The sequence below is a fragment of the Bubalus kerabau genome, chromosome 15 (genome assembly GCF_029407905.1).
Source record: "Bubalus kerabau isolate K-KA32 ecotype Philippines breed swamp buffalo chromosome 15, PCC_UOA_SB_1v2, whole genome shotgun sequence".
NCBI classification, from domain to species: domain Eukaryota; kingdom Metazoa; phylum Chordata; class Mammalia; order Artiodactyla; family Bovidae; genus Bubalus; species Bubalus kerabau.
The window spans coordinates 54478931-54623109 of NC_073638.1; the positions used below are offsets into that span (position 1 = coordinate 54478931).

The 144179-nt window shown below is 42.4% G+C and overlaps 1 protein-coding gene and 2 long non-coding RNA genes across 6 annotated transcripts; 2 read left to right on the plus strand and 1 right to left on the minus strand.

Moving 5' to 3' along the window:
• Positions 1-15919: 15919 nt before the first annotated feature.
• LOC129629205 (uncharacterized) lies at positions 15920-21039 on the minus strand. Its single transcript, XR_008703090.1, has 3 exons — positions 20905-21039; positions 18977-19074; positions 15920-16648 (listed from the first exon to the last, which is right to left on the minus strand). It is a non-coding gene; the product is annotated as an uncharacterized LOC129629205 (long non-coding RNA).
• Positions 18611-24430, plus strand: LOC129629204 (uncharacterized). The gene is made up of 3 exons (XR_008703089.1): positions 18611-18928; positions 21120-21223; positions 24155-24430. It is a non-coding gene; the product is annotated as an uncharacterized LOC129629204 (long non-coding RNA).
• A 28778-nt stretch (positions 24431-53208) lies between these two features.
• On the plus strand, positions 53209-98308 carry POLD3 (DNA polymerase delta 3, accessory subunit). 4 transcript variants are annotated; one of them, XM_055549085.1, is made up of 12 exons: positions 53209-53280; positions 55152-55207; positions 65316-65418; positions 70315-70354; positions 71547-71679; positions 76486-76750; positions 77364-77436; positions 79490-79652; positions 84884-84990; positions 90779-90894; positions 91994-92072; positions 96304-98308. In XM_055549085.1, exons 3-12 carry the CDS (start codon positions 65317-65319, stop codon positions 96504-96506), a joined length of 1281 nt encoding a protein of 426 aa, XP_055405060.1. In that variant the 5' UTR covers positions 53209-53280; positions 55152-55207; position 65316; the 3' UTR covers positions 96507-98308. The 4 variants fall into 4 exon arrangements, with proteins under 4 accessions (XP_055405060.1, XP_055405059.1, XP_055405057.1 ...); XM_055549084.1 differs by lacking the exon at positions 53209-53280 and adding an exon at positions 53287-53659; XM_055549082.1 differs by lacking the exon at positions 53209-53280 and adding an exon at positions 53712-53842.
• The last annotated feature ends 45871 nt before the right edge of the window (positions 98309-144179 follow it).

Genomic DNA, 144179 nt, shown 5'->3' on the forward strand with positions numbered 1-144179 from the left:
TGGCAAGAATACACAGAAGAATTATACAAAAAAGATCTTCACAACCCAAATAACCACGATGGCATGATCACTCACCTGGAGCCAGACATCCTGTCATACAAGGTCAAGTGGGCCTTAGGAAGCATCACTACGAACAAAGCTAGTGGAGGTGGTGGAATTCCAGTTGAGCTATTTCAAATCCTAAAAGATGATGCTGTGAAAGTGCTGCACTCAATATGCCAGCAAATTTGGAAAACTCAGCAGTGGCCACAGGACTGGAAAAGGTCAGTTTTCATTCCATTCCCAAAGAAAGGCAGTGCCAAATAATGCTCATACCACTGGACAATTGCACGCATCTGACACACTAATAAATAATGCTCAAAATTCTCCAAGCCAGACTTCAACAGTATGTGAATCGTGAACTTCCAGATGTTCAAGCTGTATTTAGAAAAGGCAGAGGAACCAGAGATCAAATTGCCAACATCTGATGGATCATCGTCATCGAAAGAGTTCCAGAAAAACATCTGTTCCTGTTTTATTGACTATGCCAAGTCCTTGACTATGTGGATTACAATACACTGTGGAAAATTATGAAAGAGATGGGAATACCAGACCACCTGACCTGCCTTCCTAGAAATCTGTAAGCAGGTCAGGAAGCAACAGTTAGAAAGGAACATGGAACAACAGACTGGTTCCAAATTGGGAAAGGAGTACATCAAGGCTGTAAATTGTCACCCTGCTTATTTAACTTATATGCAGAGTACATCATGTGAAATGCTGGGCTAGATGAAGCACAAGCTGCAATCAAGATTGTTGGGAGAAATATCAATAGTCTCAAATATGCAGATGACACAACCCTTATGGCAGAAAGTGAATAAGAACTAAAGAGCTTCTTGATCAAAGTGAAAGAGTAGAGTGAAAAGGTTGGCTTAAAGCTCAACATTCAGAAAACTAAGATCATGGCATCCAGTCCCATCACTTCATGGCAAATAGATGGGGAAACAATGGAAACAGTGACAGACTTTATTTTCTTGGGCTCCAAAACCACTGCAGATGGTGACTGTAGCCATGAAATTAAGAGATGCTTACTCCTTGAAAGAAAAGTTATGGCCAAGCTAGACAGCATATTAAAAAGCAGAGACATTGCTTTGCCGACAAAGATCCATCTAGTCAAAGCTATGGTTTTTCAAGTAGTCATGTACGGATGTGAGAGTTGGACTGTAAAGAAGGCTGAGTGCCGAAGAATTGATGGTTTTGAACTGTGGTATTGGAGAATACTCTTGAGAGTCCCTTGGACTGCAAGGAGACCCAACCAGTCCATCCTAAAGGAAATCAGTCTTGAATATTCATTGGAAGGACTGATGCTGAATCTGAAACTCCAATACTCTGGCCACCTGATGCGAACAGCTGTCTCATTTGCAAAGACCCTGATGCTAGGAAAGATTGAAGGTGGGAGGAGAAGGGGACGACAGAGGATGAGATGGTTGGATGGCATCACAGACTCAATGGATACGAGTTTGAGTAAAGTCCAGGAGTTGGTGATGGACAGCGAGGCCTGACATGCTGCAGTCCAAGGGGTCACAAAGAGTCAGACACGATGGAGTGACTGAAATGAACTGAACTGATGTAACTTATTATGGATTCCCATAATATTTGACCATAGTATATAAAACTCACAATGTGTATTTTTTAATCTAAAATATTGTTCCAAGAATGTTGTCAACAATTTCAGTTGCTATGGAAAAGTTTCTCTAAATGGATATTAATAAGGTGAAAAAAAAATGTTTAAACATGTGACTCAACAAAGTTTATCTAATTTTAGGCCTTATTTTCAATTAAACAAAATTATTTGAAAATGTTGATGACAATGCATAATTACTGATTCTTTGAAGTGAATGGAAGAAAAATTTTTATGAATTATGTTATCATCCATGAGCTGTATATTTCTTTTTATTGAATATTACTGTCTACCAAAAGGACACCATTAAATTCAGTCATCTTTGACTTTTTTATCAACATTCAATCATTGCTCAAAAATCCATAAGTTTTGAGCAAAAGAATCCTGACATTTCTATTGATGTTCTGGAATAAGCTTACAATGATGATAGAAATTAGATGGGTGATTGCCTGGAGTGGAATGGAGAGAAAATTGACTGTAAATGGGCATATGGCAACTTTCTGGGGTAATGGGTATATTCTCTATTCATGAGTGATTGGGGTGGTTGCATAATATATTTGTCAAAGCTCCTCAAACCATACCTTTAAAATGTGTGCATTTTATTTTATGTAAAAAAAAAAAATGCCTTGATATAGTTAAGAAGACTCTGTATCTGAATAAGTAACTGATTTAGTGTGATGTATAACTTTGAAATATTTAGACTTACAGTATGTGAGTCCCACTGTGTTTTTGGCCTGGACTCCAGGGATATTGCCTTGGTTTCCAGTGAGAGTACCTGGGCAGATGGTGGTGCTGTTACTGAGATGAGGAAAGCACAGGAGGGTTAGGTTTGGTGGGGGTAGGGTTGCGTACAACTGGTACTGGCCACGCCCATCACGAAAAGCACTGCTGCTCTGAGCCCCTTTGCTGTCCTAGCTGGCTGGACTTTCCTCTGGGACCCTCAGACCCTTCCACTCTCCAGCATCTAAAGAGTTAATACCTGGCACAGGATGGCCTTCAAGATACTGATCCCAAACCTTGGGGACCTGTGGGGGCTTGTGCCATAAATATTTCAGTATCACTGCTCTTGGGATTGGGCAAGGAAGCATGTACATCAGAGTTCATTTTGGGACTATAAAGTTAGAGATGACTATAAGATATCCAGTGTAAAGGAGTTCACTGGTGGCCTAGTGGTTAATGATATGCCTTCCAACGTAGAGGACTTGGATTTGATTCCTGGTCGAAGAACTGGGATCCCACATGCCGCAGGGAACTAAGCCCTTGTGCCACAACGAGAGAGACCGTGGGCCACAACTAGGGGGAAGCCTGAGTGCTACAGCTAAGATCTGACACAGCCAAATATAAATTAAAAAAAAATGTCCAAGTGGAAATATCAGCACAATATTATGTAAATGGATAGAAGTTGAGAACAGAGTTCTGGGCTGGAGATGGAAATTGTTGGCAACAGACTTGAGTCCAAACTCCCTTGTGTTTATCATCCAGCTCTCACCTATCTTTCCAGGTCCACCTCCCAGCCAGGACCCCTGTCACCGTACTGCTTCCTGATCCCTCTGTGTTCTAGGACATTCTATTCCTGGACCCCTGCCTGGAATACTCTAGCTCGTCTTCTCCACTGGCCACCCTCCTCCTCATCCCTCAGGGCTCAGCTGACATGTCTCCTCCTCCGGAAGCCTTCTGCTCCTTGTCTACCCTCCATGGCCCTCCATGTAGAGAAGAGCACACTGCCTTTTATACTTCTGTTTAGATCCCTGCCTTCTGTACTAGGAAGTCAGCTCCTCCAGGTCAGGATGGGGTCTGGTGGCTCTCTGGGCCCAGAAGATGTGATGAAATCTTCCAGTAAATATTGAAGGAATGGATGGTAACACAGAGTCCCAGTTGTCGGCACCACAGCCGTACTCGCACTGTGAAACCTCTGCACATGTTGAACCACACATTTAGACAAACAGAACTTGCTCTTTTTTAAAGAACAGGATCTTTAAAGGCAAAGACCACTGTTTCCACATCACACCTCACTCTCTCACAGACTGAGAGTGAAGTCGCTCAGTCGTGTCTGACTCTTCGCAACCCCATGGACTGCAGCCTACCAGGCTCTTCCGCCCATGGGATTTTCCAGGCAAGAGTACTGGAGTTGCCATTTCCTTCTCCAGGGGATCTTCTCAACCCAGGGATCGAACCCAGGTCTCCCGCATAGTAGGCAGATGCTTTACCGTCTGAGCCACCAGGGAAGTCCCACAGACTGAGAAGGAGCCCACAAATGAAAAGAATGGAAGAGCCTCGTCAGATGAAATTGACGCTCAGCCTGGACTCTGATGAACTGAGTGACCTTGGGGTGAGTTACCTAACCTCTCTGAGCCTCAGGTTTCTCAGTTGTTAAGAATGGAGATATCAATACCTACCTCATAAAGTGGATGTGAGGACTGAATGAAATAGTTTATATAAAAGCATTTGGTGGTTACCAGAGGCTGGGAGCAGGGGGCCTGGTAATTATTATTAGTGGGTACAGAGGTTTAGTTTGGGATGATGGAAATGTTTTGGAAATGGATCGAGGTGATGGTTGTGCCACTGTGTAAATACAATAATGCCACTGAACTGTATACTTTTAAAAATGGTTAAAATGGTACATATTATATTATATATATATAATAAAAATAAACAAATAAATGATATCCTGAGTAAAAGAGGTCAGACACACACACAAAGCAGGTCCCTCGTACCTAGTAGATGACCTGTGTGTCTGAGTTTCTTTCTTCCCTGCTTCTGGATCTCTCTGCACCTGGGTTCCGGGCCTTGGCCAAGAGGCAGGATGAAGGAGTGCAAAACCGGTGTCGAGGGAGGAAGTGATTAAATGTTGAACGAGGATCTGGTGGTTGTGGGGTCAAAGCCAGGATGGCTCACCGGGAAGGCCAGGCATGAGGAGGTGGGCTGCCTCCCTGCCTGGAAGGAAGAGGATGTCCGGAGGTCAGGGATGACACTAGTGTTTGTGGCCATGGGAGAGAAGTGAGATGGCTAAATTAAGGAGGACAGCTGGGTGGGAACCTCAGGATGTCCATACTGGCCTCTGTGGCAAGAATAAATGCTTTTCTAAGTAAATACATACATGAACAAAAGAGTACAGTTTTTTTTTTTTTTTTTTTTTTTAAGTCTCCAAATCCACCTTCTTGCTCCACTCTACCAAGGACAAGGGCAGCATAATACGCTGAGAAAGGAACAAAGAGATTTCTAGATTCTGGCTGCTATGGGGAAATTACAAATGAGGTCTGACGCTATCTTTGTTTCTTTTTCATTATGAAAAATACCTTGCCTGACATGGGCACCTTGCCACCATTGGGAGAACCGTGAGAATCCAGTTTGTTCCCAAAACACTGTCACAGGGAGGTGAGGTCACAAAGGATCACAGTTTTTCCCCAGGGCAGCCCAAACCAAAAATAAGTAAATAAAAAAATGGTAAATAAATAATGTCCCCAGAAACACTGAAATAGGAATCAGAGCACATGGTTTCTGGCCCGATGCTTTCACATCCTAGCTGGCTACCTGGGCGAGTCATTTCTCCTTTCTGTACTTCAGCTGTAGTGCACTTCTACCTTTAATATTCTATGAGTCTAGGATATACTTAAAAATTTTTTTAATTTATTTGATTGTGCTGGGTTTTTTAGTTGTAGCATGTAGGATCTAGTTTCCTGTGCAGGGAAGTATGGACCAGAAATGGATCAGACTGCTCTGAGCTTGCAGTCTAAGGGATAGAAAGGATGATGTGGCGGCAAGGCAAAAGGGTAAATAAACGATCATACCAGCGGGGCTATGAGCCTGGGGACTGAGTGTAGGCAGTGTGGTAGAGATGCAGAGTGGGCAAGTCTCACATAGCTTGCAGAGGCCAGGTAGCACTTCCAGATGAAGAATCCACTTAAGGGACAAGCAGAAGGTCACCAGGCAGATAAAGGGGGAAACAGCAGAATAGCAAATGCACAAGTGTATGACCCATCATTCCAATCCCAGGAGATGAGTGTTCTGCCTTATAGTTCTTCATGAAAAGACATCCCAGAGTTTTGGAAATGATTAGATCAGAGAGTCTCAAATCTGAGTCTGTGGACCCGCTTGAGCCCAGTAGATGTATTTTTAGTAGCCTGAGATGTTCTCTGAGATCTTCTAAATGTTATATTTCATTTTGGCAATGATCCAGACAAATTAAAACCAATGTGTTCTGAATTGGCTGAAAGACCCCCACCTGCCTTGCCATTTTGGCATTCACTTTATGTTTGTGATCGCTCGAGTACCCAATCATGCTACTTGAATTGTAGCCTGACCAGGAAAATAGGGAGGTGGACTTACTGTAAATGATGTTTCTGTGCAAAGTGAAAGTCACATGGGCTCTTGGTGTGCTGTCAAGATGAAGAGTTTCCAGGAGTTTGACCAGGGAAGCATGGTGGTAGATGACATAGTAACACAGTGCAATGGGTGCCAGGCTCCAAAGAACTCTGCCACAGTCAGGTTTCAAATAGCAGTTTAATTTCAGCCAAACAACATCTTCAGTCACATTAAATTGAAGTGTATATTTGAATTTTGTAGGTTTTATAGTTTTATTTTCTACATGTCTTTGTTTAGAGTTGTAGAAGAGCCATAAGCATAGGCATATATACTGTGTTGTGCTTATAAATATGTATTTATAATGGTATTAAAATTAAAATAATTTAAGTCAACTTTGGGGTGTGTCTGTGAGAATTTTAAACAGAGGCCCACCTATTCATTACTTGAATTTGAGAAACATTCTGGTAGCTCCTTAGTGTACATTCTCATCCACCTAAGTCAGAATGATGTCCAAGAAGATGAACCAACAACCTATTATCGTGTAGTTCCAAGAAAAGGTGTGGAGGGCCTCTAGGAGACAACTGCGTCTTCCAGGGTTAGGCACATTTGACATTTCCTTTACCATTTTCTGCTGCCCTTGATACGTATACCTTCTGCTGCAGCCATGCTTCTGAGGTTGATACCTTGGTGGTGACTACTGAGTAATTTGGGTAAAGTCTTTAACTTCTCCAAGCTTCAGATCAGTTCAGTTCAGTTCAGTCGCTCAGTCGTGTCCGACTCTTTGCGACCCCATGAATCGCAGCATGCCAGGCCTCCCTGTCCACCACCAACTCCCGGAGTTCACTGAGACTCACGTCCATCGAGTCAGTGATGCCATCCAGCCATCTCATCCTCTGTCGTCCCCTTCTCCTCCTGCCCCCAATCCCTCCCAGCCATCAGTCTTTTCCAATGAGTCAACTCTTTGCATGAGGTGGCCAAAGTACTGGAGTTTCAGGTTTAGCATCATTCCTTCCGAAGAAATCCCAGGGCTGATCTCCTTCAGAATGGACCGGTGGATCTCCTTGCAGTCCAAGGGACTCTCAGGAGTCTTCTCCAACACCACAGTGGTCATGTATGGATGTGAGAGTTGTACTGTGAAGAAAGCTGAGCTCCAAGCTTCAGGTCAGGCTAATAAAACTTTATCCCTCAGGGCTGTTGTGAGGATTAACTGGGCAGGTGCTTGGAATACAGTAACAGTTATTCTAATAGCTACCATTAATGCTAAACACATTTCCTACTTTATCTCATCTAATCTTGCCAACCAGTCTACATGGAGTTGTTTTTTTTTTTAATATATATTTATTTGGCTGCCCTGGGTCTTAGTTGTGGCTTCTGAGATCTTCAATTTTCATTGCAACATGTGGGAAATTTAGTTGCAACATGTAGGATCTAGTTCCCTGACCAGAGATTGAACCCAGGCACTCTGCATTGGGAACATGGAGTCTTAGCCACTGGACCACCAGGGAAGTCCTTGCATAGACATAGTTTATCTCAATCTTACAGGTCAAGAAACAGGCTCACGGAGGTGAAGGGAATTTGCTCAAACAGCAGAACTGGGGTTCAAAGTTAACTCTCAGACATGCAGATTGCCTTAGTTTATGACCATTGCCCCAAATATGCAAACCCTGCCAACTCCACCTATGTTAATCCTGCCTGCTGGTTGAAAAATTCTTACTGGAGTTAAATTCTCCTCCTGTATGCTCATACCTTTAGCTTGGCCTCATGAATTGTAGGAATTTAATCTAGTTTTGTATTATACAAGGTCAGTTTACCCAGGACACACCCGTTGAGGGTGGGAGATGGGGACAGATTATCCAGAGTCTGGGAACAATCAAACATTCTCTGGCTCTGAGCCCTGACCTAGTGAAGTCACCTAGACCCAGAGCCCCTTCTCAGGAAACCCTCACCACTCCTTTCCCTTGGCTAGGTTCCCAGGGGCTCACTTGGTGTTTGTTATACTGAATGGAATTGAATGGAGCCAGGAGACTTGGGCTCCAGTCCCTGACCTGTGAATCTGGGCAAATCATTTAAACTCTCACATTTTGTGTAATGATGGTAGGGGTATGGGTGTGGGAAATGAGTGCTTGGGGAAGTCCTACCTAGCTTCAACATTCTATGATTTCTGAAGTTGTTTAGTTGCAGTATCAGCATAAGACCTGTGGCCAGGTTAAGTTTTTTGGTGTAAGGCATTTGCTACGATAACATTTATTGTAGTATATCTTCGTGGATCATTGAAAGAAGGAGAAAAAATGGATACTGAAAACAAAACTTAGCATAGTCTTATTTGCCTTCTAGGGAATGCCATATTCATCGGTAGAGAAAAGATTGTATATGTCTAGAAAAATACCATAACAGCCTTTGGGGATATAAAAGGTGAGGCTTTCTCCCTGGTCAGGGAGTTAAGATCACACTTGCCTCCCTGCTAAAACACCAAAGAAGAATAGAGAGAGGGGAAATATATGAAGTTTAAAGAGAGAAAAAGAACCTACAGAGAGATGTAGCCAGTAGAAAAGAATCTTCTGATACAGATGGCTAATAAACCTTTGTTCTCAGTCGCTCAGTCATGTCCAACTCTTTGCCACCCCATGGACTGTAACCCACCAGGGTCCTCTGTCCATGAAATTTTCCAGGCAAGAATACTTCAGTAGGTTGCCATTTCCTACTCCAAGTAAACGTTTGGGGAAGTGATATTTGACATTCAATTTCTTTCTTGTCTGTGATGTAATTGCTCCCCATCACCTGTAATTCTTTAGTAATAGCCATGTGTTAATACCACTTTGGGAGAAAAAAGGACAGGAAGGGGAGTGTTGGTGTCCAGCATGGGGCAAAGGGCATCAGGTATAGAACAGCAAGGACCAAAGGCAATGGTCAGAAGCAGGACACAGTAGAGCTGCTAAAACAGTCCAGAGCAACCTGGACTGATGGAGAAGAAGGTAAGACACCTTCCCAAACCCATGAAGATGTGGAAAAGGGATCTTCCACAGTATATGGCATGAAGAATTTCTGTAGTATATGGCATGAAGAATTGATTCATTTCACTTTTTATTCTTTAACATTTTATCGAGATATAATTGACATACAATAAACTACATGTGGGCTTCCCAGGTGGTATTAGTGGTAAAGAACTTGCCTGCCAATGCAGGAAATGTAAGAGAGGCAGATTCCATCTCTGGGTAGGGAAGATCCTCTGGAGGAGGGCACAGCAACCCACTCCAGTCTTCTTGCCTGGAGAATCCCATGGACAGAGGAGCCTTGTGGGCTATGGTCCATAGGGTCGCATAGAGTCGAACACAACTGAAGAAACTTAGCATGCATTTAGACAGACTACACATACTTTAAGTTTATAATTTGATAAGTTTGACATATGACATATGTGTTTTGAGATCATCATCACAATAATGAACATTTCCATCGCCTTCCTGAATTTCCTCATGCCGCTTGGCAATCCCTTCCTCTGACTCCTTTATCCTTTCCCGGGCAACTCTTAGTCTGCTCCCTGAAACTATAGATTAGTTTGCATTTTCAATGTCTATTTATTCTTGACTGAACCTTGGCAGTTTGTGCCTTCAAGGAAATTGTCCATTTCATTCAAGTTGTCAAATATATTGCTGCTGCTGCTGCTAAGTCGCATCAGTCATGTCCAACTCTGTGCGACCCCACAGATGGCAGCCCACCAGGCTCCGCCATCCCTGGGATTCTCCAGGCAAGAACACTGGAGTGGGTTGCCATTTCCTTCTCCAATGCATGAAGTGAAAAGTGAAATGGAAGTCGCTCAGTCGTGTCCGACTCTTAGTGACCCCATGGACTGCAGCCTACCAGGCTCCTCCGTCCATGGGATTTTCTAGGCAAGAGTACTGGAGTGGGGTGCCATTGCCTTCTCCGTCAAATATATTGATACAAAGTTATTCATAGTATTCTTTTATTGTCCTTTCAAAAACTGTAGAATCTGTAAGGATGTCACAGGTCTCATTCTTGATACTGATAATTTTGTCATTTTTCTTTTTTCCTCATAAGTGTGTCTAGAGGTTTATTGATTTTATTGATCTCAAAGAACTTTCTTTTGATTTTGTTCACCTCTATTTTTCTCTTTTTGACATCATTGATTTCTGCTCTTAATTTTTTTTACTTTCTTTGGGTTTAATTTGCCTTTCCTTTTCTTGGTTTTAGGTGGAAAAGGACATAATTCTTTTGAGACCTCTCTTCTTTTTCTGTATATGTGTGTATATATATACACACATACATAATATCTATATTACATACATTATATATATTAAATATATGTATTCAATGCTGTACAGTTCTCCCTAAGTACTGCTTTAGTGCTTTACTGCTACCCCACAAATATTTTGTATTTTCATTTTCTTTCAGTTCAAAATAATTTCTAATTTCTCTTTTGACGTCTCTTTTGATCCATGTGTTATTTAGAAGCATGTTATTTGGTTTTCAAATACTTAGGAGATTTTCCAGAGATCTTTCTATTATTGACTTTCAGTTTAATTGTATTGCATTCAGACAGCATGCTTTGTATGATCTCAGTATAGTTTTAAGTTTATTGAGACTTGTTTTACAGTCCAAAATGCAATCAGTCTTAGGAAATGTTCCATATGAACTTGAACTGAATGGATATTCTGCTATTTGGGATGGAGTATACTATACGTATCAATTAAGTATTTAATATAATTGTTTAAATCTATATTCTTGATCATCTTCTGCCTATTGGTGATCACTCACCTAGAGCCAGATATCCTGGAATGTGAAGTCAAGTGGGCCTTAGAAAGCATCACTACGAACAAAGCTAGTGGAGGTGATGGAATTCCAGTTGAGCTATTCCAAATCCTGAAAGATGATGCTGTGAAAGTGCTGCACTCAATATGCCAGCAAAGTTGGAAAACTCAGCAGTGGCCACAGGACTGGAAAAGATCAGTTTTCATTCCAATCCCAAAGAAAGGCAATGCCAAAGAATGCTCAAACTACCACACAATTGCACTCATCTCACACGCTAGTAAAGTAATCATATGCTAGTAAAGTAATGCTCAAAATTCTCCAAGCCAGGCTTCAGCAATACGTGAACTGTGAACTTCCAGATGTTCAAGCTGGTTTTAGAAAAGACAGAGGAACCAGAGATCAAATTGCCTACATCCAGTGTATCATGGAAAAAGCAAGAGAGTTCCAGAAAAACATCTGTTTATGCTTTATTGACTATGCCAAAGCCTTTGACTATGTGGACCACAATAAACTGTGGAAAATTCTGAAAGAGATGGGAATACCAGACCACCTGATCTGCCTCTTGAGAAACCTATATGCAGGTCAGGAAGCAACAGTTAGAACTGGACATGGAACAACAGACTGGTTCCAAATAGGAAAAGGAGTTCGTCAAGGCTGTATATTGTCACCCTGCTTATTTAACTTCTATGCAGAGTACATCATGAGAAACGCTGGGCTGGAAGAAGCACAAGCTGGAATCAAGATTGCCGGGAGAAATATCAATAACCTCAGATATGCAGATGACACCACCCTTATGGCAGAAAGTGAAGAGGAACTCAAAAGCCTCTTGATGAAAGTGAAAGAGGAGAGTGAAAAAGTTGGCTTAAAGCTCAATATTCAGAAAACTAAGATCATGGCATCCGGTCCCATCACTTCATGGGAAATAGATGGGGGAACAGTGGAAACAATGTCAGACTTTATTTTTTTGGACTCCAAAATCACTGCAGATGGTGACTGCAGCCATGAAATTAAAAGATGCTTACTCCTTGGAAGGAAAGTTATGACCAACCTAGATAGCATATTCAAAAGCAGAGACATTACTTTGCCAACAAAAGTCTATCTAGTCAAGGCTATGGTTTTTCCAGTAGTCATGTATGGATGTGAGAGGTGGACTGTGAAGAAAGCTGAGTGCTGAAGAATTGATGCTTTTGAACTGTAGTCTTGGAGAAGACTCTTGAGAGTCCCATGGACTGCAAGGAGATCCAACCTGTCCATTCTAAAGGAGATCAGTCCTGGGTGTTCTTTGGAAGGAATGATGCTAAAGCTGAAACTCCAGTACTTTGGCCACCTCATGCAAAGAGTGGACTCATTGGAAAAGACTCTGATGCTGGGAGGGATTGGGGGCGGGAGGAAAAGGGGACAACAGAGGATGAGATGGCTGGATGGCATCACTGACTCGATGGACATGGGTTTGGGTGAACTCCGGGAGTTGGTGGTGGACAGGGAGGCCTGGCATGCTGCGATTCATGGGGTCGCAAAGAGTCGGACATGACTGAGCGACTGAATTGAACTTTTGCTTCATATTTTAAAACTTTTTTATTAGGTTGCCTTAATGAAGTTTAGGATTGTTATGTCCTCTAGATCAGGGGTCCCCAATGTATGTAATGCCTGATGATCTGTGATGGAGTTGATGTAATAATAATAGAAATAAAGTGTACAATAAGTGTAATGTGCTTGAATCATCCTGAAACCATCCCCTCCCCTCCCCCTCCTCTGACCATGGAAAAGTTGTCTTCCACAAAACCAGTCCCTGCTACCAAAAAGGTTGGGGACTACTGCTCTAGATGAACTAATGCCTTTATCATTGTGAAATGATCCTCTTTGGTACTTTTGCTTTAAGTATTCTACTTACTTATCTATAAGTAGAGTATCTGGGCTTCCCTGGTAGCTCAGCTAGTAAAGAATCCACCTGCAATTCAGGAGAAGTGAAGTTGCTCAGTTGTGTCCAACTCTTTGCAACCCCATGGACTGTAGCCTATCAGGCTCCTCCATCCACGGGATTTTCCAGGCAAGAGTGCTGGAATGGATTGCCATTTCCTTCTCCAGGGGATCTTCCTGACCCAGGAATCGAACCCGGGTCTCCCGCATTGCAGGCAGACGCTTTACCGTCTGAGCCACCAGGGAAGCAATTCAGGAGACCCTGGTTAAATTTCTGGGTCAGGAAGATCCCCTGAAGAAGGGATAGGCTACCCATTCCGGTATTCTTGGGTTTCCCTGGCGGCTCAGACAACAAAGAATTGGCCTGCAATGCGGGAAACCTGGGTTTGACCCTTGGGTTGGAAAGATCGCCTGGAGGAGTTCATGGCAACCCACTCCAGTATTCTTGCCTGGAGAATCCCATGGATGGAGGAGCCTGGCAGGCTACAGTCCATACGGTTGCATAGAGTCGGACACGACTGAGCGACTAAGCACAGCACAGCACAGCAAGTAGAGTATCTATCTGTATTTTTTTCCTTTTGCACTTCTTCTGCCTTCTGTTGGTCTAATTACATTAAAAAAAAATAATTCCATTTTATCTCCTTTGTTAGATAATAGGCTTTAACTGTTTCATATCTTAATGATTGCTTTAGGGTTTAGACTATAAATCTTTAGATTTTTTACAGTCAATATTTTACCATTTCACATATAGTCTGTGAGATAATAGAAGCTATATGTTGGTCTCTGCCCCTAGTTCCTGGCACAGAACTCCTAAAATCTTTGTAACTTCCTAAGTGATAACACTAGGGTCATTTCTTGTTCTAATTTTGGTCTTTGACCACCTTTCCTGACACAGAGTTCGTGAAACTCCTGTAATTTCCTGGGTGATGGGAGTGTCTTTTGTTCCATTGAGTGACTCTGGTTAGACTCCTGGATGAGGGCTGGTCACCAGAAAGGCCAAGCCATAATTGGAAGCTTGGAATTTTTAGCCCCATCCTCTTGAAAAGAGGGAAGGGCTGAAAATGGAGTTGATGATCAGTCATGCCTTTGTGATGAAGCCTCCACAAAATCTCAAAAGTATGGGGTCCAGAGAACTTCCAGGTATGTTCTGGGAGAATGGTTCACCCAGAGGGCATAGACCTCCACCCCCTTCCCATATGCCTCATCCTGTGCATTGTCTCCATCTTGGTGTTCACCCGTTTCCTTTACCATATACTTCAACAAAATGTTCAATGTAAGTCAGTGTTTCCCTGAGTTCTGTGAGCAGCTCTAGCAAATTAACTGAACCTTCTCAAGGAACCCTCTGATTTATAGCCAGCTGGTCAGAAGCCCAGGTGATGATCTGAACTTTCGATTGGCATCTGAAGTGTGTGTGAGGGGCGAGGAGCAGTCTTGTGGGACTCTCTTGGTGTTCGAGAATTGCTTGTTGGTGTGGTGGAAAGCCTCCGCACATTTAGTGACCAGAAGTGTCAGAGGTGAAGTGGTCTGTGTGAATAGTCAAGAAAACACACAGAAGAGAAACACTGTAAGGAAGAACTAGGTTTTCTCCTGCACAGAAGACACACCAAGGATTTTCTAGTGCAATATAGGAATTGTAAAATAGTGTATTTTCATTTCCCTTCTCCTGCCCTTTGCGCAATTGCTCTCATGCATTTTACTTTTATGTATGTTATAAACTCTACATTGCTTTGTTCTTTTTGTTAAATGGTTAAGTTTCTTTAATATTTGTTTTTATTCTATTTATTTATTTGGTTGCACCGGGTCTTAGCTATGGCACGGAGGATCTTTGGTTGAGGCATGTGGGTCTAGTTCCCTGACCAGGGATGGAACCTGGACCCCCTGCATTGTGGAGTGCAGTCTTAACCACTAGACCACCATGGAGGTCCCTGTTTTCTTTTAAAGAGATACAAATAATGATAACTCATATATATTTCCATGAAGATACCCCTTCTTGTGCTTTTCATTCCTTTGTGTAAGATTCATGCTTTCATCTGGTATTTCCTTCCTGCTAAAAAAATTCCTTTAGCATTTCTTTCAGTGTTTGTCACCTGGTGATAAATTCTTCCAGTTTTTCTATGTCTGAAAACTTCTTTATTTTGATTTTTTTAAATGGTGTTTTCACTGGAATGCTACATTCACATTTTTTTTCAGTACTTTAAAGATCTTGCTACACTATAGTCTCACTTGAATTGTTTCCAATAAGAAAACTGTTGTAATCCTTATCTTTGCTCTTTTGTATGTAACTTGCCTTTTCCTCTAGCTGCTTTCAGTATTTTCTGTTTATCACTGATTTTGAACAATTAAGCTGCGATGTGCCTCGTTTTCTTCGTCTCTTCAGCTTGACATTCACTGAGCATTGTGTTTCAAATCTGAAGAAAATGCAGCAGTTATTTTTTCAAATATTTTTTTCTATCTTCCTCTTTGTTCTGTTCTTTGGGGACTCCAATTACATGTGTATTAGACCAAAGTTGTCCCACAGCTAACTCATGTTCTTTTTACTATTCTTAACTCACTTTTATCTCTATTTCATTTGTATAGTTTATATTTCTATGCCTTTAAATTCACTATTGTTTTCTTCTGCTATATTTAATCTATTGTTAATTCCATCCAGTGTATTTATCATCAGTGACATCTGAGGTTTTTACCTCTAAAGGTTATATTTGGGTCTTTTTATGTCTTCCATGCCTTTACTTTCTGAACATATGGAATACAGTTATAACAACCGTTTTAATGTTCTGCTCTGTTAATTCAAACATCTGTGTCAGTTCTGGGTCCATTTCAATGGGTTGATATTCTTCTCATAGAAAGTCACATTTTCCTGCCTCTTTATGGCACTACTGAGCCAAGACCTTCCTGATTGCTCCACCCAATGTTGCATTAAATATAAGTTTTCCTAGTCTGGCTGGTGGGAAGAGACACTATTCTTGGACTGTCCTGGCCATTGTCACCTCTAGTCTGTTAAGGTGGTTCCTTCCCTGGTCTTGGTCGTTTCCCTGGTAGTAACGATTCAGTGTGTTGGTCATTACTCAGCTGAAAGACGCAAGTAAGAAAATCAACAGATATCTGGAGTTCTTGCCTCTCGGTATAGTGCCTTTTGAACTCTAGCCATTCTTCTCTCTTGAAAATTTGAAAAACCACTATGTTATAATCAATGAGTATATTAATAAGAATATTAACATTTATTGAACAGTTACAGTTTCTGAATGAAGAAACCGATCCTAGGAAAGTTAAGTGATTTATTGAAGATCATTAAAATAGAGGTAATCTGTCTCTAGCACTCACATTTTAAACCGTCAAACTATACTGCCTTACCATATATTTTATGTTATTATTTCCTTATTTTTATGATGAGTTGCTATTAAATCTATAATGTGGTTTATAACCAGTGGCAATTCAGAATGGAGAAAATTTAATAATTAAAAAAACTGAGGACAGAGAATAAGAGAATGTGAGGTCATATGAATCGCCTGATAACAGTAAGTATTGCTAACATTTATCAAGCACTTTTTGCAGGCTAGACATTTGGCTGAATGCTCTCCATACATTACCTATTTTATTCCCACATTCTATTCAGCAAATAATCTCCATTTTACAGATGAGGAAACTGAGTATGAGAAAGATTTAAGTTAAGTAGCTGTATACAATCCCACAGTAAGACGGCAGATCTAGACTATATATATCTAGGCCTGTCTGACTGCTAAACCCATGCTTTTTACCACTCTGTTAAATTGCCTGTTTTGGGAGAACATGGAATGACAAAATATATATATAGATAATGCAGGATCCCTGACCACTCAGAGTTTAGATTTTATTTTTTAAAATTTATTTATTTATTAATTTATTCTTGCCTGGGCTGGGTCTTCGTTGCTGTTCTTGGGCTTTCTCTAGTTGCCGCAAGCGGAGGCTCCTCTTCACTGAGGTGCGTGGGCTTCTCCCTGCGGTGGCTCCTCTTGTTGCAGAGCAGGGGCTCTAGGAAACAGGGCTTCACTAGTTGCAGCACATAGGCTCGGTAGTTGCAGCATGAGGACTTAGCGCCCCACAGCGTGTGTAATTTTCCCGAACCACAGCTCGAACTTGTGTCTCCTGTATTGTCAGGCAGCTTCTTAACCACTCGACCACCAGGGAAGGCCCCTCTCAGAGTTTAAAGCTTAACAGAGAAGGTAGGCTTGAAAAAAGTTGCATTCTACTACATTATACATTCTTTTAGTCAGCACCTTCTTGATTGCAAGAGACAGAATTACAATTTGACCTAGCATAGCAAAAAGGGGAAAATTTTTTCTAGGTAATCATGATCAGCAGAGCGAGAAATCAGGCACACCCTTCAGACAGCTGAACCCAGAGCGTGGAATCTCCCCAGAATTCTCTCACTCTGTGACCCTTGTCTATTTCTTACCCCCTCCTTCAATAATTTGTTATTAAAAATTCAATATACAGAAAAGTTGAAAAATTTGTACATATATATACTATCACTTAAATTTTACAGTAGTTAACATTTGCTATAATTAATTTATCACATATCTGTCCATCCATTTCCATTTATTTTGCATTTGGACTTCTTTTCTCAGATTAGCCTCTGCCATGATGGCTTAAATCCCCATCTCATAATTTACAGTCTTAATTCTGCAGTTCCAGTTCAAAAACTCCTATGGCCAGACTCAGATTCATCTAACTTCGGTTGTACACCTGCCCCCTGGACTCACTAAAGGGAAGGTATAATGTAATAGGCAGCTCCCATAAGGACTACATGGTGGGTATGGAGGAGGGTCAGGAAACAGAGGCAAGCAGACAAAGCAATAGAGATGGGATGAGTGCAGTGACTCGGGGAAGAGCAGGGGACTGTAGGGATGCAAAGAGAGGCACCTAATCCAGCCGAGGTCGTCAAGGTCATCAAAATGCATCTTTTTTCTCTTTTTCTTTTTAACATTTGTTTATTTGGCTGAGCTGGGTCTTAGGTGCAGCACCTGGAAACTTTTAGTGGCAGCATGTGGGATCTAGTTACTTCCCTGACCAGAGATCGAACCCAGGATCCTTGCATTAGGAGCATGGAGTTTTAGCCAGTGGACCATAAGGGAAGTCTGAAAACATGTCTTCTTTCAAAGGAGGTGATTCCTGAAATGAGCCTTAAAAGACATGGAAAGTTGAGCACTGGGAAAAGGCTAGATGCTAAAGAGATCATGGAATGCAAAGGGCAAAGTCGTGAGAGAGTTTGGGGAAGTATAAGAAAAGAAAAATAAAATGACTGCACGGGTGTGTTCCAGTGTTGAAATACTTTATGATGCTGGAAAAGTGAACTTGCTCTCAAAGCTATGGTGTGCATGTTAGTAGATTGAAATTGGCCATTGTAGGAGGACTTATACCATTGAAATCAGCAATGGCTTTCTTTTTTTCTTAGACTGGTTACACATTTACCAGCACCGCTGATCCCAGGCTATAAAAACCTGAAGATGATGATTATTAAATCTTCTGATGTCCTCTGGTGTAGGCTGAAGTATTTCTATTATAAAAGTTTCTCCTGAAGATTCTGCTTCTGGCCTTGAATTCTCTCCCTTTGATGTTTTATTCACTCATTCACATCATGAGCCTGCCTACAAGGTCCTGTGCTTGTGCTGCAGATAAGTGGGTAGTTGCTGACACCACCCAAAAATCATGGCCCCGGCTGTTAAATACCCCCAGAGGCCTAGGGCCAGTGCCATTGTTCTTGTCTGGACTTCACAGAGAATTTTATCAGGAACTAAAGCAGACAGATTGCTCTCAGGATAGAAAGATTTCTTAGCTCGTGGGATTTAAAAAAATAATAATCCAATAACATTGATGGAATCCGAGCTGGCTCCAGGGTATCTACCTCCTGTCTAGATTCCACAGGTGATTACAATAGAGGTTGGCTAACTTTCCCGAGTCCACATGTAACCACTCTCCTATTCAAAATGTTCTTTCCCTGCTGTGGTAGATTCAGACTACCTTCATTTATTGCAGTACTCACTGAACTATGCTAAATGACACTTCCTGCCCTTACAGAGTCAGGACCCATTTAAAGATATATGAAGAAAAATAAAAACAAATGTAATTAAGAATAGTACTTGGAGACTCACAAGAGTGAAAGGAAGCATTGTGGGCCTCTACTCTGTGTGTTGTGTTTTCTTTTTCTTAATGTTGTTGTTTTAGCTTTTAATGTCATTTTCAAAAAGGGTACATATTGCTTTATACAGTTGCTTTTAAAATCAATTAATAGAATGAAAGAGAAGAAATAAGGTATTTGTTCATCTTTTACAATTATAAAAATAACATAATTACCCTTACCAGCCTCTTTGTTTTTTCATGTGGATTTGAATTACCATCTTGGGTGAGTTGCTTTCAGGCTGAAGAATCCCTTTAGCATTTCCTGCAAAGTGGGTCTGCTGGCAAAAAATTAACAAAAAAAAAATTCCCTCAGCTTTTATTGATCTGGGAGTGTTTTTTTCACCATTTTTGAAAGCTTTGCTGGATGCAATTTTTCACTTTCAGCACTTTTAATATATCCTCCCACTGCCTTCTGGCTTCCACTATTTCTTACAAGGAATCAATTGTTAATTTTACTGGGGCTTTCTTGTACAAGTTGCTTGTGTTTTCTGCTTTCAAATTTTTCTTTGTCTTTCAGCATTTTTTTCTATAATACATCTGAGTGTGCATCTCTTTGTTTTTATCCTACTTGAACTTCATTAAACTATTGGATGTGTTGTTGTTTTTGTTTAGTTGCTAAGTTGTGTCCAACTCTTTTGCGATCCCCTTGGACTGTAGCCCACCAGGCTTCACTGTCCATGGGATTTCCCAGACAAGACACTGAAGTGGGTTGCCACTTCCTTTTCCAGGGGATCTTCCCAACCCAGGGACTGAACTCACATCTCCTGCTTGGTAGGTGTGGATGTGTGTATCAGTGGTTTTCATCAAATTTGGGATGTTTTCAGCCAGGTATCTTCAAGTATTTTTTCTGCTTCTTTCTCTCTTTCCTCTTATCTGGTACTTCTTTTACACACATGTTGGTGTACTTAATAGCATCTCACAAGCTCTGTTCATTTTTCCTTATTCTTCTTTCTCTCTGTTCTTTAATTTGCATAATCTCTATCATTTTATCTTTAAGTTTACTATTTCTTCTGCCAATTTAAATCTACTGTTGAGCCACTCTATTGAATTTTTAATTTTACTTATTTGTAATTCTCAACTCCAGAATTTCCATTTGGTTACTTTTTAATAATTTCTATCTCTTTGTTAGGACTTCTCTGGTGGCTCAGATGGTAAAGCATCTGTCTACAATGCGGGAGACCCGGGTTCGATCCCTGGGTGGGGAAGATCTGCTGGAGAAGGAAATGGCAATCCACTCCAGTACTATTGCCTGGAAAATCCCATGGACAGAGGAGCCTGGTAGGCTACAGTCCATGGGGTTGCAAAGAGTCGGACAGGACTGAGCAACTTCACTTACACTTATTCACTTATCTCTTTGTTAACATTTTCAATTTGATGAGACATTGTCAGTTTATCTGCCTTTGCTTTAAACATGTTTCTTTAAGTTCTTTGAACTTTGAATGCTGACCATTGAATGTATGAAACATAATGGCTGCTTTGAAATCTTTGTTCAGTCTGACATCAATATCTCCTCATAGGCAGTCTCTGTTGCCTCCTTTTAAAACAAAACAGCGTATGGGCCACACCTGCTTGTTTCCTTTGTATGTCTCATAATTTTTGTCGAAAACTGGACATTTTAGGTAATATATTGCAGCCACTTTGGATCCTAATTCCCTTCTCTCCTCTCTGAGGCTTTTGTTGATGTTTGCTTATTCATTCATTTAAGGGTTTGGCTGCACTAATTTAGTGAAGTCTGTTTCCTCCATAGTGTGAAGCCTCTGATGTCACTTCTCAGATGACACAGCCTTCAATATGTGCTATGTCACTCTGGGTTAACAGTGGTTTTATCATGGCTCTCTTTGTATTTTTTCCTTGATTTCTCTGTTAGGCTGTCTTCCTCATTGACATCACACCAAGATGATTGGCTCCATTAATTGCTGGCTGATTGATCTACTCCCTTCATTAATGCCCTGGGGAATAAATTGCCCTGTAACCTAATTTAATGTTATAGATATGCTGCCCCAGATCTCACTTCAAGGACGATTTGTTGCCCCAAATGCTCAGAGTGCTGCTCTAAGACAACTTCTGTCCGTTTACTCAGGTTTTGCCTCAGCTTTCTAGAGACTTACCTTACCCAAGGTCTTGTCTTGCAGGGGCACCTGATTCTCAGTGAAGGAGTGAAACAGGGATATAAAATTTTGGCCACTTTGGCCCACCTCGGGACAGTTCTTATGGGTTAGAAATGTTCCAGAGATCCCATGGTTGGCTGAAGCTTTGTCAGACCTGCATGGCATCTAAGCTTTTCGCTCTGCCCAGTTTTTCTTCCTGTCCCTCCTTTTCACAGATACGGATCCTGAATAAAATTTCTGCAAGCCTTCCTTCTACAGATATCAGCATCAGCACCTGGAGGACTAACCAGTGGAAACTGGTAGTCCAAAAAAGCAGGTGGTAAGATGAGATTTTAAAACTAGATCACTAACCACCTCGTTGGCAATGAGGATCGCATCACTGGCAATGGGTGGAAAGGTGGTGGTTCGGTTCTTATTGGTGACAAATTAGGGTGATATGCCCATGGAGAGGAATGCACTAGACTAACTGGTGAGATGTCTTCATTTTTTTCTTTTGGGACTCATCACGCAGCATGTGGGATCTTGATTCCCTGACCAGAGATGGACCCTGAATGCCCTGCATTGGAAGGTGAAGTCTTAACCACTGGACCACTGGGGAAGTCCTCAGTACGATGTCATAAGCATTTGAGAGAAACAGGAGAAATAGTAACCACAAGGATAATGGGATTGAGTGATTATTGGGAAAAAATCCATGCATATTCTAGAAAAAAATTAGGAAAAAAAAAAAGCTGCAGGTGATTAACAAGCAATGAAAGCCAAGTGTGAAAGCTAACAAGGAGTTTCTCATTTCCTGCAGAAGGAGGGTAGAGAAGGCTGAAGACCTGTACAGGGTCTTAATAGAGTAGGCAAGTCCCAGAGAAGGTAAATGACTAACCAAGGCAGGTTATATCAAGGTTAATGGGACTCTGACACTTAGGACAGGACATCTGGGTGTATTTTGATCTTCTAGACTCCTCTAAATCCTCTGAGCATGCAGCAGGACTCCTCTTCTCCTTTTAACAGGTAGCACACCCTTGTTGCTTGAAAGTAAAGCAGAGAACTCAGATCCTTAACAAAAAAGTGTGCCTTCTCAGGTACTGTCCCCACCTATACCCCTGGCTACTAGGCCTTAGTCCCCAGGGGCTCAGATTGTCAAGAATCTGGCTGCAACGCAAAAGATCCAGGTTTTGATTCGTAGATCTGGAAGACCCCCTGGAGGAGGGCTTGGCAACCCACTCCAGTATTCTTGCCTGGAGAATTCCATGGACAAAGAAGCCTGGTGGGCTTCTGTCCATGGGATTCCTAAGAGTTGGACATGACTGAGCGACTAACACTTTCACACTAGGCCTACACTGGGCGTAAAGTCATAGCAAATCCAGCTGGAGATGTGCTGAGCCTATTAAAGGAAGAAAAGGATTATTCACCAAAGGAACTGCAAAGGAACTACAGGGTCTAGCCATCATTTATTAGCATGAGCCGGATGTACATGAGTCTAGATTCTGAGGAGGCTTGATCTAGGGAACCAAAACCTAAGACCAGACAGAGGAGAGTTTGACTTAATAGATAAGCAAACTTCCTCTGAGGATGGTTCCTAGAAGCTTAGGAAAATTGATAGCTCTCACTAAGTAAAAGTTAAAATGTCACGAGTAGGGACTTTCCTGGTGGTCCAGTGGTTAAGACTCCATGCTTCTACTGCAGGTGGCACAGGTTTGATCCCACATGGGATCTTAGTCCCTGACCAGGGATCAAAATTAAAAAAAAATTTTTTTAAAGTCACAAGTGCCAATGCAGTTGGTGGAAGAAAGAATGAAAAGTTTCCAGGAAGCGGTTGCCCTCTGGAAGGCCAGAAGATTCACAGATAACTATGCTCCAGAGGAACTTTACAGCATTTACCAAGGCTACAATGAATGTGCTGCTAAGAGGGGCACCACCATGACTGAAAAATTCAGTGGTGGCTCTCCTCCGAACACTAGGACTAGTGGTAGGAGAAACTGTTACAGAAGTAGGCACAGTGAATAGAAATGATCATGTTAAAACACAAAAATAATAGAAACCAGGTGGCAGTACTTAACCACTACCTTATAGAGGTGACTAGAAACCAGGTGGGTACAATTTAAGATCTTTGAAAGAGTCATTGAAAGTTCTGGCCCCAGTTAAAATTTGATCATCCTGAGCCACTTGGACCAAAACACATTGAATGAAGAAGAGGCTATGTCCCTGGAAGGAAAAAACCCTGTAACATTCTGGCGAGTACACATAGTAATGACTTCCCTCGCAGTCCTACCCCTACTGTGAAAATGAGAACACCAAAATATTTTGGAAAGAGTTGATTATAGGGTCCAAGTTGACATTTATACCCAGAGATCCAAAGCATTATTATGGCTCCTCTCTTGAGAATGGAGACCCAATAATAGCTGGTTCTTTTCTCGGTGGGTCTACTAGATTTGCTGCCATACTCAATAATTTTTCCCATTATTCAAGTGTGTGATTGAAGCTGACATATTTGGTAGCTGATACAACCCTACATTGAGTCTTTGGCCTGTGTGATAAGAGCTGTCATAGAAGGAAGGACCAAATAGAAGTCTCTGAAACTATCTCCTATCCAGTCGTAAATCAGAAACAATATCATACCCTGGGCAGGAGGCTGGAAATTAGTGACAGTTTTAAAGATCTAAGTGATGCAGGGGAGATGGTCCACATCATATTCCATTTAATTCATCAGAAATAATGTAATCCTGGAGGATAACAGTAGCTTCATAAATTTAACCAAGCAGTACCTTCATTTATAGCTACTAAATCGTATGCTAGATAGATCCTAGAGGATGATAGCACACCATAGCAAACTCAACCAAGCAATAGTTGCAATTATGAACGAGCAAGTTGTGATTTCTTTGTCAGGACAGACTAACAGGGCCTCAGGTACATGATACGCAGTTGCTGACTTGCAAAATGGATTTTTTTTCTATTTCAACCAGAGAAGAATATCAGAAACAGTTCATATTCACATGGACAAGGCACAAAATACATTTACAGTTTTGCTCCTGGTCTATGTTAATCCTCTCCTCTTGGGACTTCCCTCGTGGTCCAGTGGCTAAGATTCCGCACTCCCAAGGCAGGGGGCCTAGGTTCGATCCCTGATCAGGGAACTAAGATCCCACATGCCACAAGTAAGAGCCTGCATGCCACAACTAAAGATTCCACATGGCTGCAACTAAGACCCAGTGCAGCCAAATAAATATTTACAAAAAAGTAACCTCCCTTCTCTTCACAGGTGTTCACTCTAAAAAATATCCAGCACACCAGACTCCATCTGAGCATCTGCTTCTGAAGAACCCAACCAGCAACAGCAAGAATTACAGAAGCATTAGTTCTCTTCTATCCCATAATTCTGATGTCTTCATGTGAGCAGGACCAGCTCTAAATGCCATGGTTCAGCAGAGAGTTCAGTACTCTACTAGTTTGTATGGTTAAATCTCAGTGGGGTTATATTAATTTCCTATTGCTGCTGTGAAAAACTACCACAAACTTAGTGGCTTATTATAATAAAATAATTATTTTATTTATATAAAATTATATATATAATTTACATATATAATTATAAAAAATAAATAGCAGAATTTATTCCCTCATAGTTCTAGAGTCTAAAAGCCCAAAATCATTTTAACTGGGCCAAAATCAAGATGTCAATGCAGAGTCATGCCTCCCTCCATTCCTCGCCTCTTTTAGCTTCTGGTGGCTATCAGAGCTTGCCTACAGCCACATCACTCCAGTCTCTGCCTCCACAATCATATTGCCTCTTCCTCAACTGTGGGTCATCATATCTCCTTCTTTCTCCTTCTAAGAAGGTGTTGTGTGATTGCATTTAGGGCCCACCCTAATAATCCAAGATAATCTTCCTGTAACAAGGTCTTTACATATTTGTGCAAAGGCCATGTTTCCACATAAGGTAACACAGGTTTCAAAGATTAGGACCTGATATCTTCAGAAGCAGATGTTCTTGTGAGAGATTGTAATTGTGGATGATAGAAGATGGGATATAGTCAGATATTGTTCAACTCAGCCCTGTCCATTCAGTAAAGAGGACAGATGACTGTAAGCCAATGTTTCATACCCTGGTAAGGTTTCAGATAGGAGCTGAGCTAGACTGTGTAGATCCTGGAGGATGACAGAAGATGAGAAATATTCAGACAAGCCATGAAAAGGGCCTTTAGGCTGGGCCAGTGGCATAAGTAAAGAAAAGTAGAATTACTGTTTTATGGTGTGCTCGTGACTTCCAAAATACATTCCTAGCATTTCGGACATAGCACTACAAGTACAGAATTGGAATTGGGGGATTAATCCACTCTTTCAGTCTGATCACCCAACTCCAAGCACTATTTGATAGATTATGGAAGTACCTAATAAAACTCCATCCAAAATTTTATTTTGTAGATCAGTTTTAATTTAAAAATTTTTCTTCATTGCCTCTACCATGATTAACATCTATTTGAGCCAATTATCAAGTTTGCTTGCCCTGTTAGTAGCCAGAGGGTTTTTCTCCCTCTTTTTAAATAAATATGATAGATATGAAAGATCACAAAATTCAATCACATCACTTCATGGCAAATAGGAGGGGGAAAAGTCGAAGCAGTGACAGATTTTATTTTCTTGGGCTCCAAAATCACTGTGAGTGATGACTGCAGCCATGAAATTAAAAGATGCTTGCTTCTTGGAAGAAAAGCTACAACAAACCTAAACAGTGTATTAAAAAGCAGAGACATCACTTTGCCGACAAAGGTCCATATAATCAAAGCTATGGTTTTTCCAGTAGTCATGTATGGATGTGAGAGTTGGACCAGAAAGAAGGTTGAACACCAAAGAATTGATGTTTTCAAATTGTGGTGCTGGAGAAGACTCTTGAGATTCCCTTGGACTATAAGGAGATCAAACCAGCCAATCATAAAGGAAATCAACCCTGAATATTTATTGAAAAGACTGTTGCTGAAGTTGAAGCTCCAATACCTTGACCACCTGATGTGAAGGGCTGATTCATTGGAAAAAACCCTGATGCTGGGAAAGTTTGAAGGCAAAAGGAGAAGAGGGTGGTAGAGGATGAGATGGTTAGATAACATCACAGACTCAATAGACATGAATTTGAGCAAAATCTCAGAGATCGTGGAGGACAGAGGGGCCTAGCATGCTGCAGTCCATGGGGTCACTAAGAGTTGGACATGACTTAGCGTCTGGACAGCAACAATAAAATTCAAAAAAACTCAGCTCATTTGCTTTGAGAAACCTCCCTACTCTTGTGTCACCAACCAACAAAGCAGTTCAATGCACCAAACCAATTTCATTCCAGAACAAAATTTGGTACATTACCCGAATATTGACCTTTTGCTTTGTTATCTTATCCAAACCATGCACCTCAGATTGGGGCTTGAACCCATGAGCTGGGACTTGAACCCAGCCAAAACCCGCAGTCTTCCAACTGAGATCACACTCCTTGTTTCAGAATTTAATGAAGCTCAGGTTTTTGATGTCTCATCACAGAAAGAATGCAATGAGAGATGAAGAAGTCAGTTTATTTAGAGAGAAGCACACTCCATAGACAGAGCGTGGGCCATCTGAGAAGGTGACAGGGCACTGAAATGTGGTGTGGTTAGCTTTTATGGGCTGGGTAATTTCACAGGCTAAAGAGTGGGAGGATTGTTCCAGCTATTTGGGGGATGGGGCAGAGATTTCCAGGAAATGGGCCACCGCCCACTGTTTGGTATCTGGTGGTCGGCCTTGGAACTGTCCTGGCACCTGTGGCTGTGTCACAGCTTGGTGATGTGTTACCGTGAGGTGGAGGTCGACTTGTCTGCCATCTTGGATCCATTTGGTTCTAACCAGTTCATGCTGTGTCCTCAGTTTATGTTATTCTTTCAGAGGTTGTGCCCAGCACCCTTCCCTCTGTTTCATTATTAATTATTCTTCACTTATGGCTTCGTCAGGAGTTAAAGTGCTGTTTTATCTTTCTTCTGAATCTCCATTGTAGAACTTGGCTCACGTCAGCCCTTAATAAATCTAATTGACATTTGATACCTGGATTCAGCGAAAGTATCAAACTCTTTCATGTCAAGGTGCAGTTTTAATGTAAATGTAATGGCAGTAATAAACCCTAAGCTTAGCCTGCGTCATCTAACATTCTTGAAAACCCATTTTTAGTTTATTAATCTTCAAAAAAGAAGAGCCTTGTTTCATTTTGATCGTAGAACAGGCAAAATTGTACAATGCTGGAATTGTGAGGAATTTTAGGAATATGGAGCCTAAAATTCTTATTTTAAAAGAGGAAATTGAAGACCCAAAGAGATAAAGTGACCTGCTGGTGATCTGACCTAGAGGAAGGTGTAGGCAGCTGCTCCAGTTTATAAGACTCTGGCTTATAAGGGGAGCCCAAACATCTCTGGGTGGGCTTCCCTGGTGTCTCAGCAGTGAGGAATCCACCTGTGATGCTGAAGACACAGGAGATGCAGGTTCAATCCCTGGGTCCAGAAGATCCCCTGGAGGAGGCCATGGCAAGCCAGTCCAGTATTCTTGCCTGGAGAATCTCATGAACAGAGGAGCCTGGCAGGTTACAATCCAAAGAGTCAGACACGCCTGGAGCGACTGAGCATACAGCCATGTACAAACATCTCTGGATTCCAAAACACTGCAGGAAGTTGAACAAGGTAGGAAAATGTGTGTCTGTATATGAGAGCCCTTCTAGGACAGTGAATTCCAGTCCTTGTAAAGACACTTTTGATTAATTTAAGATAAGGATGAATAACCATGAATGTTCACTTAACAGCTTCCTGAGGAGTCTGGATTGGACTGACAAAGGGCTTTTGTTTTGTGGACTGGAGTAAACAAATTTGACTCACAGCTGGATTGCCCTGGAAAATAAAGGTGAGGATTAGCCTACCACCTCCGGTCCTCCTTTCTGCCCTTCCTCTTATCTAATTGTAGAACAATAGTTAAAGAAAGCTGGTTTGAAGAAGCTGTGGCAATCTCTTAGCTGCCAATCTACCCTTCCAAACCCTGAGATGGGTAGCGAGTCTGCAAACCTCATTTCTCCTTTGCCGGCCTGGTCCTCTATGAAGCTGTCCCTGCAAGGGGCACTGGAGAAAGACTGGAACACTGCAGGAGGGAGAAGGGACTTGTTCCTTTTGTTCTATTTCTTGTTCCTGTCAGTGTCTCCCTGGCAAAGGTCATTGACCTTGACAGCAGCAGTTGGTGCCGGTTTCCAGATTTGAGGGTTGTTGGGGAAGGTGCCCTCTCAGAACACATCTAAACTTCTAGATTGATGACTGTTCTCTGTATTTGCCCATGCCTGGGGAGGTAACTGCTAATGCAGTCATTTTATTTATTTACTTCTTTATTTTGGCTGTGCTGAGTCTTTGTTGCTGCACACAGGCTTTCTCTAGTTGAGGTGGGTGGGCTTCTCATCATGGTGACTTCCCTTGTTGCAGAGCACGGGCTCAGTAGTTGTGGTGAGTGGTCTTGGTAGTTCCACAGTATGTGGGGAATTTTAGTTCGCCTACCAGGGATTGAACCCGTGTCCCCTGCATTAGAAGGCAGATTCTTAACCACTGGACCACCAGGGAAGTCCCAGTCATCTTCTCTTTTCTCGCCTTTTTCTCTACTTTCAGTCTTCCAACTCCCAATTTAACGAAGTCTCTGAAGGAGTTCTTGGGCCCAGAAAAGAAAACAAAGGTCTCAAAGGCCCTTGCTGAATCATCTAACTTCGGGAAAACAAAATCAAACTTTGAGTCTCGCCCTGATGCTCCAGGCCGGTTACATCTACCTGGGACTTATCACCCCCTGCCCAAAACCTCCCACCCCTTGTTCAACTACAAATGCCATCTCAACTAAAGATTACCCAAAACATCCTGCCTGACTAAAGTTTCCCTTATCGCTTCCACAAACCTCCCTTTAGATATGAAGCCTCCCTGATCCCTCTTGTGCTCAGCCTGGTCGTTAGGCCGACTGTCATCCCTCCTTGCCTGAATAAAGGTAACCTACCTCCGTTGAGGTCGTCTTTCTCTCTTTTCTGCCTCTGCCCAGACTATATCTTACAGTCTCTATATTGAAATTCTACTAACATGATTAGTGTGAATTTTGTTTTCCTGAAGGGTGAAACTGCTGAAAGCTGCCAAATCATTAACCTGCTCAGAGCTCCTATACAGATCAGTTCAGTTGCTCAGTTGTGTCCGACTCTTTGGGACCCCATGGACTGCAGCACGCCAGGCCTCCCTGTCCATCACCAACTCCCAGAGTTTACTCAAACTCATGTCCATTGAGTCGGTGATGCCATCCAACCGTCTCATCCTCTGTTGTCAATCTTTCTTCTCCTGCCTTCAATCTTCCCCAGCATCAGAGTCTTTTCAAATGAATCAGCTCTTTGCATCAGGTGGCCAAAGTATTGGAGTTTCAGCTTCAACGTCAGTCCTTCCAATGAACACTCAGGACTGATCTCCTTTAGGATGGACTGGTTGGGTCTCCTTGCAGTCCAAGGGACTCTCAAGAGTCTTCTCCAACACCACAGTTCAAAAGCATCAATTCTTCGGTGCTCAGCTTTCTTTATAGTCCAACTCTCACATCCATACATGACTATAAGTCAATCCAATCCAGAAGTGAATCCAATCCCCACCCCTATCTTGAGTGGGGCTAATAATAACTACTATTTATTAAAATACCTGCTATATGCTCAGCATTTAAAAACATGATCTCTTTTAATCCTCACAACAACTCTAGGAGCTAGGTATCATACCCACCTTAACAGATGAGAAGACAGAGGCTCAGAGAGGTTTCAGTCATTCATGGTTACCCAGCTAGTGAAGAAGAGGTCAAATTTGGGTTTTTTGAACTGCCAAACCTATGCTTTTACTCTTTTTTTCTTTTAATTTTAAACATACTAAAAAAAAAAATCTAGAGTAATACATATACTTGATGGTAAGTCAAACAATGGAAAAATTAACATATAAAGCACATTAATAACTTCCCCCTTTCTTCCTTTTAATATCTTTAAAGTGAAAGTGAAGTCACTCAGTCGTGTCCAACTCTTTGCGACCCCATGGACTATAGCCTACCAGGCTCCTCAGTCCATGGAATTTTCCAGGCAAGAGTACTGGAGTGGGGTGCCATTGCCTTCTCCAGGGGATCTTCCCAACCCAGGGATCAATCCCAGGTCTCCTGCGCTGCAGGCAGACGCTTTACCGTCTGAGCCACCAGGGAAGCCCTAATACCTTTACCATTTAATACCTTTACCACTCCCTTAATACCATCTTCCACCCCAACATTAACACTGTATTGTGTAACTTTGCACATCTTTCTTTTTGCTGATACCAATAACGAAGTATAAAAAAGGGGATTCTTTTTTCCCTTAAGAAAAATAGGGACATACAATACACATTACTGTGCAATTTGCTTTTTCACTTAATATATCATGCTCATTCCTCCTGGTTAATACAGATAGATTTAATTCATGTTTTTAATAGCTAGATTATATTCCATAATGTAATATAGTACATAAAAATGTATTCAATTATTTTTTTCCTGTTGGACATTCAGGTTATTTCTAGTTTTGTTTTATTTGCCACTATAAGCAATGTATGAGTCGATGGACATGAGTCTGAGTGAACTCCGGGAGTTGGTGATGGACGGGGAGGCCTGGCGTGCTGCGATCCATGGGGTCACAAAGAGTCGGACACGACTGAGCGACTGAACTGAACTGAACTGAACTGATACTTGTACTCCAATGGTATTCAGTCTTATAACAGGTTTCTGGACCAAAGGGTATGTACATTTTAAATTTAAATAGATTTCTCCAGAAGATTTTCCAAACAGATTATAGTACAATATTATACCTTTACCAGTAATGTGAAATATGTCCATTTCCTTACTCTTTAACAAAGGCTGGATATTTTCAATATTTTATTTGATTTTTTGTTAGACATACTGTTGAAAAACTTTATTTTTTTTAATGTACATATCCCTGACAAAGAGTGGATTTGACCATCTTTTCATTCGTTTATTTTCCATTTGCATCTCCTCTTCTATGGATTGTCTGTTTGTATTATTATCATTTGTCCATTCTTCTCTGTGGGTTGTTTGTTGTGTGACTATTCCATACTACAACTACATTCCACACTGCAACTTAAGTGGTCAGTGAAAGAATCAGGACTACAATCTAATCCCTCATCGTCCAGTCTAGGAACTTCTCTACTTGGGCCACTTTCAGAACCGTATGTGCTCATGTTGTTGTGCTGTGTATTTGTTTTACTGTCTTTATGCCTCCTCTTTTATAAGTGCAACTAATTTGTTGAACAAGCTGGACTCATACTGTCTCAAGTAGAATACTTATTTTTCCCACCAGTTTCTCTGAAATTAAGTTACCAAATAGATCTTTCCTTGCTGTTTGATGTGTAGGTATTTTTTGGTCCTCAGGTAATGAAATTTCTCCAATTCTTATTAAGTGTTAAAAAGAATATAAAGTCAGAGAGAGAGATGCGCTCTGTCTGGTCTGGAAGAAAGCAAACCAGTGTTGTGATTTGGGGGGTGGTGGAGAGGCGTGTAATGTATTAGCTCAGGCTGCTGTAACAAAATACCACAGAATGACTGGCTTAAACAACAGATTTATTTTATCATAGATCTGAAGGCTGGAGGTCTGAGATTAGGGTGCCAACATGGTCACTTTCTGGTAAGAGCACTCCTCGTGGCTTGTAGATGGCCCCTTTCTCTCTAGGTGCTCACACAGCACACACAGCCAGCTCTGAGGTCTCTTATGAGGACACTGATCCTGTTGGGTAACTCAGTTAATTTTAATTTTAACTTCCAAAGGTCCTGTTTCCAAATACATTCACATTTGGATTTAGGGCTTCAATGTATGAATATGGGGAGGAGGGAACACAAAACTTTCATTTCATAATAAGTGGCCACATGGCAATGTATTGGGAGTAGACTATAGGAGCTGACAGGGGTCCCCAACTGATAGCCAGCAGAGAAATAAAGATCTCAGTCCTACAACCATAATGAACTCAATTCTTCCAAAAACCAGTGAGTTTCAAGGAGGCCCCTGAGCCTCAGACCTGACTAGTACCTTGTTCAGCCTGGGACCCTGAGTAGAGAATTGAGTCACATATGCTATACCAGACTTCCAGCATGTAATAGCGAGATAATAAATTTGTGTTGCTAAGTTTGTGGTAATGTGTTACGCATCTTTAGAGAACTAATACACTCTTGAGGAAAAAGAATAAAAATTAAATATAAGATTTATGGGCCAAAGGGGGCCCGTGCAAGTGAGAGGTTCTGAAATATAAGCTTCATTAGTTTCAAGGAATATCATCTCTGCCTCCAAGGAAGAGAGAAGATGAGGAACACAGAGCACCAACTTTGATATGACACTGCTCTCTGGAGCAGATCAGATGTCTAAAGCCAGTTCTGTTCACAAGGCTTTAGCAGGTCCTTTGGACATTCCCCCGGAGCTCCACCTGCACTTCTCTTGACGAATCAAGGCCTCTCCTCCAGGTTAGCTCCTGAGCTTCTAGCAGTCCATCATTCTCTTTGTTGGAGTCACAGTGCCCTCCATGCTTTGAGGGCACATCACTTTTAAGAAGATCCAGGTCAGCTCTCTTCTTCTAGATCCATACCAGTCCCCAGGATACACGTGTCTTTGCCCCATGGCCAGTGAGAGAACAGTCAGCTCTTGGCAGTAACCCTCTCTCTTTGTCCTCCAAGTTCATCAGTCTCTCCTTTTTATATTCCTCAAATGTGTGTCAAACTCTGTGTCTTATGATGACTCAACTTTAGAGTCACATACCAAGCTCTCTGAGCAGGTTTATTGAAATCCCCTTTCTTCCTCATCATAGAGAAGGAGGAGAAAGTCGCTACTCTCCCCTATGCCTGGGCTTCCCAGGTGGCTCAGTGGTAAAGAATCCACCTGTCAAGCAGGAGACACAGGTTTGATCCCTAGGTTAGGAAGATCCCCTGGAGAAGGAAATGGCAACCCACTCCAGTATTCTTATCTGGGAAATCCCATGGACAGAGGAGCCTGGAGGGCTACAGTCCATGGGGTTGCAAAGAGTTGGACATGACCTAATGACTGACCACACACACATACACCCCTATGCCCAATAGAAAGAACATTGGTTTGGGATTCAGGAACTCTGAGTTCTAGTCTGGGTTCTGATACTAACTCATTGTGTGTCCTTGAGAATCTTTCTTTTCCATTCTGGGCCTTGCTTCTCTGGCTCAGTTAAAGAAAGGTATTGGACTAGATTCTCTCATTCATTCATTAAATGCCAGTTGAACCCCTATTGTGTGCCAGAAACTGTCTGGGTACTGGGAGTCAACAGAGAACATGCTAGATGACTCTGGAGTCTCTTTCAGCCCTCACATTCTCTGATGCTCCCCTCAACTCAGTTTCTATACACCCCAACCCCCACTGTAGGCAGTCAGTCCTGGCCTCTTCCATGATCGCTTTTTCCACCCAGCAATGTGTAGCCTCCTCTTGCTGAGAACTTTGATGGAACTAGGGGTGAGCTTCCTCTGCAGGCAGCATTGCTGTCTCCCTCTGTTATTGCCCATCTACCTGGTCTGTCTGGCCTGGAAGTACTGCCTGGCCAACGACAATGGAAAGATTTATTTGTAGAGGTCAGGAAGTCCCCCATGACCCCTCTCCATCCACCTTTGGGACAGGAAGCCCCAGGAGGAAAAAACAAAAGATGAAACGCTGGCTGACTTCCCAGCTTCCAAGTGTTCAGCGGTACTTTGGTCTGGAAGATCCCTTCTGCCCAATGGACAGTGACCTCCCTCAGCCACTCCTTCCCTTGTCATTGGGCCCCAGGCCCTCAGTTCCTTTCCAGGGGATCCAGAAGGACTTAGGTGACGTAAAAGAAGTGAAGACTGACTCTCTGGGAAAGGATGCATGTTGTCTTATCCTGAGCTAAGCCTCTGCATCTGGAAGGGAGGGAGGCCGAATTCATAAAGTGGGAAAAAATGTTCCCAGTGGTTAAGGAAACAAGTGACTCACCTGCTCTGACCTTCATCTGTGCCTTCCCATGGCCAGGGCAGCTTCAGGGAGGGGGTGGGGATGGAGAGATTTCCAAGCCTCAATTAATGCTTCCTGAGTTACTTGAGGGCCATTACTTATGACATCCCTCTTCCATCCATCCTTCTTCTTCTGACAGCTTAGCTAACCTGCCTGAAAAAAAAATTAATATCAAGAGGATGTAACCTGTGTAGTTGCCCAGGGCCTTGTGCTTAGAAGGGCCTTGTGCTTGGTTTAATGCTCTGTTCTTGCCATCTTGAAATTCTTGATAATTTCTGAACAAGAGGCCCACATTTTCTTTTTCACCCTGGGATTCACAAGTTGCATACCTGATCCTGATGTAGGTATCCAATGCATTAGTTTCTAAGTCAGGTACTTGACATAACTCCTTCCATTCCAGTCTCTAACTATGCTGAGTTAGGGACTGTTAGCTCTTTGTCACCATTGATGAAATTCAGGATTCGGCAAGAAACTTGCTTAAGGTCAAATAGCAAGTACAGGGTGGAGTTAGGATCCAAGCCCAAGTGTAACTCCAGCATCAGTGCTCATTCCTGTCCACAGAGTTGTCTCACAAAGAGAAATGCTTTTACGTCCCACTTTATGGGGCAGCTGAGTCTGGAAAAGCCAATTCAGGAGAGTCAGGCAGGGATGGGTGAAGGGCTTTCACCAGATCTGGAAATTCATGTAAGCCCTGAGGTTATCTTTTTTGAGAATGACCTGTATACACACCCACACTCTCACTCATACTCATGCAAACACACTTGCACACATTCACATCTACCCCCATACACAGCCTAGCCAGACATGCCTTCAGAAGCAATTCACTGGGAAAAAAACAAGATACAAGGGTACACTCCCCCAGTGGTTCAATAACTAACTTTTTAACTGGATCCAATCTGAAGTTTATATTTTCTGAATTCTTCCCTTGATATACATATTTTTTTCAATTATAGCATTTATAATCTTATCATATCAAGTTGCTTTTATTTCATATCTACCTATTTTTGTTCTGCAATCCCTTATATTTTGTAAATGAAACATTTTCTTCTTTTGTCAGTTTGAGGATATTCTATTCAGTTCAGTTCAGTCGCTCAGTTGTGTCCAACTCTTTGGGACCCCATGGACTGCAGCATGCCAGGCTTCCCTGTCCATCACCAACTCTTGGAGCTTGCTCAAACTCATATCCGTTGAGTCGGTGATACCATCCAACCATCTCATCCTCTGTCGTCCCCTTCTCCTCCTGCCTTCAATCTTTCCCAGCATCAGGGTCTTTTCCAAGGAGTCAGCTCTTCACATTAGGTGGCCAAAGTATTGGAGTTTCAGCTTCAGCATCAGTCCTTCCAATGAATATTCAGGATTGATTTCCTTTAGGATGGACTGGTTGAATCTCCTTGCAGTCCAAGGGACTCTCAAGAGTCTTCTCCAATACCACACTTCAAAAGCATCAATTCTTCGGTGCTCAGCTTTCTTTATAGTCTAACTTTCACATCAATATATGACTACTGGAAAAACCATAGCTTTGACTCGACATACCTTTGTTGATAAAGTAATGTCTCTTTTTAATATGCTGTCTAGGTTGGTCATAGCTTTTCTTCCAAGGAGCAAGCATCTTTTAATTTCATGGCTGCACTCACCATCTGTAGTGATTTTTGAGTCCAAGAAAATAAAGTCTGTCACTGTTTCCATTGTTTCCCCATCTATGAAGTGATGGGACCGGATGCCACAACCTTCATTTTCTGAATGTTGCATTTTAAGCTAGCTTTTTCACTTTCCTCTTTCACTTTTATCAAGAGGCTCTTTAGTTCTTTGGTTTCTGCCGTAAGGGTAGTATCATCTGTGTATCTGAGGTTATTGATGTTTCTCCTGGCAATCTTGATTCCAGCTTGTGCTTCATTCAACCTGGCATTTCACATGGTGTACTCTTCATAGAAGTTAAATAAGCAGGGTGACAATATACAGCTTTGACGTACTCCTTTCCCAATTTGGAACTAGTCTGTTGTTCCATGTCCGGTTCTAACGGTTGCTTTTTTTGTTCTTTTTTTTTTTTTTTTTGTAAATAAGTAATTTAATATCCTTATCCTGAGGAAGCAGTTCAGTTATATGTACTATTATAGTATCATAGGTGTCAACACCATAGGAACTCTATAGGAAAGTACCTAATCTGGTAACCTGATTCCTCTTTGTTTAACTGATGAGAAAACTGAAACTCTGAGAAGGAAGAGACTTATCTAGGGCAAACACTTCACTAGAGGCAAAGTTGGGGTCACATGCCAGCTTCTGGACTCTCAGTTTAACAGCACAGCATGAGAGAATTGACAGGAGATAAGATGGGGCCTTTTTATACAGTTCATGAGGTTCTCACAGCAAGTATACTGGGGTGTTTGCATTCCCTCCTCCAGAGGCAGGAAAGCTATGACAAACATAGACAGTGTATTGAAAAGCAGAGAAATTACTCTGCCAACAAAGGTCCATATAATCAAGGCTATGGTCTTCCCAGTGGTCTCAAACAGGTGTGAGAGCTGTACTTTAAAGAAGGCAGAGCGCCAAAGAATCCATGCTTCAAACTGTGGTGCTGGAGAAGACTCCAGAGAGTCTCTTGGACTGCAAGGAGTTCAAACCTGTCAATCTAAAGGGAAATCAACCCTGAATACTCATTGGAAGGACTGATGCTGAAGCTGAAGCTTCAGTATTTTGGTCAACTAATGTGAACAGTCGACTCATTTGAAAAGTCCCTGATCCTGGGAAAGATTGAGGGCAGAAGGAGAAGAGACTATGGTAACCTGATTAGGCTGCCTAATAGGCTACCTATTATCAGAGGAGGAGATGGCTGGATGGCATCACTGATGCAAGGGAGATGAACATGGGCAAAGTTCGAGAGATGATGAAGGACAGGGAGGCCTGGCATGTTGTCGTCCATGGAGTGGCAAAGAGTTGGACACAACTGGGCATCTATACAACAACAAGATGAGGCTACTTCAGATGTATCTGAACAGGAAGGAATCTTGATCTTGAGGTTAACCAGACTTTCTTTCTCTCCTGACCACCCTTTCTCTGTACCCTGAGCAAAACTTACCCATTATCATCTAAGAAATGGCCTGCTTCTGACACTGGCTGGGCACAGAATCCCTCCACCTCTGTATACCTATTTATGTGCGCATGCTCAGTTTTTCAGTCATGTCTGACTCTTTGTGACTCCATGAACTGTAGCTTGCCAGGCTCCTCTGTCCATGGAATTTTTCAGGCAAGAATGCTGGAGTGAGTTGCCATGCCCTCCTCCAGAGGACCTTTCCACCCCAGGGCTCAAACATGTATCTCCTGCGTCTCCTGTATTGGAAAGCAGATTGTTTACCATTGAGCCACTTGGGAAGCCTATAGATATTTATAGTAAGACCCAAAACACCTGCTTTAAGAGGATAAGCAATTTGGATTAGGAAGGTTGACTAGCTCTTTCATTCATAAGTAAAACAAAAGACAAACGCAAAATATAAACAGGATGAAGCATGAGGGTTTAATTACCCTATACAACAGGAGACTTTCTAAGAAGTAAAAAACAAAGTACTGTGATCTGCCAGGAACTGCCCTGGAGGAGCAGATGACTTGGGGCTGGGCCCAGCTTATGACCTTCTCTAAAGAGTTTCCCAGCACCAGCCACTAAGACCAAACTGGACTAGAGTCATATGGTTAAAACAGCATGTTTTGATACCCTCTATCTTTCATTCTAAAGACTTCTCTTTTCATTTTTACTCTTTGATAGCTCTGATTACATTTTTTTTCTTTCTTTACTTTCTTTCCTTTTTTTTTCTTTTTGACAGTGCCCCTCAGCATGCGGGATCTTAGTGCCCCTAACTGAGATTGAACTTGTAACCCCTTGCATTGGAAGCTCAGATTCTTAACCACTGGACCACCAGGGAAGTTCCATGGGTACAAATTTTGACTCTGTCACTTATTAAATGTGATTCTGGGCGTGTTGCATAATCTTGCTAAGCCTTATTTTTCTTATCTACAAAATGGAAATGATACTCAAACCTATGTTCAGATCTCAGGGGATTCCCAGGATGTGTGAGTTTCAGGGGAGTCCCAGGCAAACTGGGAAGTTGATCACCTTAGGCTATTAGAAAGATAATTTTAGTAAAGCATTTATTATGGTGGCTGGCACACAGTAATTGCTCTAAAAATAATTATTATCCTTTCTTCTTACTTGAAACATTCAAAAAGCACCTCTGTCTAACACACTGTGTGCTTGGCCCTATTAGAGTAAATTACAAACATTTGTAGAGCTCACTTTTTTGTTTACAATGTATTTTTGTACCTATTATTTCATTTAATCTTCATAGTAGTTCTATGAAGGTGGTAAGGGGGCTTTGCAGGGGGCTTAGTGGTAAAGAATCCACCTGCAATGCAGGAGATGCAAGAGATGTGGGTTTGATCCCTGGATTAGGAAGATCCTTTGGAGGAGGAAGTGGCAACCCACTCTAGTATTCCTGCCAGGATAATCCCATGGACAGAGGAGCCTGGTGGGCTACAGTCCATGGGGTTGCAAAGAGTCAGACATGATTGAGGGACCAGATGATAACAACAATGAAGGAGGTAAAACTCAATATCCCCATTTTACAGATAAGATAGCCGGAGCTCAGAAAGATGAATGACTTGTTCAAGGTCACTCAAGTGAATAGGTTGCTGTAGACTGATTGTCCTCCCACCCCTGCCATTCATATGTTAAAATCATAAACCCAGTAGTGATATTATTTGGAGGGGGGCCTTTGGGAAGTAATTGAGTTTAGATGACAGCATCAGGTAGAGGTCATTATAAAGAGTTGGTGCCTCTATCAGGAGAGACCAGACTCTCTCTCTCTCTCTGTCTGTCTGCCATGTGAGGATTCTTCAAGAAAGTGACACTCTGCAAACCAGAAAGAGGACTCTTACCAGGAACTGAATCAGCTGGCAACCTGATTTTAGACTTCTCAACTTTCAGAACCATGAGGAGTAGATTTCCACTGTTTAAGGCCATAGATTTTGTTGTGTAGGTCAAGAAGCAACAGTTAGAACCAGACATGAAACAATGGACTGGTCTAAAATTGGAAAAGGAGTACATCAAGGCTGTATATTGTCACCCTGCTTATTTAACTTCTATGCAGAGTACATTATGTGAAATGCCAGGCTGGATAAAGCACAAGCTGGAGACAAGATGGCTGGGAGAAATATCAATAACCTCAGATATGCAGATGACACCATCCTTATGGCAAAAAGTGAAGAGGAACTAAAGAGACTCTTGATGAAGGTGAAAAAGGAGAGTGAAAAAGCTGGCTTAAAATTCAACATTCAAAAAACAAAGCTCATGGCATCCATTCCTGTCACTTCATGGCTAATAGATGGGAAAAATTACTTCATGGGAAAAAATGGAAACTTATAGATTTTATCTTCTTGGACTCCAAAATCACTGCAGATGGTGACTGTAGCCATGAAATTAAAAGCTGCTTGCTCCTTGGAAGAAAAGTTATGACCAACATTGACAGCATATTAAAAAGCAGAGACATTACTTTGCTGACAAAGGTCCATATAGTCAAAGCTATGGTTTTTCCTGCAGTCATGTACAGATATAAGAGCTGGACAATAGAAAAGGCTGAGTGCCAAAGAATTGATGCTTTTGTATTGTGGTGTTGGAGAAAACGCTTGAGAGTCTCTCAAGGAGATCAAACCAGTCAATCCTAAGGGAAATCAATCATGAATATTCATTGGAAGAACTGATTGATGCTGAAGCTGAAGCTCCAATACTTTGGCCACCTGATGCAAAGAGCTGACTCATTGGAAAAGACCCTGCTTATGGGAAAGATTGAGGGCAGGAAGCAAAGGAGGCGACAGAGGATGAAATGGTTAGATGGCATTACCAACTCAAAGGACATGAGTTTGAACAGACAACAGGAGATAGTGAAGGACAGGGACACCTGACATACTGCAGTCCATGGGGTTGCAAAGAATCAGACATGCCTGAGCGGCTGAACAACCCAATTTTGTTATGAAAGGTGAAGAACCAGGCTTGGAACTTTCTCCCAGGATCAACTCCCAAATTTACCATATAGAACTGGTCCAGTGAACACATTGACAGTCCCTGCTCTGAGGACTGGGACCACTCAAGTACCATCAAGATGACCAATCCAAGATCCTGGACTCTGCCACTCTGCCATGCTGCCAGCCATGGCTAACACTGATTCTGCACACTCCTGCTTCTTTACCTCACTAGCTTCCAATTCAAAGCCTAAGGCAGATATATCTAATTGGCAGGATATTCGTCATGTGCTGTGTCTTAGTTGTAGGAAATGCTGGGAAAATGAGTTAAGAAGCCAGTTCTGTCTGTGTCATAAGATGAGAAACTCTCCAAACATGAAAAGGTCCTCATAGTTGACATAGGTTTGAACTTCGTGTGCCCAATTATACACAGATGTTTTTCAATAGTAAATACTACAGGTACAGCACCATCTGTATTTGGTTGAATCTGTGGATGTGAAACTGGATGGGAAGGAACCATGGATAAGAAGGAATTATGAATATGGAGGGCCAACCCTAAAGTTATACTTGGATTTCTGACTGTGCAGAGTTGGCACCCCTAACTGTTGCATTGTTCAAGGGTCAACTGTACAACTGCTCGCTCATACCTTCTTCATTCTCTCTGCACCCCTAGACCATACACCTCCAAGCTTCAAATTTTATTTTGTCTCATTATACTTTACTAAAAGTGTCCCTAGTCTTGTGAATTAGTCCAGAATGAAGTCCAAAGTCTTTCAAGAATGTATACTTTTACACAAATGTGTTAGTCTGGGTTCTCCAAGAAGCAAAGCCAAGCAAGCACTAAGCCTACAAGATTTTACAAAAATGGGAAGGGAGAGTATGGCTGAATCATGAATCCTCCATTCAAGTCTGACCCTGAGTGAGCAAAGGGAGATGAGGGTTGGGTGAACCCTCAAGTGTCCTAGATGGCCATTTGGTCTAAGAAAGCTTGTGTTATCCTGAAGCCAAAGATGGCTGTCAGAAGTCAGAGGAATCCCTTGCTTCTTAAGAATACACCTGCCTTAGTCTCCCTGCTGTGCCCTGTCCTCCATTGACAACAACTCATGGGAGGTGATGTCTCAGTGCAAACCTGGATGCTGGACTCTAAAGAGTACCATCTGGGTACCATCTGCCTTTGGTCTATTACACTCCTCTAGTTGGAGGACTGCAAGGCACCTTTTCATGGTTGCAAAACAAGCTCTTCTCTCTGCCTCCATTGCCTCCTTCCCAGCATTTTCTTTTTGGCCAACTCCTCTTGATCTTTTAAAAGAGGTCTCAACTCTTCTCTATAAAGTCCTCCTTGAAATCCCCAGTCACAATGCTCCCATAGTGTCTTCCATCCAGCAGTTTCCTAGGAACCATCCCACTCTTCACAACTGTCTCTTTCGATTCCTGTCTCCTCTCCAGATAGGGCTCCTCTAAATTGCAAATCATTTCTGTATCTCCAACACTGATTCAAAAAGTGTTGGGGCAGGAGTGAGTGAGTATGTAGATGGGACAGATGGGTGCAAGGGTTTATCCTGAAGGTCATCAGGGTCCTTCTCTCTATTAAGCAGCTCATTTTTCTTTTGAGAATGAGGCACTCAGGATCTTTTAGTTTTGGCATGTGGAATCTAGTTCTCTGACCACTCAGGCCCCCTGCATTGGGAGCACAAAGTCTTAGCTTCTGGACCACTGGGGAAGTCCCCGTTAGGCAATTCTGCAAAGATAAGGTAAACTAAAGTTTTCCTTACCCATTATCTCATATCTAGGGCTTCTCTGGTGGCTCAGATGGCAAAGAATCTCTCTGCAATGTAGGAAACCTGTGTTCAATCCCTGGGTTGGAAAGATCCCTTGGAGAAGGGAATGGCTACCCACTCCTGTATTTTTGCTTGGAGAATCCCATGGACAGAGTGGAATCTTGAAGGCTACAGTCCATGGGGTCACAAAGAGTCGGCCACAACCGAGTGACTAACACATATCTCACATCCATTTCTGTCCCTCTCGTGGCCACTGCTACCACCCTGGGCTAGATCGTCTTCTGCCATCTAACGTTGAGATCACGGCAGTGGCATCTGACCTCTTTGCCCATTCTCTCCTCCTGTTCACCTTCTATACAGCATCAAAACAAAGTTTTGAAAATAAAATATCCTTCAGCAGATCTCTGTTGAAAAGAGGGAACACCAAACTGTTTGGTCTGATCTGGTCCCAGTGACTTCTCCACTTGCTCTTGCTGTGCCCTGAGTCACCCCAGACTTCCAGCCCAGCATTGTTCCTGGTTCCCCTCTGTGCTTAAGTGCACAAGGCCCCTATATCCTCCCTTCCACCTAGCAAGGCATCAACCCACCTCTTAAGATTTTCCTTGAGGTCATCTCTGTGAAGGCTCTCTAACCTTCTCCCCAAGGAGAGCTGACCAGTCTCTCCTGTGCACCCCTGTCTCACTCCTTGTACTTTTAGCCTGTGACCCATAACACTCCATCTTTTCTCCTGCTCACAGTGATCACCTTGAGGTCCAGGTCAGTGTTTTGTTTCTGATTCCATGAGGCTTAGCATGGAGCTAACAAAGAGTTTTTAGGTTCTTAATAAATTCTCACAGTGATTGCAGGCATACACGACTGAATGAGCATTCTGGAATATTAGAATTGTTTATTTGGCCCTGCAGCATGTGGAATCTTAGTTCCCCTGCCAAAGATCGAACCCAAGTGCCCTACAGTGGAAGCGAGGACTCTCAGCTGCTGAACTGCCAGGGAAGTCCCCTGGAATATTTGCATTTTAACTGGGGTGGCTTCAAGGGAACAGTTACCCACTCCAGTATTCTGGCCTGGAGAATTCCATGGTCTGCATAGTCCATGGTGTCACAAAGAGTTGGACACAACTGAGTGACTTTCACTTTCACATCTATCTCCCAGGTGGCATTAGTGGCAAAGAACCCTCTTGCCGATGCAGGAGATGTAAGAGACACAGGTTCAATCCCTGTGTTGGGAAGAGCCCCTGGAGAAGGGCATGGCAACCCACTCCAGTATTCTTGCCTGGAGAATCCCATGGACAGAGGTACCTGGATGGCTACAGTCCATAGGGTTGCAAAAAGTCTGACACAACTTAAGTGACTTAGCAAGCATACATATGTACGGAGGCCAGGATGTTCATTTTCATTTGTTGTTTGGTTGGTTTGCCCATTTGCCCAACATTGAAACCCCTTTCTTGTATTTGGAGAATTGTCTACCATATGAATCTTGGATGGGGCAGACCTTATCTCCTATTATAGAAGTGATGAAGGCCAGATATTTGCTTTCCCAGTCCCTTCTTACAGCTAGGGTATGCACATATGGTCCAGACTCAATCAATCAGGTACATTCTCCCAGAACTTAGAATAAGACGTTTTTATTCCAAGTAAGCAGGGACAATGGAGAATTCATTTCGGTAGTGGTGGGGCAGTAGTTGTAACATCTAGGTTTCGGGGCAGCAAGATCGGGACAGCAAGATCAACAGTCAATAATGGCCTCTGGGTCCAATATTCAGAGCAAGGGTATGGGTGGCAGAGGTGTTCTTATTGAATTGCATCTGTAGCACGATCTGGGCTGAGGCTGTACCTGCCTTGGCTCCCTTTGTTTCTGCCAGTGTTTTAACAGCTTTGCTGTTGTTCACTTGCCCAGTTGTGTCTGACTCTTCACCACCCCATGGACCTCCCTGTCTTGGGAGACCTCCCTGTCCCTCATCATCTCCCAGAGTTTGCCCACGTTCATGTCCATTGCATCGGTGATGCCACCCAGCAATTTCATCCTCTGTTGCCCTCCTCTCCTTCTGCCTTCAATCTTTGCCAACATCAGAGTCTTTTCCAATTTACCTGCTTTATTGAAATATAATTCACTCATTTACATTATACAGTTCGCATTTTAATATATGCACGTGTGTGTGCTTGGTCACTTTAGTTGTGTCAGACTCTATGTGATCACAGGGACTGTAGCCACCAGGCTTCTCTGTCCATGGAATTTTCCAGGTAAGAATACTGGGGTGGACTGCCATTCCCTTTTCCAGGGCATCTTCCCGACCCAGGGAGCCAACATTGTCTCCTGCAACTCCTGTACTGCAGGCAGATTCTTTACCACTGAGCCAAGTGGGAAGCCCTAGTATATGCATAGGTATGTGCAATCATTGGCACAGGCAACTTTAGAATATTTCTATCTTCTCAAAAAGAAAAGCCCTATACCATTTAACTATCATTCCCCTCCCCCTTGTCCCTTCCCAGGGCACAGCAATTCCTAATCAACTTTCTGTCTCCAGATTTCCCTACTCCGGACTTTCATACAAATCATATGGTATGTGGTCATTTGTAACTGGCTTACTTCATTTAGGATAATGTTTTCAAGGTTCATCTGTGCTGTAGCATGTATCAGTACTTGATTCCATTTTACAGCTGAATATTATTCTATTGCATACCACCTTTTGTTATCCATTTATTTGTTAATGGACATTTGGGTCTGTTAAAAATAAATAAGCCCAAAATGGAGTCACTTCTGCTAAACCTCACCAAGTGTTAATACCTAACCTGAATGTAGTTTCAGGCACTCCCAGGAGTGGAACTGTAAACCTGTCAGTCTGGAATTTCCCATCAACACTAGTGAGGTAATAAGTGTGATAAGACTCCCCCTGTTCAGCTCACCTAGGGAAGGTGACCTAGCCTGAAACAATTCTTTCTTTTCTTTTGCAAATAACTTCCTTGTCCTGTCTCATTTTTTTTTTTTCTACCTAAAAAGACCTTCCATTTTGCACAACTCCTTTGAGTACATCCTATCTAGTAAATACGCCATTTGCTGCTGGATTCATGAATCATTGCATGCATGCTCAATCGCTCAGTTGTGTCTGACTCTGACCCCATGAATTGTGGCTCACCAGGCTTCTCTGTCCATGGGATTCTCCAGGCAAGAATATTGAAGTGGGTTGCCATGCCCTCCTCCAGAGATCTTCCCAATTTGATACCAACTGAGATATCAAACCCCTCTCCTGCATTGGCAGGAGAACAATCGAATAAAGCCAATTAGATCTTCAAGTTTACTCTTTTTTTTTTTTTTAAAAGGTCTTTTCCATATTTTTGCCATTATGAATAACGCTGCTATAGATATTTGCTTTTTCTATGATCCAACAGATGTTGGCAATTTGATCTCTGTTTCCTCTGCTTTTTCTAAATCCAGCTTGAACATCCAGAAATTCTCGGTTCACGTACTATTGAAGCCTCGCTTGGAGAACTTCGAGCATTACTTTGCTAGCATATGAAATGAGTGCAATTGTGTGGTAGTTTGAACATTCTTTAGCATTGCCTTTTTTTGGGATTGGAATGAAAACTAACCTTTTCCAGTCCTGTGGCCACTGCTGAGTTTTCAAAATTTGCGGGCATATTTAGTGCAGCACTTTCACAACATCATCTTTTAGGATTTAAAATAGCTCAACTGGAATTCCATCACCTCCACTAGCTTTGTTCATAGTGATGCTTCCCAAGGCCCACTTGACTTCACATTGCAGGATGTCTGGCTTTACGTGACTGATCACACTATCGTGTTTATCTGGGTCATGAAGATCTTTTTTGTACAGTTCTTCTGTGTTCTCCATACCATTTCTGTCCTTTATTGTGCCCAACTTTGCTGTGGTTTTTCCAGTAGTCATGTATGGATGTCAGAGTTGGACTGTAAAGAAAGCTAAGCTGAAGAATTGATGCTTTTGAACTGTGGTGTTGGAGAAGACTCTTGAGAGTCCCTTGGACTGCAAGGAGATCCAACCAGTCCATCCTAAAGGAAATCAGTCTTGAATATTCATTGGAAGGACTGATGTTGAAGCTGAAACTCCAATACTTTGGGCACCAGATGTGAAGAGCTGACTCATTTGAAAAGACCCTGATGCTGGGAAAGATTGAGGGCAGAAGGAGAAGGGGACGACAGAGGATGAGATGGTTAGATGGCATCACCGACTCAATAGACATGGGTTTGGGTGGACTCTGGGAGTTGGTGATGGACAGGGAGGCCTGGCGTGCTGTGGTTCATGGGGTCGCAAAGAGTCGGACAGGATTGAGCGACTGAACTGAACTTGCATGAAATATTCCCTTGGTATCTCTGATTTTCTTGAAGAAAACTTTAGTCTTTCCCATTCTATTGTTTTCCTCTATTTCTTTGCACTCATCACTGAGGAAGGCTTTTGTATTTCTCCTTGCTATTCTTTGGAACTCTGCATTCAGATGGGTATATCTTTCTTTTTCTCCTTTGTCTTTCACTTCTCTTCTTTTCTCAGCTATTTGTAAGGCCTCTTCAGACAACCATTTTGCCTTTTTGTGTTTATTTTTCTTAGGGATGGTCTTGATCACTGTCTCCTGTACAATGTCATGAGAAATATCAATAACCTCAGATATGCAGATGATACCACCCTTATGGCAGAAAACAAAGAAGAACTAAAGGGCCTCTTGATGAAAGTGAAAGAGGAGAGTGAAAAAGAAGGCTTAAAACTTAACATTCAAAAAACGAAGATCATGGCATCCAGTCCCATCACTTCATGGCAAATAGATGGGGAAACAGTGGAAACGGTGACAGACTTTCTTTTGGGGGGCTCCAAAATCACTGCAGATGGTGACTGTAGCCATGAAATTAAAAGGTGATTGCTCCTTGGAAGAAAAGCTATGACCAACCTAGACAGCATATTAAAAAGCAGAGAAATTACTTTGACAACAAAGGTCCATCTAGTCAAAGCTATGGTTTTTCCAGTAGTCATGTATGGATGTGAGAGTTGGACCATAAAGAAGGCTGAGCACCAAAGAATTGATGCTTTTGAACTGTGGTGTTGGAAAAGACTCGAGAGTCCCTTGGACTGCAAGGAGATCAAACCAGTCACTCTTAAAGGAAATCAGTCCTGAATATTCACTGGAAGGACTGAAGCTCCAATACTTTGACCACCTGATGTGAAGAACTGACTCACTGGAAAAGACCCTGATGCTGGGAAAGATAAAAGGCAGGAGGGAAGGGGACGACAGAGGATGAGATGGTTGGATAGCATCACTGACTCGATGGACAAGAGTTTGAGCAGGCTCCAGGAGCTGATGATGCACAGGGAAGCCTGGTGTGCTGCAGTCCATGGAGTCACAAAGAGTCGGACAAGACTGAGGGACTAAACTAAACTGAACAGGAGAGCACAGGCTGGACAAAAGATGGCAGCTGGATGTTTGAGTTAATAAATAAAGCCTGAAACCCTATTTTTATATGAAATCCCTTTTTCTTTCAATTCAGGCAATTAAATCAGTTAAAGTTTGACCACAGAGTGTTTTCTGATTGATTGTTAAGGTCCTATCTTCCTGTTATTCTTCCTGTGAAAAGGAGCACCAGCGGCTCCTGATGGGAGATGACAAAGGAAGAGCTGACACTGCCATCTGCTGGTCAGTGATGGTACGTACCTGCCAGTCTTTGTTAGGCTGTGGATACTGCCTGCAGAACTGGTCGGATCCTTGTAGGCCCTTTGTTTTCTGAATGAGATGTCTTGAGGTCTTTCATTTCATATCTGGAAGCCATCTAGCCAGCTGCTGGGTAAAACCCACATGCAGAATCTGTCCTGTCGTGAGCATCAGTGACGTACTAGTACAGAGCCCAAAGGGTAGAAGTTTCAGGCAGAAGAGAAAGAATTGGAACAGGACACACCATAGGAAGTTAAGCTTCAGAAAGGGGCACAGGTTAAGGTAAGAAATGGAAAGAAAAGAGTGGATTTGAGAAACAGTGCAAACAAAAAACGGACCTGGATAGACACAGAATTCCGAGAATGAAGATATGGGACCATCAATGCCTGCCAGTGACTTGTACTTTGTGTTACCAAATTAACCTTCATAAAACTTCAGTTTGGTCATTCATTAACTTTGGCCTATTTTGGCTTTCACACTGAGGCCAGTATGAAATCTGTCATCAGGTGGACAATGAATGATCCTCCAAACCACCAGTCTCCTCCACTGTCTATCATGAATCCTAGACTTGGTGGAGGTCACGAAGTCCTAGCGTCAGCCCCCCGGTTCAGTCATTTTTTGGCCGTGTGATCTTGGAGAAAGTCACTAAACATCTGGGAGTTTAGTTTTCTAATCTTTAGTTACTCATCTGAACAATAGGTCCCTCTCAGGGAGTTATGCTGAGCCCAGTAGCACATGAAGGAATGCCTGACATCCATCATCTTATTGAATCTTTACAACCCCAGGGGATGGGCACTACCATTACCCTCTTTATTCAGATGAGGACACTGAAGCTTGGAAAGATGGAGTAGCTTGCCTATGGCCACGCTGCTAGTAGATGGCAGAACTAGAATTCAAACCCAGACTGCTTAGCTTCAGAGCTTTCTTGTACTGAATATCTGTATCAATTAGCATTGATATAAAATGACTCAACCTGAAACATTGTGTCTTAAATCTATGATCACTTTATTTAGCTCAGATGCTATAGGTCACCTGGTGTTGGTTAGCTCAACGGATCTACACTGGGCTCCTCCTTGGATCTATAGTCCACTGGCGAATTGGGTAGTCCCTCACTCACATATTTGGGGTACCTTCATTCTCCTCCACCGTGGCCTCTTGTCCTCTAGCAGCCTAACCTAGGCTCATCCACATGGTGATCTCTGGACTCCTCGTGCAATAAGAGAAGGGAAGCCCCTGTACTCAAGCATGTTTCTAGTCAAAGTGAGTCACAAAACCAAACCAGAGTCAGGGTGGGAGGATGCTTTCGAAAGGTAGAGATAGAGGGAAGGGAGTAATTTCTGGCCCTTTTTACAGTCTTCTGTGGCTTCCCTGATAGCTCAGTTGGTAAAGAATCTGTCTGCAATGCAGGAGACCCCAGTTCGATTTCTGGGTCAGGAAGATCTGCTGGAGAAGGGATAGGCTACCCATTCCAGTATTCTTGGGCTTTCCTTGTGGCTCAGCTGGTAAAGAATCTGCCTGCAATGAGGGAGACCTGGGTTTGATCCCTGGGTTGGGAAGATCTCCTGGAGAAGGGAAAGGCTACCCATTCCAGTATTCTGGCCTGGAGAATTCCATGGACTGTATAGTCCATGGGCTCGCAGAGTTGGACACAACTGAGCGACTTTCACTATCTTTCACAGTCATAGCTGCTAACCTATAATCCCGGACTATTGGACAGAGTTGATCAAAGGAGATAAAGGATGTAAATAAGCTTTGAAAACTTGTGTAAAGCACTGTCTAGATGAGAGGTACTGTTAATTAGATTTTATTCCACTAATATCTCAAACTCAGTATGTCTGATTATTATCTCCGTTTTACCATGAGGAAACAAAAGCCCAGCAAGGGTATCATGGATGTAAAAACTTATAAGTGAGAAATAGAATAGTATATGCAAGGACTTGTGAGCAATCTCTGGTGCTAAAGTAAAGGTAAGAAGCAATGAAGGATGAGAGGTGAGGTTGAAGAAGTAATAAACTTAAACTTGATCTTGAAAGCTCTTAGATCTACCCAAGAGAAATGAAAATATATGTTCATGTGAAGACCTGTATGCAAATTTTTTAGCAGGAGTTTTAGCACCACAACTGGAAGTAATTCAAATGTCCATCAATTGGTGAATACATAAACAAAATATGGTACGTCCACTGGATACTACCGAGCACAAAAAGTAAAGAACTACTAATATTTACACTGTTTTAAAAAAAGCTCAAACACATTGTGCTACATGAAAGCAGCTATATTAGTTTGCTAGGGCTGCCATAAAAAAGTTCCAGACTGGGAGGCTTAAACAATAGAAATTTATTTGTTCACAGTTCTGGAGGCTAGAAGTCCAAGATCATGGTGTTCTCAGGGTTGACCTCTGAGGGCTCTCTTCTTGGCTTATAGATGGTCATCTTCTTCTTGGGTCTTCATGTGGTCTTCTATCTGCAGTGGCTTGCCTGTCTTAGTTTCCTCTTCTAATATGGACACCAGGGATTAGGACCCACCCTAATGACCTCATTTTAACTTAATTATCTCTTTAAAGACCCTGTTGACAGTTATAATGTGAGCTACTGAAGGCTAGGACTTCAACATATGAATTTATGGGGGGGGACACACCTCAGTCCGTAATAGAAACCCTACCCAGAAAACTACATATTTATGGTTCCATTTATAAGAAATTTCTAGAAGAGACAAAATTATAGAGATAGAAAGCAGACCCTTTGTTGCCTGATATTGGGGGTGAGAATAGGGACTGTTTGTGTAAGCAGGGAATGAGGGCACAAGAGCACTTCTGGTGGGCAATGAAAGTGTTCTAAAATTGGATTGTGGTTTTTTAAGCTGGGAACAACATCATCAGTTCTGTGTTTTAGAAATGTCATCCTGAAACTGGTGTTAAAGAGGGACCCAGATTGGGGTTGGGGGAAGATTGGAACAGAGACCAGGCTAGAGAAGATGTGGATGAGCATGTATTTCCTTTATATGATGAAAAACAACTTAAAAACAGAAGACTGATAATAAGGAAGGTCTGAAATGGAGCAGGTCCAGGGAGATCAGAAGGATGATGGAGGCATTTCCTCATGGGATAGGGAACAGGGAGATGAGGAGAATCAGTTTGGGGAGAGTCTACCATCTGATTTTGTCTCTTACTCTATGGAGTCTCGGAAGAAATACTGAAAGGTAAGATGCTTCAAATTAGTCAACTCAAAGTATATGGAGTGTTTACTAGATAAAATCCTGTCTATAAAGATTGTACATGTAGGAATGCATGGCGCCTCCCTTTGGGGTCTCCAGCAGCAGTGTTCTTTGCAAGTCTCAAGGCTGTTTAGGATCTGGGCTTGGTCCTGACTTTTGTCCACAAAAGGGCACCCCTTGTCCCCTATTTCTGATCACTGGGACTTTGAAGGCAGCTGAATCTCCCCAGTTAACTTATCAATAATGCTCCCCCTGATAACAGACTATGTAACCATTTCAGAGGTGGATGGAAAGACAAAACCTTCCACAAACAATGTTCTGAAAATCAACAAAAGGGATTATAGAGCAGAACAATGTTTAATTCAATTCCATTCATCCATTCATCTACTCATTCTGCCATTTAGTTATCAGTCAACAAATATTTGTAAAGGGCCTATGGTTTGCCAGCAATGGCCATGCTGGATGCTGGGAATCCAGGGGGAAAAGGCCTTTGGAAAAAATTTCCATCAATGGGAATTGAGGATGTGTCACATGCTCTCCTCCTGCAGATTCAGGCCTGCGGTTTCTGAGGCAATCCTGACTGAGGATCTTCTACATAGAAAAGACTCCAGAAGGCCTATCCTACTTCCTTCCCAGACAAACACCCACCACCACCTCCCACCCCTGTTACTTAGGCAGGCTTGTTGTGAAAGTCATGAGCCTCACCCCACTCTCCTCTCTGTTTCACGGAGTTAATTAGCCAGAGTTGTCTCTACGCTCTATCTTCAGTTCCTTTTCTCTTTCTTCCTCACTTCTTGAATCACTGAAATCTGGCTTTTGTGCCTCTTTCACTCCTCTGCCCAAAGTCACCAGAGAGTGTGTTAGTCACTCAGTTGTGTCCAGTTCTTTGCGACCCCATAGACTATAGCCCTCCAGGCTCCTCTGTCCATGGAATTTCCCAGATAAGAATACTGGAGTGAGTTGTCATTTTCTTCTCCAGGGGATCTTCCCAACGCAGGGATTGAACCTGGGTCTCTCTCACTGTAGGCAGATTCTTTACAGTCTGAGCCACCAGCAAAGCCAATGTCACTAGTCTAAGTGTGTGTGTTAGTCGCTCAGTTGTGTCTGACTCTTTGTGACCCCATGGACTGCCCAGCAGGCTCCTCTGTCCACAGAATTCTCCAGGCAAGAGTACTAGAGTGGGTAGCCATTCCATTCTCCAGGGGATCTTCCTGACCCAGAGATCAAACCCAGGTCTCCCACATTGAAGGTGGATTCTTTACCATCTGAGCCACCAGGGAAGCCCGCCAATCCCAAGTACAGATACTAACTGTTGATTTCATTGTGTGCAGGTGTGGCACAAGGGTTATGTATATATTATCTGGTTTATAGCTCTGGCCAAATAAAATTCTTTAATTTTCTCATATGCACTTTCTCTCAAGTCTTCATATCCCACAGTCAAAGACATCGCTATTAACATATAGATTTAGGTTCCAAGTCTAGGCAATTTTTATTACCGTCTTTATTACCATCTTTCTCATTCTCCACTCATCTAACTCATTAGCGGGTTTTCCTGACTCAAAAACAAAAGGAAACCAAGTTAGTGGGTTCTCAATTACTGTACAAATGATACTATTTTAGGCTGCTATCATCCCTCACTCAAAAATCTCCAAGAGAATGTAAGCCACATTTGGACAGGCTCCCTGTGTTATTGATCACAGCTGTATCTGCAGAACAATGTCAGGCCCCTACTAGGCTTTTGCTAACTATATCCTGAATGAATGCATGTTGCAACAAACATTTGAAGTGGGTTGCTATTACTATCAGAGAAGGCAATGGCACCACCCCACTCCAGTACTTTTGCCTGGAAAATCCCATGGACGGAGGAGCCTGGAAGGCTGCAGTCCATGGGGTCGCTAGAGTCAGACACGACTGAGCGACTTCACTTTCACTTTTCACTTCCATGCATTGGAGAAGGAAATGGCAACCCACTCCAGCGTTCTTGCCTGGAGAATCCCAGGGAAGGAGGAGCCTGGTGGGCTGCCGTCTATGGGGTCGCACAGAGTCGGACGCGACTGAAGCGACTTAACAGCAACAACTATTACTATATCCATCTTACAGATGGGGAACAGGCTTGCAGTGGTTAAGCAATTTACCTAAGTTTACACAACAAATATCAAAACCAGGATTCAAATCCAGGGTCCAACTCTAGTGCCAGCTCCATTATTCACTGTGCTGCCGTACTGAAATACACAGCTTATACGGAAGGATTTTTTTAAGCTGATGTTAGGAGAAATTTTATTTGAAATCCCCCAATTCTTGAGAATAGAGTTCACGCGCACCTTCACGCAAACCTTGTGGGCACTGCATAGTTTGGCTTCTTCCTTCGTCTCATCTCTCCTCGTGTCCTTTTCTCCCAACATTTCAACTATAATGAAAACTATTCTCTTCCCAGCAAACACCCCTCTCTCATTCATTCTGGAAAACTTTCCCTAATTTCTCAATTCGGAGAGATTATAACATGCAGTACTTTATCCCAGCTGGCAGGACTTTACTAAAATATTTATTTGTCTTTATTGTTCACTGCTGTGTCTTAGTGCCTAGGAAGTGGCTGGAAATAGGCTAGGTACCTAATTAATATTCATTGACTAAATGTGTGACAGGGCAAGGATTATTTTATCAGTTTACGGGTGGAAAGACCGCGACTCCTAGAGAGGTGAGGTCCCTTGCGGTGCATCAGCCACGAACTGGCAGAGCCTGGATTCGACACTAGGGTTCTACAGTCAGCAGTTCTAGACCACGCCTGCGCTCCTCGTTCCTCACTTCCGTCAGCTCCTGTTAGCTCCACCTACTTCAGCCTACTCCGTCTCCGAGACTAGTTTGACCCTCGAGCGGCCGCCGTAGCGCGTCGCCTTCGTTGCCGTGGGAAACGACCCGGGACCTGGGAGGGGAAAAAAGACGTTTCCCGCCGGCGGGAGCTGCGGTTGTGGCGGCTAGGGGAGCTCAGCTGCGGCGGAGCACAACGCCGCGGCACCATGGCGGACCAGTTTTATCTGGAAAATATAGACGAGTTCGTCACGGACCAGAACAAGATCGTGAGGAGCTAGGACTGGGGAATGCGGGCGTGCGACTGGGGTTTTGGGCCCAGAGAGGGCGGCGGGGACCTTGATCCTTCTGATTGTTCCCGCATGGGGCTGGTCCAGTGGAGACAGTCCCCACTCCTGGTACCCCAGGCAGGGCGAGGACTCCTGCCCCACCGGCAGATCCAGGTTCCTCGGGTGGGCGTGCTCGGCTCTGCGCAGACCAAGGGCCGCGGAGGTCGGGCGGGGAGGGAGGAGCTTTAATTGATGTTTCTAAGGCGTCTCTACACGTTTCTGGCAAGGTGGTTGGCGTTTGAAGTCTCAAGTTTACAGTTGAGGAAATTGTGTTTTTACCGGGTTAAGTAACAAGTTGTTTAATCTGACTGTCAGTTGGTTTCGTTTTCCTCGAAGTTTGTTATTGGTTCAGGCTTGACCTGCCTCACAGGGTTGAAGTAAAGATCAAGTGAGACGATGGATGTGAGAGCGTTTCGCACATCGTGATGATTGAGTGCCTACTGTGAGCTTTGAATGTACATTATTGCGTTTACTTTTTACAGTGACCCATAGAGGTCGGCGAAAGTAGCCTTAGAAAAGGTAGTTGAAGCAGAGGGGCCAAATGACTTCTGGTTAGTAAGGGATAACCCTCCTGCAGAAGACCTAGGTTTGATCCTTGGGTTGGGAAGATCTGGGAGAAGGGAATGGCAACCCACTCCAGTATTTTTGCCTGGAGAATTCCATGGACAGAGGAGCCTGCTGGGCTGTAGTCCATGGGGTCACAAAGAATAGGACACGACTGAGAGACTAACACAGACACACAAGGGATAATCAATTTTCCAGTCTATGTCTGTTCTGCTCGTGCTTTCCTCTACATCACACTGCCTTTGCCCAACCTGTGCTAAGTCTTCTAATTACTGGAAACTCAGTGTTTAGAATTGGAAGACTTTGAGGGGAGGGTGACAGGTTACAAGGAAGTGGCAAATGACAGTTCAAGGAAGGATGGAAGGAAGAGCAAAGCTTGATGCCAGTAATTCTCAGTCTAACCTCTGATAGAGTGTTCATCCACTTCACTCATTCATTCCCTGACCCCTGCACCACCTGTGCCCTTTAATATTTATGTGGCTGCAACTTTCTTCAGAAGTTTATGAGTTGTACACTCTAAAGTAACAAGTTTCTGAGTGAGTTTGAGGATAGTTTTTGGTGGTGGCCCCATAAAAAGACAGAAATGTGAAAAGAAGGACCAGGGTGAAACAGGGAGTGTGAGGAAATTGAGAGCTTTTTCTGTGTGTATTCAACCTTTTTAGATTCTTGCATTAATCTGTGATACAGACTTATTTGTAAAATAAATGTCTGAGTCCTACCTGCCCAGATGGATGGTTCTTGGCAAAACTAGGGTGGCATTTAATGTAATTTATAAGACGTAATCGCCTTAGAATCCTTAGGAGCCCTTTGGGCTGACCTACACTCTGCAGTCATCTAATAAAATTTTTTAAAAAATTCCTTCTTGCAGGTGACATACAAATGGCTGAGCTATACACTAGGAGTTCATGTTAATCAGGCCAAACAGTAAGTACAATTTATTACTAACTGTAATCAGATTGGAATCAGATTTTTGTTTTGTTTTGTTTGTTTTGTTTGTTGTTAGCTTTACAGAGAGTCTCTTGATTAGAACTCCGCTCCCCACCCCCTCTTCCCCGACCCAGGGAAATGGGAAAGCATAGTTTTCTATTGCCTTTTACTGTTTTTGTTTATTAGTTAAGAGATGGGTGGACTTGCATACAAATGTGTGGTGATATGTTTATTGTATTTATTTGTAGCCTTGCCTTCTGGTTAAATCACTTTGTTATTTCAAAAAATTTATTAAATGGGCTAGCCAGTTCTGTTTAGATCTCAGATTTCTATGGCTGTTATGAAAACATCTTTGCATTTTCACATGTGCTTCTTAGGCCCGTCTCTGGGTGTTATTGAAATACTTCCATAATGAGGTCAACAGGTGTTTGACACAGGCTATGTAACAGTGTAAGACAGGGGAGAACACTTAAGAGAAACTAAAAAGGGAGGGTTTAGGATGACACAGAGAGTATTACTCTTCTTAAATTTTGCCCTATCACCTTCCTTGCTGAAACTTGTAGTCCAACTTGGAACCAAAATGGAAAAGGCAGGCTTTTGGATTAACTTCAAAGTTTCTTCACCTGCAAATGTCCAGTGGGTAGGAATTGGTGAATAGACTGAGAGCCCATATATTGAGTTAAATACTCCTTTCATTTGCTTTATTCCTGATGGTGGTCTGATTTTTCCCTATTCCTTGAATCATAGGAACATTCTGTGAGTCTTAGAAAAATCTTTGATCTCTAAAATGGGTTGATTTGGCTTGTTGTTTGACAGATTTAGGAGTTTATTTTATGATAGATCACAGTTTTTTTTATTCTTAATGACAGAAGCAAGGAGAAAAATCTCACATTGATAGTAAAAGTTACAACTAGGAATTCAGTCTTTATGTGTAATGGCAAGCCCCAGCCTCGTGTCCCTGTCTCGTGTGCATACATGTGTCCACCGCTCTCAGGTGCTTGCACTTAGGCCACGGCGGAACACCTGCTTCAGGGGGCTCCTGGGCCAGCTCTCCTGCCTGTGAAACTGAGGTAAAACTAGCTGAGAGTTTTCAGCGGAGAGGAGGGTCTACCTTACCTAAGGTATAGGTAGAAACTTGATTTCTAGACCCGTGCCCCACTCCCCCACTCCAGTCCCAGCAGGTATTTGAGGTCCACGTCCCTCCTCAGCTCCTCAGCACAACAGTTAAGTATTTACAGAGCTTCTAGGAGTTTTACTTAGTTATTTTTGGCTGCGTTGGGTCCTCATTGCTGGCGCGTGGGCTTTCTCAAGTGGGAGCTACTCTCTGGTTGCAGTGCACAGGCTTCTCACCGCTGTGGCTTCTCGTTGTGGAGCCAGGGCTCTAGAGCATGAGGGCTTCAGTAGCTGTGACATACAGGCTGAATTGCTCCATAGCATGTGGAGTCTTCCCAAACCAGAGATCAAACCTGTGTCCCCTGCATTGGCAGATGGATTCTTAATCACTAGACCACCAAGGAAGTCCCCTAGTTTTGACTGAGATGTTTATGCCTTCAAGCCTTAAAACTCTTGGCTCAGGTCTAGGTTTATACTGATTTTGACTATTTGAGATTGCTCTTGCTAAGACTAGTCCAGACCCAAACCTAGCATGTTAGGTAACTTTAGGACTAGATACCCATAAAAGTAATTGTTTGTTACGGTTATGAATGTTTAAATATGGAATGAGGTAATTATTACTACTAATATATAAGCCTATTGAGATTAAAGGTGCATATTGAGGACTGGAGATGAAATAAAGTTGCCTGGAATTTTACTGTCAGTTCAGTTCAGTCGCTCAGTCGTGTCCGACTCTTTGTGACCCCATGAACTGTGGCACGCCAGGCCTCCCTGTCCATCACCAACTCCCAGAGTTCACCCAAACTCATGTCCATCGAGTCAGTGATGCCATCCAGCCACCTCATCCTCTGTTGTCCCCTTCTCCTCCTGCCCCCACTCCCTCCCAGCATCAGCGTCTTTTCCAATGAGTCAACTCTTCGCATGAGGTGGAATTTTACTGTAGCTACCCTTATTTCCTATAAGTTTTATGGAATTAATACACACGTCTAGCCCTTGCCTGTCTACCAACTTTATCCCATAGTACTTTCTACCTCACTTATATTCTAGCCATATATACCTTTCTGTTCCTTAGATATGCCAAGCCCGTTCTCACCCAAGGAAATTTGTACCATTCTCTCTGCCTGGAATGCTCTTCTCACAGCTGTCCTCACTGTACGCGGTTCAGCTCAAATTTCACACATTACTTCGTGTAACAGCTCTTTCCTAATGCTCTACTCTGTCTCTCTTAATTTTTTTTCATAGTTATTTTTTAAAAGCTTTCTTTAGATGTATTTCAAATATCGTATGGTTCACCTATTTAGACTGTACAGCTCATTGGTTTTTAATATATTTACAGAGTTGTGCAGTCAGCATTATAGTTAATTTGAGAAGATATTCATCACCCCAGAAAAGAAACTCTGTATCCATTAGCAGTCCTTCATCATTCCTGCCTCCCAACCCCCCAGCATCAGGCAATCGCTAATACACTTTCTCTCTATAGATTTGCCTATGCTGGACATTTCATATAAATGGGATCATATAATAAGCAATCCTGTGTATCTAATTCCCTCCAGTTAGCATATCTCCAAGGTTTGTCTATGTTAAAGCATGTGTCAGTATTTCATTCATTTTTGTGGTTGAATAATATTCCATTATATGGTGTAAGTTCTCTAGGGCTGCCATAACAGAATACTACAAACGGGTGGCTTGAAACAACAGAAATTTATTGTCTCAGTTCTGGAGGCTTAAAGTCCAAAATTAAGGTGTTGGCCAGGCCATGTTCCTTCTGAAACTTGTACAGAAAAATCCTTCCCTGCTTCTTCCTAGCTTCTGGTGGTTTACTTCTGGTGGTTTGCATTCCTTGGTTTGTAGCTGTGTAACCCCAATGTCTGCCTTCATAGTCGCTTGGCATTCTTCCTGTGTGTCTGTCTCTTCACATAGCCATCTTATAAGGATACAGTCGTAGATGAGGAGCCCACCCTACTCCAGTATGACCTGTCTTAACTAATTACATCTGCAAAGGCCCTGTTTCCAAATCTGGTCATTCTCTGAGGTACTGGTGGTTAGGACGTCAACATATCTTTTTTGGGGGACACAGATCAACCCATAACATATAGATATACAACATTTTATTTGTCCATTCATCAATGGATGGACATTTGGGTTGTTTCCACATTTGGGGTTTTAATGAATAATGCTACAGTGAACATTTGTGTACAAGTTTTTGTACATATGAACAACATGAAATGAACAATGAACATATGAAAACATATGTTTTCAGTTCTCTTAGTATACACCTAAGATTGGAATTTCTGGGTCATATGTAACATTTTGAGGAGCTGTTTTTCAGAGTGACTACACTGTTTTACAATCCCACCAACAAAGTATGAGGTTCTACTTTCTCAACATTCTTGTCAACTTTTTCTACCATCTGTCTTTTAATTTTAGCCATCCTAGTGAGTATTAAGTTTTATCATTATGTTTTTGATTTGCATTTCTGTAATGGCTAATGTTTTAGCTAATGGCATGTGTTTTCCTGTGCTCATTGACCATATGTGTGTCTTCTTTGGAGAAATACATGTTCAGATCCTTTGCCCATTTTTTTCCATGGGTTTTTTTTTTGTCTTTACTATTATTGAATTGTGAGAGTTCTTTATGTATTCAAGTCCGGATTTGTTTATTTATTTGACTGTGCTGGGTCTTAGCTGTAGCGTGAGGGATCCTTTTTGGTTGTGTCATGTGGGGTGTTTTTAGTTGCAGCATGTGATCTTCTAGTTGTGGTATGCAACCTCTTAGTTGCTGCATATGAGATTGAACCCTGGCCTCCTGCATTGGGAGTGCTGAGTCTTAGGCACTGAACCAACAGGGAAGTCCCTCTACGTAATTCTAGAAACATTGTCCTGATCAGATAATGATTTCACCCATTCTGTGGGTTGTCTTTGCACTTTCTTGATGGTGTCCTGTGAAGCAAAGAAGTTCTTATTATTGATAGTGTCTAATTTTTTTTTCTTCTGTTGCTTGTGCTTTTTATGTTGTATCTAAGGCATAGTATAACCCAAGTAAATCATGAAGATTTAATTCTGTGTTTTCTTGTGAGAGTTCTGTAGTCTTACCTCTTAAATCATTAATTATCACTTTAACATTTCTACATATTTTGTTCTTATTATACTTCCTCACAGTAAGAGTACACTGTAGTTTTCAAATTAGATGTTGGTTCAAGGTAACTTATGAATGAAGCCCTAAAATGTGTATAGGCATAGCTTATATTATTGTACTCTTCTTTATTACATTTTGCAGATACTACATTTTCTTCTTTCTTTCTTTACAAATTGAAGGTTTGTGGTAACCCTGAGTTGAGCAAGTCTATGAGTGCCATTTTTCCAGTAGCGTTTGCCTGTTTCTTGTCTCTGTGTCACATTTTGGTAATTCTCATCATGTTTCAAACCCTCCATCAGCGAGAAGATTGTGACTTGCTAAAGGCTCAGAGGATGGCTAGCATTTTTAGCAACAAATTTAAAAAAAAATTACTTGGCCTTATCGGGTCTTAATTTGTGGCATATGGGCTCTTTCATTGTGGCGCTCGGACTCTCCAGTCGTGACGCGCAGGCTTAGTTGCTCTGCAGCATGTAGAATCTTACTTACCCTACCAGGGATCAAACATGTGTCTCTTGCATTGCAAGGCAGATTCTTAACCACTGGACGACCAGGGAAGTCCACAATAAATTATTTTTTAATTAAGGTGTGTACATTGTTTTGTAGACATAATGGTGTTACACCCTTAATAGACTACAGTATAATGTAAACATAGCTATTATATTCACTGGGAAACCAAAAATTTATTTGCTTTGCTTTATTTTGATATTCACTTTATTGCAGTGGTCTGGAAGTGAACCTACAATATCTCTGGGGTATGCCTATAAATAATAACTATTTTTTCAGGCATCATTTTGCATATGGTATAAGGAAAGGGCCCAATTCATGTGGATATCCAGTGTTCCAGCATTTCACAATTCTTATTTCCAGCTGACATTTTCTCGCTTATTGTATGCCCTCCTCCCACTAGAATATAAACTCCATGAAGGCAGGGAACATGTTTATCAGGTTCATCACTGTTCCGGTTACTGTTGCTTTGTAACAAATTACCCCCAGATTTAGTAACTTAAAACAACTATTTTATTATGTTCATAGATTCTTCTGATTTGGAACTTGGGCACGGTGCAATGAGAATGGTTGTCTCTGTTCCATAATGTCTGCTGCCTCAGCTGAGAGGCATCAGTGACTGAAGCCTGATTGTGTGTAGGCATCTTTATTCTCATGTCTGGCAGTTGTTGCTGGCTGTCAGCTGGGACTTCAGCGGGGGCTATTGACCAGTCATTGTGTGTGACCTGTTTATATGGCCTGGGCTTCTTAAGAGCATATTTTCAGGTAGCGAGGCCTTACCCAGCAATTCACGGCTGTAAATACGCAGGTTCCAGTGCAAGGCAGAAGCTGATTGCCTTTTCTTACTGGCCTCAGAAGTCAAGCAGTGTTGTGTCTGCTTCATTCTTTTGGTTACAGTGAATCTCTAGCCTTCCCAGATGCAAGGGGAGAGGATGACTCCACCTGTCTATTGGAGGATGAAGAAGAGCATGCAGGATGGGAGATGTTGTGGCAGCCATCTTTGGAAAATACAGTCTGCCACAATTATTGTATCTTCACACCATGCTCATAATATTGTTGTTCAGTCACTAAGTCATGTCCAACTCTTTGCATCCCCATGGACTGCAGCACACCAGGCTCCTCTGTCCTCCACCGTCTCCTGGCATTTATTTGCTCAGATCGTGTCCGCTGGGTCAGTGATGCTATCTAACCATCTCATCATCTGCCATACCCTTTTCCTTTTGCCTTCCATCTTTCCCAGCTCATAATAGGTGCCAGTGAATATTTGTTGAGTGAGTTCTGGGCACTATGGTAGATATTTTCACAAACGTTTATCTCATGTAATCTTTATAGCAATCCAATATAATGGGTGTTATCAATCTCTTTTAACACATGAGAAAACATGAGAGACTTAGAGTGTCCTGGCATCCTTTTCTCTCTTATCTATAGTGAGAGCATTTAAATTATCATTGTTGGCACTGAGGGCAGTGACTGGGCATGGTTGTTACTGTTTGCATGGATTCAATAAAGAAATATTGTTTCAGGTTTTACTACATTTTTAGCATTATTCTAGGCTCTGTTATAAAGCAGCAAACTTGACAGACAAGGTCTTTCCCATCATTGACTTAAGATAATTTCAGGCTATAAAAATGCTGTGAAGGAATTAGATTAGGGAAGATAATATAGACTATACACCTTATATATCTTAGGGAAAATTATGGGTGGAACTGATCAGGAGAGATGAAAGGTGTATAGTTAATCATGTGGGTAGTAAGTACATCTTATAGGAAATCATGTTTATTGTCATTCATATTTAAGAATATTTTAAGTATATTTTGCATGTTTTGTTGCTGAGATTTTGACATAATCAAATTAGATGAACATGTTTTAGAGATTCAAAAGACAAGCAGAAAATTTTAAAGAGGTTGTGCAGTGTTGACCATCTTGTTAATATAACAGATATTATATTATGTAATAAATGTAATAAAACAATTGGTTGATCCAGTGAGACAGACGCACAGAGGACAATGACTGTAATGATGCGAGCAAGACTATGAGTTGTTGATAAAAGACAGTGCATTTCACCAGCAAGCTGAGAGCGTCTTGGTATATAGTCCCTGCCTACCATTTCTTCTGCTAGTATGGTCCTAACTAGCATAAATAAACCAAAATGTTCATGACTCTGTGTTCCTCATCTTTCCTAACATAATTGCTGCATGGAAGGAAATACTAAAGAGAACAGGAGATAGAAATCAACAAAAATGCTGATTTTTTTTTCCCCCCTCAGGGTGTTTATAGTCTAGTGGGGATGGCAGATATTAAACAATTAGAATACAGTGTGGTAAGTGCTATAATAACAGATGTGGGCTAGTTCCTGTTAGAACTTAGAAAGCAAGGCTGCCCTGCTTGCTTAGTGGTGTTAGGGAAGGCTTCACATAGGAGATAATAACTGAGCTGCTGTCTTGATGAGGAATTAGGTAGATGAGATCTGAGCAGAAGGCAGAAGGAAGGGCATACAAAAGAGCTAAGAGAACTTCAAAATGTTTCATAAGGCTGAAAATAGTGTGAGTATGGGAGAACCGTGAGAAATACAGGGGCCAGAAGAAGAAAAGTCTTACACGTCACTGATGGACCTGTGGCTCCTTAGGGGATAGGGCGCTATTGAAAACTTTTGAACAAAGAGTAATACTTAAGAATAACCAGCTACCTTTTCAACAGCACTTAATGGCTAATGGGCATCTCAGATTTAACATGCCCCAAAACATTGGAAAGACTGATGTTGAAGCTGAAACTCCCATACTTTGGCCACCTGATGCGAAGAGCTGACTCATTTGAAAAGACCCTGATGCTGGGGAAGATTGAGGGCAGGAGGAGAAGGGGACGACAGAGGATGAGATGGTTGGATGGCATCACCAACTCAATGGACATGGGTTTGGGTAGACTCCGGGAGTTGGTGATGGACAGGGAGGCCTGGCGTGCTGCGGTTCACGTGGTCGCAAAGAGTCAGACATGACTGAGCGACTGAACTGAACTGAATTGAACTGAAAACTTAATTCCTAATTATTTTCCACCCACCTCCACCATCACCTCCTTCTGCTTTTCTCCATCTCAGTGAATGACAACTTCATTCTTTGAGTTGCTTAGTCCAGTCATCCTTGATTTCTGTTTCTCTCATACCTCACAATCAGCCCATCAGCAAATCCTGTTGTTTCTTCCTTTAAGATGTACCCAGAATTCATCCACTAATTATTACCATCCTAGTCTGAGCCACTGTCATCTCTAGCCTGAATTACTGCAGTAGCCTTGTAACTGGTCTTCTGCTTCCTTCCTTGCTTCTTAATAGTATATTCTCCACACAGCAGTCAGAAATCCTCCTAAAAAGTGAGATCATGTTATTTGTGCTCTAAACCTTCTAATGACTTCCTTCCTAGTGGGCCACAAAGCCCTACATGTCTCGTGCTTGGCTCTCTTCTTTCCTTCTTCCTTATTCAGCACACTCACCTTTTCTGTTCCTTGCACCTTGCTTACGTTCTTGCCTCAGAACCTTCGAATTTGTTTTTTCTGCCTAGAATATTCTTTGCTGAGATACCCACATTGATGGCTCTGTAACTTCCCACAGGGCTCTGTTCATGAGGCCTTCCCTAATCTTATATAAATAGCAAAACTTCTTAGACACTCTATTCTTCTAGTCTTTTTTCTCCCTGTAGATTTACTACCATCTGACTTATTGTTTGCTTATTATTTGTCTCTCTTTTCTGCAGTACAAACTCTAAATGGGTAAGAACTTTGACTGCTTTGTTCACTATTCTGTCCCCAAGGCATAGAGTATGAAGTAGCCACCCAGTTAAGTTTTGTTGACAGATGACTTGACTTGCATTTCTAAAACTTCACCTTGGCAGCTTTGTGGATAGTGAAGGGGAAGGGGGTGTGATGAAGGCATTGACACTTGGAATTGAAATAGTTCAGTCAAGAGATTTGGAGGGCAGGGAGTCAAGAATTACTTGGGAAGTAAAACTGACAAGATTTGGCACCTCACCAGACTGGGAGAAGTGAGGGATAATGACTCCCAGATTTCTGGCTTGGATGGTTTGAGCAGATGATGTTGTTGTTGGGAATGAATGAAGCCAGGGGGATGAATGAAATGGGTCAAGGAGAGTATGTCGTAAGGTGACCAGTCATCCTTGGTGTGCCCAAGACTGTTGGTTTTAGCACTAAAAGTCCATGTCAGGAAATACCTCAGATCCAGGCAAACCCAGATGATTGGTCACTCTAATATAGACTGAAAAGGTAGCTGAAGACAACCCCAGCAGTACAGAAGAGGAGGAGGAAGTCAAGTCTGTGCAGGAAGTAGAGCAGAGCCAATTCAAGAGTGGCAGGAGATGAGTGAGGCATTGGATCAAGAGCGCAGTCCACAGTGTAGGTTGAGTTTCTCTTGGAACTTTTGTTTCTAGCCATCCTTGGCAGACGTATGACATATTATAGAGACTTGGTAAATGTTTCTTGAAATAAACAACACAAATGATGTCTCTTTCCTTGAAGTTAAACTGTAAGTTATTGAGGGGAGTCAACTTCTGATGCTAATCAGATCAGATTAAGGATCTGATAAAAACGAATAAGGTAAGGATAAAAAGGAATTTAGGGAATGTTACTAAAAGCAACATTATTTCTATAGTGACTATTTGGCAGTCTTAGGTTAATGAATACTGGGGCAGTGTGAGTAAACTGTTACTTTGTGGTTTTGAAACAACACTGATTCTGAATGATCCTAAAATTGGAATTTCAGAGCAGGGCCCTTGTGATCATCTACAAGATGGTTCTTAATGTTTTGGAGTAATCCTTCTGCAAATCTATTGAAAACCTTCAACTATCTCTACCCTCTGCCCACCTCCTTCCCCTTGCAAAACACACATTTTGCTTACAATATTGAGGGGTGAAGGATTATGGATCCCAGGGTAAAAGAATTGCCAATCTCATACAGCCCTCTGTAATTATACCTCAGGATATAAAGAGGCCTAGAAAAACTGTTTTATCTAGGGTCACATGGCTAGGTAGTGACTGAACTTATTCTTGATTGATTATTCTAGCCATTTTATGTCTTTACTTCTTTTAATGCAGGCTCAGTCTCACTTGACCGATTATTAGATTTCTTTTATTTCAGTTGTTTGGTCACTGTGCTGGCTTTATACAAGTTGACCCCACCCCCTATGTTCCATTCGTCCTTTTTTAATTCTTTGTCCATGAACAGAGCAAAAATATTCTGTATAATGTTTGATGGACTGTCAGATTTACTATTTATTAACTTTTAAGTCATGAATTAAGAGTCAGTGAGATAAACTTTCACTAATGACTTACTTGTGCATTTTGTTTGTAACAGGATGCTCTATGATTATGTTGAAAGGAAGCGAAAGGAAAATTCAGGAGCCCAACTGCATGTCACCTATTTAGTGTCTGGCAGTCTCATTCAGAATGGACATTCTGTAAGTTCTCAGAATCTTATAATGAGTTTCAATGTGTTTGAGCTATTAATAGTATTATGTAACATAACACAGGGCAAAAACAACAAGATCCAGTATTATGGAAATTTTAAAAAGCTACTTGAAGACAGTGATTATTTTGAATTTTTAGACTAAACCTAAAACTCTCAAGAAGTTTGGGTAATATCAATACAGAGACTATTATCATCATTGCACAATTTCCGTAGACAACAAGACATTCCAGACTGTTTCTCTTCCTCTTTCTTCCTTTTGAAGCTATATTGGGGACAGTGCTGGTTAATTTCCAGCCTGTTCAGATGTCAAGCCACACAGGTGTTCAGCAAATACAATTTTCAAGTGAATTTGATTTTAATTTGAGCTTTCACCGCAGAAGCTCTGCTGAAATAACTCCTTTCCTTCTCCTGTACCGGACTGATTCTTGGGAACTTAATGACTTCTTTCTTGCTTCCTCCCCAAACTGAGGAACACCTCTTTGGTTCTCACTTCCTAAACCTCACCTGAAAGTTCTTTTGCGCCCATACCACCAACCCTAGAGAATTTAGCCCAAGGATCAAGATCCTCAGAGAATCACACACAGATGCATGTTTTCCTCTTCTCTTTTGACTTTCCCTGTGACTCATAAGTTCAGAAGCCAGATTTATCCAAATACTTACTGTATTTATCCTATATCAATAGAGTCTTAAGAATGTGAGATTCCAGACTGGAATGGCAATTTAGTAATTTACAAGGAGAAACAGAACTACGATCAGAGCAAAGAAAAGAGGAAAACAATAGAATGGGAAAGACTAGAGATCTCTTCAAGAAAATTAGAGATACCAAGGGAACATTTCATGCAAAATGGGCTCGATAAAGGACAGAAATGGTATGGACCTAACAGAAGCAGAAGATATTAAGAAGAGGTAGCAAGAATACACAGAAGAACTGTACAAAAAAGATCTCCACGACCCAGATAATCACGATGGTGTGATCACTGACCTAGAACCAGACATCCTGGAATGTGAAGTCAAGTGGGCCTTAGGAAGCATCACTACAAACAAAGCGAGTGGAGGTGATGGAATCCCAGTTGAGCTATTTCAAATCCTAAAAGATGATGCTGTGAAAGTGCTGCACTCAATATGCCAGCAAATTTATAAAATTCAGCAGTGGCCACAGGACTGGAAAAGGTCAGTTTTCATTCCAATCACTAAGAAAGGCAATGCCAAAGAATGCTCAAACTACCGCACAATTGCACTCATCTCACACGCTAGTAAGGTAATGCTCAAAATTCTCCAAGCCAGGCTTCAGCAGTATGTGAACCATGAACTTCCAGACGTTCAAGCTGGTTTTAGAAAAGGCAGAGGAACCAGAGATCAAATTGCCAACATCCACTGGATCATCGAAAAAGCAAGAGAGTTCCAAGAAAACATCTATTTCTGCTTTATTGACTATGCCAAAGCCTTTGACTGTGTGGATCACAATAAACTGTGGAAAATTCTGAAAGAGATGGGCATACCAGACCACCTGACCTGCCTCTTGAGAAACCTGTATGCAGGTCAAGAAGTAACAGTTAGAACTGGACATGGAACAACAGACTGGTTCCAGATCGGAAAAGGAGTACATCAAGGCTATATATTGTCACCCTGCTTATTTAACTTATACGCAGAGTACATCATGAGAAACGCTGGGGTGGATGAAGCACAAGCTGGAATCTAGATTTCTGGGAGAAATATCAATAACCTCAGATATGCAGATGACACCACCCTTATGGCAGAAAGTGAAGAAGAACTAAAGAGCCTCTTGAAAGTGAAAGAAAGTGAAGTCACTCAGTTGTGTCCAACTCTTTGCGACCTCATGGACCCCTACCAGGCTCCTCAGTCCATGGAATTTTCCAGGCAAGAGTACTGGAGTGGGTTGCCATTTCCTTCTCCAGGGGATCTTCCCAACCCAGGGATCTAACCCAGGTCTCCTGCGCTGCAGGCAGACGCTTTACCGAGGAGAGTGAAAAAGTTGGCTTAAAGCTCAACATTCAGAAAACTAAGATCAGGGCATCTGGTCCCATCACTTCATGGAAAATAGATGGGGAAACAGTGTCAGACTTTATTTTTGGGGGCTCCAAAATCACTGCAGATGGTGACTGCAGCCATGAATTTAAAAGACGCTTACTCCTTGGAAGAAAAGTTATGACCAACCTAGACAGCATATTGAAAAGCAGAGACATTACTTTGCCAACAAAAGTCCGTCTAATCAAGGCTATGGTTTTTCCTGTGGTCATGTATGGATGTGAGAGTTGGACTGTGAAGAAAGCTGAGTGCCAAAGAATTGATGCTTTTGAACTGTAGTGTTGAAGACTCTTGAGAGTCCCTTGGACTGCAAGGAGATCCAACCAGTCCATTCTGAAGGAGATCAGCCCTGGGATTTCTTTGGAAGGAATGATGCTAAAGCTGAAACTTTAGTACTTTGGCCACTTCATGTGAAGAGTCGACTCATTGGAAAGGACTCTGATGCTGGGAGGGATTGGGGCAGGAGGAGAAGGGGACGACAGAGGATGAGATGGCTGGATGGCATCACCGACTCAATGGACATGAGTCTGAGTGAACTCCGGGAGTTGGTGATGGACAGGGAGGCCTGGTGTGCTGTAATTCATGGGGTCGCAAGGAGTCGGACACGACTGAGCTACTGGACTGAACTGAGCATATTCTTTCCTTGTTGGTAAACTATTTGGCAAGCCAGATGTTAATTAGATATTTGCAAGTGTAGATGAAATCAGATGTCATTGTATATCAGAAACAAGATTAAGCAGACCTGATTCAAAGATGTGTAGGTTATCTATGGCCTTTTATACAGGTAAGTAATTTTATTTTTCCAGTGATGATTATTATTGTAAAAATTGCTTAATAATACATAGAAAGTAGAAATCTCCTTCTAATCTCATCCTGCAGAGTCTTCCAAAGGATTATTTGAATGTTTCAAAGGAAATGTTTGGTTGATTCTTTTTGTGATGTTAGGGGTTGTTGGCCTGATCCATTTTTTATTAGATTCCCCATTAACTTTTCATGTGATGATTTTAGCTGAGATTGATTTATATCATTACCTTGATCATTATTTCTCCAGGAGTTACAAAATGGTGATGTTTTAATTCTGTCATTCCTTCTGGATTTACTGACTGAAATGTTTCTATAAAGAGGAACTTTCTGTCATCAACTAGCCATATTTTCCCTTTTTTTTTTTTTTTTTCTGATAAACAGCTCAAGGGGCCTGCCCCCAGCCAGGCTCTGGGTTTATGGATGCTGAACTTACGCCTGTTTTGCCCTTAACAGGAACCCACTGAATCAGAGCTCTGTTCTAATTTACATTGTTTTAGCACTGGCATTTCCACTGTGTTGTTGTTCTGCATTTCTAATATCCCCTAAGGCAGCGTTTAAAGATACTAAACTGTCTCAGCTGCCATGTTTTCTCCTGAGGGTACCAATTATTGTTGTTAGGGCTCCTTTTACGTAGGTTTGAGTGATTAGTTCCTAATGCTCTTTTTCTCATAAGCTCTGTAATTTTTATTGTACAATTTTGCAGAACATGACATTTTTAAGAATGCTTGTTTTTTTTTTAAGAGAAAATGCATTATGAAGACATACTGATATTCTCAGTTCAAATTTACAATTACATTTTTAAAAAACTTACTCAATTTTATATTACTCTTTTCTTCTTATGTTGTAAACTTTGGTTGTTCCTACATTAAAAGGAATATGTATTTGCTTTAGCCAGATACATGAGATTTAGAAAAGCAAAACCAGTAATTTTACTAACAATATGATGACTAAAGGCAGTTTAAGGTTTGTAAGTGATCCTGAGCATTGCTCTGGCAGTTATAGAAATATTTCTCATTCCTTATTACAGCCACATGATCCTACATGGATGGATATACCTTAGTTTATTCGGCAGTCCCTTATTGATAGTTATTTGAGTTATTTACAGTCTGATTAGTACATATAGTGCCACAGTGAATAGCTCAATGTGTACATGTTCTGTATGTTTTTGCCAGAGTGTTTTAGGGTTATGTTCCTAGAGGTAGGCTATATATGAACTTTTGCCAAATACCTCTCCATTTTCCATTCCTACCAGCAATGTATAAGAGCACCTGTTTCAATACAGCACATGTCCTGTTTCAGGATCATCTGCATTTCTCTTTTGTGAACTGTCTTCATACTTCTTGCCTATTTTCTAAAGGATTGTTAGTCTTTGTTTTCTCTGTTTTAGAAGCTATATGGTAGCCCTATGTGATGTAAGTTGTAGATATTTTTCCCACTTGACCATTTGTCTTTTTAATTAAAATTTTTGTTTTTTTGTTATCCAAAAATGATTTGTTAGTTTTTATGGATAATTTCAGTTACTTCTGGTTTTGAACTGCAGTCAAGAAACTTTTCTTTATTCTCAGGTTATATTAGTTTGTAGAAGAATTCACCCTTATTTTCTTGTGCATATATGGTTTAATTCTTTACTTTTAGATCCCTGATCCATTTAGAATTAATTTTTTTGCATGGTATAAGACAGATCCAATTTTTAACTGGTTCCATATGATTATACAATAATTCTCATTATGTTACTTACTGAAAATTCCTCTTTTCCTTGCAGTAGGCAAAGTGCAAGTTTGAGATGCTGTGTTTTTTTAATTTGGGTTTTTTTGTTTTTGTTATTGATTTATATATACTCTCTCACTTTCCTTAACCTGATTGAGAAGTTTTAAAGAAAGCAAGTTAAAAATGGGTCTGGAACATATATTTTCAGAGGAACCTAATGTTTCTAGTTTTACATCCCAGTGCAATTGAATTATTGGTAAGGAAACTTTAAAACTGCAAGTTGCACTATTAATACTTTAAATACTAATGAAGTGTTATTTCCTTACAGTGCCACAAGGTTGCAGTAGTGAGAGAAGAGAAATTGGAAGGTAAGTATTTTAGCGATTTAGCAAGTTTTTCCTCTTAGGGCATCAGTGTCATTAACATCGCATATATATTTAGCTGTTTTACTGGAGAGCCATATATTCTTTTATTAGTAGTTTCTGAAACATGTTAAAATATGATACTCCACTAACTTCCCATTTTTAAGGCCAATAGCTGCTAACATTTATAAAGCACTTTTATCACAGAATTTCAAAACTCGTGATAGACATGTAAAACACTTATGAATACCGTATGGAACACCTCATTAACTATAAAAAGACAATCATCTCTAAATATTGTGTTGTATTCCATAGCAATTTTTTTAGGAAGAAAATTAAAGAATGATATTATAAAGTCAGAAAGGCATAGTATAACTTCTAAGTTAAATTTGTCTACCCATTTCAAGACTGTTAATGCTACTGTTCTATTTTTTTAATACCCAAGTCAAAGGAATTTTGTAATAGCCACGTGATCTTGATGTCTCAAGACAAAACCACTGTCATACTTTGTATACAAAGATGCCTACCACTGGAGTGTTTTCTTATAAATTAACTGAATTATTCAAGACAGTGAAAATGTCTAAGATTTTCTTTCTGAATTCTCACAGTGGTAGATTTATTCATTCAGTAGATACATAGTAAGTATCTACTCTATGTCAAGTTCTATGCTAGGCACTAGGGACTTGGAACAAGTGAGGCATGGTCCCTTCCATCATGGAACCTAAAATTTTTTCTTGTGATTTTCCTCTGAAGACATAATCTGATTAGTAGTAGTATTGTTTTAGAGTTTCTTTCTATAAACTAAAATAGAAGACTTCTCAGGTAGAAATTACTTATTCCTCAGTTGCTATGTATATATGCTAGAGTATAAGATTCTACCCTGACTGAAAAACAAAAAACAAAAAACCCATCACAGTATCGTTAGTTATTCATTAATATTTACTGAGTGTCCACTGGTTGAGTGATACCCTCACAGTGCTGTACTTAGAACTGACTCATCATCACCTACCTATCATAATGTCCTTGTCACAGACAGGAGAGTTGATACTATACTGTATACATGACTGTTTGGCCTTTTAGAGCTTTTTTGGACCACCACCGATTACAAATGGTATTAATGCAGAAGGGTTTCTTGTTAAAGTCCCCACATGCTATGAAGTTTGTGTATTAACAGACTGCTTTTCCTGTTGACTTGTAGCAGTGAAGTCCAAGCTAGCGGTGACTGCCAGCGTACATGTGTACAGCATCCAGAAAGCCATGCTGAAGGACAGTGGGCCTCTGTTCAATACCGACTATGACATCCTTAAAAGCAACTTGCAGAACTGCAGCAAGTGAGCTCCTTAATGTTCCTTGTGGCTTCTTTACGAATTGATTTTGTAAGATGTTTACACAGTGGCTGCCTCTTAAGAGTGAACGCCAAGTCTAGTAAAACCTCATTTATCTTGCAGTAAGACACATGCCTGGTTTTATTAGTACATCATAAGGTGAAAAATAGCCACAACCCATATTGAAAACCCCAGTAGACTCCCCATAAATCTGCTTCTCATGTATTTATCCTGTCACTGCCACCAGAAATGTTGTTTGTTGTGCCCCCTCATTACTCCTTTACCCCAGTCTCTGCTTGTCTAATTCCTATCCCCTCTTCAAGAACCAGTTGACATGTTGTCCTTCAAAAAACTATTCCTAATTTGACATCCCTCTACCTTCCATCCAAAATCAGTTGATCTTCCACAGCCAGTATCAGATCTTATTTATCTTTTGTATCCTTCACAGCATGGGGAGGAGGTGGACTATAATGTACGTGGTTTTGGAAATTAATGGTCATGGGCTGGAGTTTTGACTTCATTGCTAATGGCCCAGTGGCTTTGGACAAGTTACTTAAACTCTTTTGGGCTTTCGTTTCATCATTTTTAAGTTGGATATAATAATGCCTACTTTGTGAGGTGGTGTGGAGGGTTCGGAGCAGATTCTCAGACATATATTGAACACCTACTACTTTGATATGCACTAAGCAAGATAATTTGAATTAATTCAGCAAAGATCTGATGAGTACGTGTGACATGCCACATGCTGTAGAGTGATTGTAGCCTGATACCTGCTTATGGAACTGATGGTCTTATGGGAGGCAGTCACGGTGTAGTGTGACATTGCTACAGTAGGAATAATAAGTGTAGGAGGATGTTGAGGGGCCACTCATCCCTGCCTTTTTTGTTGGGGTGGAGTGAGGAGTCAAGACAGAGATGGCTTGTAGAAGGGTATGGCATCTAAGTTGAGGCTTAAAGGCCTAGAAGAAGTAGCCAGGCAGAGGGAAGTGGGAGAGGAAGGACAGGGCTGAGAGGAAACACGATGCTTATGCAGAACCACAGTAGTTTTCTATACCTGAAAACTAGAGTGAGGGGCAGGAAATAATGATATAAGGAGTCAGACTCTATGCTTTGACTGCTAGGATAAGTTTAGGTTTTATTGCACAGGGGAGCCACTGAAGATTTTGAAGCAGATGATTGACATGATCAGAATTGTATTACAGAAAGATCACTCTGGCTGTGATGGTGAAAGTGGATCTGAAGGAAATAATCTGCACACAAGGCCATTATGAAGGAGAAATGTTGCAGTGATTCAGGGTAGAGATGATAGTCTCTGAAGTATAGAGTTGGTATTGGGAGTGGAGAGGTACATAGGTTAAAGAGTCATACCATCAAAACCTGGATGGTTTGGTAGTGGTTTGGGACCAAGAGAGTGTGTTATGGTGGCGATTGTGGGGTGCTTCATGACATTAAGGATGATGGCCATGTTTCTGGTTTGAATTGCTGGATGGGTGATGATACCATCACTAAGAATGGGAATATATGAGGAGGAGCAAGCTTTGGGAGAAGGGAAAAATGATGAATTGGGTTTGGATATGTTGAGTTTAAGTACCGGATGGGGAGTCCAAGTGGAGATGTCCAGTGCAATAGATACAGGGGTCTAGAGCTAAGGAGAGAAATAAGAGGTAAAGATAGACATTTTGGAATCAGAGAAAATAGGTAATTAATTGGGCTACAGCAGTAGATACAGTCATGCAGAGAGAATGTATAGGATGAAAGAAGAGCAGAAAGTTAAACTCTAGCCACAGTTACTATCTGTGTAATGTTGGGCAAATTATTTAACCTTTCTGCTTCATTTTCCTGAAATGAAACTAATAATAGTATCAACCTCAGGGTTGTAGGGGCTTCCCTGCTGGCTCAGACAGGAAATAATCTACCTGCAATGCAGGAGACCCGGGTTTGATCCCTGGGTTGGGAAGATCCCTGGAGAAAGAAATGGCAACCCTCTCCAGTATTCTTGCCTGGGAAATTCATGGACAGAGGAGCCTGGTGGGCTACAGTCCTGGGGTCACAGAGTTGGACACGACTGAGTGACTAACAGGGTTGTAGAGGATTAAGTGAATACATACATGTAAAGCACTTAGAACAGTGCTTAGCACACAGTAAGCACTATTTAAGTAATAGCTATTTTTTAAGGGGTGGACAGAAAAAGAGGGACCTAAGCAGAAGTAGCCAGAGATAAGGGGAAAATCACGAGTGTATGGAGTTCTAAAAACTTAAGAAGAGAGTTTCAAGAAGGAGGGACTAGTTGACAGTATCAAACCCTGTTGAGAAGTGGACTGTAATAGGAACTGAAAAGTGATGGCCTTAGTGAGAGCAGTTTCAGTGGAGCAGCCAGATTCTGGTCACCTGGGTAGATGGGGATATAAGGCAGTGAGATAGCAAATAGGGACAACTTTCTAGGAAGTTTGATGGTGAAACAGAGGAAAAAGAGAGGTGACCTGCTACAGAGGAATTGAGACTTGGGGGTGGGGGAAATGTATTCATTTTTAAAGTTGAGAATACCTTGAACTTGTATTATTAGTAAAGAGCCATAAAAAGAAGAAATGGTTGACGATACTGGAAGAGGTGGATTAACTGATACAGTTGGGTCTATATCCAGGTGGATATAGAATTGCCAAAAATAATTTCTGTAAGTTCCATGAGAATAGGGATCGTTTATTTTGTTAACCACCCTATCCCTAAAATGGTGCCTGGTAACTATTAAATAAATAATTGTTGAGTGAATTAATGGTAGACATTGACTCTTTTTTATTTCTTCTGCTTAAAACCTTGAATGTAATAGGCATACAAATATTTATTAGATAAATATAATTATACTGCTAAAGAGTAATTTATGTCTGGTGTTTTTTAGAGAAGGATTATAAGAAAACATAAACACCCTGATATGTTTATGTAATTTATTAGATTTCAAAAATAATCTGTAGTAAAATCTAGTTTTGGCATGTCAAGCTCTAAAAATCAGTTCTATTGTATCTAGCAAGTAAGGAAACTAGAATAAAAGTGACACAAAAGTCCAAAATTAAATTTGCATAGAGACCACTAAAATAAACATGGCAAGTAGAAATGTGATAATAGGAGACACTTTGATGAAACTTTACTTAAATACTTAAAATATCCTCAGTAGAAATGTGAAGCAAATAAACAAATAAAAAAGAAATGTGAAGAATTTATTTCCAATTAAGAAGTTTGTGTTTGGTCCTGAGAATTACGGGTCAACTGAGATCTGACTCATTGTTTCATGTGTTTTAAGAAGTGCTATGACAGGAAGAAAGTTGAAATTTTAGATTGAGCAGATTCTTCTCTCTTCAGACATGTTCCCAGTCTAACTTGGTGTCTTCCTCATTGCCAGTTCCTGGTCCTGACCCTAAGGTGTGGATATGTAGACCAAATGGAGAAAGAGTTGTCTTGGGGCCAACTTTAGATGCTGACAGTGAACTAAAACGTTGCTCTTTCCTTGTGCATGGCGGCGTTGCAGGGCCAGAGAGGAAGAATGGTGGTTGAAAGGAAATGACTTCCGTCTGTTCTTAACTCTTGATGCACAAAATATTTGTGTTAATGCGACGTTTTTCTGTGTAGACTGTAATAAATCAGTGGAAGTTTTTTGGAGCTGTGAACTCTAGCTTGGGGCTGTTCAGCCTAAAGTTACTTCAAAAATTAAATGATTTTATCCAGGTTTTTTTCCTTAGGCCAGTTAATCTCAAAGTTGTGCCTGGTTGATCTCGAAGGTAATTGCTATCATCATGTAGTTTCTTAACCTCCATCTTCTCCCATCCCAAGTTGATATGATACACTAAAGAAGGGAGAGAAGCCAGAAGACTCACTTTCAGTGTCTTAAATAATCTCTCTTTGAATCTGTGTTTGTATGCGCCAGGTCTTGTACTAGGTACCGGAAATACAAAGGATGAATAATACACTCACCCTCAAGGAGCTCTCACCTATCCTCAATAAGCAAAAGACTGAGGGAAATAAAATGTTGTTCTTTGTCAGGAAATATTGGAAAACTTTGCTTTAAGTACAACCATTTGAGAAGGATGGATCAGTTACCCATTTACAACATAGAACACTGTATTTTGGATTTTTGTGAAACAGGCACATCTACAATGATTACAGAGGAAGAGATGAATGTTCCCTTTAATATGGCATGCAAAGTGTGCCAAATTTTTCACTTGGCTATGGGCAGACTTCTCTGGTGCTGTTAGTTGAGATTATTATAAATTATTAACAAATGACTATAAAGGACCACAGGTTACAGGAGCTAGTGGCTCTGTTCCCAGCTTATTCCGTGTTCTAAAGCATGATCCATTCTGGTCAGGAGAGTTGCCAGGAAATTTGTTAATATTTAAAGCTTTAATTTTGATTCAGTCAATATTTATGGTATATCTAGCCCTATAAGGTAGAGGTCTTTAAAAATAAGAGATAACCATTTGGTTTACCAAAGTTGGTGAAATTACTAACATTTTCGTATTGTTTGGTATATTCTTACTATTTTGAATTAGGATGCTTTTTTCAAAAAAGCAAAAATACCCATACAGTTTGGTAGAAGACACCTGTTTTCAGTCTTAGTTTTATTACCAACAAGATGTATAATCTAGGACTTCACTCACCTCTCTCCAGTACTTGTTGCACAAACTTATTTCTAAAATCCATCTTAATTTTAAAATTTCCTAATTTTATAGTATTAGGGTTAGAGAGTATTGTGTAGAAGAAGCAAGAGTTTGAAAGTAAGGTTTGATATTGACAGTTAATTTAATGTAACATTTCTGTCCTCAGGTTTAGTGCCATCCAGTGTGCAGCTGCAGTCCCTAGAGCCCCTGCGGAATCCTCCTCTTCTGAAAAGCTTGAGCAGTCAGATCTTCCGGTATCACCTGAGACGCAAGCCAGTGATGAGTTGACCACCAATGGTCATGGCCCACCTGTCCCCAAACAGAGTTCCCAGCAGCCCAAAGGAATCATGGGCATGTTTGCTTCTAAAGCTGCTTCTAAAGCCCAAGATGCCAATAAGGAAACCAAAACAGAGGCTAAAGAAGTAACGAATGTAAGTCTTCTATCAGCTCAGAATGGGTAACTAGAAAGCATTTAATAATCCCAGTGGTTGTAGTTTAATTATATAAGGTTCTGATATTTAGTTCTAGTTTTTTCTACTTTGGTGTAGGTCGTTTAATTCTTGGGCCGATAGTTTGATCTTTGTTTAAATCCTCATTTTCCGTTCTGTGAGGGAGAGGTCATCTTGTTAAGTAATTCGGATGTCATACTGTTGTTAAGTGGTGGAACCAGAATTCAGTTCCACTTACGGTGATTACAAATGTAATGTTCTGAAGGTTTTTCCCCGTTTTGTACCATACTGCCTCTGATCTGTTTTAATTCTGTCAAAGTAAGTAGTTTTTAAATATAATAAAAAAATGTTTAGACACATTCATGGATAATAATTTTATAAAAACTATGAGAAACTAAGCTTTGGAGATGAATACCAAACGCTATGTGGTCTGGCTTTGTTCTTATACCTAGTATGTACGCACTTTGGCATGGTAATATAGAGGCTCTATGATCACGGCAGTGTGTTCTACTATTGACATTTTTGACTGTTTCTTGAAGAACAGCCTAAACACAGAAAAAAAAATCATGCGTGTTTTCCTTTGCTTTGCTTTCAGGCATCTTCGGTAGGCCCCAAGGCACCAGGGAAGGGGAATGTCATAAGCAATTTTTTTGGAAAAGCTGCTATGAGTAAGCATGTTCTTAGGTTCCTTTGACTAATATGTGAATGTTAATATAATAACCTTTTATTGGAGGTGAAGGCCACCTTGTACAGTTTTTACCCATCTAACACACTACTCTGTGGTTTTCCTACATCCTGACATAAATTTGCAGTCTACAAACCTGTGTATTGATGAACATAACCGACTGGAACAGTGGATTTTACTGGTGAGCTGGGTTTGGTTGAGATCTCCTGAAGGATAGTTTACTTATTTCTGATTTTACTTCCTGCCTTGGAAAGAGAATTAAATAATAGGGTTCTTGAAAATGAGTGATTAAAGTAAAAGGGAAGTTGCTTGGTTAAACAGTGTAGTGTTAATATCTTGGGTGCTTTGTCGGTTTGCCTGGTATAACCATTTTGTTTGCTAAGGGGCTACAAAAACAAATTTTTTGCCTTTCTTATTTTTGCAGATTACTTACAGTAATGAACTAGACCTCGGTTTGAATTAGGAGGGCCCAGGTAGTAATGGCCATTTTGAGAAAGCAAATCTCCTTTATTTAAAAATATATATTTGGGTGAGATTTCTTTCAAATAAAAAGAACCAATAATCACATATTTCCGTACTTCTCATATCAAATACACATCCCCTGAGGGTATGTGGCCAGAATACCAGGAAGAATGCAGGAGTTGAAGGGTAATTATGGCACACTTCTTGGAGCATAATGCTTTACAAAGATTTTGTGGGAAGCAATTTTGTTACATGCCTATGCAAGCAAAATTAGTCAGAAATCTGCTTTTCTGTGATGGTCAAAATGGTAGTTAGGGGATAGATTGGGGTAATAGTTTTTTTATTTCCCATAAAAGCTATCAGAAAACATTTTTATATTCTGAAAAAAATAATGAAAATTTGCTACTTTCAGGTTACTGGGAAAGCATGATTGTATTATTTCAGGCCCAATGCATAAGGCCAGTGCAGGAGATACAAGAGATGCGGGTTTGATCTCTGGGTCAGGAAGATTCCTTTGAGGAGGAAATGGAAACCCATTCCATTATTCTTGCCTGAAAAATCCCATGGACAGAGGAGCATGGCGGGCTACAGTCCATGGGGTTGCACAGAGTCAGACATGACTGAGCACATGTACACACAATGCATAGGGAGGGCTTCCTCCTTCTGTGAAAACATATGCTAAGGTCTATCATCTTATGAATGGGTAGACAATATGTGACAGATGGAATACTTTTCAGCTATAAAAAGCAATGAAGTACTGATACATGCTACAAAATAGATGAACCTTGAAAATGGCAAAATAAAAGATGCTGAACACAAAAGGCCGCATGTTATATGATTCCATTTATACAAAAGGTTCAGAATAGGCAAACCTATAGAGACAGAAAGTCTATTAGTGGTTGTTAAGGGATGGTTTGTGGAGTACAAGATTTCTTTTAGAGGTGATGAAATGTTCTAAAATTGGATAGTGGTGTTGGAATTAAGAAGCACTGAATTGTACAGTTTATAAGGGTAAATTTTATGATATATGAATTCTGTCTCAGTAACAAACACCTTAATGTTTTATATATTTTTAAAAATTGCAGCATTGGTGACAAATTAGGACGTCGTCATCTGTTATCTTTCTTTGCTTAAAAAGGTTTTTCATATTTTTTTGAGTATAAAAAGGAGATGCTTTTCTGCTGTCATAATTCATAAGCTGCATACTCTTGGGAAACATCTTTAATTCCCTCTGACTCTTAATTTCCTCATCTAACAAATGAGAATGTTGGTACTTCATAAATTTGTATTCATTTTTTTCTAAGTCCTACTTTTACTATCATTTGGCCTGGGGGCTATGATATAATGAGGGATTAGCAGGAGGCAGAAATGAAAACAGTTTCAACTAGAGTGGTAGTTGGAAAGGAGAAATGTTCTCTTGACTAGACCATGAGCTCTGTTAGGACGGGGACTGTTTTTCATCCCTTTAGCCCATGTGCCTAATATATTACCTGGCACTTAGTAAACTGTCAAAGGAATGATAAATTAATATTGCACGACGGGGTTATATATCATCTGCTATACTTTATTTATAGATAAACTTAAAGTCAATTTGGATTCAGAACAAGAAGTGAAAGAAGAAAAAAAAGTGGAGCAACCTCCTCTGTCTGTCACTGAACCAAAGCTGGCAGCCCCTGTGGACCTGAAGAAATCTAGCAAAAAAGCAGAGCCTGTTAAGATGCAACAGAAAGAAAAAAGGTAGGAAAATTTTGTTGCTTGTGAGGGAAGAGTGTCTCTGCTGGGGGTGAAAAGGTCTGTTTGGGCTTATTGACAGGCAGGCAGTTTTCAGTTGAGTACTAAATCCTACTTAATTCCTTAGGGATACAGCTGTATAACCAAAATTGAGAGAGACGCTCCATAGCTTATCTAGTGAAGCAGAACTTGAATCAACCAGTTTGGGTGATGTAGAGCCCAAAGCCAGTTTTTTGGGGCCCCATTGATCTAAATTGATTGTCTTCTCTCCTTTACTTCAGTTTATACTTGTGGGCATGGCGTAAGTGTGCCTGAGCATGTGTCTCTGTGGCTGTTTTTCACCTTAGGTTGCCAGATGAGGGGTGACTGTTTCCAGTGAAATTTAAGAGAAAAAGTTCTTTGTTTTCTTTTTGTATCAATGAGTTTATTTTTCAAGTGGTAAAATGTAATTAGAAAAGAAAATAAAAAGCACACAAGCTGTTAAAAATGAATCCAGGAATTTGAGACACTACCTCATAGTTGGTAGAAACTGGTCTGTTGAAAGAAATTCTAAAGGACACTGTCAGCACTGATAGGCCCAGAAATACTTGACTTTTGTGGCAAGGTTGTGGCCACTCTATTAGAAAACATAAACAAAATGCTGAAGTTGCAGAGGGTCAGAGCTCTGTCCAGTGGGCCTCACCTCCTCAGAACGTGTGATATGGATGGGTTAAAATGTCTCCTCCCGTGAATACAACACTCATTGATGGTTATTGCCAGGACCACATTCAGTATTTCACCACCAAGTGGGATGTTAACTGTATGTTTTTAACACATGGTCTTCCCTTGTGGTTCAGCTGGTAAAGAATCCGCCTGCAATGCGGGAGACCTGGGTTCGATCCCTGGATTGGGAAATCCCCTGGAGAAGGGAACGGCTACCTACTCCAGTATTCTGACCTGGAGAATTTCATGGACTATACAGTCCATGGGGTCGCAAAGAGTTGGCATTTTAATACATGAACTTTACCAGATTCAGGAAGTTCTTTTCTGTTCTTAGTTTGATGTTTTATAAAATGAGTGTTGATGGTGAAAGAAATCAAAGAGGACAGTAACAGATGGAGAAATATACCATGTTCATGAATTGGAAGAATCAATATAGTGAAAATGAGTATACTACCCAAAGCAATTTATAGATTCAGTGCAATCCCTATCAAGCTACCAACAGTATTCTTTACAGAGCTAGAACAAATAATTTCACAATTTGTATGGAAATACAAAAAACCTCGAATAGCCAAAGCGATCTTGAGAAAGAAGAATGGAACTGGAGGAATCAACCTGCCTGACTTCAGGCTCTACTACAAAGCCACAGTTATCAAGACAGTATGGTACTGGCACAAAGACAGAAATATAGATCAATGGAACAAAATAGAAAGCCCAGAGATAAATCCACGCACATATGGACACCTTATCTTTGACAAAGGAGGCAAGAATATACAATGGATTAAAGACAATCTCTTTAACAAGTGGTGCTGGGAAATCTGGTCAACCACTTGTAAAAGAGTGAAACTAGAACACTTTCTAACACCATACACAAAAATAAACTCAAAATGGATTAAAGATCTAAACGTAAGACCAGAAACTATAAAACTCCTAGAGGAGAACATAGGCAAAACACTCTCTGACATACATCACAGCAGGATCCTCTATGACCCACCTCCCAGAATATTGGAAATAAAAGCAAAAATAAACAAATGGGACCTAATTAACCTTAAAAGCTTCTGCACATCAAAGGAAACTATTAGCAAGGTGAAAAGACAGCCTTCAGAATGGGAGAAGATAATAGCAAATGAAGCAACTGACAAACAACTAATCTCGAGAATATACAAGCAACTCCTACAGCTCAACTCCAGAAAAATAAATGACCCAATCAAAAAATGGGCTAAAGAACTAAATAGACATTTCTCCAAAGAAGACATACAGATGGCTAACAAACACATGAAAAGATGCTCAACATCACTCATTATCAGAGAAATGCAAATCAAAGCCACTATGAGGTACCATTTCACACCAGTCAGAATGGCTGCTATCCAAAAGTCTACAAGTAATAAATGCTGGAGAGGGTGTGGAGAAAAGGGAACCCTCTTACACTGTTGGTGGGAATGCAAACTAGTACAGCCACTATGGAGAACAGTGTGGAGATTCCTTAAAAAATTGGAAATAGAACTGCCTTATGATCCAGCAATCCCACTGCTGGGCATACACACTGAAGAAACCAGAAGGGAAAGAGACACGTGTACCCCAATGTTCATCGCAGCACTGTTTATAATAGCCAGGACATGGAAGCAACCTAGATGTCCATCAGCAGATGAATGGATAAGAAAGCTGTGGTACATATACACAATGGAGTATTACTCAGCCATTAAAAAGAATACATTTGAATCAGTTCTAATGAGGTGGATGAAACTGGAGCCTATTATACAGGGTGAAGTAAGCCAGAAAGAAAAACACCAATACAGTATACTAACGCATATATATGGAATTTAGAAAGATGGTAATAATAACCCTGTGTACGAGACAGCAAAAGAGACACTGATGTATAGAACAGTCTTATGGACTCTGGGAGAGGGAGGGGGTGGGAAGATTTGGGAGAATGGCATTGAAACATGTAAAATATCATGTATGAAACGAGTTGCCAGTCCAGGTTCGATGCACGATACTGGATGCTTGGGGCTGGTGCACTGGGATGACCTAGAGGGATGGTATGGGGAGGGAGGAGGGAGGAGGGTTCAGAATGGGGAACACATGTATACCTGTGGCGGATTCATTTTGATATTTGGCAAAACTAATACAATTATGTAAAGTTTAAAAATAAAATAAAATAAAAAAAAAATGAGTGTTGAATTTTGACAGATACTTCTTCTACATTTATTGAGGTGAATGTATGGTGTTTATAAATGAGGTTGAATTTTGACAGATACTTTTCCTACATTTATTGAGGTAAATGTATGGTGTTTCTGTTAATGTGGTGAATTACACTGACTGGTTCTCAAATTTTAAACCAACCTTGCATTCTTGAGATAAACCCCACTTGGTCATGATGTATTATCCTTTTTATATATTGCTAGATTTGATTTGTTAATGACCCAGAGGGATGGAATGGGGAGGGAGGAGGGTGGAGGGTTCAGGATGGGGAACACATGTATAAAAAAAAAAAAAAAAAAAAAAGAATTTTTTGCATCTACGTTTATGGGGGTATAATCAGTTATATTATCTTTGCTGGTAATGTCTTTACCAGATTTCAGTATCAAAGTTATGCTCATTTCATGTGATTAGTTAAGAGGAGTGTCTTCTTTCTCTGTTTTCCAAAAGAGTTTATGTAAGATATGTTTGTTTTTTTTTTTTTCCTTAAAAATTTGATAAAATTCACCAGTGGATCCAGGCTTGGAGTTTTCTTTGTGGGAAAATTTTTATTATGAATTTGATTTCTTTAAATAGAACTATTCAAGTATATCTTTATTCTTTTGTGGTCAGTTTTGAATGTGTTTTTAAAAGAATTTATTTCATCTAAGTTAAAATTGTTCTTAATATATATAACCTTATTCTTTGAATATCTACAGAATCTGTAGGTATTGCTACAGATTTCTTCTTTCATTCCTGGTACTGGTACTATATACTTTTTATCAATCTTATAAAAGTCTTACTGAGTTTATTAGTTTTCTTGAAAAATAACTTTAACCGTTTAAAATTTTCTGTTTCATTGATTTCTGCTCTTTATTATTTCCTTCTGCTTTGGGTTTATTCTTTGTCTAGCTTAAGGTAAAAAAATGTATTGATATTTGTTATATAAGAAGTATGGTTGAAGGTAAAAACTATGTCTTGTCCTTATTTGTGTCTGTAACACACAGTAGGCCCTTGATAAATTGTTGTTGATTGAATGAATAGTGTGGTGGAGTATCCAGATAGAAGAGCTAAATAATGTCAAGATGGATTTAGGTTTTTTTATTATGTCATTGTTGCTGTTCAGTTGCTAAGTCGTGTCTGACTCTGCAACCTCATGGACTGCAGCACACCAGGCTTCCCTGTCCTTCACTGTCTCCTGGAGTTTGCTCAGACTCATGTCCATTGAGTCTGTGATGCCATCCAACCATCTCATCCTCTGTCGTCCCCTTCTCCTGCCCTCAGTCTTTGCCAGTAGCAGTCTTTTCCAGTGAGTTGGCTCTTTGCATCAGGTGGCCAAAGTATTGGAGCTTCAGCGTCAGCATCAGTCCTTCCAATGAATATTCAGAGTTGACTTCCTTTAGGATTGACTGGTCTGGTCTCCTTGCTGTCAAGAGACTCTCAAGAGTCCTCCAGCACCACAGTTCAAAAGCATCAATTCTTTGGCACTCAACCTTCTTTATGGTCCAACTCTCACATCCATATGTGACTACTGGAAAAAACCATAGCTTTGACTGTATGGACCTTTGTCAGCAAAAGGATGTCTCTGCTTTTTAATACGCTTTGTAGGTTTGTCATAGCTTTTCTTCCAAGGAGCAAGTGTCTTTTAATATCATGGCTGCCGTCACTATCCACAGTGATTTTAGAGTTAGAGTCACCTTAATGTTTTCTGCCTATGCCTTTGTTCATGTTGTTCTTTCTTTTTAAAATTATGTCTCCCTTTTCTATCTGATAAACTGTTTAGATTTTGAAGTTTTAAAATAAGACTCATGTCACTTAACATTTATTTGTTCAGAAAAATTTATCATATTGTATTTTATAGTCAGTGGTATTTGTATCTGTTTTTCCTGCCAGAACTTCTTGAGAACAATGGTACTTTTTTGATCTTTGCATCTGGGTGTTTAGCAAAAAGTCTTTATGTAAGTAGTAGCTGCTTATTTAATGCTTGTTGAATGACTAAATCAACAGTCATTCAACTGTTGCATTCATAATGCTTGTTGAATTAATGAATTATGAATGCATTCATAATGCTTGTTGAATGACTGAATCAAAAGTAGGGGAAGTAAGGAATTTAAAGATTTTTTTCAATAATCTGGTAAGTAGCTTACAGTGATCTTTAGAGAGCTAGAGGGAGTTTTTATTCTGAAGTGACTTAGTTGTGTGTGGTCAGTTAGTGGAGTATCCTTTGGGTCTTTTATGACTTTTATTTTTTACCCTCTGGAATTAAGTTCATGAATTATGAAGCAAGGCCGATAGTAGCATATGAATACTTATATTTTTATTTTGTGTAACATGCTTAAATTATTCCCAAATGGCAACAGGAGGAAGCAAGTGGAGTTATCTGATGATGAGACAAAAGAAACTGAAAACATGAAGAAAAAGAGGAGAAGAATCAAACTTCCTGAGTCTGATAGCAGTGAAGATGAAGGTGGGCATTGCTAATTTTTTTATTTTAAATTTTAATTTAAAATTTTAATTTTTGGCTAGTGGGATTGTCTCAGTCAAATTGGGCTGCTATTATAAGAATACCATAGACTGGGAGGCGTAAACCACAGGACTTTATTCCTTATAGTTCTGAAGGCTGAGAAGTTCAAAATCAAGATACAAGCTGATTCAGTTCCTGGGAGAGGCTCTCTTCCTCATTTGTAGAAGAATACCTCCTTGCTGTGTTATCCATGGTAGAGAAAGAAATCATCTTCTTTGTGTCTCTGATCTCATTCATTACGGTCCTGTCCTCGTTTTATCTCCCAAAGGTCCCTTTCCTGCTACTATTGAGGATTTGGGCTTCAACATATAAATTTTGAGGGAACACAAATACTCGGTCCACAGAAGGGTCAGTTCTTACTGTGATGACTTTAGCTCAAGAAGCTAAAAAGTTGCTTATTATGGGTTGCAGTGACAATAGTAATCCTAGCAGTGAGAGACACAGTGTACCTGTTTCTGTTCAAAACCAACTTTTAACCTTTTAACAAGAACCATAATCTTCTGATAATTTGTGAAAGTAGCAAACACAAAGAGAAGGAGAATAAGGATTATTATTATATTTATTATCAAGGATATTTTCTTTTTTAAAAAATAAAATGGAGCTCTTCCTTTGGGTACATTCATGTGTGTCTTATAAAAAGTGAGATTGTAGGCATCAGGGGTAATGGTGCTGTTTTGTACCACATAAGTAAAACCACACTAAGATGAATCTGCATTGTTGTTGTTGAAAAGGAATGACACTGTGGACCCTCCTAGTTTTAAGTTGTAGACACTGCTGTAAAATAAGTGAACAGAGTAAGGGCAAGAATCTCGCCTGGAAAATTAATGTGCCTTTTAAGATCAAGTAGTCTAAGAGCCAATTCAAGTATTCTTCCCAAATTGTGTAAATGAACATATATAGAAAAAGGAGGGACTTCTCTGATGGGTCCACTGGTTAAGACTGCATTCCGAATGCATGGGGCACAGGTTCAGTCCCTGTCAGGGAACTAGATCCTACATGAAACTAAGATTCTTCATGCATGTGGCAATGAAGATCCCTTAGTGCTGCAACTAAGACTCAGTACAGCCAAGTAAATTTTTTTTTTTAAAAAAGACCAAAGAGAAGAATTCCTGTGTTGGACTGATATGCCATATGACTTCAACTCTGAAAAGCCTGCTCTGAGAACTGGTGGTGAAAAGCTTGAGCTGCTATGATTGATTCTCCATGAATTCATGGCATATAAAGCATTTTAGGAAATGGTCGGAACTCTCATCAAGAGGGATTCAGCATCATATAAAGGTAGACGAAAGCAAACAAGCTGAGAGATTCTTTAAGAGATTAAAGAGAAATGAATGCAAAAAAAGAAACTTGCTATGCTGTTGAAGGGCAAAGCTAAACTTGTTAAACTCCAGTCTAACCAGAAACTACTGTAAGAAGCACTAAAACTGGTAACAGAGGCAACCCAAACTGGGGGGTATTAACTCGAGTGAGTTGAAAAACAAATTATAGATGACAGTCACACAAAGGAAATGAACAGACCTGAGAAACTGTGCAAGCAGGTTGACTGTGCCCATGGCAGAGCTGCACCTTTGACTCCTCCCTCGACTTAGGGTTTTCATTGACTGTGAAACAGATAGGGATTTGGTATTGTGAGCATCCCAATGGGATGCTGAATCCTCATTCCATGTCATTCATCAAAATGCTTTAACCAAAACCACAGAGAGGAAGATCTCCAAGTATGTAGATGAAACAACCATCAAGGAACATTCTGATTGGTTAAGAGTTGAGGAAATAGAGGCAACTCTGCAGACACACAGGAAAATAAGTTAGGACGTAACTTAGGAATGTGTGCTAACTGGAGCAGTCATCCCTAATTCCAACCAGGAAGAGAACTTGAGGAAGATTCTGGATAAGTCTTTGAAATCATCAGCCTTAATATACATTAAAAAATAAACTAGATACTCTAGTATTAGTGAAGGAGTCAGCTGTAATTCTGTGATTGATTGAACACTCTTTACATACTTCAGAAATACTCTCTGTAGTTCTGATCCTTAGCTCACAAAAATGATACTCTTAAGTGACTAGAAATAAGAGTGGGGTTATTTAGTCTGGAAGGGAGAAGAAATGTGAAAGAGGTGGGCAACCCATTGTAACATGATACAGAGCAGAGGTGCTCAGATTTTTTTTATCTGGGAAAGATAAATTTTGGCATCTGACTAAATTTATAAACTATTGCCATTTTATTCCTCAATTTCTTCTTTGTCTCAGAGCCAATGGGATTTTACTTTAAACCTTCATACAGTCTCTAACCTACTATTGCTTTATTTCTGCTATGCTGAATATGTGCTGTCAGTTCAATATGCCATCTTCAGCTAGAAGTTGGCAACAAAAGTGGAGCAAATGGCAGAGACTTTGGAGTCAGACAGACCTGGGTTTAAAATCTCACCTCCACTACTGACTGTGACTTTAGGCAGGTTACTTAACTTCTTCAGTTCCTTGTTTTCTCTTCTCTAAGATAGGATGTTATCACATAAGATAGGCCTTTTATGAATATCAAATAAAATGCTGTTTCAAAAGTGCCAGGACAATGCTTAACATACAATCAGTTTTCTTAATATTCACCCCACTTTTCCTGTTGAAGGTCAGTAAGCGTTTAATGGTAATAATATACTTGAAAGTACCTTCTCTCAGAAAACTCCCTTCAACTTCATATTCTTAACTATATACCCGAGAAAGTATTCCTTTTTTTTTTCTCCCTGGCAGAATCATAAGCACCGTTAGCAGTTCTGTATACTCTCTGTCTAAAGTAAAGAAAGGCCAGACCCAGAAAGAAATAACATGAAGAGTAATATCTATATTGCTAGGAAAAAGTAGTTTTAACTGGTATGTTTCAAGCTTTGCTACCATTTTCAGTCCTTGCAAATTGTTTATAGAGAATGGTAAGCAAATGACCCACCTCCACCCCTTTTTTGAAGGTTAAGATAAGTAGTTTAAAAAATTTCCTAGGAAGCTATGAATGGTTTCCAGGAATTCTAATTACCCATCTCTTCCAGAAAACTGGTAAACAGTGGTTACATTGCTAGATCCCTGCAATTATCTTGACCACAGTTCTTATTCTGCCCCAGTGAAGGGTGCTTTCCTGGGGTAAGTGATGTTTCACTACTTGAGTACCTTTCATCTGAAAAGCTGCAAAATCAGTTACAAATATATTTAAAACACACCAATGCACCCATCATTCCATAGCTTATGTCACTAAAATATGTTGAAGGAGTATAGTTGTCTTGGCAATAAAGACTAAGGCAGACAGACATGGATTCTAACATATGAAAGTGGGCAAGTTTTTTTTTTTTTTAAAGTCTCTTTGAACCTTGGTTGTATAAAACAAATAGTAATAGTGATTTTTGTGGGGTTATTATAAAAATGAATGATAAATGTTTGTAAGCCCAGAAAATTCTAGTTGTTTTCCCTATCCTTTCTTAAAATATTGTAATTTAAAAAAAATTTAAACTAAGTAATACATATATGTTTTATATATTAATAGTAACCTCTCCTATCAGACTCACCTAATTGACTGATGCTTCTCTTATCAACTTTTTCTCATCCGTCTTCCATCTTCCAAGGGTCTGTTGAAGTTTCTTATTCCTTAAGAGCTCTTGGCTTCTGTGACGTTCTCTTCCCTATTATGAGGGGGTTACATTTCTTTCCTTTATTATTGTTACGTTTCTCATTGAGGGTGTGTGGAAGGGAGAGGGAGGCATATGCCTAATCTTCCTTGACTTAGAAGCTCCTCATCCCAATTGTAGTTCAGAAAATGATTATTTTATTAAAAATGTTACTGTATATTCAGCGCTAGGGAAATGGTGGTGCCTCTGCCTGTATGGAGCTTAGAGTCTGAAGAGGGGACTCTAAACAGCTCCACACGTGTAGTGAGAGGGGTCTTAGAGGGTGCCACTGGGATTATGTGTTTTCCTTGGTTAAGTCAAGTGGTTGCAGAACTGGAAACAGAATAAGAACTCATAAATTTATGACTGAGTACTCAAAATTCCTTTTCTTTGGCGTCCTCACTGCATAAACTTCTCTCCTACCACTGTAACTCATTGCTTCACAGCTTTCTTAATAGCTATACCTTCAGGAAAATGGGTGCTTGGTTCTGGTGGTTTGACTGGACTTTTTCTTTCTCAAGCTCCCGACATGTTCTAGCCTCCCAGTGCTGGTTAATAGCTGGACCACTTTGCTTTTATGTTTCTATTTCCTAGAGTTTATAAAGTTTGGGGGCCCATTTCATACTTGAAGTGTGTAATTTATTGTTTCTTTCTGGCTGTTGTTCTGCTTCACCTCTTTAGGTCATTTGGCCTTGAACTCTCCACTGTCATAATTTTTAACACTGACCTAATGAGTTGGGAGAATTTCAGATCCAAGACTTGTGCTAAGAATTTGAATACAGCCAGGAGATTCAGGGAGCAGGTGAGGCTAAGCAGCTCTCCAGTCCCTTGACCAGCAGTTTCTTTGCAGTGATTAAGCAATGGGTCAGCTGAGGATTTTCACTTCCCTTCTCATGGGCCTTAAACTAAGACCACTGTTTCTAGAACTGTTCAAAACTGATGGGATCCCTCTGGTGGTGCTCTCTTTTCAGGTGGTACCACTTCCATAATGATATTTCTCTCCTTAAAATATTCTTTTCTTGCTGATCATATTAATGAACAAGTCTTGGTTATTAGAGCTATAGTTGTGATCATCGTTTCAAAGATGATTCCACAACCCCATGGTTTATGCTGCTCAATGTCAGCTGGAAAATTTAAGTCTAACAGACATCTGAGGTGATTGCAAATAGTCCTTAAATCACAGTCACAAAATCATTGTTACTGTTATTTATTGCATACAACAGAAGTTCATAGAGATTTTTTAAAAACTTGCCCACATTCATATGCTAGGATCCATATTGGTCTGCCTTAGTCTTTATTATTAACCCAAGTGTTCTCCTTCAGTATGCTTTTAGTGACATAAGCGTAAGGAATGATGGATGTGTTGGTGTGTTTCAAATGTAGTTGTAATGGAGTTGTAGCTCTTCCGTTGAAAGGTGCTCACACTTGGTATAATCTGAGGATTCTCTCCACTTACTTCATCTTAAGAAAATGTCTGTCCCTGTGTGGTAGGCAGCATGGGATAGTTGAAATAGTCAGGCTGTGGAATCAGACTAACTGGGGTTTAAAACCTCCTGCCTCAGTTGCAAGCTCTGTGCTCCTGGCAAGCTAATCAACCTCTCAGAACCTCTGTTTACCCAACTCTAATGTTTGAATGATAGTATTTGTCTCTTAGGTTTGTTATAAGGAGAAAGTGAAGTAATGTCACTGAAATAGATGACACATGGTAGATAATCAGTGGATATTTTTAAAACAACTGCATACCCTGACTTATCTATAAAATTAGAAGCTAGCTAAGATGATCTCTAAGGTACATTCCAGCTCTAATAATTTTTTTAATTGGACTATAATTGCTTTACGATGTCAGCTCTAAAAATTTTTGATTCTTTGATTCTCTTTGTATGAAAATTGATAAAATGTATATTTTAAAGATATCTGTCTAGTTATCTATATATTAATAGATAGATATATAACTACAGAGTCCTTGATTGTCGTGAATTACTGCTTGCAGAATACCCTTTGCTGGACATGGAAGTGTAGAGAACTAGTGAGCGGGCATTGTACCAGACACTGCCGTGGTTCTCTTATCTAAGCTTGTTCCCTTATTTCAGTCATACCAGACTCTCCTGGAGCTTATGAAGCTGAGTCACCATCCCCACCTCCTCCTTCTCCTTCTCCTTCTCCTGAACCAGTGCTGAAGACTGAGCCGGAGCCTCCTCCTGTCAAGGTAAAACTTTACTGGGATGTGTCCTTTATGGCCCAAGAATGAAGCCACTCTGCTGCGTTAGTTCTCTGCTCTACACTTCACATGTGGCAGTAGCTGGCTCCTATCTCATCCTGCTCTCCTGTAGGTGGTACAGAATGGACATTCCCTCTCTTCTCACAGGAAGGGCAAGTTGAGCCATAGGGCATCATCTCAGGAATGTAGCCGAGGTCAATCCTGGGGGCTCTTTAGTTTTTCATGACTTCCAGTCTCAGAGCAGCTGTGCTGTCCAACTTCTGTTGGCATTGTGCACAGTTAAGTGTAGCAGAGTTTGTGAAAGAGTAGAACAAACAACTCATGTGTGTTTGTTGCTCTTCTAGAAAAGGGCTGCAAATGGGGAAATACAGTTTTCAGTAATCTTCAGCTGGGTCTTGTCTGCATCTTTGAGTGTAAATAATGAAGGATTGAGAAGATGGGTTTGTTTTTTTTTTCTTTATGATTATTAGTTTTCCTTAATTCATTGACTGTCATTTAAATTTTGCACTAAATTCCTCATTAGCTTAAAAGAAAATGGAGTGAAAGACCAGTGGAGAGAAAAAGAAGTTGGTATAAGTAAAACCTTTTTGATACTAAATTAGACAGTTGTAATGTTGCAGTGTCGGGAGGCTGAACTAGCAGGTATCCACAGCAAGGGTGGATGCCTTGGAGACCTGCAGTCTAGGGGCCTTCCCTGGGCGCTTCCAGTATCTGCTGTGGCCTTCCGTTAAAGCCCTTACCACAGTGGTCTGTTTTCCTTGTCTCTCTCCTCCGACTAAGGCCATTGTCCTATTGGTCTTTTTAACCATGGTGCCTACTCTCTCCAACAAAAGTTTGTTGACTGAATGAACACAATTCTTTGCTCAACATGCTGCGTCTCTTCTCACAATGAGGTATCAGTGAGCATAACTTGTCTCGGGTTGGGCTGGTCCCCTAAAGGGAAATTTGTAGATACCTTGTGTAACTTTTTATCCTCATAAAATATTGGAGGGTGATTGTCAAAAGATTAAAAAAAATTGTTGTTCTTCTCTACAGCTTGATTGGTTAGTTTAATGTTGTATCCTCTGATCTTCCTGTGACCCTTTAGGGCTCTGATGGAGAAAACAAAAGAAAACGAAAACGTGTGCTGAAATCTAAAACCTTTACAGATGAGGAGGGCTGCATGGGTAAGAAAAAATGTTGGCTCCAGGGATAGAGTTATGACCGTAGAGAGCACCTTAATCCCTCACAGAGCAGGGCGCCTCATCCCCATGTGATGCTGGCTGCTTGGCTGTGGCCCACACTGAGGGGCTGAGTCGGGGACACTACAGCTACAGAGTACCTGCTTCCTGTTTGGTTCATACACTTGAGATCGCGGATAAGAGTTGCAGCATCTCTGGTTGGGGAGTTTCTTGATCTGTGGTGTGGAGGGGAAAATAGCCATTTTGCCCACATGTGAGATTGTTGTGAAGATTCACGTGAAGTAATAGATTTAAAAAAACACTTTCAAGATGAAAACCGCAATACCAACTTTAAGTATTATCAAAGACACTGAGAAACAAGTGGGGTTGTTTTGAATGTTTATTTTATACATTTGAACTGTGGAAAAGAGGCTCCTGCAGATGACTGGACTCTGAAGAGAGTGTCAGGAGTCGTCTTCGTATTTTGCCCCATTTGTTGTTCAGAGGGTTATGACTTCCATGTCACTTCCTGTGTGTTTCCTGTTTTGTAAGTCATGTTAGATAAAAGCATGTTCCTTTTACAGAGATCTAGAGGGAAAATGGAGTTCGGGCTTTGAGTCATCACTTGAGTCCTGATGAAATGTTCAAACCCTGGTACTATCTTTTGTGTTTGTGATGAGTTGTGGGTTTAGGCTCTTCAACCTCTTGTTAGGGAGATGGCCTTTAAGTGTCATTTCTGTTTTCCTGTGGCACCTGCCACACCTCAGCTCTTGTAGAGAAGTATTTTTTCCCTTTCTTGATTTTCCTTTTCTGATTCACATTTTTGTCTTAAAAAGGTTTAATTGACTATGAACGATCAACTTTTCCAAGCAGTGTGTGGTTGGTAAAACTAGTGAAGACGTCTCATCGATCTTGAGCCTCTCCGGTTCCCTGCCTCACTCATCTGAAAAGGCCTCTGCCATTTTCATTGGAGCATGTGCTTGGGGAGTAAAATTCCTTACACAGGAAATTTTTGTCTTTGCAGTGCCAACTTTCTTGTGAGCCTATGAATTCTGGACTTTGGTCTTGTTTTATTTGTTCTTGCTTTCAGTCTTCAGTCATGAATTTCAAGTCTCTTGGTTTGACTGTTAGTGGTAATTTATGTATTTACTATTGAATTTTTTTATTCGTTTTCATTTTAAATATAAGAGGACAGAAGCATCAGTGCTAGTTTTTTCCTCCTGCTACCCCAAAAGAAAAGCATCAAAAATACCTTTATAAGAGTTCATTGGGAATTTGTGGCTAATTACATATTGCTTTGTTCAAAACACAGTTCTCAAGTTTTGGCCAGGTATGGGATGTGAACTTTTTTGTACTCCTGTCTCCAGACAGGACTATTAAGAGCCTTGGATGCAACAATGAAAACTGTGCTCACATAGCACATTTTTTTTGAAAAGTTTTTATTCCAAACTCAACTTAATGAATCTTGGCTCCTGTAACCAACAAAAAAGTTCTGCTTTTCTCTCTGTGCTCAGACTGTTCCAAACGTACCAACTCAGGGGGCTTGTCCTGTCCTGTGCTGGATCGCAGTTATTCTGTAGATTTAAAAAGCTGATCTTTCCCTTTCTGTAAGTTCACTGCAGGGACTGGGGAGTTGGGCCCCTGAGATATGTGTGGGGTAGACTTCTGGACAGGGTAGATTTATAAGAGCAAAACAGTTGAGTGGAAAAGAATTCTGTTACCCCCACAAACTGGGCCTTTTTTTTTTATGGCAGCCCAGAAAAGTGGCATGTTGTTCAGCTAAAAGAAAGGTCCTGTATTTTTAAGTTGAAATCTCCTTTGTTCTGTAGTTTGAAGTAGCTACAGCTTTGAATATAGAAATGCTCCTTTTAGCTCTTAAGGGCTATACCAAGTGTTCTGCTTAAGAAATTCTGTTGATGCTGCCCTGACTGATTTTTAACTCCTTTAAGCAGTGGATTGCACAGAATTGGCAATGAAACAGCCAGTGGTTAGTCATGAAATAATGAGCTAATTGATGCTGAAGTTTAATATTATAGACATGCCAGCAGTTTAATACAGAATATAGCTTATGGAGGAGCAAGTTTTGTAGTAAGTCCTGTCTTTTCTGTATGTGTAGATGGCTCTTCAGACTTGGCTGATTTGAGATATTGAGTAGATAACAGCTCATAATTTTGTTCCAAAATCCAGTTATGTAGTACTTTGGCATTAGAATGGGATGATGTTCTGCGATCATAATTGTTGCACTATAGGCCTACCACGGAAGTTCTCTAAATAATCTGAGCGCAACATTTCTTACATTTTGCTGAGTATATACATTACTTGAAGATCTTGCCGCATTTCAAATTCTGATTCAGTAGGCCCTGGGGGTAGGACTTGAGATTCTGCATTTCTAATAAGCTCATTGGAGATGCTAATGCCTCTGGTCTGGGAAGCCTTAAGGCCTCCAAGAATGCTCAATATATATTTTAAACTTTTTAGTGTTTATTTAGCCTCCAAGTTGGCAGGAGTCACCCAAAGTGAATTCTAGGCTCTTGAAAGTAATGATAAATCCTAGGAACTCGTGCGGGGTGGGGGTGGGAGGACGATTGTTAATTATGCAGCCTTACTAAGAATAGATGGATAAGGTGAAGGAATACTCCACTGCTAGAGCCAGTTGATCTCCAGCATGGCCAATTGTGAGGGGGAAATATAGCATTAAACAGAGCTTGCCAGAGATTACTGCATGTATTTGTACTTTCTCTGAGGCAGCAAATGACCTTCTACAGGGAAGCAACAAGCAGTGGTTCTCAAGGTGTGGCTCCCAGGCCAGCGGCATGTCAGCATCACCTGGGAACATGTTAGAAAAGCAAATTCTCAGGTCTGCCCCAGACCTACTGAATCTAAAACTCTGGAAATAAAGCCCAGCCATCCATGCTTAAACAAGGCTTCAAGTAATTCTGATACACATTAAACTTTGAGGTTAGGTAAGTGACAGACTAGGTATTAGAACACAGGTGTATTTGATTCCAAAGTCTATGCGTCTAGAACAGTTTGACGTATTTTACTTGAAAGAAATAATCAATAATTGAGAGCTTGAAACTATCACTGTTCCTTAATGGGAAAAAAAATACCTTTCACTTTGCTCACTTGAATATTTATTATGCATATTAGGTTACTCTGTTCTGCTAAGAAAAGGTATTCTCCGTTGTTCATCATTTGCTGAGAAAGGGCTTTGATGGTGCTGGTTGTGCAGCTGCTGCATCTCTCTAAAGTCACAGGAGGGTGGCATTGTACTGTTTCTTGTGGTTGCCGTGTACACTGCAGTAGTTCTGAAGAACCTCGTCGGTTCTGGAACATCATTGTTGGAAGCCATTGTCTGTGCCTGTGCCCTGTGGGGCTTTCTTATAGTGACTCCTCACTCACGTAAATGTTTTTAAAGTTTCCTGCGGGAGGAATTCAGTGAATATTTTGGTAGGAGAAAAGGCAAAATATGCCCTTGGCCGACAAGGAGTAAAAGCACTGGTAACTTTCTCATTTTATCATCATCTTTCCTTAAAACTATCAGGTTTGCCATCTGATTGAGTTTGCCTGAGATAGTATCTTCATGATGCAGACCACTACTAAATCTTGGGTCACTGAGAACCAAGAACTGAACAAGAGAGGAACTAACTAATCTCCAGTTCTCTGTACTTAGGACATGCGGAGCCACGGTGACATCAGGGCAGGGCTAGCCAGGAGGTACCATGGCAGTGAGCCTAGCTAGGCAGGATGGGGACTAGCAGGTAGAATCGAGACTAAGAGCAGGAAAACCAGAGGTGGCGATGGCAGCACTGTGGGTCAGGAGGTGAGACTGAAGAAGTCAGAGAGAGAGTGGAGGTAGAAGCAAGTGTTTGAGATCGGAAGCAGACGGTTCTCATACAGGGTTCAGGCAGTTAGCTAGCACAGACCAAGGCCCAAATACAGGATTTGGGCAATCAAATGATGCGGGCCCACTCAAAGATGGGACACAGCAGTGACAGGATAGGGGTAATGTTGATTTTGAGCCGCAGCTCAGGGCTGTGAGCTCAAGATACTGCCTCCAGCCTGAGGTGGGATCTGATCTCCCAGCAGTATTAAGCTTCGGTGATCGGTGAGCACCCCTCCCTCGGTCAGTGGGACTGAGGGGATTGGAGTGAACCAGACAGCTCATTCTCTCATAAGAGCAGTGTTCTAAATGACTCAACCCACTCACATCCTGTTTTTCCCCTCGTTCTACCAGTGACTGAGAAAGTCTACGAGAGTGAATCCTGCACAGATAGTGAAGAAGAGCTTAAGATGAAGACTTCCTCTGTCCATAGGCCTCCTGCCATGGCTGTGAAAAAGGAACCCAAAGAGGACCGAAAGGGCCCAAAGAAGGGAACTGCTGCTACGGGCAAAGCCAATAGACAAGTGGCCATTACTGGCTTCTTCCAGAGAAAGTGAACTGCCATCTCTGTTAGGTCAGAGATGTGGTGTGGTCAAGGGACAAGCCCGGGACGTACAGACTGTCACTTACTGTGTAAGTTCATCCAGCGCCTCGCCTCACCTGTGTCAAAGACTGTTCTTCTGCCCTGTAAGGTTTATACGGCTTCTGGTTTTCAGCAAAAAAGAAATCACCTGGACGCAAGAGGCAAAAGAATATTTGAAAAGCTGTTACCTTCTAATGACATTTTTTTAAGCACAATTTTGACCTGTCCAGAAGGTTTCACTCCAAAAATATATTGGAACAGGTTTCTGAATTATCACTGAAGCCATTAGTGGCTAATCCACTGTATCCTACCCGTCCTTTGCCCTTACCCATCCATGTGTGGCTCAGGAAGTGATCCTCCTCGTTCTTTTGTGCTCCGTGGACTTGTGCAGGTATTTTTTTATCCCTGAATTTTACTGGGTGTGTCTATCATCCCCCCACCCTCCCTTCCCCACTACCACCCTTCTGTGTGAAGTATTTTCTGTAAGTCTTTTAAATCTTGGACTAAGGCTGAAACAAAAATCTGCCTGTAATCCTCTTTTCCTCCATTATAAAGTACACTGACACACCTGGCCACAGACCAGCATGTTACTTGTGTTCTAGCCCTTTCACAAAAGCTCTTACTCTCTAGACCTTTACTTGCAACTAGTGGTTAGGGAAAAGCCTGAGGCAGAGCACAAATAGAAAGTAGTGATGTATTCAGCCCCCCAGAAATTACTTAGAGTCAGCACTGATGATATTAGAGGACTTGTCATGTTGCTGGCAGAGGGTGTTCTGTATATGGCTCTTTGTGATTTTTGTCTCCTCTCCGCTCTCCCTTTCCCACTCTCAAGACCTAGAGAGGGAAACCCACACAGTGAAATGAAGGCTAAAAAGAGAAGTCCCTTCTTACACACAGTGTACAACAGTTAAGTAAAATTTCTCCTTTTCAAGGAACCTGAATGTTAGAAAGAGCAGTTTTCCAGAAAGGTAATGAGGAAGAGGTAAAACACCTTGGCTGTCAGTGTTGCTCCTCTGTAATTTTAACTCCCCACGTGCTTAAAAGTAGAGGTTCCCCAAGAAGAGATGGAGAGAGCCAAGTCATTGGTACATCTAAACATTTTCATTTTTTATTCGTGGAAAATCATTTATTTAGTGAAAACTTGGAAGCAACTTCCTGTATGGCTGGACAGTGAGCTTGGGGGATGGAGGTGGTGTGGTCGACCTTGCACAGTGAGCTCCGAGGAGAGGAAAGGAACACAGGCTCAGCTGCTGGCCTGACTCATGATAAACAGAGGAGGGATGTCTGACTTGCCTCTTGCTCCATCCACCTTCGCCTGGTGTATGTCGTAAGTGATGCAGTCAGCCATCTACTGTTTAAGGTTAGGTTTGTGACTGACCTTTAATTAATAGGAGCTTCTTTAAGCAACTGTCACCCAGGCCCCTCCAGCCAGGCACCCCATGGACTTGATTAAAACCAGAGGTTTGGGAGATGAGTCCCGGCGATATGTCTACAACTTGAGAAGACAGAGGCTTTGTGAGCAAGCTGAGTAAAGGTTGACATATTCCAAACCCCTTTCTTTTTAAAACGTAAAAGGACAGAGAGAAGGCTGGAAGGGCTGAACTTAAACCTTTACAAAAAAATATCTGGAGAGGAATCCCTTTTAAATGGTTCTTTTTGTCATTGCCTCTAGTCATTTTTCTAACTAGAAATGGAAAATTAAAAAAGCAACAATCCAGTCGTTTTTTAAAAAATTACATTGGGATCTCTAATAAAATCACATTTTGAATTGGAAAACTCGGGTGCTGGTGGAGTTCTGTCTTTGCAAGGATAATGCAAATCCTGTGATCACTGTACCCAGTACGCTGCCTACACTCTGAGCCGTCTGTGAGGCTTGGTAAGTAGTAAGTACTGGCTGTTTTTTTCTTTTTGTGAAAAAAAAAAAAAAAAAACTACCATGTTATTCACATGAGTTAAATAAATTTGAGAAGTTTTTTTTTTTTTTTTTTTGAGAAGTTGTTTTAAAACAGTGCTTCAAACTGAATGTCTGATGAGTCTGTTACTTGACAGGACAGCAAGAGTGTATGCAATTATTCAAACTCTGAACAGGAAGAAGGCTGGTTTTCAGTTTATATTGTTAAAATAGCATACCCATAGTCTGAGATGGACAAGTTATTTGCTGTCTTCATCACTTTTCAGCCCTGTGGGAAATCTTAGTTTCAGCCAACCTCATTTTTTAGTTCCTTGAGAAGAAATTCTTGTCCTGATCCTGCACATTGTGTTAGTCTGGCTTTACCACTTGCTGGCTGTGTGACCACGGGCAGATTTCTAAACCTCAGGTTCTTTATCAAACTAGAGCTCAGACAAGTTACCGTGGATTGTCAAGGGTGAAGTAATTTATATACGGAATAAATTCAGAACACGTGGGTGCTTTGCAAATGATGGCTTCCTTCTTGATGTCATAAATGATGCAATTAGCCACCAGCTTCCTGAAATGTTATCGAGGATATGACCCAGATGTTATACTCTTTCAAAATCATCATTCTGGCTGTAAATGTAGTCAAAGGGAAGGAAGATTGTTATACTGTTTTATGCAAGGTTTTAGAGAGTATATTTTCCTACTGAGAGAATAAGATTCACAAATGACTATCTTTACTATTCATGAAAACATTGTGCATCACATCAGGCTTCTGTCATGACCACTAGCATATAGAATCCTAGAAATTCTATAGCAATCCTAGTTTCTTCTACTAGTTGTCCTCAGGAACTGGTAGAAGAAATAAGGAAGTAAAATGAAATTGTAGCATCACGTGGTGAGTGCAATCGTAAATGAGCACAGGGTCTTCTGAGAGCCCACGGGAGGGTGGGTGTTGGGGAAGTCTTCCCAAAGGAGAGAAAACTAAGCAGTTTTTCTGAAGGATGAGTAGGATTCTACCAGGCAAAGATGAAAGGATTTTTTCCAGGCAGAGGAACATGACTTTTAGGGGGAAAGGAACTGTTAGAATTTGGAAATAGGAAAATAAACCGAGAAGTGAAGTTGGGGTCTTGCTAAGGAATTTGGATTTTATTTGAAAACTGTGGGGGCCAACTGAAGAATTTTAAGAAGAGTAACATTAGAAGTTGATTTTTATTTAAGCATGACAGCTGGCATTTTCTTTGATTTTGTGTGCCATATAGGGAGTTTTTCTACCCATGCTCGCACGTTGTATCTTAGTTCTAGTGATATTTAAAGTTCTAATGGAATTTAAAATGTCCAGGTTAAAGTAAGACTGCTTAATTCTGGCAGTCAGGATAGGCAGTTGCAGTATTTTCCCTTGTCTTCCTGCATCAACACAGCTTTCTCTAGCAGAAGTGATTTCAAGTTTTTAAAAAGTGATTTTAAAAAACTGGTAGTTCTCCTCTGACATCCCAGTGATATGTGGCTCTGCTCATTTCCCTGAAAAAAGCAGAGGACGAGTGGAACAGTTCTATTCCTTTTCTTTGTTTCTCTAAGAAGACATTAGTTATTATACAGGAGAGAGCTGAAGAGAAGGGCCATATAAGGAAACGAAATAGTTGCTCCAGGACCTGAGTAGAGTGAGTGCATAATAACATATTTGCCAGAAACGTACTCTGTGTCAAGACTCGTTTTGGTAAACTTGTCTCCTTTCATTGGTTCTGGGACCTCAGTATGCTGTCATGCAGCTTTTTACCACCATGAAACATTCTGGGGCTGCCTCGTTTTGTTGGGAAAAGGCAGTATTGCTTTCTGAATTATTACCCTGGCGGCTCTGTAAATCAGCCCATGTTGTCACCATGCCCTCTCTGAAGGGCACATTGTACCCAAATGACTGCATTTAGGATTGACTCTTGCCACTCCCTGCTGCTTGACACTTCTCACCACTTGTATCTGTGTCCAGTTTTTTTTCGTGTGTTCTTAAGTGTGGGCCACCCACAGATTGCCACCCAGGCTCTTGAGCCTGAGAAACTTGGGAAGGCTTCTGATCCAAACCCACCTTAACTCTAGAATTCCCCTTCATTTCAACCCCTAACTATCGTCTGGCTCCTCCACCACCTCTGCCCTTCTTTTTTCTCATTTGCTTTTTGCCAGGCTTCTTGTTTTTTGAGGCTTCACTTTGGCTTCCCCCTCCCCCCCCTTTTTTTTTAACACTCAAAGTTCTTCATGGCTAGTCTTTTTTTCAGTCCTTTAGGCTTGCTTTCTCAAGGTTCTTATGTCTTCTACTGAACTGCTCTTGAAGAATGGGAAAAAATCACATTGTTCAGCATCTACTTTGGTCATTCAAATCCAAAGGGTCAAGGAGTTGTTGAATAGTAGTTATATTTAGTCCTAGATAAGGTACTTGAGGGATTGCAAGAGCTCAGAGGTTAGCATTTTGGAGTGGAGCACACGCACACTAAAGAGCATTGTATAGCAGCTGAGATGGTGCCTAGGTGAGGGGCAAGAGGGACTTAATTCAGAACAGAACCGGGATAATCATAATGGGCAAAATCTATAGTCCTGTGTAAAGAATAACAGGATTTAAGACAAGAAACAGGCTGAGGGAGGCTCACCATTTTAGTGGATTTTTCTCTAGCTGTTTGAACATGACGATTTACATAATCATGGTGTAAGTAAACCATGATAAAGTGAATCCTTACTGGGGTTATTTCCGCCCTACCTTAAAAATGAGAATATTGACAAGATAGCAAGCATGTACCCAGGGTTATTCCAAAAGGCAGGATCTACATATATTGGATCAGTGTAAATTCAACTCAGTTTTGCACACACAGTTTTGACATACTGGGGAAGCAGGAAGCTGTGATGGAAGCAACACAAGTTGGGAGGCAGTGGGCTCTGGATTCAAACCCTGTGCCAGGCACTGACATCAAGTGAGGTACTCATTTTCCAAGAACTTGTTTCTTCATCTTTAGAATGAGCTATGCCATCTACCCTAAAGGGTTGTTTTCAGGCTCCAATAAAATGATGCATGGGCAGTTAGTCCCTAGTATTTTGACATGCATACTGTGCTAAGTCGCTTCAGTTGTGTCTGATTCTTTCCAGCGCTATGGACTGTAGCCCACCAGGCTCCTCTGTCCATGGGATTCTCCAGGCAAGAATACTGGATTGGGTTGCCATTTCCTTCTCTAGGGGACCTTCCTGACCCAGGAATCAAACCAGCATCTCTTATGTCTCCTGCATTGGCAGGCGGGTTCTTTACCACTGGCACCACCTGGGAAGCCCCATTTTGACATATATTTAGCTAACACAAGGGCTTCCCTAGTGGCTCAGCTGGTAAAGAATCTGACTGCATTGAAGACCTGGGTTTGATCCCTGGGTTGGGAAGATCCCCTGGAGAAGGGAATGGCTCCCACTCCGGTATTCTGGAGAATTCCATGGACTGTATAATCCATGGGGTCGCAAAGAGTCGGACACGACTGAGCAACTTTCACTTCCACTTTAGCTAACAGAAAACAGGACACCTACTGTGTGGCAGGTACTGTTCCAAGAATGTTGAATGTATTCGCTTTTTTTAAAATTGAGGTGTAGTTGATGTACAATATTACGTATACAATATAGTTATTCACAATTTTTAAAAGTTTTATAGTTATAAAATATTTGCTATATTTCCTGTGTTGTAAATCCTTGTGGCTTATTTTATGTTAGTAATCTGTACCTCTTAATCCCCTATTCCTATCTTGCCTCTTCCTCCCGGATATATTAATTCTTAATCCTTACAGTAACCCTAAGAGACAAGTTTTTTTTTTTCTTCCCATTTTACACATGAGGAAACTGAAACAGAAATAATGCAACTTGTTCAAGATCACGGAGTCAGCAAGTGGCAAGCAGGCTATCAATCGTGACAATTTGGCTTCAGTGCCTGCAGCCTTAACCCTATGCTATACTGCTTTGGGCTCTATATTAGCTCACACTTCCATACTGCCTGATTATGATTCATGTTCATTTTTACAAGTGAAAATACAGCTAGGTTGTTCAGATCCCAGGCTGTCAGATTTGAAGGCGATCTTACTGTTTATCCAACTCAACCACCCCTCTTTTGCCTGAGTCCTCTCTACAGCATTCCTGCCAAGTGGTCTTGAATCTATAAACAAAGATTCAATTATGTTCAGTATACCATACTTACTAAATTACATAGTTAGATAAGTAAACTAATAAATGTTAGGAAGAATTTAAAGAGAGACTAGAATAAAATTTTATGATTAATTTTTAGATCATCAGGAAATTCTTCTGAATACAGCATAGTTTGCTAAGTAATTCATTTAGTTGCTTTTAGTCTAAATCAAGAACGCTGTTTTTCCTTGGAAAAGATTGTCCAATTCTTGGCCTTGCCTTTGACTTAACCTCTGTAAGAAAATAAAAAAATTTGGCATTTTTTTGCCCTATTGAAGCCATATTGAGTTCACAGGTAGTAAAGTGGCTTCAGGACGCTTGTTAGCCTCTGATGGCTCTGGATTAGACCAAGGGAGTCTTCCCCAAACCAGGTTTTCCTAAAAGATATGTGATGATTGCATAAACAGCATAATCTGGTATTGTGGGTTTTGTTTTTTTTTTTTTAGCCTCTCCTGGTATAGGAGGTACAGGAAGCAGAACCATTTTCCTGAAACCATGAAGCCTGATAGAAGAGTTTCCCTTCTCCCTCTTAGTTATATTCCACCTTTTCGTGTTGCTTCACTTGATCTTATTTCACCCTTGTGATAAACCTCAAGGTTTTTCTCTCCCTTGTTTTGTAGAAAACAAGCCCAGGTCATTTATCAAGTATGCTTAACCCCCCTCCCAGTAAGGGGGTGGACTAAGGCTAGAACCAAGGTCTTCAGACTTCACATCATGTAACTTTTCCACTGTAGAGCAACTGCTAAGAAGAATGTGTTGGTCTTCTCATGAATGTGCCTTGAATGAATGCTTACTGATTTGCCCAGCAGTCATGGTGGCTGCTATGAAAGACAAAGGAAAAGCACATCCAAGTTCTCTGCTTCCTGGAACTGAAAGTCATTGTAAAGGCCAAACATGTATGTCTTGTGCATCTCACAGACTTCTGTCAGAAGTTTACTGTGTGCTAGATGCTGGGGATACAAAGATGAATTTCTTGACCTTGAGGAATTAGTGGAGGGAGAGACATAGACAGATAGTTAAAATGGGCTGTAATGATAAAACACTAGTGCTTACTGTTGGAGAAGGCAATGGCACCCCACTCCAGTACTCTTGCCTCGAAAATCCCAAGGACGGAGGAGCCCGATAGGCTGCAGTCCATGGGGTCGCTAAGAGTCGGACACGACTGAGCGACTTCACTTTCACTTTTCACTTTCATGCATTGGAGAAGGAAATGGCAGCCCACTCCAGTATTCTTGCCTGGAGAATCCCAGGGATGGGGGAGCCTGGTGGGCTGCCATCTATGGGGCCGCACAGAGTCGGACACGACTGAAGTGACTTAGCAGCAGCAGCAGCAGCAGTGCTTACTGTGGGCCAGAATTTGTGCTAGATTTATTTTCTTTAATCCTCACAACACTTTTCATCAACAAATGATACAGAGGCTCAGAGTTTAAATGATTTGGCCAGTAAGTGGCAGAGGTGAGATGCATTTGTTTTCAATAATAAATTTATAATGAAAAATTGGAGGAACTAGAATACTTGAGTGACTGCGATTAGCAAACCTGTATAGGAAGCTGACTCCCTGTCAGATGGATGTGTGGGCCAATGTGGAGGCTGGAACAAAAGGAGTAAAATGAATTACAACTTCAGAATTGTCAGATAGAGATGACCTTACTGGTGGTTCAGGTCACTAAATCTTTTGGCTACAAGTCCCTGCATCTGTCTTTGCATAAGGAGAACCACACGAGTGGACTATACATTAGGCTGGAAGGCTACATCTCTCCAGCTGGCCCGGGAGGACGGCCAGAGTTTAAACTCTAGGCTTTCTGACTTGAAACCTATTTTCTTTCCACTGTGTCATGTCCTCCCTCCGCTGCATGAAGGAAGTATGTGCCCACAGTCGGTGTGGGCCCAGAGAAGGGTTGTCTGTGACTGCCTTAGGGATTAAGGGTTCACGGGATGAAGTTCTTAGTAAACTAAGAATAAAAGTTTGTCAACTGGGAAAGTGAAGGGCACCCCAGGTGAAAGGAACAGGACATATTACATAAGAGGCATAGACCCATGGGAGAGCACCGAGTGTTAATGGAGTCTCAAAGGGTCAGATGGAACTGAGAACACAGACACAAGTGGTTTAGCGAGGGACGGAATAGTGGGTTTTGAGACAAGTAGGCAGGGGCCACATCACAGAGGCTTGCTAAATAGTCTAGACTATAGGCAATAGAAAGCCATTGATAAATTGTAACATCTGAGATTCATACAGTAGAAAAATCACCTTTTGTAGCCTGAAGGGAGGATCGCCAATCTGAAATAGGTCACAAATCAAAGCCAAGCTGCACCTGTATCTTGAGATAGAACAAGCAGATGAACACAATATGAAATTGGATTTCAGTTTTAGGCAAATTTCTGTGATCCCTTGGAAACTCAGGACAGGAGAGGATTGGGGTGACTTCAAATGTGGCCTGAGTAGCCTTTTGCTGGGTCATCTCATGCTTGGAAATCCTCTGGCTTTTGCCTGAGCCATGGTCCTCGTTAAACCATGGAGATGGGATTGGTTCCACGGTTCCACTAAGGAACCATGTAGGCCATTCTCTGACGCACGAACACACACTCTGATTTAGACCTGGAACTGACTGTATCTCCCTGGAATTTTCTAGGCCAAAATGACCCACAGTCCCAGACTGGTCAACTAAACTCATCTCCTATGAATAATGAGTAAATATGACTAAGGTTGTATTTATTGTACACCTATTACACACCAGGTGCTTTCATATACTTTATCATTTACTCATGATTTTGTGAAGTGTAGATAGCAGCCCAATTTTGTGAATTAAGAAATTAAGAGAGGCTACCTGGCTAGCCTTGGCAGAGCTGGGGTTTGAGGGGCAGACTGAGGGTCCCATCACCATCCTCTCCTGACGGTCTTGCATATTGTAACGAGGGTTCACATCAGGCACTCACTGAACAGCCATTATGCTCGGGACTGGACAATGATAGGCTTCTACTCTAGCAGTGAGGAGTTTTGGCTGCAAACTCCTAGGTTTACCCTAAAATAAGGGACCGGCTATCCTGAAGCCTTTGCATGAAGCCCCCACCCTTACTTACAATTGTGTGTAACTCACGGCTTGAGTTGCGTAACTTCTTAGCCAATGACACATTAGAAGCCGCCGAGCAGCTAGAAAGTGTCACTTTTTGCTTTCAAGCAAGTGGATGTCACTTCTTGGTTTTGTATTAATAGTACTTGGATTTTAGAGCTGAGAAAGACTGGAGCTGAATGCCCATTCATTACCAGTGGGAATTTTCAGAAGTCATTGGACTTCCCTGAGCCTTGATTTGCTCATCTGTAAGATGAAGATAGTATCTATGAGCAGATCAGTATGAGGAAGAGAGACCAGGAAGTGTCCAATTCATAGTGTTTGGTCAGTAAATAATTATCATTATTTTCAAAGCAGTGCTTTGGACTTTAATCTTACCTGTGTGAGAAAAGTGAGTTGTCATCCTTCATTTGTTTGTTTTTCAACTAACCTTCATTATAGACAGCACATTGGCCTATCGCATCTGATGCTCTGCCGAATTAGGAGAGAGTGTTCGAGTGGTCAGCCTTGTGATTCCGATCACCTGGCCGATCCTTGAGCCACAGGGACACCAGCACCTGTCCCTCTCAGTGGGCTGACATGTCCTTCTGCATACGTTCCGAACTCTTGTTTCAACCACACTTCTACTTGAAACGGTTTAGAGGAAAGCCAGGGGTCTGAGTACACATTCTATGTCTCCAAAAACAGGCATCAGAGGGCTCTTTTATAAGTGAAAAGTAAACAGATCTCCGGCAGTGAAGAGGCCTCCTCCTGCCTCCCCCAGTGATGGGGGCTGGGGTGCTCATAGTCACGCCTGCAGTTTGAGCCCATCTGTTTTTTCTGTCCGCCTCCTGAGTACTGTCCCCTTGTGGTTTGCATCATTCCCAGAGACGAGCCAACTCCAACCTCCTCAATCCACTTGGTCAATAACTGTCTTATTTAAACACACTCCCTCTCTCTTTGGGCGCCAGATGTGAAGTTTCAAGGCAGTAGAGGCCAGGCTGGCTAACGCCGGGACACCTGCTTCAGCAGGCAAGCCAGTCAGCTGCTGCTTCTGATGATGTTGGCCCTTTTTCATGGACTTCATGAGGGTTTCACCCCACCAAGCACACACACAGGCAGCTGAAGGAGCCTCATAAATTATGGTTTTGTTTGTTTACTTAGGGCAGGCAGCGTGGTGTAGTGGAAAGAGCCTGCACTTGGAAGCAGAAAACATGGGTTTGAGTCCTTGCTGCATATGGGATTTTGTCTTCAGAGCACCTCTTTCCTCACAGATATATAACACCTGAAATGATGATAAGTGCTATTTGTTTATCTGCTTATCTCCTCCACCACAATGTAGTCAGTCCTAGGAGGTCAGGGCCTACTTTGGCCATAGTTCTATCTCCAGCACCTAGGACAGTGCCTGGAACATAGTAGGCTCTTAGAGAAGATTTCTTGAATGAATGAATTCTAGAACTACCTCTTGTACTCACTGGCCATGCGATCTGGGAAAAGTCATTTTATCTTCCTTGGGCCTTCATTCTGTCAGCTGTAAAATGAAACCATTAGATTGCTATTCCTGATGCTCTAAGATGATAAGAGTTCATTCATTTAAAAAAGTTACTTTGGCACTTCCCTGGTGGTCCGGTGGCTAAGACTGCACACTCCCAAAGCATGGGGCCTGGGTTCCATCCCTGGTCAGGGAACTAGATCCCACATGCCAAAACTAAGAGTTTGCATATGCTGCAACTAAAGATCCTACATGCCATAACTAAAGAAGCCAAACACGCCACAGTGAAGACAGAAGATCCCATGTACTGCTACTAAGACTGGGTGTAGCCAAATCTGTATATATATAAAGTTACCTTGTGTCTCTGGGATGGGCACTCTGCCAATCCCTGAAAATACAGTCATGAATGAGTCAGAACCTGCCCTCATAGAGTTTTGAAAGGGGGAGGCGACCAAATAAATTATGGCACGCACAGGTATTTAAGGACTGCTGTGATAAGCCCCACAAAGGATCTGCAGAGGCCACTGTGACAAGATGTAATGGGCCTAACTATGTTGGGGGTCATCAGGGCACTATCCCAGCAAGAGTGACATTTAAGCTCAGACTTTACAGATAAGTAGGAGTTGGCCAGGCAAAGCGGGTAAAGGATTTCAGGCACATGTGAAGACCCTGGTGGGGGAATGTGGCTGAGGTGCAGTGATCGACAGAAAGATTGTACCCAAGCTGAGGCCAGAGAGGTAGGCTGAGCCAGACTGTTGAGAAGCCTGTGACTGTGGAAAGGAATGTGTCATTCTAAAGGCAAAGGAAACCATGGAAGACAAGACCTGCCATTACGAAGAGAGCCCTAGTACAGTCAAAAGGGACATCTGTACCCCTTCCTTACATCCTAGGGTAGGTGGGCGGATAGCACCCCATTTTGTAGATAAGGAACCAGGCCTAGGGAGGCCAGGTGACTTACCAAGACCACTGGGCATGTCAGTGGCAGAACTTCATCTTTGACCTTTCAGTCCACTCCTCTTTCTATAGCTATAGGGACAGGAAACAGGGACAGCTATAGGAAGCACGAAACTCCCCAAGGCCTAGGAGGAAGCTGAAAGGTACCTCACATTGGTGAATGACCAATTCACTGACAGTGAGGCACTCAGGTGTGTGGCTGCTGCTGCTTAGAATGTGGTGTGGTTCCTGGAGATATAAGCAGAGGGTCTGTGAAGCTGATAGAACCCTGTCGACTGGGGGCTAAAAAAGTACTAAGAAGGGACTTCCCTGGTGGTCCAGTGGTTAAGGATCCTCCTGCCAATGCAGGGGGCATGAGTTTGATCCCTGGTCAGGGAAGATCCCGTATGCCATGGAGCAACTAAGCCTGTACTCCATAACTACTGAATCCACATTCTAGAGCCCATAAGCTGCAACTACCGGGCCCACATGGTCAACTACTGAAGCCTCCATACCCACAGCCCATGCTCTGCAGCAAGAGAAGTCACTGCAGTGAAAAGACCTTGTACCACAACTAGAGAAAGCCCACAGGTGGCAATGAAGACCCAGCACAGTCCTAGAGAAAGAAAGTACTGGGAAGAAAGAAAACTAGTGGAAGCTGAGTCGGTAGGGAGATCAGCATGAGTGACCACTGCCAGCAGACTTCTGAGAGTATCATAATGGGCTTGTTAGTTCCCCAAGTAGGGTTATGGGTCCAAGAGTCAGAGATCTTGGTGCTCACTACCCACACTTGGCTGGTGGGAGAGGCCTGTATTTTTGTCTCCCACAGGGCCCTGCACAGACTATGCTCTGGGTATGTTTCAGAACCAAACTGACTTTTCAGCAATTTACTGTTGATTGAACAAATGTTTAATGTGGTGGTGGTGCTGCTGCTGCTGCTAAGTCGCTTCAGTTGTGTCTGACTCTGTGCGGCCCCATAGACGGCAGCCCAACAGGCTCCCCCGTCCCTGGGATTCTCCAGGCAAGAACACTGGAGTGGGTTGCCATTTCCTTCTCCAATGCATGAAAGTGAAAAGTGAACGTGAAGTCGCTCAGTCGTGTCCGACTCTTAGCGACCCCATGGACTACAGCCTACCAGGCTCCTCCGTCCATGGGATTTTCCAGGCAAGAGTACTGGAGTGGGGTGCCATTGCCTTCTCCAAATGTGGTGCTAGGGAGGGGAAATAAAGATCAGGATGGCATGGTTCATGCCTCCACAGAGTTTACAATCTAGTGAGGGTTGACTGTTGGTAAGAAGTATAATAATTACAATATTTAAGGGAAGGGCTATGAGAGAGAAGTACAGGACACCATGAAACTTCTCGACTAGAAGAGGCCTCAAGTCGAGACTTGGTGGATATGGTAAGGATGCAGGGTAAATTTCGGTGAGGACAAGGACTATGTATACCCTTTTCACTGCTAGATCATAGCACCTGCTACATGATGCTGCACTCTGCTTAGTTGCTCAGTCATGTCCGACTCTTTGCAACCCTAGGGACTGTAGCCTGCCGGGCTCCTCTTGTCCCTGGGATTCTCCAGGTAAGAATACTGGAGTGGGTTGCCATGCCCTCCTCCAGGGGGGCTACATGATGGGCCTCCATAAACGCTTGATGAGTGAATAAGCAAAAGGAGGAGTGAATAAAGTGATGCCGATTTCTAAATCAGTGAGCCAAGTTGATGCTGTAAATAAAGTTCCACAGTGGCTGTATCGACCTACATTCCCACCAGCAGTGCGAGTGTGTCCCTTTTCTCCACACCCTCTCCAGCATTTATTGTTTGTAGACTTTTTGATGATGGCCATTCTGACCGGTGTAAACTCATTGTGGTTTTGATTTGCTTTTCTCTAATAATGAGCGATGAGAATCTTTTCATGTGTTTGTTAGCCATCTGAAAGTCTTTGAAGAAATGTCTTTTTCCCACTTTTTGATTGGGTTGTTTTTCTGGTATTGAGTTGTATGAGCTGCTTGTATATTTTGGAAATTAATCCTTTGTCAGTTGTTTCATTTGCTATTATTTTCTCCCATTCCAAGGGTTGTCTTTTCACCTTGCTTATAGTTTCCTTTGCTGTGCAGCAGCTTTTAAGTTTAATCATGTCCCATTTGTTTATTTTTGTTTTTATTTCCGTTACTCGAGGAGGTGGGTCATAGAGGATCTTGCTTTGATTTATGTCATTGAGTGTTCTGCCTATGTTTTCCTCTAAGAGTTTTATAGTATGGAGATTACTTAAAAAACTAGCAATAAAACCACCATATGAACCAGCAATCCCACTCCTAGGCATATACCCTGAGGAAACCAAAGTTGAAAAAGACACATGTATCCCATTGTTCATTGCAGCACTATTTACAATAGCTAGAACATGGAAGCAACCTAGATGCCCATCAACAGATGAATGGATAAAAAAGTTGTGGTACATATACACAGTGGAATATTACTCAGCCATTAAAAAGGAATGCATTTGGGTCAGTTCTGATGAGGTGGATGAACCTAGAACCTATTATACAGAAGGAAGTGAGTCAGAAAGAGAAAGATAAATATCGTATTCTAACACACATATATGGAATCTAGAAAAATGGTTCTGAAGAATTTATCTACAGGGCAGCAATGGAGAACAGACATAGAGAATAGACTATGGACATGGGGAGAGGGGAGGAGAGGGTCAGATCTGTGGAAAGAGTAACATGGAAACTTACATTACCATATGCAAAATAGATAGCCAACGGGAATTTGCTGTATGTCTCAGGAAACTCAAACAGGGGCTCTGTGTCAACCTAGAAGGGTGGGATGGGGAGGGAGATGGGAGGGAGGTTCAAAAGGGAGGGGATATATGTATACCTGTGGCTGATCCATGTTGAGGTTTGACAGAAAACAACAAAATTCTATAAAGCAATTATCCTTCAATAAAAAAATAAATTAAAAAATAATAATAAAGTTTCATACAGAGAAGAAGGCAGTGTAAAGGCCTGGATAGATTAAGAAAATAGTCCAATATGGCTGAAGCAAAGTCAAGAAAGCTCAGAGTGGCAAGATTCAAGGTTGAAGAGGTTTAAAAGGTCAGGTCATGCAGAGGAAGAAACAAAACAAAAAATAAGAAAGACACTAGTGGCTGATCACACACACACAAACAGGGAAAGCCAACAACTCAGGTGGCCTGAGTTTGCAGTGTTGGTTGGGGCAAGCAAAGGACCAGAAATTTAATAGGGATATACCAAGAATGAGCCAATATAGTGGGCCTTGATAAAGTCCCAAACAGCTCCACCAAAACACATGAAAGACCAAAGAGTATACACAGGAGAGATCTGTGTACAAAAGTGTACACTGTACACAGGAGAGACCAAAGAGTGCCCTGGCCATCCACATATTCCTGGTAGAACTTAAGGCCGTGTAAGCAGGCAGAGGGGACATGAGTGCACTCAACAGAAAGTAAAAGCTGGGGCAGATTTGTAAACTGCTACGATTTTGAATGTACTTTCTAACCCACACATTAGATTCATCATAGAACCAGTGAAGAATACAAAAATCTTTTGGGCTTAGAGTGTTTGAATACAACCTCTAACCAGTGACTGGTTGACTACTTAGCAATGCTGACACGGAAGCAATCCCTAGGAATCAAGGCTTAAAAATAAAGTCAAGAATTCAAGAAACAAAACAAAAATAAGGTAGATACCAATGGCTGCACACTATAGGTTCCACAGATTTATTCCAGGCAAATTACTAAACCACCAAAAACAACACAACCCCTAAAAGAAGAAAGAGCAGATTTCAGAATTGCTAGAATATATTATCTAACAAACACAAGAAATGAGATCTGCAAAGAAATGGGAAAGTGTGATCCATATTCATGGGAGAAAAGCAGTCAATACAACAATACGCAGATTTGAAAATCTTATCAATCAATTTTACCTGATTGACATTTACAGAACACTGCACTCAGTAACTGCAGAATATCTGTTCTTTTCAACTGTGCATGGAAAATAAGCCATGCATCTTTTTACAAAATTCAACACCTATTCTGGATAAAAAGGGAAAACCCCCCACAATTTTCCAAAAACTAGAAAAAGAACAAAGCATTCTAAATCTGTAAAGCAGAATGTATGTAAAACCTGTGGCTAATTATATACTTAATGGTGAAATACTGAACACTTTCCAATTAAGTCTGGAAACAAGGCAGTGATATTGGCCATTATTAATTCATTCAATATTATATCATTGGAGGTTCTGGCCAATAGAATAAGATAACTAAATAAGAGACATAAAAAAGGAAAGTATGGCTTCAAAATGAAGAAGTAAAATTGTCTTTATTCTCAAAGAACATGATCATGAACATAGAAAAACCTAAGAAAATCTAAACAAACAAGAAAAACAAACAAAAAAAAACTATGGAGCTAAGTGCATTTCGTAAAGTGATGAGATACCAAGTCAACATACAAGAATCAATTGTATTAACATACATTAGTAATAAGCAACTGAAAATTTTTTAAAATTTAAATACTATCCATAATAGCATTGAAACAAAATACTTAGGAATAAATATAACAAAATGTGTGCAAGACCTCTACATCAAAAATCATAAACACTGAAAAGAAATTAAATTCAAAATTAATGGAGAAATATCATGTTCATGGATTGGAAGAACCCAGTATGTTAATTTGTCAGTTCCCCCCCAGATTCATAAAGAGGTTCAAAGCAATATCAAATTTCTAGCAATCCTCTTTTAAGAAATTGACAAGTTGGTTCTAAAATTTATAGGGAAATATAGAAGATCTAGAATATAGCCATCCTGAAATAGAACAGAGGTAAAGAATTTACCATTACAGAGGAGAATAATCAAACTAAATAGTTTTTGCACAGCAAGGGAAACTACCAACAAAATGAAAAGGCAGCCTACTGAATGGAAGAAGATATTTGCAAATGATATATCTGACAAGGGATTCATATCCAGAATACATGAAGAACTCATACAACTCAGCATCAAAAAAACAAACAACCAGTTTAAAAAACGAGCAGAGGACCTGACTAAACATTTTCCGTAAGACAGATAGATGGCCCACAGACACATGAAAAGATGCTCAGCATCACCAGTCTTCAGGGAAATGAGACACAAGTGAGATACCACCTCACACTGTCAGAATGGCTATCCTTAAAAAGACAACAAATAATAAATAACAGTGAGGATGTGGGAAAATAGGGATGTTTGTGCACTGTTGGTGCTATTGCAAATTGGTGTAGCCACTATGGTAAACAATATGGTAGTTTCTCAAAAAACTAAAAATAGAACTTCAATACAATCCAGCAATTTCACTTCTGGATATTTTCCCAAAGAAAATAAAAGCATTAATTCTAAAAGATATAGGCACAGCACTGTTCATTGCAGCATTGTTTATAAAAGCCAAGATTTGGAAAGAATCTAAGTGTCCATTAATAGATATATGGATATATGGATAAAGATGTGGTGTGTATGTATAATGTTTTATAGAACAAAATAGAAACAGACTCACAGATACAGAGAACAAAAAGATGGTTGCCAGATGAGATCAGATCAGTCGCTCAGTCGTGTCCGACTCTTTGCGACCCCATGAATCGCAGCATGCCAGGCCTCCCTGTCCATCACCAGCTCCCGGAGTTCACTGAGACTCATGTCCGTCGAGTCAGTGATGCCATCCAGCCATCTCATCCTCTGTCGTCCCCTTCTCCTCCTGCCCCCAATCCCTCCCAGCATCAGAGTCTTTTCCAATGAGTCAACTCTTCGCATGAGGTGGCCAAAGTACTGGAGTTTCAGCTTTAGCATCATTCCTTCCAAAGAAATCCCAGGGCTGATCTCCTTCAGAATGGACTGGTTGGATCTCCTTGAAGTCCAAGGGACTCTCAAGAGTCTTCTCCAACACCCCAGTCCAAAAGCATCAATTCTTCGGCGCTCAGCCTTCTTCACAGTCCAACTCTCACATCCATACAACCACAGGAAAAACCATAGCCTTGACTAGACGAACCTTTGTTGGCAAAGTAATGTCTCTGCTTTTGAATACACTATCTAGGTTGGTCATAACTTTCCTTCCAAGGAGTAAGCGTCTTTTGATTTCATGGCTGCAGTCACCATCTGCAGTGATTTTGGAGCCCAGAAAAATAAAGTCTGACACTATTTCCACTGTTTTCCCATCTATTTCCCATGAAGTCGTGGGACCGGATGCCATGATCTTCGTTTTCTGAATGTTGAGCTTTAAGCCAACTTTTTCACTCTCCTCTTTCACTTTCATCAAGAGGCTTTTGAGTTCCTCTTCACTTTCTCCCGTAAGGGTGGTGTCATCTGCATATCTGAGGTTATTGATATTTCTCCCGGCAATCTTGATTCCAGCTTGTGTTTCTTCCAGTCCAGCGTTTCTCATGATGTACTCTGCATATAAGTTAAATAAACAGGGTGACAATATACAGGCTTGAAGTACTCCTTTTCCAATTTGGAACCAGTCTGTTGTTCCATGTCCAGTTCTAACTGTTGCTTCCTGACCTGCATACAAATTTCTCAAGAGGCAGATCAGATGGTCTGGTATTCCCATCTCTTTCAGAATTTTCCACAGTTTATTGTGATCCACACAGTCAAAGGCTTTGGCATAGTCAATAAAGCAGAAATAGATGTTTTTCTGGAACTCTCTTGCTTTTTCGATGATCCAGCGGATGTTGGCAATTTGATCTCTGGTTCCTCTGCCTTTTCTAAAACCAGCTTGAACGTCAGGAAGTTCACGGTTCACATATTGCTGAAGCCTGGCTTGGAGAATTTTGAGCATTACTTTACTAGCGTGTGAGATGAGTGCAATTGTGTGGTAGTTTGAGCATTCTTTGACATTGCCTTTCTTTGGGATTGGAATGAAAACTGACCTTTTCCAGTCCTGTGGCCACTGCTGAGTTTTCCAAATTTGCTGGCATATTGAGTGCAGCACTTTCACAGCATCATCTTTCAGGATTTGGAATAGCTCAACTGGAATTCCATCACCTCCACTAGCTTTGTTCATAGTGATGCTTTCTAAGGCCCACTTGACTTCACATTCCAGGATGTCTGGCTCTAGGTCAGTGATCACACCATCGTGATTATCTTGGTCATGAAGATCTTTTTTGTACAGTTCTTCTGTGTATTCTTGCCATCTCTTCTTAATATCTTCTGCTTCTGTTAGGTCCATACCATTTCTGTCCTTTATGGAGCTCATCTTTGCATGAAATGTTCCTTTGGTATCTCTGATTTTCTTGAAGAGATCCCTAGTCTTTCCCATTCTGTTTTTTCCCTCTATTTCTTTGCATTGATCGCTGAAGAAGGCTTTCTTATCTCTTCTTGCTATTCTTTGGAACTCTGCATTCAGATGTTTATATCTTTCCTTTTCTCCTTTGCTTTTCACTTCTCTTCTTTTCACAGCTATTTGTAAGGCCTCCCCAGACAGCCATTTAAAACAATACCCAGCTATGGATGTGACTGGTGATAGAAGCAAGGTCCGATGCTATAAAGAGCAATATTGCATAGGAACCTGGAATGTAAGGTCCATGAATCAAGGCAAATTGGAAGTGTCAAACAAGAGATGGCAAGAGTGAATGTTGACATTCTAGGAATCAGCGAACTGAAATGGACTGGAATGGGTGAATTTAACTCAGATGACCATTATATCTACTACTGTGGGCAGGAATCCCTCAGAAGAAATGGAGTGGCCATCATGGTCAACAAGAGAGTCCGAAATGCAGTACTTGGAAGCAATCTCAAAAACGACAGAATGATCTCTGTTCGTTTCCAAGGCAAACCATTCAATATCACAGTAATCCAAGTCTATGCCCCAACCAGTAATGCTGAAGAAGCTGAAGTTGAATGGTTCTATGAAGACCTACAAGACCTTTTAGAACTAACACCCAAAAAAGATGTCCTTTTCAATATAGGGGACTGGAATGCAAAAGTATGAAGTCAAGAAACACCTGGAGTAACAGGCAAATTTGGCCTTGGAATACGGAATGAAGCAGGGCAAAGACTAATAGAGTTTTGCCAAGAAAATGCACTGGTCATAACAAACACTCTCTTCCAACAACACAAGAGAAGACTCTATACATGGACATCACCAGATGGTCAACACCGAAATCAGATTGATTATATTCTTTGCAGCCAAAGATGGAGAAGCTCTATACAGTCAGCAAAAACAAGACCAGGAGCTGACTGTGGCTCAGACCATGAACTCCTTATTGCCAAATTCAGACTTAAATTGAAGAAAGTAGGGAAAAGCACTAGACCATTCAGGTATGGCCTAAATCAAATCCCTTATGATTATACAGTGGAAATAAGAAATAGATTTAAGGGCCTAGATCTGATAGATAGAGTGCCTGATGAACTATGGAATGAGGTTCGTGACATTGTACAGGAGACAGGGATCAAGACCATTCCCATAGAAAAGAAATGCAAAAAAGCAAAATGGCTGTCTGAGGAGGCCTTACAAATAGCTGTGAAAAGAAGAGAAGTGAAAAGCAAAGGAGAAAAAGGATTTAGGACATAGTTGAAGAATTTACATTACCTGATCTCTAATCTTACAGTAATGCCACAGTAATCAAGACAGTGTGGTACTGGTATAAAGATGAAAAAAACAGATCAATGGGGCAGAATACTTAGTCCAGAAATAATGATTTTCTTATTCAATAGTTAATTGATTTTCAGGCCTCCCCAGTGGCTCAGCAGTAAAGAATCTGCCTGCAATGCAGGAGATGCAGGTTCAATCCCTGTGTTGGGAAGGCCCTCTGGAGGGGAGGGCATGGCAACCCCACTCTTGTATTCTTGCCTGGAGAATCCCATGGACAGAGGAGCCTGGCAGGCTACAATCCATAGGATCACAAAGAGTCGGACATGACTGAAGAGACGTAGCACGCACAACTGATTTTCATCCAAAGAGCAAAAGCAATTCAATGTGGAAAGAAAAGTCTGTTCAACAAACAGTGCTGAAACAGTTGGCTATGAAAATGTTTTCTAGAAGAAAGCATAGATTATTTTAATGATCTTTGGCTAGGCACAGATTTCCTAGACAGGTCCCAGAAAGAAATAACCATAAAAGAAAAGTCAAAAATAGTATTCATCAAAATTTAAAGGTTTAATTTAAAGCTGCTGCTTATCAAAAGACACCATTAAGAAAATGATTAGGAAAGCCATAGACAGAATAAATGGTCACTATACATTTATCTATAGCCATATCTATATTGACAAAGGAATTTTATTTGGAATATATAAACAACTCCTACAACTCAACATTAAGAACACCAAGTTAAAATCCAATTTTTAAAAATTGGGCAAAAGATAAACAGACTCTAAACAAAGGGAGATAAACAAATGGCCAATAAACACATGAACAAGTGCTTAATATCATTATTTATCAATGAAACAAATGAAACATCATTGAGATATCACAACAGGCCCACTAGAATGGCTAAAATTTAAAAGGCTGGCAATACCTACTGTGGTGAGGATGTGGAGTAAGCAAAATACATTGCTGGTGGGAGTGTAAAGTGTAGTGATGCAATCACTTTGAAAATTAGTCTGGAACTTTCTCATAAAGCTAACATGTACCTACCAAATGACTCAGCGATTCCACTTGTAAATATTTACCCAAGAAAATGAAAACATATGTCCATATAAAGATTTTTACACTAATGTTCATAGCAGCTTTATTCCAAAACTGGAAACAACCCAAATATCTATCAACAGGTGAATGGATAAACAAATTATGCTATATTCATATAACAGAATACAACTCAGCAATAGAAAGGAATGAACTCTACCAAACATTTAAAGAAGACTTCACACCAGTTTTCCCAAACTTTTCCAAAAATACAAAGAGAAGACACTTCTCAATTCATTCTATGAGATCACTGTTACCCTACTACCAGAAACCAAAGACATCACAAGCAAACTACAGACTAGTACCTCTTATGAGTAAAGATGCAGAAACCCTCAACAAAATACTACCAAACTGAATCAGCAACATATAAAAAAAATTACATGCCATGACCAAGTGATATTTATCCTAGGAATGTAAGATTGATTAAACATCTGAAAATCAGTTACTATAACATCTTATCAAAGAATAAAGGTTAAAAACTACATGATTATCTCAATAGTCAGATAAAGTATTTGACAAAATCTAACATGGTTTCATGATTTAAAAATAAAAAACACTAAAAAAAAAAAAAAGAACAGAAGAGAACGTCCTCAACCTGATAAAAGGCACTGATGGAAACCCATGGCTAACATCATATTTAATGGTGAAAATCTGAAAGCTTTCACTGTATGATCAAGAACAAGACAAGGATGTCTCTTACCACTTCTATTTAATGTTGTACTGGAAGTTCTAGCCAGAGCAATTAAGCAAGAAAAAGCAATAAAAGGGACCCATATTGGAAAGAAAGAAGTAAAACTATCTCTATGTTCGGAAGACATAAACTTCTAGTTGAAAATCCTAAGGAATACACTAAAAAACTAAACCTAATAAACTAGTTCAGTAAGATTTCAGAATACAAAATCAATACACAAAAGTCAATTTTTGTATTTCTACAAACTAGAGATGAACAATCTAAAAATTAAATTAGAAAACAGTTCCATTTAGAATGGTATCAAAAAGCACAGAAATACATTTAACAAAGAAATATAACATTTGTATTCTGAAAACCACAACACACTGTCAACAGAAATTAAAGAAGACCAAAGTAAGTGGAAAGATACCCCACTGTCATAAATCAAAAAATTTAATATTGTTAAGATGGGAATGCCCTCTACATTGATCTGCAGACTGAATGCAGTCTCTATCAAAATCTTTTAGCAAAAGATCACTTTTGTGTGTGTGTGTGCAAAAATTGACAAGCCAATCCTGAAATTTATATGCATATATAAGGGGCCATAAATTGTCAAAACTATCTCAAAATGGAAGATGAGAGTTGGAGTCTCAAATTTCTTGATTTCAAAACTTACTACAAAGATATAGCAATCAAGACAGCCTGATACTGGCATAAGGACAGACATATAGATCAATAGAACAGAATTTATAATTCGGAATTAAATGCTTATATTTATGGTCATTTGATGTTTGACATGGGTGCCAAGATACTTCATGAGAAAAGAATAGTCTTTTCAATAACTGGATATTCACATGCTAAGAAATAAACTTGGGTTCCTTTCTTGCTTTATATGTAAAAGCAAACTGAATAGCGGCTGGAGGTAGGGGTGAATGGGGAATCCTTTAATAAGAGTTTGCTTCACAAGATGAAAAGTTCTGAAGACTGATTGCACAGCAGTATGAATGTAGTTAACACTACTGAACTGTGTACTTTAAAATAGTTAAGATAGTAAATTTTATGTTATGGATATTTTACCACAATTTAAAAGTTTTTAATAAAAATATTTAACTCAAGGTGGATTATAGACTTAGATATGAGAGCTAAAACTATAAAACTCTTAAAATTTTATAAACTTGGGTTAAATAAAGCCTTTTTAAAACACCAAAATCATAAATGATAGAAGAAAAGATAGTTAAACTGGACTTCAAAGGATGCTTTCAAAAATAAAAAAAGATCACCCACAGAATGGGAGAAAATATTTGTAAATGATTTATCTAATAAGGGAACTGCATTCAGAATATATAATGAACTGTTACAATTCAACAATAAACAAATAACCTACCTGAAAAATGGGCAAAGAATCGGAATAGAATTTCTCCAAAGATACACAAACAGCCAATAAACACATGAAAAAAAAAATGCTTAGCATCATTAGTCATTAGAGAAATGCAAATGACAATTACAATAAGAAAACACTTTACACCCACTGGAATAGCTTTAATAAAAAATACAGTAACAAGTGTTGTTGAGGATATGGATAACCTGGAACCCTCATGCCTTGCCAGTGGAAATGTAAAATGGTGCAGCCCCTTTCGAAAACCACTTGGTAGCTCCTCAAGAAGTGTTCTTGCCTGGAGAATCCCAGGGTCAGGGCAGCTTGGTGGGCTGCCGTCTATAGGATCGCACAGAGTCAGACACGACTGAAGCGACTTAGCAGCAGCAGCACCAGCAAGAAGTTAAACATATAGTTGTTACCATATGACCCAGAAATTCTACTCCTAGGTAGTGATATATATCCAGAAGAAATAAAGCTTATGTCAAAACAGAAATTTGTACACAAATGTTCATAGCAGTATTATTCCTAATAGCCAAAAAGTAGAAACAAGCTAAATGTCCCTCAATTGATGAACAGATAAGTAAAATGTGGCATATCCATACAACAAAGTATTATTCAGCCAAAAAAAGGAGTGAGGTATTAATACATGCCATAACATGAATGGACCTTATAAATCTTATACTAAGCAAAAGAAGACAGAACACAGGACTGTGTATTATGTAACAATGGGATGCAGAGTAGAGTCAAAAGGTACAGCATATAATCAGTATCTGCTGAATGAATAAAGGAATTAAGTAAAATGCCCAGGACCTGGCCAACTGGATTTAGAAGTTGAAAGAGAAAAAAACTAAGCTAATGCTGAGTTTTCTAAGCTGGGTGAATGAGGAGCAGGTGGAAGCATGAACAACACCTGGAGAGATCTGGTAGGCTCTGGAGATCTCGGGCCTCAGAGGGAAGCACAGATTGGAGTCATTGACTTAGAGGTGATAGTCTTGGTTAGACGATGGTTAAGTTTACCAAGGCAAAAAGTTCAGAAATAAAAAGAGCCAGGGCAGGGGTGCACCTGAGCCTCCTGCCCTTTTTTTTCTTTGGAAGAAGTTGTCTGAGACCCTGGGTATTCAAGTGACAAGAGGGGTGTGTGGTGCAGGGGACAGAACCCAGGACTAGGGTCTGAGTACCTATCTTGCTACATGACCTTGGGCAGCTGATCTTACTGTTTGAGGCTCAGTTTCCTCACCTGTAATCAGGGACAATAATGCCAGTTCTCTCTCCCTCCCCAAACTGTGGCCTGGACTGAAAAGGGAGAAAGCATAAGAAAGTGCTTTGTAAACTGTAAAAGACTCACCAAATGTAAGGGATTATTATTATTGCAGTGGGAGATGCAGAAGGCCAATAAAATGGATTTGGTTGCAATAAGCACAGGGGTTACTTTCTGTTTCTTAAAAAAAAAAAAATGGAAGAAAGAAAAACCAGCAGCAGCAAGTACTGCCAGGGGCACAGCGTAGTTTTTCCAACTTTGAGAAGCAAATAAGAGACAGGGGCCAACTGGCTCATCCCTGGAGGCCTGTCTTCACCAATTGAATCTGAACTCATGGCCTAGCGAATGGCTGCAGGCACGGGCCCAGGACAGCAGGCCCTGTCCTGGCCAGGCGGGCCCCAGGGAGTGTGGGGCCAATGGAGGTTGTCCACATGGCCAGAGACCTGGTCCCTGGGACACTGTGGGTTGGAGCTTCCTGCAGGCCCTGCCCAGCCAGATGTCCTCCTTAGGGTCCCAGGTGGCCCATGAAGGGTGCTGCTCATCCCCGAGGCCACATTCGGGAGCACCACTTCAGGGTTAGGTAGAGAGATGACCATGGCTTCACCACAAAATAGGCCAAGCTGGGCTCCTATGACTCTCCAGGTGGCCAGCCTCATTAGAGCCCAGGGCCGCCCTGGGCCTGCCAGCACTGTGGGACAAAGTCCAGTGCAGGAGGCTTGAGGAAGCTGCTTCCAGTTCTTTCCAGGCCCAGAGACACGTCTCCCCAATGCCTGGCTAGATGTGAGCCCCAGCAATTTATGTGCCAGCCTGGAGACAGTCCCCTCAAACAGCACCTCTGAGGCAGCCACACTCTCAGCAAAGCTTCAAGGTCAGGGTGAGAGAGAACCTCAGCCACCATCTAGTCCAGCCCACTTGCCCCCTTTTTCATCTGAAGAACCTGAGGCCTGGAGAGACAAGAACAAGAAGGTCAGATCAGGGGAGCTTCTCTGAAGTCGAACTATAGTGCAGAGAGCAGAAATCAGGACTTCAGCACCCCCGGCCATCTACCTCTCCCCATTACTGTTATTTTCCAGTCTCTTCCCCTCAAGACCACTGCTCGTTCACCTCCCTGAGCTGCCTGGCCAGCCCTACCAGCCTGAGGCTAGGCCTCTGCTTCCCTCCCTGTCCGGTGCACAGGCCTCCCTGGGAAGGCGATGCAGGGGAAAGGGTGGAGGTCAGGAACCCCATCACCAGGTCCACTTCTGCCAATACTGGGGAGGAATGGGCACAGAAAGAATGTCACCATCTGCAGAATGACTTTCCCATTGAGGCCCTGTGCTGGAATTTCTTCTGCCCTTCCTGATGCTACCTCCCAGAGCATCTGTTCTTCCCTTCAAAGTTCATCCTCCTTCCTCGAAGCCTGGCTGAGGACTTAGACCCAGCACCATGCCCTCTGCATGCGCTAAGACACAGACACAACTCACAGCACAGCCTGTCCGGTTGGGGAGGCACGAGAATGCCCTGCTGCCAGCATGAGCTGCATATGAGGGAGGGAAGGACGGCGGAGAGGCCCAGGGGTGCCCCCTCCGCCCCCAGCCCAGCCCATCAGGGAAGACCTCAAGTTCAATGGGAGCTTGAGGAGACAATTCCCAGGGCACACTGAGGTGAGGAGGGGGACAGGCTCAGGGGACGGTGCGGGGTTCACATGCCTTGATCCATAGGCTGAGCAGGGCTGAGGCTGAGGCCACGGGAGAAGAAGACAGCTGTTGGCAGGTTCACAGTGTGTTTTCCAACATCACCAAACAATGAACGCAGTTTTGACATCCTCTACTGTCAGATCCCACAGGCGAAGGGCTCCAATCCACAAGAACACCCCCACCTGTGCTGCTGGAGGATTAGCTGAGAGTGGGTGGTCCATATAACCTCCTCCTCAGGTTCACTTAATTTTCTGGAGTGGCTCACAGAACCCAGAGGAACATTCATTAATGTTTACCAGTTTATCACCCACTCAAGTATATTCTTACCTGAGAATCCCTTGGACAGAGGAGCCTGGTGGGCTACAGTCCATGAAGTCACAAAGGGTCAACATGACTGAAAGCAACTCAGCACAGCACAGCACCAGTTTATTAGACAGGGTATTATAAAGGATAAAAATGAACAGCCGGATAAAGAGGTACAAAGATCAGGGTCTGGAAAGGCCCCAAGTGCAAGAGCTCCTGTCCCCATGGAACTGGGGTGTCCCATCCCCACCTCCCAGCATGTGGACATGTTCACTAACCCAGGAATCACTAAACCCCATAGTTTAGAGCTTTGTATATAGGCTTTATTATGGCGGCACAGTTGATTGACTCATGGGTCATCATTGATTGATTCAAACCCCACCCGCCCTCCCCTCCCTAGAGGTCAGATATAAGGAGGTAGTGAGATTGAGTTTCAAACCCTGAAATCTAGGGTAGGCTCCTCTGGCAACAACTCAGGAGTGCTGGAAAGGTGCTTGTTATAAATAACAAAAGTCACACTTGCAGCTCTCTTAACTTAGAAAATTCCATGGATTTTAGTGCCAGAAATAGGGATAAAGATCAAATATATATATTTCTTATGATAAACCACAGCATCACAGCAGGTAAATGTTTGAACTTGATCCTGTTAATGACTAGGAAGACAAAGAAAAGTTTTGAGTAGGAAAGGGAAATGATCAAACATGCATTCTAGAAACACCCTTCTGGATTATGGGGTAAAGGCCAGACTCAAGGTGACTGGGGCTGGTAAGCCTAGGGTTATCAAGTCCAACCCTTTTCCTTTCCTCAGATGCCAAGGCTTTCTGGAGAGGTACTGGGCAGGTACAGTGAGCCCACATTCTTCCTGGGATGCCAGGCCTGGTATTTCTGTTCCTTACTGAGCCTTAGGCTTCCTACCCAGCAACAGGAAGGATGAAACCCAATCACATTTCAGGGGATTTCACCCTGAGATGAATCAAAATCAACCATGGAACTTTCTACTGGCAAACATGTGGGCCTCATCCCAAACTTACTAATCATCCCTTCATTCCCCAAATATTTACTGAGCACTTTCCACATACTGGACACAGTTCTAGGCAGTAGGAATGCAGCCACGAGCTAAGTCCCTGCCCACAAGGGGCTTACACTCAGACTTTCTGGATAGGGACCCAGATATCTGTGTTTACAAAGGCTCCACTGGGGGTGGGAGGTGGGAGGGAGGTTCAGCCTCCATAGGAGGTTCACCTATGGCTGATTCATGTTGACATATGGGAGTGCAGGCTCAGTCGCTTGGTCTTGTCTGAGTCTTGGTGACCCCATGGTCGCCAGGCTGTAGCCCACCAGGTTCCTCTGTAAATGGGATTCTCCAGGCAAGAATACTGCAGTTAATGTACCCTCCTCCAGGGGCTCTTTCAAACCCAGGGATCAAACCAGCATCTCTTATATCTCCTGAATTGGCAGACAGGTTCTTTACCACTAGCGCCACCTGGGAAGACCTGATAATATGGCAGAGACCAACACAATATTGTAAAGCAATAATTCTCCAATTTTAAAAAAAGAGGCTCCACTGGTGGTCAGAAAATACTGGAAAAGCCCAGTGTTATGGGCTAAAATGTGTCCCCCCCTAAATTCATATGTTGCAGTCTAGCACCTCAGAATGTGACTATATTTGGAGACAGGGCTTTAAAGAAGTAATTAACTTAAAAGAGGTTATGGGGGGGGGGGATGGGACTTAATCTAGTATGATGGGTGTCCTAATAGGAGGAGGAGAATAGAACAAAGGCAGACACAGCAAAAAGACTATGTGGACACAGGGAGAAGATGGCCATCTACAAGCCGAGGAGAGATGCCAAGGAGAAGGAACCAACCCTGCTCTCACTTTGATCTTGGAATTCTAGCCTCCAGAAATGAATTTCTGTTGTTTGAGTGGTACTTAATAATGTGGTACTTAGTAATGACGGCCATGGCAAACTAATACACCCAAGCTCACCCAGGAACCAGCACTTAAAAGAACCGACCAAAGACGCAGAATGCAAGCAGGAAGGACGACTGGGCAGTGTGCATTAGGTAACCTAAAACTTAGAGATATCGCCCCAGGTCTGACCCTGACAGGAGCCAGTTAACTTCACGCAGGTTCACAGAGGCATGGCTCTCCTGCACGTGTGGATGCTTCAGGACAGCCCTGCCCTGCAGCCTAATGGGTCCAGCTTGGGCTCCTGCTCACCCACAAAGAGCCACTTCTACAGAAATGACCAGGAGAGTCCAAGCCTCTTGCCCTTTGCAAGGACTCTCCAGGGGGCATGGGCCTTGGGAATGGTACCCAGGACCTATACTACCCAGAGAGACCCAGAATGGGCAAGGATGTGGCCTGAGCTCACACAGCACGATGGATGGCCCCCAAGTTGGAGTCTCACCCCCCGCTGTTCCCAGCTGCTTTCTCCTCCAGCCCCGGCACCTTGCCCAAACCTGCTGCCACCCACTCTGCTTTCCCACCCTCCCCTCCCCTCCTGTCTGGCTCTGGCTAAGGCCAGGAACATGATTTCAGAGTGATGAAACCCAGCTCCTAAGGTCACACCGGCCTCTCTGCAGTGGCTGTAATTTTGCACGGCACCATCCCACCCCTCCCCCCCCCAGCAGACTGGGGAAGCTGCCAGGCCTTTGGCACCCGTCTGGGGGAAATGTGAGGATGAGACGAGCAGAAGGGATCACTCCAAGCCAGGTCAAGGGAATTGTATGTTACAGACCATCTCCTGACCCAGGACTGGTCTGGGGAACACACAGACCCATAATGCAGCCTTATGCTCACGTCATGCCTTCGCCCGTCATCCCACTTAATCCCAGTGGCATCCCGTTTACACTCAGGCTTTCCAAGTCAACACCACCAGGCTGTTTGTACCTCTGTCCCCCGCCCCCCCAACCCCACTGTGCTGATTCACATCTCTGGGGTCTTGCTTCTGCTGCTTCCTCTGTCTGGATTGTTCTCTCTCTTTTTAAAAAATATTTACTTGTTCATTTGGCTGTGCCAGCTGTTAGTTGTGGCACACGGGATTTTTTTTAAGTCGCAGCATGCAAACTCTTAGTTGCAGCATGTGGGATCTAGTTCCTTGACCAGAGATCAAACCTGGGACCCGTGCATTGGGATCGAGGAGTCTTAGCCACTGGACCACGAGGGAAGTCCCTGGATTGTTCTTTTCTCCTTCCCAATCCTCCTTGTCTCCTTTACTTGGCTAACTCCTACTCATTCTTTAAGGCCCAGCTCCCATGTCACCTTTTCCAGGAAGCCTTCCCTGAGCATCCTCCCAGCAGGTAGGTCTATCTATGTCCTCTCTGCATGCTCATAACCATCTATCCTTGTGTTCATCACACTGTATTTTAATCACTGGCTTACAAGTCTGTCTGTTCCCCCATCTAGAATAGGAGCTTCTCAAGAGCAGGGATTGGGGTTGGGATCAGATCTGGTTCACCTAGGAGCCTTCCTCCCCAGCACAGAGCTGAGCATAGCTTTAGCCACGGAACGTTTGACAACCCTACCTCCCCCAACCCGCCACAAAGAGAGATGAGGCAGGAGTGTTAACCTCCATACTACAGAGAGAAAACAAGAGTCCCAAGAGGAATTCCTGAGCTATTCAAGGTCCCAGGGTGAGTTAGGATCAGAGCAGGGACTAGAACCCAACTCTCCTGGAGTTTAGTTCTCTCACACTCCAAGGACAGCATTGCTGGAGCAGCCAGCCAGATGGACCCACTGAGCCATACTGGGTGTGTTAGTTTTCTATCGCTGCTGTAATGAATCATCACAAACTTAAGAGGCTTAAAACAGTACATATTTTTTATCTTCTAGTCCTGGAGATCAGAAGTTCATAATGTGTCTCACTGGGCTAAAACCAAGACATTGGCAGTTCTGAATTCTTGTCTGAAAGTTTTAGGGGAGAACCCATTTTCCTATTTTTTCCAGCTTCTAGAAGCTTCTATATCTTGACTTAAGGCCCTCTTCTACCTTCAAGTCAGCAATGGCTGGTCAAGTTTCTCTTAAACTGCATCACTCTAACTCTTCCTCTTCTGCCTCCCATGTCAATGAATTGAGAAAGTAGAAAGTATAGTCGCTCAGTCATGTACGACTCTTTATGACCCCATCAACTGCAGCCTACCAGGCTCCTCTGTCCATGGGATTTTCCAGGCAAGAGTACTGGAGTGGGTTGCCATTTCCTTCTCCAGAGGATCTTCCTGACCCAGGGATAGAACCCGGGTCTCCCACACTGTAAGCAGACTTTACTGTCTAAGCCACCAGGGAAGTCAATGTATTAGGGTCACATGATTACCTTGGGCTCACCTAAATAATTCAGGATTATCTCCCATCTCAAGCAGCTGATCTGCAAACTTAATTCTCTTTGCCATGTGATCTAACAAACCCTCAGGTTCTAGGGATTAGGAAGCAGATATTTTTGTGGGGGTGGGGTGGGTGGGATTATTCTGCCAACCACACTGGAGGGCAGGAAGGTAATGTCCAGGGTGGAGTGATCAGATTCCCAGTGTGCCCAGAGCTATCCTGGCTTAAACCTGTCATCCCAGGGTGATTACTGATAACAACACCCCTTTCACTCTTGGAAGTATTCTGGCTTGAAGGATAAACTGTATGGTTACCCCAGTCACAAACTATTACAGAAGGAAGTCCAAGCCAACCATTTTGTAGATGAGGAAACAAAGACACAGGAAAGAGAAGAAACTTACCCTCTCTGTCACACAGTGATGGAGTTGAGATTGGAATCCAGACATTTTGCAGAAGAAGGCCAGCTTGGTGCCCAAGTCAGACTGAAGTCTTTCTTTCATCAAGTCAAGAAGGCTTCCTGGAGGAAGTGGTAGGCAGTCAACAATGATGATGGTAATGAAGATGATGATGATAATTAATTAAATACTTCCTATGTTCCAGGCACTGCTAATTAGTGCTGGTATTTTATATGTATCATCTCCTTTGATCTTCATGAAAACCTTGGATCATTTTACAAATAGGGAACTAAGATTTAGAGTAGTTAAATGACCAACCAGTAGCTACTAAAGCTAAGTTTCAAACCTGTGTCTTTCTTATTATAAACCTAATGTCTTTCCTCTCAACTTAGAGGGTTATTGGGCTTGAGAACTAAGAGCCCTGGAAGCTTTACTTTGGAGAAGTATCAGCTTTAGGGTAGCAATGGAGGGCGAAAGAAGAGGCTAGTGATTTACTGAGCCTGGGAATTTTTGAGAGAAGGAACGTGAGGATGAGGTGGCTCAGGCAGTTGTGTTTAATTTCCACTAAAGATTAAAATTATGGTCATGGCAGGAGGAGTGTTATCTATTTATTTTAAAAGGTTTAGTTATTTTTTCCATATCTGCTCAATGTAGAACATTTGGAAAATACTAAAAGCAAAAAGAAGATATGACAATCATGATAATTCCATAACCAACAAGGACCTACTGTGCAGCACAAAGAACTCTGCTCAATGTCATGCAGCAGCCTGGATGGGAGGGGAGTTTGGGGGAGAATGGATACATGTGTATGTATGGCTGGGTTCCTTTCTGTTCATCTGGAACTATCACAACATTGTTAATTAACTATACTCCAATAAAAATCAAAAGTTTAAAAAAAATTTATAATAGTACCAAAACAACATGAAATACTTAGAAATAAATGTAACAAAATAAGGAAAAACTTCACTAAAAATTAGAGTGAATTGTTAAAAGAAATTAAAGACCTAAATAAATGGAGATATTTACTATTAAAAAAAAAGCCATCATAATAATTCCATAGTCCCAAAGAACCACTGTTAAGAGTTTAGCAAATTTCCTTATGAAAAGTGTTAGTCGCTCAGTCGTGTCCAACTCTTTTGTGACCCCATCGACTGCAGCCTGTTAGTCTCCTCTGTCCGTGGAATTCTCCAGGCAAGAATACTGGAGCAGGTAGCCATTCCCTTCTCCAGGGTATCTTCCCGATTCAGGGATCAAACCCAGGTCTCCTACATTGCAGGCAGATTTTTTACTGTCTGAACCACCAGGGAAGCCCAATTTCCTTATAAGGAGATTTAAAATATGAAATATTTTAACATATGAAAAAGTGTAAGAGTAATGTTATTGACAACCATGTACCCACCCTCCAGCTTGAGAAATAAACTGTTATGTATATAATCGAAGTCTGGTGTATCTGTTTCCGGTTGTATTTCTTCCTACCCTGACAAGAGGTCCTTCCAGGCTTCTCTCTATGCATATTGTTTTCAGTTAGTTGATATCACTGTGATTTTACAATTTTGTTCCAGAAGAGTTTAGGAGAGGCAGCAGTGTCCCCAACACTCCCTCAGTTAGCAATTCTGAGGCTTTTTTTCTTATGGAAAACAGAAAGTGGCTTTGGACCGGCTCAGTGTCTGCACATCTGATTCAGCAGTGTCACTCTTGGTGGTTCCTGCCCCTGGAGTGCCACTGAGGACTGGTCCAGTGCAGCCCCATGCCCATTCCCTCCCCTCTTGTCTGTTTTCTGTGCTCCCCACCCTCCCTCTCGGCTCCACCTCTCTGCTTTCTCCCCTCGCAGCCTCGCTGCCTTCTCCTGTCAGTCCCTCCCCTGGTTGTCCCACCTGTCTCGGGCACCTCTCCTCTCCTAGATCACTGCCCCTCCTCCACTGAGTTGTTCAGCCAGGCCGCACAGCTGCCCAGGTGGACAGAACAACTCTGCTTCCTGGCAGAAGTCCTGCTGCCCAAGAGTTGTCAAGTCCCTCCTGTCTTCCCCACCGATGTGTGAAATGCCTTCACTTCAGCGAACTCCTTGGTGATCAGGACGGAAAGCACACTTAAGAGACCATCCAGTAGCCTCTCTTTCCCCCAGGTTACCAAGGAAATTGGCTGAGAAGGGAGGACCGATCTGCCCGGCATCACTTTGCAGAGTGGATAACAGAGGACAAGAAGCAGGGGTCCCTACCTCTTGTTTCAGTGCTCCTGAGACCTCTCTCATGAAGCACCACCACTAGGGCTAGACCACTCCCAGAAACCTGCTTCCAGGGAACTGGTGTGTTGTGTGTTGGGGATGGGGTGTCGGTCACTGCCACTGTCCTGGGTCTGGAGCGAGGGAGCACCTGCAGCAGAGGTGAACGGGGATCAGCCGAGACCTGGGAGCTGCATCCATTCAGGGAAACAGGTTCAAAGCTGGTGAGGTCTCAGATCATCTGAAGCCCGCTCCTTCCAGACAGAAGAGGGCCGGAGCGCAGAGGGACTGTGCTTGCCCAGGATAACATGCACAGTCTGCAGCGTTCAGTCACCCAATTCCTACTGACTGTATGCCCAACCTGGCATACTGTTGGGGAGAAAGAAACTCACAAGTCCCAAGGAGACACAACCTCTCCTCCAGTGTTCGTATGTCCCCTTTCTCTAGTTTTCTGAAACACAGATGTGTGTTGGTGGGAATGAGTGGGCCTGCCTCAGTACAGTGATGAGAGAGACCAGACTGCTGCATGGTTTAGAGGTCATTCTGCAAAAGTTCTCAAATGCCAGATGAATTTAATCTTTACCCAAAAGGATGCTGTGAGGTGTAGCGAGTCAAGAGACAGGATGGAGACTGAGCTCCATCATTTACTAGCTGTGTGACCTTGGGCAAGTCATTGAACATCCCTGAGCTTCCATTCCTTCGTCTGTAAAATTGGATCACAATAACATAATGTGCAGGTTAAATAAGACGGTGTAGAGTGAGCACCCAGCACAGAGCCTGGCACACACATTTACCTACAGGAAGGGGCACCTGTGTGTCTCCAGCAGATGTCCTGGGCTCACACTGGGTGCTCTGCCAAGACCCTGAGCTGTACTCTATTCCTTAGACCTTAATAAGCATGTCCCACCCAGGGCTTGACCCCATGGAGGGTCAAAAGTGAGGGGGATTCCTTCTCTCTAACCTGTCACAGAACTCACAGTCTTTCTGAGGAGCTAGCAGTGTGCATGCTGTGATTCTTACTATTGACGGATCAGATATGCCAGGACGGGAGCAGATGTCCTGGGAGTGAACACCTGGAGATGTGGGGTGGAGAGGCAGTTCTGGCCCCACCACATGCTCTTTGGGGGTAAAAGTTCGATTCTGCTCTGGACGCTGGTTCCCAGCACAAGGCCAGGGTAGGGCAGACATTAGGGAGTCATAGTGGGCAGCCCCTCCTACTTCATCCAGACCCCTCTCAATATAATCCACAGGCAGCCAGGGATGCTGTAAAGACCACATACTCAGAGGCAGCTCCTCCTGGGCACAGCGCAGCTTCTCTGCCACTAACAGTACAAAGCAGGACAAGCCTCCCAGCGGCCTTGTTGAATCTCAGTTTCTCATTTGCAGCCTGAGAATAATACCTGATGGGGTAGTCTCCTGATGGGGTTGATTTATTCCATGAAATATCATGTACAGAGCACACCCTCTGCATGACGCTGGCACAGTGGGTGCTCTCCAAAATGATGGCAATTATGTTCTGTGTGAGTCCCATCTTCCCAGACAATGAACCCTTGGAGGGCTGTGTTAGGGTCTTTTTCTCTTCTGCCTCTCAGACTCAAATGGTGCCAGGCACCCAAGGTTTTTTTTTATCCCTGAATCATTGATCAAATGACAGAAGAATCTGCTAACCTGAGAGAGGGAAGAAGGCAAGGATTTGCCATTTGGTGTTTTCACGCGGCTGAGGTCATAAACGATGAATCACGTGTAATTGGATGCTGAGTCTCCATGTGGTTTCCAATTTGTGATCTCATTTTATTCACACAGCCCCACCCCCTGCTAACATCATGTTTTGTAATAGGAAATGGAGAAATGGGGATTGGTCGCCCCAATTTCCAGATGGGAAAACTGAGCTTGAGAGAGGCTGAGTGACTGAACTGGGTCACCTGGCAGTTAATGCCATGGCTGGGCCATTCTTCTCCCTTCCAGCCTGAGGGTTTTTGCAGGAGTCCAGTGCTAAGTGTGGGTTGCTCCAGGTTGCAAGGAATGGAGATCCACTGATTATTGTGGGTACATGTTGGAGTGGCGAGGGAACATGGGACTTCTCAGGAGGAATGGCCTTTTTGATACCAGGGTCTAAACTGTGGATTTGTTGGCTTAGCAGCCCCTCCAGCCCCCTTGAGAAGTGCAGCCTCAGCTCCCACCTTAGCCACTCCTGGTCCCATGACCCAGCCTCTTGCAGTCTCTGCTTCTCTTTCCTGCCTGTGTTCTGCACTTCCCATTTAAACCCCTTAAAACAAAGAATCTGTTAGCTAGACAAGCGTTTTGGTTGCAAGGCACACCAGTTCTCTCAGGCCATCTTAGGAATCAATTTCTGCATTGGGGAGACACATGGTCTGGAACTGGGAAGAGCTCAGGCACCAAGGCAGCCCTCCACCCACTCCACTCTCACATCCCACTGCTCTGACCTGCTCAGTCCAGACCCCTGCAGGGCACATGCAGACAGGCCGAGCTAGTCACCACTGGTGAGCTAATCATTTCACCAGCCGACCCTTTGCAGACACCAACTAGGGGTCCAGGGACCCTGAGAGCTGATGCTGTCCTGACCTCTCGACAGATCAGTGGCCTTCCCTGGACAAAAACACCTGCCCAGCAGTGCTTTCTCAAAAGAGTTCAGGGTAGTTGCTTTACTAGAAGAAAATGTTGGACAGGTTAGGCTGTGAACATCCTTATCCATGTGCTCAGTCAGGTCAGACTCTTTGTGACCCCATAGACTGTAGCCGACCAGGCTCCTCCATGGAATCATCCAGGCAAGAATACTGGAGTGGGTTGCCATTTCCAACTCCAGGGGATCTCCTCCACCCAGGGATCAAACCCATGTCTCCTGAGTCTCCTGCATTGGCAGGTAGGTTCTTTACCACTGAGCCAGTGTGAACACCCTTACTGCCTTCAGATTGACTTTGCCTCTACTTATCCATCACAGTAATCCAAATCTATGCCTCTGCCACCAATGCCAAAGAAGCTGATCAGTTCTATGAAGACCTAGAATACCTCCTAGAACTAATACTTAAAAAAAATGTTTTATTCATCATCAAGGATTCAGTTCAGTTCAGTCAATCAGTCGTGTTTGACTCTTTGTGACCCTATGGACTGCAGCATGCCAGGCTTCCCTGTCCATCACCAGCTCTTGGAGCTTGCTCAAATTCATGTCCATCAAGTCAGTGATGCCATCCAACCATCTCATCCTCTGTTGTCCCCTTCTCCTCCTGCCTTCAATCTTTCCCAGCATCAGGGTCTTTTCCAAGGAGTCAGTTCTTTGTGTTAGGTGGCCAAAATATTGGAGTTTCAGCTTCAGCATCAGTCCTTCCAATGAATATTCAGGACTGATTTCCTTTAGGATTGACTGGTTGGCTCTCTTTGCAGTCCAAGGGACTCTCAAGAGTCTTCTCCAACACCACAGTTCTTTGGCTCTCAGCTTTCTTTATAGTCCAACTCTCACATACATACATGACTACTAGAAAAACCATAGCTTTGACAAGATGGACCTTTGTCAGCAAAGTAATGTCTCTGCTTTTTAATATGCTGTCTAGGTTGGCCATATCTTTTCTTCCAAGGAGTAAGCATCTTTTAGTTTCATGCCTGCAGTTAACATCTGCGATGATTTTGGAGCCCCCCAAAATAAAGTCTCTGTTTCCATTGTGTCCCCATATATTTGCCATGAAGTGATGGGACCAGATGGCATCGGGGATTAGAATGCAAAATGCAAAAGTAGGAAGTCAAGATACACCTGGAGTAACAGGCAAGTTCAGCCTTGGAGAACAAAATGAAGCAGGGAAATGATTAATTGAATTCTGCCAAAAGAATGCACTAATCATAGCAAATACCCATTTTCAACAACACAAGAGATGACTTTACACATGGATATCACCAAATGGTCAATACCAAAATCAAACTGATTACATTCTTTGTAGCTAAAGATGGAGAAGCTGTATACAGTCAGCAAAAACAAGACCTGTGGCTGACTGTGGCTCAGATCATCAGCTTCTCATAGCAAAACTCAGGCTTAAACTAAAGAAAACCAGGAAAAACACTAGGTCAGTCAGGTATGACTTAAATCAAATCCCTTATGAATTCACAGTGGAAGTAATGAATAGATTCAAGGGACTAGATCTAGATAACAGTGTGCCTTTTAAGAACTATGGACAGAGGTCTGTAATATTATACAGGAAGCAGCAAAGAAAACCATCCCAAAGAAAAAGAAAAGCAAGAAAGCAAAGTGGTTATCTGAGGAGGCTTTACAAATAGCAGAAGAATGAAGAGAAGAAAAAAGCAAGGGAGAGAGGGAAAGAAATATCCGATTAAACGCAGAGTTCCAAAGAGTAGCTAGAAGAGACAAGAAGGCCTTCTTCAATGAACAGTGTTTAATAATGGAAGAAAACAACAAAAGAGGAAAGCCTAGAGACCTGTTCAGGAAAATTGAAAACATCAAGGGAGATTTCTGCCCAAAGATAGGCACAATAAAGGATAAAAATGGTAGAGAGCTAGTAGATGCTGAAGAGATCAAGAAGAGATGGAAAGAATACATAGAAGAACTGTATAAAAAAGATCTTAATGAACTGGATTACTATGATGGTGTGGCTAGTTACCCAGAGTCAGACATTCTGGAGTGCAAAGCCAAGCAGGCCTTAAGAAACAGTGCTGTTATTAAAGCCAGTGGATGCGATGAAATTTCAGCAGAACGATTCAGATCCCTAGAGGAGGATGCTCACTATCAGATAATCGCACTTATTTCCTGTGCTAATAAGGTCATGCTTAAAATCTTGCATACTAGGCTTCAGTATTATGCAAACCAAGAATGTGCAGATGTCCAAGGTGGGTTTAGAAAAGGAAGAGGAACTAGAGATCAAATTGCCAACATTTGGTGGATTATAGAGAAAGCAAGGGAATTTCAGAAAAACATCTATCTCTGTTTCATTGACTACGGTAAAGCCTTTGTCTGTGTCGATCATGACAAACTGGAAAGCTCTTAGAGAGATGGGAATACCAGACCATCTTACCTGCCTCCTAAGAAACCTGTATGCGGGTCAAGAAGCAACAGTTAGAACCCTGTACAGAACAACTGATTGGTTCAAGATTGAGAAAGGTGTACGACAGGACTGTCTGCTGTCACCCTGTTTGCTTAACGCATATGCTGAGCACATCATGAGAAATGCTGGGCTGGATGAGTTATAAGCTGGAATCAAGACAGGCAGGAGAAACATCAATAACCTCAGATATGTGGATGATACCACTCTAATGGCAGAAAGGAAAGAGGAACTAAAGAGCCTCTTGATGAGGGTGAAGGACGAGAGTGAAAGAGCCAGCTTAAGGCTAAATATTAAAAAAAAAACTAACATTATGGCATCCGGCCCCATTACTGCATGGCAAATAGAAGGGGAAAAGGTGGAAGTAATGACAGATTTCCTCTTCTTGGGCTCCAAAATCACTGTGGACGGTGACTGCAGCCATGAAATCAGAAGATGTTTGCTTCTTGGCAGGAAAGTGATGACAAACCTAGACAGTGTGTTGAAAAGCAGAGACATTACTCTGCTGACACAGTCCATATAGTCAAGGCCATGGTCTTCCCAGTGATCACGTACGGTTCTGAGAGCTGGACCTTAAAGAAGGCAGAATGCCAAAGAATTGATGCCTTTGAACTATGGTGCTGGAGAAGACTCCTGAAAGTCCCTTAGGGAGCAAAAAGATCAAACCAGTCAATCTCAAGGGAGATCAACCCTGAATATTCACTGGAAGGACTGATGGTGAAGCTCCAGTATTTTAGTCATCTGATGTGAACAGATGATTCATTGGAAAAGTCCCTGATGCTGGGAAAGATTGAGGGCAGGAGGAGAAGAGGGCTTCAGAAGACGCGATGGCTGATGGCATCACTGATGCAATGAACTTGAATTTGAGCAAACTCCAGGAGATGGTGAGGGACGGGGAGGCCTGGTGTGCTGCAGTCCATGGGGTTGCAGAGTCGGACACGAATGGGCGACTGAACAACAACTACTTATCCTGGAGTGCCCCTAGGGGGCAGGATTTCCAGGCCAGGGTGAACACTAGTTCTCTGAGCTCCAGTCTACAGATGGGGTTTTTTTTGCCTGAGGTGTGGTGGGTAGAAGGGGCATGTAACTCAAACCTGGCAATTTATGTGTCCACAGGAGCCATTTTCATCAGCAGGGGCTATGCGAGTAGCAGGCTCCCCAGGGCAAGAATTATCTCTTCACTGTGGATGAGTCTCGGAGTGTGAACAGAGTGAAATAGTCAGTGACTCCCTAGGTTCACAGTCAGAGCCTTGTCAGCCAACCAAATGTGCGATAGATGAGGACTCAAGGCAATTGTGGCATCGAGGTGTTCTGGAAAGTTCTAGGCAACAAGTGGGCAGGTGCAGGTGTGGTTAGGTGCCCCTGTGGGTGTAGGGGAATGGCTAGAGTGACTGTGCAGGCCCCAGAGAAGCCCACCTGGAACGAGCCCACTGCAGAGTAGAATTCACTGTGGCACGGTCAAAAGAGGAAGAAATGACATGCAGGCTCCCTACTCCGGGTAAGCCTGGGGTTCTAGAGACCACAGTGGGCAATGCCCAGGGCTCTGGTGAGGGACCTGGCATAGTCAGGCCCCCTGGAGGGAAGTCAGATGTCTGAGCTGCTGACCACTGGCCCTTCCTGCTCTAGATCCTGCATGTGGCCTGTGTGAGGGCCAGGAAGATTGCAGCTCTGGCTTTTATTCCAGGAAAGGGCCTTCGCATCTGGTCTGATTCACAGGGGGGTCAGGGAGAAGCTACCTAGTGGGGAACAGCCAGGCTCTGCCATGACTCTCTGAGGCCCGGGATCGACCTGTGTAACGTATCCAGAGGCTGCCACTGAATCCAGCCAAAGATCAGGCATTGAGGGCAATCCGGTGTTTCTAGTCATGGGACGTCCCATTGCCCTCTCAGCTCTCATCCACACGGACATCCAGGACAGAAGGCTTCCAGAGGTAAGTGACGCCTCCTACAGGCTGTCTTCGCTGATTGAGAAGGAATCCAAGGCCTCCTAGGGTAATGTGCAGAGGCTCCAATCCCAACTTTACTGCTTGACCTTGGACAAGACATTAACTGAAGCCTCGGTTTCTTCAACTGTCACCTGGGAAACACAATATGGATTTTGTTTTGTGAGTTCACATGAAAGCACCTTGAACACAGCAGAGCTCTGTGCACACCTGAGCACTTCTGGCCATTAGAGTGTAACAGGACTTACCAGAAAGCAGGGGCCTGCCTGTCCAGTTCACCTTTGTGAACCCAGAGTCTGGCATGCACCAGGTGCTCAGTAAATCTTTCCCGAATAGGCCAATAATGGGAAAGGAGCATTTTGAGACTCATTATTAACAAGGGTCACTCCATCAGCCAACAGAGGAGACCAAGGAGCCTTGTGGAAAGAACATTGGGCCGGCAGACCCAGTCCTGCCACTGGCTTGTTAAGGAACCTGGAGCAAGTCAGACTACCATTCTGGGCCTCAGTTTCCTCATCTGTTCAATGAAGGCGTTGGATAAGAAGAGCCCTCAGGCTGCTTCTCAGTTCTGAGGGCCTAAGGATTTGCTGGGAGTTGACCGCATGCTCACCCGCACCTGGATCCATGAACCATTCTCCAGGTCCCGCCCTCCTCCACTCCTGTTTTCTTCCTTCATCTTCTTGGTATGTTTTACTCTAATCGGGCTGTTTTCTCTTGTAGGCGTTAAAATACCACTTTGGTCTCTTTGTACTTATGTGTCCTAACCCCCCCACCCCCGTCCCTGACCTCTACCCTGATTTGGGGAGCTCCCTGTAGGCTGCACTGTCTCCTCCAACCACCTTATAGGCAAAACCGTCCTTCCCCTAGGCTTGCACATCCCCGTAGCCCCCATCAGACTGGAACAAGCCTCAGCTTCTCCCTTGGGTTGGACCCAGGGGGCTGTGGCTGCCCTCACGCTGGGTGGGGGGAGGGCAGAGTGACATGCTTGCTGACAGACCAAGGCGGCGCTCTGAGGGGAGCAGGCCAGCAGCCGCAAAGGTGCAGCATGTGCCAGGTGGGCCTTGCCAGCTGGGGCTATTTTTAGAAGCCATGTTTGCAAATTTTGTGTTAATAGTGTCTCTGTCCAAACTCTGGCTCCCAGGGCTTAGGGAGGCAGAGCCTTTTTGAGAAGAACTCCCTCCCTCCTTGTTCCTCCCCTCCTCCTCATCAGTGTTCTCCTCACAGGTGCCTGGGATCAGTGGGGGGCTTCATCCAGGTCAGAGCTCTCCCCAGCCAGGCATCTGCAGACACAGGGCAAACGTGGGGGGATTGATGTGGGGGAAGGGAGGTGAAGAGGCTTATAGCCAGGGTCGACAGAGGCCCAGTCTCAGAGGGGAAGGTCCCAGACACAGGACCCTTCTGTCAGTGCTCATGCCACTGGATGGAAACTGTCAGTTGCCTGGCCTGTCATCCCCCCAACCTCCCCCCCCCCCCGCCCACCCACTGCATGCACGTGATGAACCCAGGCTCCCAGTAGGCTCTGTATCCCTCTAATGACACCCACCCTCACCCCAAGTCCCCTGCCAGGTCTTCACTGAGTCTGTTCTGACTGAGGCTGAACTCTGATCCCAAGGCACCGGAAATGCCTTGAATTGAAATACTGCTCAGTCAGTGTATCTTCCCAAGGTGCTGAGAGGGTGCCACCTGCTTAGAGCTGACAACTGAAGGATGAGTAGAAGTCAGGTGAAAAAGTGGTTGGAAGGGACTTCCACATGGTAGGAGCAAGTTCTCATCACAGGAGGCCCTGGTGTAAAGGCCCAGAGAGTGGGCCTACAGTTCAGTGATTCTGTGACCTGAGTGGCCAGGGGGACCTTCCAAACACAGGGGCTCCCCAGGAGGAGGCTCCCATCTTTCCTTAGTCCCTACCCACCCACACAGACCTGCACCCCTGCAGGCACACACACTACTCCATTCCACCCCACCACCCAGGACAGCCCAGGATGAAAGCCTCCCCTGGAGGGCAGTGCCATGGGTACATTCCCAGGGGACCCTGGTGATCGGTCTGGAAGGGACCTCAGACAGCCGCCCTGGCTCCTGCTGGGTCTTTGCTTGAATACCCCAGCACTGGGGAGCTCACTCTGACCTGCTGCTTGACAGGCAGGGAGCAGGTTCTGACCAGGAAAATAATTCCTGCTGAAACCCAACATCCTGTGACACTCCCCACTGGCCCGAGCCTTGGTCCCCCCTCTGCTGAGAGGCAGCCTCTTGTAGCTTCTGCAGTCACTGGTTTTGGATTCCAGGCCTGGCTCTTCATTTAGAACTCTGTGACCTTGGGCAAGGCACTCAACCTCCCAGGGCTCCATCTGTAAAATGGGGCTATTAATAGAGTTGAAAAGTGAAAGTGAAAGTCGCTCAGTCGCGTCCGACTCTGTCATGGACTATGCTGCTGCTGCTGCTGCTAAGTCGCTTCAGTCGTGTCCGACTCTGTGCGACCCCATAGACGGCAGCCCACCAGGCTCCCCCTTCCCTGAGATTCTCCAGGCAAGAGCACTGGAGTGGGTTGCCATTTCCTTCTCCAACGCATGAAAGTGAAAAGTGAAAGTGAAGTCGCTCAGTCGTGTCCGACTCTTAGCGACCCCATGGACCGCAGCCTACCAGGCTCCTCCGTCCGTGGGATTTTCCAGGCAAGAGTACTGGAGTGGGGTGCCCATGGACTATACAGCCCATGAAATTCTCCAGGCCAGGATACTGGAGTGGGTAGCCTTTCCCTTCTCCAGGGGATCTTCCCAAGCCAGGAATTAGAACCCAGGTGTCCTGCATTACCGGCAGATTCTTTACCAGCTGAGCCACAGGGAAGCCCAAGAATACTGGAGTGGGTAGACTATCCCTTCTCCAGGGGATCTTCCCGACCCAGGAATCGAACCGGGGTCTCCTGCATTGCAGGCGGATTCTTTACCAACTGAGCTATGAGGGTAGGAGGCATGAAATCAAGTGGGAGAACTTTTAGCCCCGGGCCTGTACTACAGTAAGCGCTCAACAAATCTGAACTCTTAGTGATACTACTAGGTTACCATCCTTACCATGGACCGCATGGGGACACTCCGAGAGGGAAGAGATGGGGCTCTAGGGGGCCCCCCGAGTGGGGTGAGGGGTGGCAAGAGCCGCCGATCGGGGGGCAGGCCGGGCAGGGGCGGGCGGTCGTGGCCTCAGGGGCCCTCTCCCGGCCCCGGCCCCCCTCGCCGCCAGGGCACCACTCGGCTGCTGCGCTTTACGAGCGAAAACAAACACGTCCCACAAGCGGCCCCTGTGCCGCGCGGCCCCGCGCCCGCCAGCTCCGCCGCCGCCAGGTCAAAGCCGGCTTTGTGCCCGCCCCGCCGCCCCCGCGGCCCAGGCGATTTTAATTAGTGTCTGGGTCTGCGCCGGGAGATGGGAATCAAAGCCCCCGTTCTTCCAGCGTCCCCGCCCCGACCCCCGCCTTTCAGCCTCGCGGATCCCCCGGGCTCCGCGTACCCCTGCTGGTAGCTGCGGGAACTGGAGCCTTCCCCAGCAGCCGCCTTGAGTTCGAATCTCGCCTTTTTACAATGGAGGGACCCTGGGCATGTTCTTGGCGCTCTGAACCTCGGTGTGTCAGTTAATAATAGCGTTCACCCGGTCAGCCCGCCCTTAACGTGGGTGCTGGGAGGGTTTCCATCAGAAAATAGGAGGGCTAGCCCTGGGGCAAGGCCCTGAAAACACTTCTTAGGGGACAGGCCAGGGAACAGGGGTCGGGGGTTGGTGTGGTGTGTGTGTGTGTGTGTGTGTGTGTGTGTGTGTGTGTGTGTGTGTGTACACGGGTGAGAAACGGCAGATTGGCTCTTTGGAAATTTCACTTGGGAACTGCCCTATAGCGGGGGGAGTTTAAGGGTTGGGACTGGAGGCAGTGGCTTGTGATGAGGGCCCATATGAGGGGCTGGGGCAGCCATCAGATTGGGGGTTGGAGGGGACCTTGAGGGAGAAGGTCCCACCATGAGCAGCATTCTACTACCTGAAGTTTGACCCTTATACTCTTGAGCCCTCATAAAGAGTAGCCAGGACCTTCAGCTCTGCCTGGGTGCTTGTTTAAAATGCCAAAGCCTTGCCTTACTCCACACCTGCTGAATCTCAACCTATGGCATGGGGTCCCAGAACCCACACTTGGAACTGTCCCCGTGTTGGTTCTTGTGGGCGAATATGGGGTATGCAGAGGGTGAATGAAGACTATGACTTTTCCATGCTGCTGCTGCTGCTAAGTCACTTCAGTCGTGTCCGACTCTGCGCAACCCCATAGATGGCAGCCCACCAGGCTCCCTCGTCCCTGGGATTCTCCAGGCAAGAACACTGGAGTGGGTTGCCACTTCCTTCTCCAATGCATGAAAGTGATAAGTGAAAGTGAAGTCGCTCAGTCATGTCCTACTCTTAGCGACCCCATGGACTGCAGCCTACCAGGCTCCTCCGTCCATGGGATTTTCCAGGCAAGCATACTGGAATGGGTGGCCATTGCCTTCTCTATGACTTTTCCATAGTCTGCAGGAAAAAATGTAATTCTTAGTCCCTACTCCCCCAGCACCATGACTGAAGAGGGACTTTGAGCCCCTCAGTCCCCTCATAGAGCAGCATGTCCTTCACTAGACCTCAGTGTCCTTGCCCATAAAATGGGCACAGCCTGCCTCATCCACCCGCCCTTTTGGGGCTCTGGGAGGACTAAAGGTGCCCTTTTGTGGGAAAGGGTATTAGCGGCAAGAAACTCTAAACAGCCCCCTCTCCCACACACGGCCATTAACCAACCCCTCTAAAGGCATTTTTGTGTGTGCATGACTGATGCTGCTCAACACCCTTCTGTGAATCCCAGTTGCCTTCAAATTAAAACTCTGACTCCTCAACCTAACGTTCTATATTGGGTCCTGGCCTTATCTCCAGCCTCCTTTCTCACAGTCCCCCATCTTGGTCCAAAACAGCATCCCTACCCTGTCCCAGACACCCATGTTTTCTTGCTTCCTTGCCTTTGTCCCAGTTGGGCATAACACTTTCTCCCTCTCTCATCTCCCGCATTTTCAAATGGACGAATTCTGTCATTGCTTTATTATCCTGTTGAAGGGCTACCTCCATTCCTGCCCCACGCTGCCCCTGCATCAGTCTTCTATGAACTACTCCAGCACTATTTAGTCCTCTGTTAAAGCACTAATTACCATCTACACTGGTTAAGGTCTTGAGTTTGGAAGTTTGATAAACCTGATTTGTTGCCATGATTGTGTGGCCTTGGGCAAGTTCCTTAACCTCTCTGAGCCTCTATTTCCTCCTTGTGATTACTGAGGGGATTCGGGGACTTAAGGAAAGGGAAAGTGATTGGGGGCAGTCACTGCAGTGTCATGGTTAAGACTTCAGAGTTTGAGCTAGAGGGCATGGGTTTGAAATTCTACCTCCACTCATTGGCAGTATGACTTTGGGTACATGCTCAGTCACTCAGTTGTATCCAACTCTTTGTGACTCTATGGATCATAGCCCACCAGCCTACTCTGTCCATGGGATTTTTCAGGCAAGAATACTGGATTGGGTTGCCATTTCCCCCTCCAGGGGATCTTCCTGACCCAGGGATCAAACCTAAGTCTCCTGCACTGGCAGGTGGATTCTTTACCCCTGAGCCACCTGGGAAGCCTATGACTTTGGGTAAAATTACTAAAATCCCTCTTTGCCTCAGTTTCCACAGCAATGCGGTTTGGACAATATTCATGTAGCGAATAGACTATGGGATGGCCCTTGTGATTTCATATCCTGTACAATGCCCATTTTTGAGTGTGAGTGGAACCTGTGATTTGCTCTGGCCAGTGGAGTATGTCAGAGGTGAAGGGATTTTGCAGATGTGATTAAGGTCTCAAATCAGTTGATTTTGAGTTACTCAAAAGGAAGATTATCTTACCTGGGCCTAATTTAATAAAGTAAAAGTTCCTAAAATGAACCAGACCCTCCTTGGAGTCAGAGACTCTCTGTTGCTGACTTTTGAAAAGTAAGTTGTTATGTTGTGAGACTATACATCCATGGAATTCTCCAAGCCAGAATACTGGAGTGGGTAGCCTTTCCCTTCTCCAGGGGATCTTCTAACCCAGGGACTGAACCCAGGTCTCCCACGTTGCAGGCGGATTCTTTACCGGCTGAGCCACAAGGGAAGCCCTGTGTTGTGAGAGGGCCCATGTAAAGGGCATGTGGTGGTCTCTAGAAACCAGGAGTGGCCTCTAGCTGACAGTGAGCAAGAAAACAGGGACCTCGGTCCTTTTACCACAAAGAGCTGAGTTTTGCCGATAACCCAAGAGTGCTTTGTAGTGGATCTTTCCCCCAGTCAAGTTTTTGATGAGACCTCAGCCCCTACTGACATGGGGATTATGAACTGGTGAGACACTAAAGCAGAAAACCCAGCAAAGCTGTGTTCAGACTTACGACCTATGTAAACTGTGTGATACTGTATTTTTTTAAAAGAATAGTTAATGTACAGTATTATGTTCATTTCAGGTGTACGATATAGTGCCCTGACAATCAAATACATTACAAAATGATCACCTTGACAAGTCCAGTAACTATTTGCCACCATACAAAATTATTAGTATCATTGACTATATTCTTAATGCTGTAGATTATGTCTGGCAATTTATTTATATCTGGAAGTTTGTATTTCTTAATCCATCTCACCTATTTCACCTATTTTACCCAGTGCCCCACCCATAATAAATGTGTTTTAGGCTGCTAAATTTGTGGTAGTTTGTTACTCAGTCTAAAAAACTGATATAATTGTACCTACTCTGTAGGGTTCTGGTAAAGATTAAGAGGTCACTAAAGTAAAGTGCTGCACTCGATATGCCAGCAAATTTGGAAAACTCAGCAGTGGCCACAGGACTGGAAAAGGTCAGTTTTCATTCCAATCCCAAAGAAAGGCAATGCCAAAGAATGCTCAAACTACCACACAATTGCACTCATCTCACACGCTAGTAAAGTAATGCTCAAGATTCTCCAAGCCAGGCTTCAGCAATATGTGAACCCTGAACTTCCAGATGTTCAAGCTGGATTTAGAAAAGGCAGAAGAACCAGATCAAATTGCCAACATCCGCTGGATCATCAAAAAAGCAAGAGAGTTCCAGAAAAACATCTATTTCTGCTTTATTGACTATGCCAAAGCCTTTGACTGTGTGGATCACAATAAACTGTGGAAAATTATTCAAGAGATGGG

Excerpts from the sequence above, each read along its gene's own strand:
- POLD3 (XM_055549082.1), top strand. The coding sequence starts at position 53,753 with ATGGGGCTGGTCCAGTGGAGACAGTCCCCACTCCTGGTACCCCAGGCA. Across the intron at positions 79,653-84,883 it reads ATGCAACAGAAAGAAAAAAG|GAGGAAGCAAGTGGAGTTAT; the intron begins GTAGGAAAATTT and ends AAATGGCAACAG. Across the intron at positions 92,073-96,303 it reads AGATGAGGAGGGCTGCATGG|TGACTGAGAAAGTCTACGAG; the intron begins GTAAGAAAAAAT and ends TCGTTCTACCAG.